The 144179-nt window shown below is 30.2% G+C and overlaps 1 long non-coding RNA gene across 1 annotated transcript; it reads right to left on the bottom strand.

Moving 5' to 3' along the window:
- Positions 1-24364: 24364 nt before the first annotated feature.
- On the bottom strand, positions 24365-89825 carry LOC129969291 (uncharacterized). Its single transcript, XR_008784487.1, has 4 exons — positions 89662-89825; positions 32852-32994; positions 32113-32271; positions 24365-24691 (listed from the first exon to the last, which is right to left on the bottom strand). It is a non-coding gene; the product is annotated as an uncharacterized LOC129969291 (long non-coding RNA).
- Between the last annotated feature and the right edge of the window lie 54354 nt (positions 89826-144179).

Below are 144179 nucleotides of genomic sequence, written 5' to 3'. Positions count from 1 at the left end.
CAACAAAGGTGAAACTTTTTGTGTTTGTCCCAATTAAATTGCACAGTACGGTAGTATAAAACTATTATCAAATGAGAAATAGCGTAAAATATTTGCATTATATATAAGAATAAAACTGCAATCCAGATTTAAATCAAAGTCGAGTAATTTATCTTAATTATTCTGTAGTTTTCGAAATATTTTTATTAAGCATAGTAAACTTTGCATAAAGTTTTTATTGCAAAAAGTGGCATCAAAGAATCTGAAAGCAAAAGTTTAGGTGTTACACCATTCTTCTTTTTAACCAATTAAATTGTATTTGTAGAAACTAATGAAACACTAAGAATTATATTACGAAAACAATAACAACAACCTGTGGCGTATAGAATCAGTGTTTTCAAATTTTCATCTTTCAGCACATACGCATTTTAATTTAATAAGTACTTCAAAGGGGTAACACTTATCGAACGCATTTCTTTTCTGGTTATATGGCAAGAAGCTCCTTTCAAAGGAATGTAAATATTTTGATTACTTGTAACCCAGTGCGTAGAATTCAAATAATTTTAAGGGTTGTTTTCGCACTTAATCAAATTGAAGTATTTTGTACCTGGAGGTGGATTTTGAGGCTAGATCGTGAAAATCAGTTCAATCAATTTAATATGATTAAAGAATGTTGCTTTAAAATGAAGTTATTTGATAATTTGTTTATTTCTCGGTGAAAGATACCGTTTGTCGTTTAATTAAATGAATACATCGCGCTGAATAGTTGAAACATATATTTACATTTTACAGTAGAAAGATATTGCCGTAAGAGAATATTTTAAAAAAGACCATAAATTTGTTTATTAAATAATTAAACTTGCAAAGTTACCGTCGTTAGGTAAAAATGCAGAATAGATTTTTAATATTTTATTTTTATAAGATTCAGTAGAAAATCTATAATTTGTTTTTCCCTTTCAAGTTTTCTCAATTTTTGAAACAATGAGCAACGCTTTATTTTTTTCCCCAATGGAACTTTTTGTAAGCAACCTTATAAAATAAATAATGCTATATTTTATAAATAGGAATGAATGATGATTACTTTTTTTAACATTTCAACCATTGCGAAATTATGATTATTTTTAATAAGGTTTCATAGATTTACAAAAGCAAGTACTTTAAATTTTGTTGTTGTTTCTTATGGCACTTGCCATGGACAAGCCCGTTGTTCGAAGACAACCGATTTAAGCCTGAGGGGGAGCGCCTCTTGTTTCTATAGTAGCTCCATCTAGGGCCAAGAGAACGACTTAGCTACACTCACGTCACAACCGTTTTTACGAGGCGGAATTCATTCACACATATCATTCACTCATAGATCGTAATTTAGACCTGAATCAGAGAACGATACTTTAAATTTTAAATGAATCAATTGATTTGATGTCACTTTATCACATCGCAAAACAAACGTAAGTTTTATATCACTTAAAATCAAGCTTCGTGCTGTCCTATGGTATTCTGTAATGATTATTTAGCCATTTATATTTTATGCGATGGAATCCAAAATTAAATTTTAGTATGCGCAATCTACAATGTGATCCTGAACTGACTTCTTGTGTACAACCAATCACCCCCTCATTACCGAAAATAGCAATATCGGCAGGATTTGTTGTGGCTGACTGCTGTGTATCATAATCCATCCATATCACTGGCCATTTCTTCAAACTGGCATCCACTTCGAGGCTGATGGCCCCCATCCACAAAGTGGTTATTTTCTGACCTTCCTTTTCATTTTCCCGTACACCTATCATCCTGTTTTACGAGAAACAGACCCCACCCCTACTTTGAGAAAATCTCAACATTCTCTTCCAAATGTGCGTTTCACAACAAAGGAAAGCCAAACACTTTTAAGTAGTTGGTAAAAAACTGTCATCTTCCAATATCGTGTCTTTCAGTGTTATAAGATTTTCTAGCACCATTGGTACTGTGCTTAAGCTATTATTTTCAAGTTTTAGATTCTCTCTTAGTTCTGAGACTTTTATGGATTCCTTTAAATGAACTGCTATATTTCCCCCACAGAAGCATGGACTGAATATCAAAAAATACAACATGCAAGAATTAATTCATTTATGATTTGAGCTATAAATGTCTCGTATACGAAATTGACAGATTGAAAACGTTGTAATCATAGACCACCCTGAAAGTTTGAAAAAGACCCCATTTCCTTTTAAATAAATCTATTTATTTGCGAATATAATTATGAACGCAAATAGCAGGACAGATCAAAATTATAACCTGGTGTTCACATCTAAATTGTAAATTTTCATCGAATATTGATTGAAATTCGTCAACAAGAAATTTATTTGAAAATTCTTTTTTGCTAGTGAACACGCCTATTCAGAAATGAGAAGTGCTGAATACAATAAAGCACCCTTTATATGTTTCTCATTTATTCGGCGCTTACATTTATAGCAATCTTTTCATCACACGCTCGCTTCATTATTGATTATTGCAATGATAAAATATTTCGTTTATGCGTTGTTTTCATCCCTGATTTCGAAATCGCTCTTGAGGATTGGCTGAATAGTGATATCTATATCATATTCACAGTTAATGAATGAAGTTAATGAATTATTCACAGTTAATGAATGAAGAGAAATATTCTTAGGCTAATTTAAACGATGATGAAGAGGAATATTAATGCTATTTATATTATATATAATATTGTAGACATAATTCTGCAGATGCGTCGACGAAAAGAAGAAACTTTTGGAATAAAATTCAATTTATTTCGTCACGGGAGGCACATTCATATTTTACAAAAAGGGAAGATCGATGATAAAAAGATGCGTTTATTTACTTGACATCAGAGCAAAGTGACGGAAATTTTCCCCTTAGGTGGTTTTACTAAGAGATTCTGATAGGGATTTTTTTTTCCGACATGTTTTGACTTAGAAAAGGGAATCTTAAGTATTTTTGTAAGGCATGCGTAGGTGTTAGAGATTTTTGTTCCTTCGCTCGTGACTTGGGAAACAAAGGAGTCAGCAATTTTTTAGTGTGGGATGTTAGAAATAATTGACAAAGTGAGATTTGGATCAGGAAATAAGAGAATATTAGAGTGACGTAACATGAACTAATTTAAGATAAAAATAAAGATTTGAATTCACACACACGCACACACACACACACACACACACACACACACACACACACACACACACACACACATATATACATAATTTTTTAAAGGCAGCTTCGTAGCCGAATAGAGAGAAGACATTTTGAATTTTTAATTTCGTTTTATTCCATCCCGGGTGGTATGATTTATGTACAAGAGGGGCGGACAAGGCACGTCTGTTCACAGTGCGATACAAGAGCAGATTAGCTTAAAAGAGGAAGAAATTATTTATACCCGGTCTTATATACCATGAGATCCCGATAGGGATTTCTTACACGTGTCGACCACAGGGAAGGGAATCGTAGGGATCTTTTTAGAAGAATTTTCTTGGCTGTCAATTTTTTATCCGTTCACTCGGAGCGTAAGGACCGCTAATGAAAGCATTTTTACAGAGCTTTCTGTTACATTAATTAAATAGAAAAAGTGGAATGGGATCAGGATTAAAAGAACATTTTAGAATGAATTTAATGTGGGCTGAATTAAGATAAAACTTTGGAAATTAATTGGGATTTAATTTAGATTTTAAAATATCATATATAAGAAAATGCATATTAAACGCTGAAGTGCCCATCTAGATTTGAAACATACACGATTCTAGACGAATGTTAATATTTGAAACATCCTCTATAAAGAACCACAATTTAAATAACCTTGACTCAAAATAAATATTAATGAAAATATTCGCCGATAAATGTCTTCATGGACACTATAATTCAATTATGCAGCGGGAGACTTTCTCGCGAACTTTCTACTTATGTATTATTTATTTATTGTATGACACTGGAAAAATACAATTACAATGCCTATTAGAGTGCGATCTTTGGCGATTACTCTAGGATGCGGTAAATACATAAGTACCAGAAAATCAAATATGTATTATGGACGATTTCTGGCTGATTGAAACCAAATAGAAGAATTGAACCAAATTTACATAGAACATAATTGTAATTATAAAATTACATACCAATTTTCATATATTTAAGTCATTGCGTTTCTGATATGGCGCGTTTAGACTCTTACGAAAGCACATACTGACAGATGATCAATCACATGACGGATTGGGTTTTAATAAGTATCTACACTTTAGATGTTAAATCTGTGCAGCAAATTTTATCCGTTTCTCTCCCATCGTTTGGTAGTTATCTTGATAATTTATAATCGAACAGTTGGACAGACAGATTTCTCCTAAATAGATTCCGTTCAAAATTTGATTGGTATCCAAAACTTGTATTAAAACCATATACCAAATTTCATCCGTCTGACAAAGCATTTTGGAGTTCGCAGCCATAGTTTCAAAAACGTGTTTTTCGGACTCGGAGAAGTCTATACAGAAGATTTGTCATATAGAATTATTTCATATTTGTCATATAGAATTTTTATAGATGTTTTGCCAGCTAGAATTATTTCATATTTGTCATATAGAATTATTATAGAAGATTTGCCAGCTAGAATTATTTCATATTTGTCATATAGAATTATTATAGATGATTTGCCAGATAGAATTTTTTTGATGATAACAATAACATCTCTTTGAAAACTTCACATACGAGAAAATAAAACTTCAAAGAACTAGATCAGAAATGGACAAAACAACGACTCTCTTAAATGTTCTATCCACCGACGCTGAGTTTAAAAAAGGGCATAAACATAACATCCCATTTCGAACCATGGCTTAAAATTTTCATAAATGACGCACAACAGCCAGCCATCTTTTTCCTTCAAAACCTGAAGAAAATCTAACAGAACTAAACCAAACCGAGTGCCATAAAATTTAGAAAATTACTATTAAATCTAAATTGAAGATATGTATCACATTTTGAATGAAAATAATTTGCTAACGTATTGTTCATCAATCCATTTATCACGTTTCAGCCTTCTTTCAAGACGGTGAAATCACGCCAGACTTTCCTGATGTACTCGCCTTTTCAGTATTCATTATTTACTCAAAACCAAATTACTCGTTTAAAACCAAAACTCGGAAGTTTACCTTGGCCCAGTAAACTAAAGATGCCCTAACCAGTTGAGTGGCCCCTGTCACATTTCGTTGTCTACGTCATGGAACGCATTCCGTCTTACTAACTTTAGTTTACTTTTTAATAAATAACTGAAAACAGAAACAAGAATTTACGAAAGCACATTTCGAGTATATGGAGTCCATTAAAAGCTACAAACATATGGATGTAAACTGAAAGTTTGTTAATAAAATACTTTAAATTCTCTGTTTCTCTGTGTTTCGGAATATACCTTTGAGCATTAAATGTAAATTTTTGTTCCAAATTTAACACTGATCTACACTTTATATGATAATATGTATACTAAATTTCATTCATCTAGCTCTCTTCGTTTTGGTAGTTAATATGTTAAATTGTATTCGGATAGTCGAAGAGACAGCTCACTTCTCAATAGATTTTGTCAAAATTCGATAAAAATGTAAACATTTAGCATAAAGAGCACATACCAAATTTCATTCACCTAGCTCAAAATATTTTGTAATAATCGTTTCCACAAACAGGCAAAATTCCAAAAATGTGACTTGCGGACTTGGGAAGATTTGAAACAAAGATTCATCAAAACGCGAGTTCAAATTTTTTTTTTTACGGTTACATATTACTCTTCGTACATTACCTATACGAGATAATAAATATTATTACATTCTAGAAATGCAAAGGGCATTGTGTGATTTAACTTACTCGTAATTTAGAATTTTTTTTCCCTCGCGTTATAAGCATTATGAAAAAAAAAAAAAAAAAACTTCAATTGACTGTGCAAGTGAGTTTCCTTACTGCAGTCCATTTTTTTCCACAGATATAATTTTTTTGAATAATAATTTCTATGATTCAAAGCGAACACATTCCAAAAATGCATTTGCTGCAGAAGAAAAAAGTCAAAAGGAAATAGTGAAATATGTGTTTCATGGAATAAACGATGATGGTAATTTTGGTTGGAAATTACAACATTTTATGATTTTTTTTATTTATAAAAAAAAGAACCTGGGTATCTTTGCTTTTCATCAAGAAAATAAATCAGCCTTACAAGGAAATATATTCGAACTTCTCCTTCTTTTTCCATTAAAAACTATCATTTAAACCTTTTGATATATTTTCCTAATCCTTTTGATAAAAAATATGCAAAGCCAGTTGCTAAATATATGAAAGATTTGAAAGAAAGAGTATAATAATTTTAGAACACAATTCTTGTGCATTTGTTATATAAAATAGTTTTTGATTTTTTTTTTCAATAATAGCGAGTGTTATTTCTTTAATTTTTCTCGTATACTTACTTGCCAAGGAAGTAGGGTTTTACTGGCACAAGAGTTAGGATTGACATACTGCACCAAACACGAGTTAATATTTGTGTTTTATAGATACAATCTTGTAACTTTAAAGGAGCAATTCTTGTATATATGTAACATATTTTGATTGAAGTAGAATGCAGGTTCGAAACAGTGAAGAGACTTGGTATTTTTAATTACGTTTTATTCTATTCCGAGTGGCAGGCATGATTATATACAAGAAAACGCAGCGCCGTACACACAGAAGTAAGAAACGGGAAAAAAAGGGACGAATAGATGATGACTTGCCTTATATAACATAGGATTTCTGGCCAGGCACCAATTCAATACACGTGTGACCTTTGACACCTTTTGAAGGGTAAAAGTATCACTTTCATTTAATACGTAGTACTGATGGCGCATTATTTTTACAAAGGGATTAATTAAACCGAAAGTGGAATTGGATCACGAAATAAGAGAATATTTTAGAATGAAGTTACTATGGGCTAAATTAAGATAAAATCTTGGAAATGAATTAAATTGAAATTAGAATTAAAATATCATTACATATATATATATTAGTTTATTTCGTTATCTCGGAAAGGACTGTAACGATTTGGATCAAAATGTATATTTAAATTAGGTTTTACTTTATAAGTTTATAAATATAGGAGCTTTTCCAGAAAAAAAAACGATTTTAAACACACACACACACACACACACACACACACACACACATTCATTTTTCGCTCAATCCGTTTAATAATATTTGGCCAAAAAATAATATTAGAAAACAAGAGGATTTATATTTAATTTTAAACACATAAAATAACCTTTAAGCTTCAATAGTCAACAAATTTGGAAGCTTTAGAATAACTCAATGCGCTGGCCAAATCCATACATAAAAAGTTGATTTAGAATGTTCTCAGCATTATGTGGGCTCGTTTTTCCCCTTCGAATATCGTTGATTCAGAAGAGGGGGGAAATTAGGGGAGGGGGCAAAGCGCGAAAGCAGTGAGGCAGTTTTATGCACGGAGGGCTTCACAATCTTCTATCTATTGCCCTCCTATACTATTAACAATTTCACTCTTGCCATCTTTCACAAGGGGGGAAAAAATCTATAATCTGTTCTCGGTTTATATTCGAAATTTTACTGAGGAATTAATGAAATATGCCTCGCACATTTACTTAATTGGCGACAAGTCTTCCTTTAACTTAGAAGTTTTTTTTTTTTTCTTGGCATTAAAAAGATTGCAAAAAAATTTTTTTTTTTAATTACGCTAATTAAAGATACGAGAGAAGAGGAGACTGAAATTAAATGGCACAAGAAATTATTTCACTTCTAGAACCGGGTCTGTTTTTAATATCACACGAATGCATACATACTGTCCGACAGAATGCCGACTTTTTGAGGATTTGATTTAAAATTTGGCAGAGATCTATAATTTTAGCGTGAGGATTATACATAAAATTCGAGTTTAGGAAAATGGTGAATGACTTCTGCCCAAAATGTAATATTTTGTTATAGAAATAAGCTGGATTTCATTTATCCAGTTCGAGGCGTTTTTCAGCAATCGCATTCTCATCTGCATGGTCTACTTTGAACAAACAAACAAAAAAATATCGTATTCAAGATGAAAATATCAATATAGAGGTGAGATGCGTTGAAATTTCGAAATGTAGATATGGCATCGTAAAACATCAATTTGATGTCCAGTTTTCAAAGATCGAATTCATTTTTACGATGCAGTTTATTCTTAGTGATAAACGGTCCAGTTTCGTATTTCAACACACACACACAAAAAAAATGTTTGTAGTGATACTGCTTGCATCTAAAGATGAAATCGCGGTTTAAACTGCGTGCTTGTGCCACCGGATTAATCATGAGATGCACGAGTCAACTGTATTTTTTTGTGTTCACGAGATTTATATATTTCGCTATATATTCCATTAGCAAACAAAAATCTTTTCCTTAATGTTTTATTTTTTATAATTAAAAATGTTGTTATTTTTTTTAAGTACAGTTGTCTCGTCCCCTGGCACGAGCACGCAGCTTAAACCGCGATGCCATCCTGATGAAAGCAGTATCATTGGTTCAACATATTGGTTCAACAGCAGTATCATTCAAACATATATTTTCTCAAAAAATCCGAAATTCTGCAATTAAAATTTATATTAACAAAATGTGAATGATTAAACTGAAAGGCAAGCACTACAATAAATAACAAGGTAGGTTTCAACAACATAAAAACTTACGATAAACCATCGTTACTTAAGACGTATCTATCGATTCGCATTAAAATATGTATTTTTTAGTCCTTCAAGCGAGGTAGTTATGCGATATGCTTTTGTAAACAAATTCTTAAACAGCCATACTTAACTCTAGCAACTATTTATTAAAAGTGTAATTTAGTTAAAATATTTTAAATTATTCACGTTTAGATGTGAAAAAAAAGGATACGATTCATTAACTAAAGACTAAATTACTAGTACTTGTTCTTTATATATAATAATTCCCTTTATGAAAGTGCTTATGTAAATTTGCCATAATCTGCTTAGATATAACTTAACGGTTGGATAAAACAGATAGATATTCAACAGATTATTTTAATAGAATTTAATACAAAAACAATTACAATCCAAATGATTGACAACTAGAAACAATTCAACATTTAAATTTCAAAATGTATTCTATTCTTTTATTATCTGACTATTCAGTCTCTTTCAGATGCTTGCATTGTGCTGTAAATGAATTATTCCCCAAAATAAAAAAACAGCCTTTTTGAGTTTCATTTATCGAATATAAAGAGTTAAAACGCAGATCCGACGGTGTTTTGACAGTTTTCATCCAAAACTAAAATCGCCGTGTTTCTATTACAAGGACGCTTCAAGAGCTATAATAAAAACACGGAAATCCAAATCGTAAAATGCTGATACAGCTTACAGACATTATTACTGCGACGTTCGCTTTTTTTTTTTTTTTCCAGTTGCAGTTGCAGTCAAGTGTACAAAGTTAGATGCAACTGCTGACTTGTTTATATCATAACATCGTTGTTTTTTTTAGTTTATAAGTGATGTTAATTGATCGCATTCTAAATTAGGAAAGAATTCTTCACTTGGGAAGCTGCCGCTATGCTCTGGTTGATTGTCAACGATGTGCATGAAGGTGTAAAACGATTATTTTTCAGTAAAAATACGCAATAGCCGTTTTTGCTGAAAAATAATCGTTTGTCTGTTATCGGTTTGATTTTTTAGATAGAGAAATATGCAAGGTTATCTGATATAAATTATCTTTGTTCAGAGCACTGCAGGTATTTAAAGATGTATTCTTAGATTCAAAGTATCGGAACTTGTTAATCAGCATTAAAATAATCTTATTCAGAACATTGCAGGATTTCATAAGAGCTTTCATTTAAATTTAAACCTAATCAGAACAATCCAAGTGACAAAAGATTTGTTTTCTGAAATAAATTAGAAGATTATGTTCGGCAGGATTTAAAAAATTTCTATTTAACAATTAAGTTTAATCTATCTGTCGTAAAATCACGGAATTTTGGTGTAAGGTCTATTTGAAAATATGACAAAGAAAGATTGCGATGCAATAAAATTCCTAAAAATAATAGTAATATATGACTGCAATAGAGTTTAGCAAATATTATATATTAATCACCTTTGGCAATCATTTGATGCATCGGAAATATTAGCTGTTTTTTTATAATTAGTTACTTGATTTTATTTCGATTAAATCTCTTTTGCATAACTTGATGTTCATGGTTCCTTCAATAAAGTATTTTAATTATCAAATCGTAACAGTTATTAAAATCGTGTAATTTTACTAGCCTTACACTTGTTCTGTTTATTACGTACTTAATGAAGTTGAGTTCTAGAACATTATTATGCCATTATAAACATATATGTCTGGACAAACTATTTCAGACTATCCGTAGTCTTCTACCATAATGTATTTCATTTTTATCCGTTATGCATACTATGCAGATATTAAACAGAATTCATTCTTATTGTTTAGCCATCAAAGATGGAAAAAAACACAAAACGTGACAAAATATTTGATGAAACAATGAAAACTTTATTGCAACGATGTATTCTACAGCTAAAAATAATGCAAGAAAAATATTTTTTTTAAAAAATTTATCAACATTTCGAAAACAGATAAGCTTGACAATTTTTATCGTTAAAAAGATGCTAAAGATGCTAAAAGATGTTCTAAAAAATCCATTTTACGCCATAATGTTTATAATATTTTGTGCAATTAATATATAATAATCAAAGAAAAACGAAGACGTTTCTTGTTTTTTTTGATAAAAAATTAATCAACTAAGATTTTTTTTAAATTACCCCGAAGTGCAAATAAATCCTCATCGTTCACACGTATATCTTTATTATTAACCCTTTGCACTAGTAAAAGTAATTCAATGCATACTTATTCACCTAATACAAAGATTTTTTTTGCTCTGAAAATGAAATACACAATTGTTTTAAGTCAAATTTCTTTTAAAATTAATTTACATCTTTTTACCATTCTGTAGGCGTTTTTAACAATCAAAATTGAAAAATAAATAAATAAAATGTCAAAATGATGCATTGTCTTGAATGGTGAGTGAAAGTCGCCATCCGAGTGCAGATCGTTAATAGAGATATCCAAATACCAATAGGGTAAGTTTATACTGAAATGATAAATATTAAGTGAACCGTCCCTCTTGAAATTTTGAATCTGCAATATTAGTCTTAATTTATTTCAAAACTAACACTCATTGCAACTTACTTCATGCATAATTAGCTTCGTCAAATTTCCCTTTTTTAAATTTTTTACAAAAACATCACCAAAATACACGATAAGTTAAAATCAGCCTAAACCAACTTCAATTTTTGGAATGAATTCGCATCAACTGTATTGACTACATTTCAATTTTAGAAAATTATTGGAAAAGTCTTTCATAAGAAATGAAATATAATTTAAATCATAAATATTTTACGGATTAGCTAATATATAAATAAGAATGCTTCTATAACATTATAAGTATGGAATATTGTTGTTTCTTGAGTGAAAAAATGCATATTCAGACCTCAGTTAATGATGCACTTCCAGAAGAAAAGCACGTGCTTTAGATGTGACCTTATTTTAACTATGTGTTTGTTTAGAGCTAAGCTGTTAAGAATTCCTCATGATGTTTGTAAAACCTGATGCAAAATACGTTAGCTTGTGCAATCACCTTTATGTTGATTATTACAAAAAAAAAAAAAAAATAAAGAACCTTTTTTTACTGATAAAAAGAGATATATTTTTGCACAAAATGAGGAAAACTGGCAACGTTTGTTTATTATTTGCAACAGAAAACCTTTGCTTAAAACGGATGACATGATTTTTCGGTTCAACAAACTCTTGATGCTAACTTAGATTAAATTTATATAAAAAACGATACTACAAAAGCAAACATTCGTATAAAAACATTCAGATAAATGCAATCTCATAATGTTATAAATTGATTACAGCATATTTTTTTAATTATTTTAATAAAGAAGAATTCATACTCTTAAATTTTACTAAGTTATATTTCCAACATTATTATTTATATTATTTTTACAATATTACGTATCTTATTTTCTTTGCTTTTAAAATACATTTGCTGTCCATTAATAACTTTTTCAATCCTTATGAAAGACAGAATTCTTTGAAAATTAATTTGTCTAATAAATTTGCGAAACCTTGATATTAAATATTTCCTTCTTTGATTATGAAAAAAAACAATAACACTCACCTAATTATATCAGTTTGTGTTATAAACCACCTTTGAAGCTCAGGAACGTTTTAACTGGCTTATGCTACAGTATAAGCAACCTTTATTGCCATGTAAACACACCGAACTTTTGAAATCTTTTCCTCTAAATAAAATACCTTCTTGTTGCCACATCTAACTAACTAAACTATGGTGATAAAAATAGTTTTTAACCCGGTTCATCTAAAAAGAAAAATGAACAAAACAAATGCTCATTTGTACAAAAAAAAAAAAAAAAAAATCGTTTGCAATTCTTGACATAATATGTTTTTCCAAATTTGAATTAGGCAAATGGAACAAATATTTTAATTGATTTGCTTTAAGCAAATAGTACATGCATCGAATTATCAAGGTTTTAAGAAATCAAATCAAAATATACATTTAAGAAATCAAATCAATAATCAAAATATGCATTCTTTATAAAGTCTTAAAAATGGTGTAAAGTCTGAAACAATTGAAATTGTTCTATGGATTTGCTGTATCAATACCAAAAAACAACTCTAAATGAAATAAATAATCTAATTAAATAATAAAAAAAACCATTTAAATATTTTAAGAAACCTTTTGGAATTTGGACGGAAAATCGCAATCCTACTGAAAATTTAGATAATATTAGCAAAACAATGTGAAGAATATGTAAAAAAAAGAAGTTATAAATTTTGAAACATTAAAATAGAACTAGTATTTTAATCAATTAATCGATATTCTTGTTTTACTTTGTCTTGATTGCTTTATTGCTTATAGAATAAATATATTTTTAAGCTCATAAACAAAAGACATCATTCATGTTCTGATTGTGGCATTCGTAAACATTTGAAGTGTTTGTTCTTTCTTTGGACATTTCACTAAATCATTACGATAAAACGCTTCTTATTTGAAAGTTATAAAATCGAAATAGTTAAGTGATTAAAAAAATATCTTTTGAGATTTTGGAGGAGAAAATCGTTATTTTTCTCGAAATTCAAGCAAAAATAACAAATGCGTGGAACAAGTAAATAATATTAGGATTCTAGAAAATTTTCAGAATACTTCCGTTCCGTTCCAGGAAATAATATCTACTTCGACGAATATCTATCTATTATTTTGGTGATATTTTTATATACAAAATAAAAACTCTACTATTCATGGAAGTTGAATGAACAAATTATTGTTTACTAGAGTTAAATTTATACCTATAAGAGCTACGTACATTTATTGACTACACAGAGAGCAGTTGTTCGCTCGCGAAAAAGAAATAAGATGTTATTCCAACATAACAAGATGGGGGGGGGAAATAGGAAGGGAAAAAAACAACCGTAGCAGTTCAAATAGGAAATCGACGTGTCTCACGAAATTGAATCGAGGTTCACGAAATGTCGATAACGTGTAATGGGAAAATAATAAAGAATGTGATTTACTCTATTACACGAAAAACGTGCCATGCTGATAGGTGAAAATGTTTGTTGTTACTCGTTTATGGTCTCGATCAAAAATCCATCTTCTGAAATTGAGGCTTAAGAATTCAATCTTTTGATTGATTTTTTTAATTATTTAAGAACAAAAATTAAATTTATACATCTTAAAGAACAAATTGGAGGATTTAATTTTGTCCAGAACAAATCAAATGGAAGATAAGAAAAAAGGATTTTGTAGACCGACTGTTTTAACAGAAGTTGCATTAAAAATATCAGTGCTTAGTTAGTTTTATACATTCCTATTTAAGTATTTTCATACTTGGAAAAACTGAATGTAATTGATTTGTTATCTATCAGGAGTTCCGATTTCTGGAAATCTATACAGTGTTGACAGTTGTAGCACAAAAATTTAGTATTTTCAGAATTAATTATCAATTAATAGATTAATTTCAATTAAATTTTGATTTTATATGAAATATGACATCTATAAGTAAATTTGAAAAAAAAAAAATCAAAGCCAAGATTCCATCATAAGTTATTGTAATGAATAGAACAAAAACTTTACTCAAACGTGAACTACTGAACTCAATAAAAATAAAGTCACATTAAACATCATAAAAAACCAGCGGGGGTGGTCTTCCCAAAATTTTCTCGCCTATTCTCTAATAAACTTGTCATGCCAGAAAACGCTTTAGATGGCATTGAGATACAATAGTTACGAAATATTAACTTTAAATTGGTACTGGCATGAATTTAACCTGAATTTTACTGAATCTATCAAGTTATCATTGGCGAGTTTTTTTGGCGATTAATCCTTGAAATGTTATTAATAGCATCCAAAATCAAATTTTTGCTTTAGACGCGCTTTTCTCGACCGATTGAAATAAAAATTTGACACAAAACTGCATTTGTAGTCATAAAATCCCATACCAAATCTGCTATATTTAAGTCATTGCGTTTATTAATTATCGCGTTTGTTTGTTTTTGAAAGTACAGACCGACAGACGGTCAGTTCAATTTGGCTCAGAATTTAACAAGTGTCTATACTGTAGATGTTAAATATATGTACCGAATTTTATCTATTTAGCTCTCTTTGTTTCGTAATTATCGTGTTAACTTATATTCAAACAGCCTGACAGATGGACCTCTTCTGAGCAGATTTTACGCAAAATTTGAAAGAAATCTACGAATATGATGTAAAGACAATATACCGAATTTCAACCGCCTAACTGAAAACATTTTGAATTATTTTTGTCACAGATAGATAGACATTTTCCAAAAATGTGTTTGTCGAAGTTACGGAGGTCTAAAATGTGTAAATTCGTCAGAATCTCGAGTTCGAATTTGTGACAATTACTGTACTTTCACTATGCAAGAAAGTAAAAATTGCTAAAAGTCATTAAAATTATAGTAGATAAATGCGAGCAAAGTTAAAATAATTTTAAGTATTTCTATGATCCCCTTATGTTTCTTATATCTTTTTGATAAAGAAAAATTACTTCCTGCTTTTTAGAAATAAATAATAGCCCATTATTTAATTTTATTAATATCTATTCATTAAAATTTATCAACACGTAGTAAAATAAATGAACTACAATATTCTATAGTGAACTATGAATAATGCTATATCACTGGATATTATACTTATCGTAATTATATTAATGATGTGATAAAGTTTATAAATGGGAGAGACAGTTACAATCTCATAGTAACCTTAATATATCGCACCCCCCCCCCCTCCATGAAAAAATTAGGATGGACATCCATGGATCCTCGAGGTCAGCAATTACCGCATAAATACCCGTTTTTAGGGTCAATTCTAGGAATAGTGAGAATTTATATAGCGACGAGAAAGCTGTCTATTTTTATGCTATTATGAAGCTATTAATGTCACTTTACCCTTATGGAGAAAGAGATATTTTACTTTATTTGCTTTCGATCCCAGCTAAATGCTAAGCCCTTTCAGGTAGGTTCCTATAGGAAGACTATCTATTGCAAGGGTTCTCATGACAAGACTTCTGGAAAATTTCTTCAGTTCTTCACTGATATTGGCTCCTAGAACCCAAAACCACCTTCCGTTCGAAAGTTTATGTATAGCCCATGTTATCTTGTAAACATAATAACTTGAGTAACTTTATTTGGATTTTAACCGGCTTGGAATATGTTATTAGAAATGTAAAAATCGTGGAAAAGATAGTAGATGGCCCATCTAGCTCATAGGGGTGGAAATGGTAAGGGGTTGAAATGTTCATATCGCTACAATTTTCTAAATATTGAAGATAGAGAAATAAATCCAACTTGCCAAATTAGCGCCTCATTAAGACGAAAAACTTTTGTTTTTAAAGCTTTTCGATAACTGCAATATCTTAGAAGTTAGGAGCTGAAAAGTGATTTTTCAAGCCCTGATATTGACTGCTTCTATCACCAACAGTTTATGTTGCCAGATAACAACTTAAATGCAAAGGAATCTACCTTTGTCTTCCAGCTTGCCGAGATGAATTTTTTTTATTGAAATATACTTAGTTAATCATTGAGAACATCTAACAATTATTTTCCAGTATTTTAGTTGATATTTAATCTGATACTTAATAATTCATAAAAATTAATTAGAAATAGTTGGTGTTTTCGAAAACTCAGATATGGAATTATTTCCATATTTGGAAAAAGTTACCATTGCGAGTAAGTAGTTCCAGATTGGAAAAGAAATAACATTTCAGCGAGAACCAAACGCATTGTTATCCACTTTGGATCAGTTTTGGAAGTAATGATTGCTAGCGAAATTTCTTCCAAATTGGAAAAATTAATTGTTCAAAAGAAATCCAAGAATCAGGGAAAATTCATGATTGATATCTTCTTCCTGATGCTTGATCAGATCTAACAATTTCTGGATCAGAGACCATTGTGATTTTTTTAAAAAAAAATACGCAATTTATCTTCTCACAAAAGCTGTTTTCGCTCAGCTTTCATAATCATAGGCGTTTTTTAAATATATTTTTACGAGATTTGGAGTTTACATGAAATTTTATGCCTACATATATTAACATCACTTAATTGCCATTCCAGTTCTTTCATTTAGCATATTTCAACTGTTCTAATTTTGCATCTAATGTGTAAATCTTACAATAATTTAATCCAGTTTTACTTTAAAAGATTTCGATCTTCAAATGAAATGCAAGAAAAATTACCTATCCCTTCCTACTTCCTATTCGATTTTCTTAATTATCTATTCGATCTGTTTTATCAGTATATACAATCGTCCAACGCCCTCTGTAACTCTATGCATAGTTAAAAATATTCCCGCTCTTTTGATCGTCGTCATTAAAGGATGTGAAATCTCAACTTCTGTTTTGACGTCTAGCAATTGAGACAGATATTTTTTGATGTTTAAATTGCCTGAATAAATAGCAAAAGCAATAGCTAAGGCCTGCAATTTTTATTTATTTTCATATTTATACTGATAAAGAGTCCCTCGGGGGGGCACCTCGAAATGAGGATGAGATGCTTCCGGCATGGTGGTTGGATCTCGCCACCCTGGAGGGTACACTAATAGGTGGGGGATCTGGCTCCTCCCATCGATGACGGGACGTACTTCCTTCGGGGAGGGTTGTACCGTGTCCGGTGACGGCCCTTAGGACTCAACCACAGTTCCCGCCAATTGCTGTTGCGGCGGTCCGGTCATTCAGTTTTATGGTTTAAATCCGTTTGCCTTAGGGCGGGTCGGAGAGTTAGATGGTTGACTTATACTGATAAAGACCAAATTGAAGATTGTTACTAATATTTTCTTTCAGCATTTTCTTTAATCATTTTTCTGGAATGACATTTTTTTTTTCTGTTAGTGGATCACTATTTCTTTCCAACCAATTTTAGTGATTAGTTATGATTTGAGTCGTTGTGAACATTATGGAACTTATTTCAACGAAGCAAAACTCCTAACATTATTATATATGTTCATCCAAAGTGCATTGCAAATAATATATATATATATATATTTTTATTTCTGAAACACTTTGTCACTATGCATGAGATTTTTTCTCCAATTTTCATTACTAAATCTGCAATAATCATATTAATCATATCTGAGATATTTTTAACAGGATAAAAGCTGCTCTAAACAGATATATCTTCTGTTATCGGAAGATTATGACTCTCTATATAGTATAGGAAAAAATCCTTTTTTCTAGCAACAAATTCGGATTGCGCTGTTATAATTCCAGACATTTACTAACTTTCCTTATCACACTTTTCAGCTATAACAAATATTATCGAAAAAGAGTGACATTAAAACAGAATTTTTAACGTTTATCCACCGAGAAACAAATTTCATGCACCTAAAATTTAAGAATAAACAAGCAAATGATAAATAATTAATAAGAATAAAAAATTAAATGAAAATAATTTTTTTATAAATTTTTAAACTTGAACAGTATTTATGTACAAATCAAGTTATTCTTTGAATAATTTTTATGACAAATTTTGAGGAATCTGAAAGAAAGCGCTTTCAAAATTTTCCTATCCCAATATTATATTTAAGCAACTCTATTTGAAATAAAGATTTATAGTTTAATATGCTTCGACTTTGAATAAAATACTGTTAGCTTCAAATAACAGAATTTTCTTAAAGAATATCAATAAGTGCATTGTTATTTTTAAAAAATATCGTGGATAGATACATTTTTAAGTTGTATTGAAAGATTGTTGATTAAATTAATCATTTTTTTTCCTATCTTGGCAATTCCTACTATTACATCCTAGACAGACCTCTTATTTGTAACTTTAAAAATAATTCTTTGAGTTTTTAATCAATTCTTATATTTAAATTAAATTTTGAGCTTTGAAAAATTGATGGGGCCTTTCTTGTTGATAATAAACCACAAGAGCGAACAAAAACTGTACATTTGTATAACAAACATTCATTTTTGTATAAATTTTTGCAGACTTATTTCACTTTCTAAAAACAGTTTCAGTTACGTACTGTGTGAAGAAAAGTAGACTGCATGAAAATGTATAATGAATTATTAGATCATATATTTTAAATTATAAAAATAATTAAAATGACTCTTTTTTTAAATAAGTAGAAGAGCTTTTTTTTTAAAAGAAATATGTTAATAGCCAAAATATAATTATTCAAAGTGTAATTAATTAAAAAAAAACTGAAAATTCATATTCTTTAAATATAATAAGAAGAAATATGGCTAATATGCTATTTTTCACCATTAAGAGTTATTATTATTATTTCTTTTTTACCTAAAAAAATGTCGGATGCGAAATCCTTTTCAACACCTCTTTCAATTGCACTTCATGCTCACAACAACACACACTACATGAAAACTGATTGAGGTTAACTGAAGGGTGCTCTTCACGCCGAAGTGTCATTTCCTGCTCTTGTAGCATACTTGTTTGCATCTTTTCACTTCTTGCCATCGAAGCTTACTTTGTAACAAATTTCTCCACACATACCTAATGTTAACGATTCATATGGCAACAGCTACATAATTTTGCTATTTTTTCTCTAATACGCTCTTACAGAATTCCCCCCCCCCCTTGCATTTCCGAAAGAAAAAACACATTCTCACTTTTGTTACATGTCAAACCAAGCTGTTGGGGGTGCACTCCAGGATAAAGGAAAGTCTCGTATGTTTGGAAGTACTCGAGCCTCAGTTCGATGATGGAGCAACCATAAAAAAAAAAAGGTTTCTGGTCAAAAAAGAGGAACGAACCATTTTCTATTCCCTCTCAGTTCCGCCATTGTACTTTGTTCGGAGGGTGGAATCCTGGTCCTATACCCAGCTGTTCGATCCCATGGCACACTATTCGTTTCACGCATTATTAGACTGTTACCCATTCAAGTCCCCTCCCGTCCTCCCACTCTGCGCAACCTTTGTATCCCGCTCTGGTGGAGGTGCCGTGTCGTGGTAGGGTGCATCTGTACCTATGTACCTTTTCAGTGCTAAGCCTGAAAGTGATTTTTTTTCAGAGATGGGATTTATAAGTGATGTCACATATACGGCATCCAAGGTCGAGTCTGCCGGCTGGGTAGATTTTAATACAAATAGATTAGTTTAAAACAGCGGGGAGGCATGAGGCATTACGGGGTATTTGTGAAATATATAAAGCAACTTTCACCATTTTGGCTGGATTGCACGCTTCATATGGCGCACGCACAGATTACAATTTGGCCAATATTTATTAATTTTACAACAGAGAGTATTGTAACATGAGCATATCTTTTGGGTATGCGAAATATTAACTATTTTTTTTTTTATGCCGGAAGCATCAATGTTGGTACATTATTATTTTGTCGCATATTGCGAGAATATTGTTCTATTTTTCAAACACTAAAGATAAGTTGTGGTAAATGCAGTTCACAATAACTTTCTTTCATTTTCAAATAGCCCATCAAAGGCATTTTGGTCACAAGTGATTCACATATTATAGTTTTTCCCATATTAACTCTTTGGGATTAGGTGGGTTAAAAATTGCCTCACCTTTTGCTTGGCTTCTTATGCGTGATGAGATATATTTCAATCCACCTCGAAAGGTCGGAGTTATTCATAGTCATACATGTAATATTTTATTTAAAGTTTTTCAGTCAGTTGGCAACGTTATACATCAACAGTAAATGCGTAAATGAGGGAGGGGGGGGTTACAAATCGAAATGCATCAATAAATTGTGTGTGTTGTTGTGATTAAGGTTGGCGCGTTGTGTGATGCTGTGAATTTTTGATTGTTCATAACAGTATGTATTATTTCATTTTGAATGAATACATTATTTTATAATACACCAGTGGGAGTAGTTTCCTCAGAACTTTCTCGCACATACTCTGATAAATTTGTTATCCCAGAGAACGCTTGCATGAAATTAACGTATCATACTTACGAAATATTTACACTTGGCGTGAATTTAGTATTTTTACTGAATCCTTGGCGATTAATCTCTGGCATAAGGATAATAGTATCCGAAAATCGAATTTGTGTTTTAGACTCGTTTTTTCCCATCCGTTTGAATCTAAACACAGAAATCTGACACAGAACTGCACTTTTAGTTACAAAATCCCATACCAAATTTTATATAACTAAATCAGTGTATTTTTGAGATATCAAATACAGACAAACCGACAGACGGTCAACCCCTTGTTGGGCACAAACTTTGAAGGTATCTGTAGCATAGATGTTATATCTATGTACCGAATTTTATTCATCTGGCTCTCTCTGTTTTGTAGTTATTACGTTCACTTATATTCGAACAGCCTGACGGACAGACTTGCTCTAAACGTATTTTGATCAAAATTTGATAAAAGTCTCCAAATTTGGTGAGAAGACCGTATACCAAATTTCGTCTTGTCTAGCTCAAAGTGTTTTTGACTAATCTTTATCACAGAGAGACAAACTAACATTTTCCAAAAATGTGTTTTTCGAACTCAAGGTGGTCTTAAGAGTTAGAATTTTTTGATCATTACCATACTTCCTCTATACTACGTATACGAAAAAGTAAAAACATATTATTTGATACTTTATATTAGTTTTGAAGCTGTGCAATGGGATTATATATGTCCCACTCTATTAAAACGAACTTACTGAATTGCTATATATATATATTCTTATTTTGAGTTGTATGTTAAATAATCGAAACGACTGTTTTTCAACCATTTTTTATAGTAAAAAAAATTCCATGCAACTGAGATTTTTATTTTCTTTAAAATTATGTGCCTCAAAGAGTTAAGAGTTTTTGTTTCTCGGACATGCCAGTTCAAGTAGGACTAGAAAGAAGCACTGTCATTCTCTTACAGCGCATCGATATTGTCTTATTTTCAAATCTTGGAGATAATTTAAGGTGAATACAATCTAGAACAACTTCCCTTTTCTCGTCTATGGATGGGTCTACCAGGAGCAAAATAAGGCAGGGTGTACATTCAGTCAGCTACAATGCATGACTACATGCTATTACAGCATGCGCAGAAACTGTACAGTAACAAGTACTTGTTCCGTCGAGACAAGTACTTGCTATCGTCCATTCTTTTAGCGCATGCGCAATCTTTTTTCTGCGCATGCGTGATTTTACTAGAAACTTATTACTCGTTGAAAGTAAAAACACATGGAAGTAAGTGATAAAGAATAGAATAATAAGAAGTATGCTATGGACGATGTCCAGTATTGGCCAACAACTTGCAGAACTATGTAATTTTCATAATGACTTGCTCGCTGCGATTCAGGCTAGTTGCCAAAAGTTTTCCTTCAGGTGGAACAATTTCCTCTAACAGGAGTTCAGGAAGTCACCCTTCGTTATCCATATATATTGGAGCCACCAAATTTTTAATTTAGGCGAGGACCTAGTTGCTTCATGGTAGCTTTGACTAACCTTTTACTTTATTAAGAGGCTTTACTTTGCCGCATGTAACCTATTCAAAGAAAAAAGAATTATAATCGTCGAAAAATTGAACCTATGGATTTTGATAATTTCCACGTTTCAGGTTTTCTTTGGGTCCAGAAAACCCATGTTTGGAATTGTATCTGTCTCTCTGGTTATCGTTCTGTGTGTCTGTTAGCACAATAACCCAAAAACACTGTGAGCTTAAGCTATAAATTCTAATTATTAATCATAATAAATTAAACCTATATATTTTCTTGAATAATATGAGATAAAATTTTAATTAATTTCCCTCTTAGCCAAAAAAAGCTTTTTTCTGTCATCAATTTTATAATTCATGTAACCTTAAATACTTTCTTGTTTGAGATTGGAAAATTCAAATCGCACATATACGAAAGAGAAAGGGGGAAAAAAAACCTTATCGAAGTAATAGATAAAAATATATTCAAATACAAATTTATTTGGAAACTTTCAATGCAGTGATGCTTTTTTATAATATATTTGCTTAGAAATTCTGAATAATTCTACAGATAAGGCACGCTGTTCAAGTGGTCCCGTCCTCATAATTTATGGACTAGATCCTCTTTGAAATTTGAATCCATAATTCAAGGCGAGCTGAACAGTTTCAACCAGCGGGAATTCAGCTAGCTCTCTTGGAAGAACTTTAACCCCCTCTGCTTATTAACCTTTCTGATGTTCTGACTTGTGAATCGATTAACAGAATATTTTAATATGTAGCCAAAGTAGCAACCAATTTAAAACACAAAAAAAAATCGTTCGGGTACATTGAAATATCTCGTGTCCTTTATGTTCCTGTATGGGTAGAAATAAATCTTTTAAATAAGATATACTATGTCATTAGGAGGTTAAGAAATAAGTTAAGCAGTTACTGTCTGTTAATATGAACCTTTCTGATGCTCTGACTTGTGAATCGATTAACAGAATATTTTAATATGTAGCCAAAGTAGCAACCAATTTAAAACACAAAAAAAAATCGTTCGGGTACATTGAAATATCTCGTCTCCTTTATGTTCCTGTATGGGTAGAAATAAATCTTTTAAATAAGATATACTATGTCATTAGGAGGTTAAGAAATAAGTTAAGCAGTTACTGTCTGTTAATATGAACCTTTCTGATGCTCTGACTTGTGAATCGATTAACAGAATATTTTAATATGTAGCCAAAGTAGCAACCAATTTAAAACACAAAAAAAAAAATCGTTCGGGTACATTGAAATATCTCGTGTCCTTTATGTTCCTGTATGGGTAGAAATAAATCTTTTAAATAAGATATACTATGTCATTAGGAGGTTAAGACATAAGTTAAGCAGTTACTGTCTGTTAATATGTTAAACAGCTAATGAAAATTGTTTGGATAGTATCTTCATTATAAAAGTAGAATAGTGTTTTTAGTTTGATAACATTTCGGACAAAAGATTTGAATCTCTTTTAATTTTTTCCAAAGAACTTAGGAAAATTGCTTTTTCTTATAGTAGATATTCGCACAACGTGTCATTTTTTTAGGAACTTAAGAATTGTATTGTACGTCGATTACTTATTTATATTATGTCGAACGCATTAATATGAATAAGTTATAGGAGATCTGAAGAAAAAAACGTTTTAATAGCAGCCCTTCTGGCTTTTTATATTCTTTTTCATAATATCAAATTGATTAATTCATATTTATTTAAGCATTTGCATTGCCTTGGACTCTGTAGACGTCACACTGATACCATGTTGCTCCTTAAATTAAGTATAGCAGCTAAAAATGTAAGAACAACGTATTAGAACTTACAGATACCTGCAATTCTTGTTCTGAAATTCCTGAAAATTCTAATTCTTGAAAATTCTTATTCTTCTCACCCGAATAAATTCATAATTTCAGAAATTTTAATCAATTTAGTTTTATTTATTTGAGAAAACATAAAAGAAAATTCGTTCAATGGGTACATTTCTTTTTAAAAAAATTGTTTGATAAAACTTAAAAGGAGTCTCAACTAGAAATACAACAAAGTAGATAAATTGCAACAATTTTAAAAGGACATATGTTGAGTTGTTACAAAAAAAAACAAGTTTACAAGCAGCCTTAGACAGAAGATAATTAATTCTCTTTCGTATAAATTTAAGTTTTCGCCTTTTTTAAATTTTCAGTTTCATAACGTAATGAGAATAATTTTTCAGTAGCTATGTGATCTTTTCGAAACATTTAATATTTTGGAATTCCATGATTCTGGACGAACAAATTAGTCGTCAAGGGGGAATAGTAATTAATGTTATAAGTATCTAGCATTTCTCATAGCTCCAAAAAAAAAAAAGCACGCACTTAAACTTCTCATTAGAAATGCGTAATATTCATTTAATTAACATGCAAACGAATAATTGCAACTCGTGATAACAGGGGAGAAAAATACGAGCTTCATTTTCTAAGTTAGTCGAGCATAAAACGTTCAAATATAGTAAACGAAAAATATTTTCTACAGACTCAGAAGGAAAAAAAAATGAATATGCCAAAAGATTAAAGCATTCCATTTTCTCATCTTGCATTCCAAGGCGAATAAAATGTTCCTCCTATTTCATTTTATTCGTTCAGAAACAAAATCGAAAAAAAAGAAGAAGAAGAAAATGGCGAATCTGCATGGAATGAGATCTAGTTCTTCCGTGACGAATAACATCTGCAGGAACATGTTCTCAATTCGTCGTTTGTCATACGAACGTCTAAAATCTCGATTTAGACCTAAAAGAAAAAAAAAATTGTATATAATATCGTTTGCTGGAAAGTAGACAACACAATCGATTCGTCTGATATTTTGGATGTTCAGTAATCTACGTTTTTACAACTGTACATGTCTGGATCTTATTTTAGAAATACTCTTTGTTTGCTTTAATTCGAAAAGAAAAATCAAAATTGCTTCCCTCTTACACTAAAATTATAGCCTTGTGGTGTAATTTGAGAACTATGGCAAAAGGATTTCTAGAGAATAAAAGAAGCAACACCAAAAAATAAACAATAATTATTTACAAAATTATAAATAGAGACAAATCACGTTTATAACTGCAAAAAGAAACAATATCTACATTTTTACAATATTATATTATATATATTATATTCTTATTTACAAGATAAAAATGCAATGCAATTCTTGCAAATATTAATTTAAAGCTAACGTAGCTGAATCATTCTAACAGGATTTAGAAGCCAAATCTTTTTAATATCGTCTGCATTCATCTTGTTACTATTTTCCAGAATACCTTAGCCGCCTTACTGGCACGTCGGTTGATGTTTTTGAATGGCTACATAATATAAGAATTAATCGTGAAAAAAATTAACAGAAATTCTTTAAAATATTTTAATGGCATCACAGTTAGATAACTAAACAACGTGTTACTTTTATTCTCTCATCATCATTATTCCTAAATATGAAGTGTTGAAATTTTTTTAATTAATAAAGCTTGATTATGGATAATTTAAGAGTTTCTTCGATGATATACTTTTAAAAGTTTTTTTTTATTGTTGTTTTATTTATTTATTTCCTGGAAGATTCTTTCAGTTACTTTCCATTTTGGGTTCAGAATTAAGAATGTCACTAATGCTTTTAACAAATTAGCATTTCAGTTAGGAAAGTTTTTTAAAAAAAGTATTTTACGTTGAGACATTAACTTTACTTACGAGAAAAAATTTCCTTAACAGCAAAGCGAAACATAACATTATAATCACTTCTAATTAAGATGATCCAAATTAATGTTAACAATGCTTAATGAATGAACTTTAATGAGAGAATAATGAATGTACAATTATTCCATCAATGTAAACATAAACGAAGTGCATTTGTTAATTAAAAATATGCTCTCCCATGGTGTTTAACGTTTCAAATACGGTTGACAACTAAAAAAAAAAAAAAAAAGACAGAATATTACCTGCTTCGTTTATTGAGCCACAGTTACAGTTAAAGAAATTAACTGGTATCTCTCATCTGTTTTAATTAGTTAATTAATTTTAATAAGGCTAGGACACTATTTGATAATTACTTTAAAATCTTTTTTTACAAAAAAATGATGGAAGACAGAACTTTTTTTTTTCCTTTTATGTGACATTGTAATAAATATTGTTGTAATTACAATTCTAATTACTAAAACATTCTAATGGAATATTTTATTAAATCCAACGTTTCGGTTTTCGACGTTTTAGAGCGAAAAAAAGTCAGTTCTGTGTCTGAAAAAAGTATTCTGGGGTGTGTATTCTATGTTATGTTTGTCTCTGTGTGTGTTTAAACATGAATTAAAGGATTAAAATTTAGCATATACCAAATTACACTAGACTTGTAAATAACATATTCCAGAATTACAAATCTGAATAAAATTTTGATGGAAATTCGTCAGTGAATACATATTTTTCCTGTATATGATGTGATTATAATGGCTAAATCCTGATGATGGTCATATCTTCTATAGTAAAGACTAGTGCATGAATCAATGATGGCTCTTCTATAGCTAAACTTAGAGTCTGTGTTATTATTCGTGGTAGTATGTTATTTACATACTTGGAACAACCAAAGCACGGTGATTTCTTTTGTTAATTGCAATTACATTTAATTCAACTGTTCATTTTCGATTAACCAGATTACGAAGTTATCTAGGACATTAAATTTAGCAGGAAGTTGATTAAATAAATGCTTTTAGTATTGTCAAGTGAATAATTTTGTAAAAATTAAAAATATTATAAATAATATATTTGGATAATATTAGTATTTTGTCAAGAACAGTTTACCATGTCCCTGTTTGTTTCATTGCGTTCACTTTGTTATTGCAGAATATTTAAACATAGGTCGTCTATTTAAATAAAAGTGTGAAGAAATATGAACACAACTTAATTATATTCTTTAAAAAATAAAAACATATTTATTTTTTCGTCAATCTTGTAACATGAAAAAATAAAAACTTAAAATGAAAATGGTGGCGAATCTAAATTGGTCAGCTTATTAAAAGTGTGCGAACATCATAATGCATATTGCTTAGGGCCAGGACCGAGTAAAGCCTTCTAGCAGCAATTAGGCCACACAAATTTTGGGATACCTCTTTCTTTCCAAATCTTCAAAATTAAATATTTTCTGCTCCTTTGAAATTTATGTAAGTAGTTTTAAGTCGGTAATTTTGAAGAACTTAAATAGCAAAATTTCAAATTGCAGATTAATTTTTAATGAAGTGATTTGCCAGAAGAATTAGAAATTAAGAAGAAGATGCCAGTTGAAATTAAAAATTTATTTAAAACAATATATATATATATATATATATATATATTAAAACAATCTAAATAATACTTAATAATGGGATTATGCATTTTTTTTTAAATTATAAAGGACCATATTTTTAAATTATAAAATAACATATTATAAAATTTGAAAATAGTACTTAATTAGAAATTATAAATAAACATATTATCAAATTTGAAAATAATATTTAATTAGAAGTTATAAAATAATACATTATAAAATTTGAAAATAGTATTTAATTAGAAATTATAAAATAACATATAAAATTTGAAAATGGTATTTAATTAGAAATGCTTCAAGAAAACTATTCCAATATTAATTTTAAAAAATCGCTGTTTTTAAATTGAATAAGTTGGATCAAATAGTTAAATAAATTCCATTCTATTTGAATAAGTTAATACAAATCAAATCCGGGATGTTGGATATTAGGCAAAAAATATTTTTTAAAATTAACCAAAATTCAGGAAAAATTTACACTTCTATTGAATTGCTATCATTAAAAAGACAATTTTTTGTGTGCAATTCATTTTTTTTTTTTTTTTTTTTTTGCTCAATAATATTTTTGGAAGTTATCGCGGTTAAACGCCAAAAACAGTTTAATTTTTAATTAATTAAAAAAATTTTTTAAATTATTTCTAAGGGCATATTTTTACCGTCCAAAATATAATATATCAAATTTAATAGCTACAGGTCAAATGGAGCAGCAAATAAAGATCCTACACACGTACACATATTCGTTTTTATTATTAGTAGAGACAGGCTGCGAATAATTATATTTAAGGAGACAATTAAAAGATGTCCCAAAATGAACACAAGATTTGAATTTGCAACCATTTGTGCAGTAAAGTATTGGTAACTCTATTAAAAAAAACCATTTGACTGCTGATAGTTTAGGGTTAGTAAAAATGGTGCATTACTCGATAGAACAACGTGCTGAGAATTAAATTTTTTAAAAAATAGAATTTGAATTAAATAAAAAAAAATTTGAATTAAATAAAAAAATACATTTTTTTCTTATTCTTTATTCTTTTCTTATTAAATCTTATATTTTTATTGAATCATAAAATACACAGGATAGGGTTACGTATGGAATAACACATTGAGTAAATACCTCCACGGCTTTGCTGGCACATACTCACTTTTTTGTCGAAATTATCTACGACCATTTTGTGCAAAGGTGACTGAATTTTGTTGACACAGGGTTGAATTTCCTCCTTCAGTGCACGCGTGCTTGTGGGCTAGTTGGCATAGACCTTTGAGTTCAAATAACCCCATAAAAAATCCAATGGTGTTAAATCACTCGATCTAGGAGTCAAATTCTCAAATTTTCGAACTGTGGCCGTCAGACATTGATTATTTTTGAACAACAATGAAAAACGTTATTTTATTATGTAACTCTCCATTTTTACTAACCCTAAAGTATCAGCTGTCAAATAGCTTTTTTAATAGGATTGCCAACACTTTACTGCACGAATGGCGGTAAATTCAAATCTTACGTTAACTTCGGGACACCCTTGAATTGTCTCCTTAAATACAATTATTCCAGACTATTCCTACTAATAATAAAAACGAATATGTGCATGCGTGTTGGCGCTTTACTTGCTACATCGTTTGACCTACAGCTACTAAATTTGGTACATATATATCTTGAATGGTGGGAATGTGACCCTAGGGATTATTTTTTAGACATTTTAAGAAAATAAAAAGTAAGCTGAATTTTGGCGTTTTATCGCGATAACTTCCGAATATATAATATTCAAATTTTGCGTTAATTTTGGGACATTCTTTACATCCTTAGTAATATTCTACCGCACAAATTAAAGTAGAATTTAAAAAAATAAAGCATCTAATACTTTAACATTTTTCAAAGACCTTCTACTTCTTCTTTTAATGCTAAAACATTTATAAAAAAAAAGCTGAAAAGAATTCCTCTAGTATATAAAAAAAGCAACAACTTATTACTTCATTCAATATGCATAACAAGATTGAAAATCCGATTCTGATCGTTTCAAAATGATTTCCCAATGGATTTACTATCACACATAATTAATCAGAGTATTAATATTGGCATTAGAAAGAAAATTTTCCCTCTTTCTATATATCTTGATATCTATATTCATAATCATCCGTTCTCACGTACTTCCTTTGTCAATAATTGAGCAATTCTGGAAGATAGTAACAAGATGGATTTTTTTTCCCTTCTCTCTCTTTCGCAATCTGTATCTTCCGGAATATCTATCTAAAAAGGAAAATAATTGGCAAGAAAATTCCAAGGATGTTTTTTTTTTTTTTTTTTAGTCTGGATATAAGAATCGGTTGGTTAGCGTTACATTGTTATAGTGGCGACGGATGAAAAATTGGAGCAAACATCGTTATAGCAATTACTGTCATGCACTAAGCTCTGAGATTGATGCGATCTGTCTAATTAACTAAAATTTATGCCATTATAATTTATTATAAACCACAGAACAGTTGTTTTCTTGTGGATTTTGAAATTTCTGTAAGAGTTCATTTATTTTGTTAGCCTTTTTTTTATGTTTCTGAAGAATACAAAGAGGAAATATTAGGAAATGTTTGAAAGATGCTAATTTTGATTTATTCAAGGATCGTTTTCTGTATATAGGTATTCATTTTTACCTTCTCGTATACTTAGTATACAGAAAGTACAGTAATCGTCAAAAAACTCGAACTCGAGATTTTGATGAATTTCCTCGTTTTAGAACTTCCTGAGTTCGAAAAACACATTTTTTGGAAAATGTCTGTATGTGACTAAGATACCTCGAAAATACTTTGAGCTAGACGGTTGAAATTTGGTATACTGTCTTTATACTAAATTTGCAGATTTCTATCAAATTTTGATTAAAATCTGTCCGGCTGTTCGAATTTAAGAACACGATAACTACAAAATGAAAAGAGCTAGATAGATGAGATTTGGTGCACATATTTAACATCTTTGTGTAGACACCTGTCACATTTTGAGCCAAATCCAACCAAAGGTTGACTGTCTGTCGGTCTGTACTTTCAGAAATGTATAAATGTAATAATTCATACCAAAATGTGACATAAAATCACATACCAAATGTGACATGACTTAAATATGTCACATTTGGCATGGGATTTTGCGATTACAAGTGCAGTTTTGTGTCAAATCTTTGTTTCAATCGGTTGAGAAAAATGAGCCTAAAACACAAATTCGATTTTCATATACTATTAAGCACATGCCAGGGATTAATCGCCAAATAACTCGCCAAGGATCACATGATAGATTCAATAAAAATGCTAAGTCCAAGCCAAAAGTTTATATTTCGTAATTACTGTACGCCAATGCCATGAAAGGCGTCCTCTGGCATGACAAGTTTATTAGAGAATATGCAAGAAAGTTTGGGGGAAACCACTTCCACTGGTTTTCTAGAATAATTGAAGCTGAAATGGGGAGCAGTATTTTCATCAAAATGATGAAAATCGCGCAATAAAAGAGACTAAAAGAAAAGTAAAATTTATGAACGAGTTCTTATGGATGCCAATCGAAGAATATCAGAATACATAACATAAGCAAAATCCTTTTTTTAACCATAGTTTATGAGTAAGAACATTCTTACGTGAAAGTGTTAAGGAAAATCCAAGATATAACACATCCAGACTTTGAAACAAAGCACCTACATCAACAACATTTCAAAGAGCAATTATTGAAACTTCTTTTGACTAGTTAATACTAAGTCATCTTCCATGCATAGATGATTAAGTTCGAACTTATGTAGGCGATGGGTGTCTGGCTTGCAACTCTGGGGTTTTCCAATATTCATTTGTGGATTCTAAGGCGGTGTTTATTCTAAACACAGACTTGAAGAGATTTGAATTATTGAAAACTCCCATCATTTGGTATTTTGCTCCAGCCTCGTTGAATCCAACCTTGAATAAATTTAGTTTATGTCGTTCAACTCTGAATGGCTTGTCGGCACAAAAGACCTCTTTTGGTATTCTAGTAAATAGGATTCTTTAGGATTTATTCATAAGTATAACAAATGAATCAGGACAGCATCTGAAATAATATTACAAAGCAAGCAAGGATACATAATGCAAAAATTTTTTATGCTATTGAATTTGAAAGAGTTTTGACAAAAATACTACTGTAAATATTATTAGTAAGTCTGGGAGAAGTAAATGCAAGGGATTTTAATGCTATTTATAGTCAACAAGGTGGCGTTCGTATATATATATTTTAGTATATGCCTATGACAATATATCTATATACGGGGCCGGATTAAACTCTGTAGGTTCTCTGAGGGCCCAAAATTCTTGGGCCCTCTTTTCTTTCTCAACGTTTAAAACCAGATATTTTTATAAATTGAATTTTCATTTTAGCAGCCTTTTAGTTACAAACATTGTGACAGATTGAAATAATAAAGTATTTGATAGCTTGTAACTTTAATTCGAGTTCGATTTTGTTAGATGGCATATTAACAAAAAATTAAATTTAGAAGTTATTCTGAACAAAGCGGTATTAAAATAACAAAACATTTTTCTTTTTCACAATCATTATTATATAATACTAAGTTAGCTGACGGAAAAAAGAGACATTACATCATATTGAATAGCAAATATGTAAAAAAAAAATCACCATCATAATTATTTTTACATTTAATTAGTTTTTAATTTTAATCTGAATAAGTTCGAAAAATTTGTTATGTTTGGAAATAAAAGATTTAAACTCAAAATTTAATTTAATTTAATTTTTGTTAAAAGCTGAAAATTAAATTAAATAAATTTTTTTTGGAAATACCGCAAAAAAATAAAGTGCTGGGATCCTCCAAAAAGAGCAGAGAATAATGCAATTGTTTACCTTGCCCATATTAAAATAAAAGTTAAAAGCACTAAATAACATACTTACTTTAGTATATTTCATTATTTTTGCCATCGTGATCAGCAACACAAATAGATTTTATCTTTCGTCGAAACTCGTGAATTCTGCGGTAGTGGAAAGTTTCGGCTTCAAATATTGTGACATTTAATTTTTCTGGATAGCCTCAAATCCGATGTGACAGCTGTTCTAAAGATGAATAAAAGATCATTACATCAAAAAGAAAAACGATAACAATTTTTTTATTCATTTAATCACTTTTTATGTGTGTCAAACATACATAGAATTGGCATATTTTTAAATTCATAACCAAGAATTAAGTCTTTCTTAGATATTACAATTTGCAAAAAGGGCAATGTGTCAGTTTTCCAAGTGTTTTATAGACTCTTTTTTGAATCCACACGGTAATATATTCTCAAAATAGAAGACACCATATAATTTGATAGTTGAGAAAAAAATCATATAATTGCTCTCATAATAAGCATTATAATCAACACTCTTTCTTGCCAAAATTAAATTTTGCTATGAAATTGCAAATGGTTTTCTAGAATGGTAGAAGATTTCGCCATCGAAATTCGTATCTCTTAATTCTACAAGATAGCATCAAAGAAAAGACGTGACAAGTATTATAATAACAAATGAAATAACATAACATAATCTTAAGCTGGTTACTCTGACCTGTCCGAAGGTACACGCAAAAATCTAAATGATCAGACCGCCAAAACAGTAACACTGGCGGGAACTGTGGTTGAGCCTTAAGGGTCCTCACCGGCCACGGTGCAACTTTCCCTTGGGAAGTACGTCTCATCATCAATGGAAGGAGCCTACTCCCAACTTTTTCTGTACTCACCAGGGTGGCGAGAACCAACCACCATACAGGAATCTTTTCATCCGCAATTACGAAGTGCTGCCCTATGGGAAAAAAACATAACATAAAAATGAAAACGATAAAATAATTTTTTATCCATTTAACCTCTTTGTCTATGTGTCAGACATATATAGACCTATCGTATTTTATTTACCGTATTGTATTTTATTTATCGTATTTTTGTGCGCAAGTTATAATCAGTCATTTTTAGATGTTAAAATTCGATGCAAAAATTAAGTGGAATGTATAAACATTCTAATGGTTCTACGGACACATAGTCGAATGAATACTAAGCGTCCATACTACACTGTACTGATTGCAAAATAGAAATCAGTCTCAAATTAGAGAATTGAAGGGGGAGGGGTGTTAAATTTAATCCTGAAAAACGTTTTAATTTGAAATACTTTATCTTACTGAAAGAAAATGTTACTAATAAATTGTAAATAATCTTATTCATGAGATAGAAATGCAATCAATCTTTTGCAATACATCAATATATTACCAAATATTACAGAATTCAATTTCGATAACATCGATTTACTTCAACATCGATAAGAATTTATGATTTGATATTTTCTGTGGAATTTTGAAAAAATTTTGTAGTTGCTGTATTGGATATACAAAACAATATATCGGAAAAGAAAATACCGAAATTTCCACATAATATTAAGCAATGTTTAGCTTGATAAAAATAAAAACGTTGAAAGTAATTTTTAGAATAAAATTGCAAATCGTCTCATGAAACGAAATAGTTCAGAACAATCTGAAAAGTCAACTGTTCGTAATGCAATATTGCACATTTTCACAAAAAAATGAGCAAATACATAATCGATATTCCCCAAACGACAGCCTCCACCACACATTGGTGTCTCTACAACCCACCTGTCTCCAGTTAAACCTCACACAGGTTCGGGCGTGGCCATCTGATACAGAACACTACCTTGTCAAAGGCCCCTTGAACTTCCCAAAATGGCCTCTTACGGTGACCATTCTTTTATTGGTACCCAAAATAACAAACCGTGCTTAGTTCGATCCCTCCTCCAATTTAGGGAAAAAAAATGGCAACATCTGGGGCATGAAGGGAGGACGGGGGGGGGGCTTTCACCAACCCCTGGAGCAAAACTTGTCTTTTTGTGGAACCTGTGATTCAGAGATATGCATGCATACGTGCAGCAATAATTGTTTGGCAGAAGTTCTCAATGCTATTGCATTAGTTGATAATGACTTCGCGTCCCCCTAAACCCCTGGAGGGGCACCTGGCTTACGCATGTGCTGGGGCTGTCTGGCGTGCTGTGGTGTCGGACACATTTGGAATCGCGTGCCCCAATGAGACCTATTAATAGGCGCCAGTGTGCAGTTTCAGAACGGGTACTGCATATTTATTATTGTTGTTAAGGCATAAAGGTAAACAAATAAAACTGCAAAGTATTGGAATATCGGGGTTGCCATGCTAGTTTCTCTTTTATTCATCAGGTTTATTTGGTAGTTAAATTGTTGTTTTTTAATTATGCTTATTGTCCATTATAATGACCTGCTCTTTTATCGATGACATTAGTAGAAGATGTTATTCCATGCATTCGTTTCATTTAATATATTAAAATGCGTTTAAAAGTTCAGTGTTCATTTTCTAAACCCAGTTGTAGAGTTGGAAACAATTATCATTAAATTTACGGGAGTTACAGCAAGAAATCTATTCAAAACACGGATAACTTTGAATATTATAAAAGTGAACAGCCTTGTGCGTGAAGCACTCGTGAATATTTCATGCATATTTTTTTCGAAAAACTTGACACAAATTAATGTATTTTGTCAAAAAAAAAAAAAAAAACTGAATGGTTTGCACCTCATTTGTAATGAATCTTAATGGCAAATTGAGCAAGTCCTGAAAGGTTTTATGACCGTAATGCAACCGTTTAATATGCTAAGAAGTAACTTTAGTTATTTGTTATTATTTTCATGGAATGCCTCTTAAGCTTATTAACGTGGACATAACAAACAATATGGCAGACATGCCTTACGGCAAAAAACTTAAAATCCCGAAATTAAAAAAGTTAACTACCCTTACGAATTAGTTATAATTTACTACCTTATTCACTCATTTATATATATACAGGGTGGTCAAAAAAAAACTTCCCCTATATATGAAACCCTAGCGGCCTATCCGCTCAACCAATCGAACCAAAATTTCAGACATGGTTGTTTGAAGGTATGCGCTGGAGATTGTGATGATTCTAAACAACACAGGGTTCCCGGTTACGGTTACAGTGAGAGAATTTTGAAATTCTCGAATGACAACACCCACTTTTTCCTTGCGCAAATTGATCAGCGTATTGAAAAAACACAAATGGCGTTGGAACGATTAGCGTGTGACGAAAATTGCCGCCGTAAAGCATATGCAAAGAAGAGCATTATAAAGGACTAATGACAATACAGAGAGGAAAGAGAAAAAAAAAAGTTTTTATTGGAATGGAAAGTTATAATTACAGGTTTTCAACGCGTTCATCTTCGCAGGCGACAACGCATTGCATTGGGGAGATTGTGGACAACAATGCCGAACGTAACATAAAAGGAGGAATCCGCATAACTCCACGTGTTATGGCATCTTGCAATTCTGACACATCTCGTGGACCAGGCGTGTACACCTTAGATTTCAGATAACCCCAGAACCAGAAATCCATAGGAGTGAGTCGGGGGATCGCGGTGGCCACGAAACTGCAAAGTTACTAGAGATGACTCTATCAGCAAAGTGTTGTTGAAGCACTGGTCGAACACATTGGGCGACGTGTGGAGGAGCCCCATCTTGCATCCATACAATGTCCCTAATGACATTTCGTTGCTGCAATTCAGGAATAACGGAATTCCGCAACTGTGTCAGAATTGCAAGATGCGATAACACGTGAAGTTATGCAGATTCCTCCTTTCATGTTACGTTCGGCATTGTTGTCCACAATCTCCCCAATGCAATGCGTTGTCGCCTGCGAAGATGAACGCGTTGAAAACCTGTAATTATAACTTTCGATTCCAATAAAAACTTTTTTTTCTCTTTCCTCTCTGTATTGTCATTAGTCCTTTATAATGCTCTTCTTTGCATATGCTTTACGGTGGCAATTTTCATCACACGTTAATCGTTCCAACGCAATTTGTGGTTTTTCAATGCGTTGATCAATTTGCGCAATGAAAAAGTGGGTGTTGTTATTCGAAAATTTCAAAATTCTATCACTGTAACCGTAACTGTGAACCCTGTGTTGTTTAGAATCATCACAATCTCCAGCGCATACTTTCAAACAACCATGTCTGAAATTTTAGTTCGATTGGTTGAGCGGATAAGCCGCTAGGGTTTCATATATAGGGGAAGTTTTTTTTTGACCATTCTGTATATTCATATTTATTACTCATATCTTCTTTTTATTTCCGTCCCGGGATACATGATTTTTTGCACAAGCAGAAGCGACGAACACAACACAGAACGACACACCACGAAACGAGGAAAAGCTGATGAAAATTTTCTCCCTATAAATATATACTGTGAGTTTTTAATAGGGATTTCTAACACGTGTCAATCACAAGTAAGGGAATCAAAGGGATCTTTTAAAAGAATGTGCTTAGCTGGGCAGTATTTTATACCTTCACTCGGAGTGTGGAAACCGTTTACTAAAGCATTTTCACCGAGCTTTTGTTGCATTAATTAAATAGAAAAAGTGGAATGGGATCAGGAAATAAGAGAATATTTTGGAATGAAGTTAATATGAACTAATTTAAGACAAAATTTTGGAAATTTAAGTTTAATTTTAATTAAGTTAAAATTAAGTTTTAATTTAGATTTATATATATATATATATATATATATATATATATATATAGTGCTATCAATAGCATTATAAATAATACAAAATATAATCACTCATATATGCAAACATTTTTTTTAATATGTACTCTATTATCCACATTATATTTCAGATTATTGCATTTACTTTTAATTGCAATTTGTCCTTCCACTATATAAAAACTTAATTTATGTTTATATGCGAGCAAGCCATCGTGTCTATAAGAAAGCATGTTAACAAATTTCGGAAATTAAAGAGAACTTTGTAGAACAACCACATGGGTAAATAGTTTTTGAAACAATGAATGGTTGAAAATTATATATAAAAAAAATCTTTAAACTATTGCCAAAATTCAGAAAAATTCTGCCGGACAAGATTAGTATCATTAAAAGCATCTTTTATATGTATTTTTAAATAATGTAAAAGAATCCTCTTCCTTGCAATAATATTATTTTCTGGAATTTTCGTAGAAAAGCATCAAAATCTCGCTTAATTTTAGTAAATTGTTTTAATTAAATTTCAGAAAACGCTGCAAAATTCTCCCATTGGAAGAATATTTGTACTAAAATTGATATTTTAGGTGAAATGATCTGTCCAATAGAGGGTCGATAAACACACGCACGCACGCACGCACACAAATACACTGTTCTTCGTCATTGATAGAGATAGATATAATAAAATTATAAAAAGGAAATAGCTTCTAAAGTATTTTCTTAAGTTATAATTAACAATACCAATACAATATTAACCAACAATTCTACTTCAGATTTTTTTTAATAATTTGAATAATATAAAATTATCTAGCAACGAATGTAAAACATTATAACTGGATAATTCTGATCAAGCCAAGATGTACTGCAAACAATCTTAGTTTTAGTTGCCAAAACCCTTTAGTAAGTTATAACTAACTATGCCATATTTTATTTCAGATTCTTTTATTTTTACAGTTTGAATAATATAAAATTATCTAGCAGCGGGTACAATGCGTTAAAACTGGGCAATTCAAACCGAGATGCACAGCAAACGATCTTAGTGTTTTATTCATTTAGGACATGTGCTCAGCTGATAAAATTAACGCTTTTGCTAATGCATTCTGGTGGTGATACATGGGCAGATTCAAAGGTTGATGACGCAAGCCGCAGCTCATTGAGTTGAATTACTGGGGACGGTAAGACACACAGAAGAACGCATTACCCTTTATTTTAATGGCCTTTCCTGCCGACAGCTTATAGATTATAAGAATAATGTCTCACACATGGCTCTGAATGTTTATGACTTTTCAGAAGCGATCAACGTCACATTTCGAATTCTTAAACGCTCTCGGAACGCTAATGGTGTTTGGAATCCGGCAGTAATTATTAGGCACGGATGTTTACGTGCGTTTAAGCGTTCCTGGACCTGCAGATGTGAAATATCAGCCACAACTTGAATTAGTTTCTCATTATGAGTGGCAATTATTGGTGAGATGTTATACGGATGAGCAATTAATCAGTGATATTTCTAAAGGATTCTTGTACAAGATTCTTTTCTAACTTTTCTTATTTCAATGAAACACGTGCCTATTTAGATTGGCTTTATTCTGCTTTTAATATCTCCAATCTGATGGCCACATATTAACTAACTAACTTTGTGGAAAAAAATCTCATGCGCATTGGAAGAGTGTTTTAACCTCTTAAGAGGCCTTTTCTTTAGTCATGGTATATTAACCAGTTAACTGTTTTTGATGAGTATACTCATCATGGGAAAAGTACATTTTGGGTTATGACGATTTTATTCAATGACAATTATTATATTTATATAATAATAGTTTAATTATTATATTTATAATTAATTATTTACTATATTTATAATATATATATATGTTTAGGACAATTTAGATTCGCATTTTCCGAAGGGGTCGAAACAGTTAATTGGTTAAAATATTTTCAGAAATGATAGTGGTTTAAGAAAAAAGCTTCATTTAGTTTATTAAATAAATTTAATTTGGTGAATTAATAATTAAGTAACAAATCAAGACACACCATTTTGTGTGCGATAAGGAAATGAAGCATCAAAATTCCTGTCTTATCGAAAAAATTTATCAAAACTTATGCCAACCTACATAAATTCACACAAAATTTAATGAATTTGGTGGGAAGTATATTTTCCATAGTCCTAGAAAGGGTCAAAAAATAAAATATATATACATATTATTGTAAATATATATTAACATTAGAAATTTTATTTTTTTTATAGTGGAATATTATCTATTTTTAAAGTTCACGAACCCTTAGTCAAAAATACATTCTAAAAATTAAAAACAAATAGTGATCTACTAACAGAAAAAAAAAATGCAATATCGAATTTGAAATAAAAAAAATAATGCTGAAAGAAAATATCAGCATAAATATAAAGCCAGCTGGAATGGTTTCCCTAAAAATTTCTCGCGTAGTCTCTAATAAATTTGCCAGTGAACGCCTTACATGGCATTGGCGCATAATAGTTACGAAATATTAATTTTTGGCATGGACTTAGCCTTTTTACTGAATCGTGCCATCCTTGATTAGTTATTTGGCGATTAATCCCTGGCATGCGCAAATAGTATCCAAAAATCGAATTTGTGTTTCAGACAGTTTTTCTCAATCGATTGAAACAAAAATGTGTCACAAAACTGCGTTTATAGTCACAAATTCTCATACCAAATTTGATATATTTAAAGCCGGCGTCCTGGCTTAGGAGTAGCGTGTTTTCCCTCGTAATCCGGGCGTCCCGGGTTCGAGTCTCGGTTCGGACATGGTTGTTCCTCTTCTGAGTTCTATCTGTCAGGTGTGTGAATGTCCCCCCCCCTGTAAAAAGGGGTTGTGCAAGCAAATGTGACGCATGAAGTAGCTAAGTCGTACTCTTGGCCCTAGTTGGCGCTACTAAAACAAGAGACGCTCACTCGGCTTAAATCGCTGGCAGATAACTGACAACTGGCTTGTAAAGTGCCATAAGTCACAACAACGATATATTTAAGTCATTGCGTTTTTTAACAATCGCGTTTACTTATTTCTGAAACGCCATACAGTCAATCCGTAGTTCGATTTGGCTCACATTTGGCTAAACTAAAGATGTTAAATCTGTGCACCAAATCTTATCTATCTAGCTCTCTTCATTTTGTAGTTATCGCGTTAACTTGTATTCGAACAGCCGGACAAATGATCTTCCTCTGAACAGATTTTATTCAAAATTTTACAAATCTGCAAATTTGGTGTTAAGACCGTAAACCAAATTTCAAAAGTCTAGCTCAAGTTGTTTTTGCGTTATCTTTGTCACATACGAACGGGCACTTAACAAATATGCGTTTTTTGAATTCATGAAGATTCTTCAAAATCTCGAATTCGAATTATTTGACGATTACAATACGTTCTCATATCCGTAGTATTGAGTAATAATAAAAATGTAGACCTCAGCTTATTGATATTTGCTAAAATTAGTCAGTTTAAACACTCAAAAAAAATTTCACAGTTACTGTAAACCAAACCAGAATTATTAATTTTGATACATACCAAACTGGTGGAAATGGTTACACAAGGCGGCGGACAATTATATACTGTTTACTGATTAAACTTTAAAACGTCTTATAATATCCTATTTGATACATGCATTCGTTCTCATGGCTAACAGTTAATTCCGTAGACTCAAGAATGCAGGTTTATGCTTTGGCATTCTTGCGCACAAGGAAGGATGGTTGCAAGGAAGGAAGGAAAAAAAAAAAATACAATAAAGGAAAAATATAAATTCCTACAAATAATAAATTAATTTCTATCAAAATTTTAAAAAGTATAGAAAGTGAAAGAACATTTTAAATAAAAATATGAGAGCTCGCATTCTTCATGGACATACTTAAGATCCACAATTTTTGTACGAAGAACACATTACCGAGTGATTATACAAAAAGCTTTCCCAATATATAAGACTGTAATGTTCTAAGGAATAGAATAAAATATTTTTTCAAGGTATTTAGAGATATGCACTCAAGAATCATATGAAAGACAACAGCTAAACTCTAACAGTTACGGTTGCAGTGACAAATTTTCAAATAGCAACACCAATTTTTTTTATTGGAGTGTATTCTCCATAGCAAAAAGCTATAAATAGCATTGAAACCGTACATATAGCAAGGAAAACACGACGGATAGACAGACTAAGATGAAAAGAGAAAACAACGAATAACAGCAGAGAAGCAGCAGAAAGCAGAACAATTTATCGCGTTTCACAATTTTTTTTTAAAAAAAAATTATCTACTGCAACCACGATGACACTTTCCATGCGGCAGATGGTACCTAGAACCAAAGCACTTAAATGCCCAAAGGATCTGTTGAAGTTCACGTCTCTGGTAGCCACACCACAGTTGTTTTCTCTTTTCTTCTTAATCTGTCTACCACTGATGATTGTCGTGCAACAGATATTGTTCCAACGCTATGGTGAATACATTCTAATAAAAAAGAAATTGGTATTACCGTTTGAAAAGTTTGGTTTCATCACTGCAACCGTAATTATTAGAGTTTAATTGTTGCGTTTTAAATGATTCTTGAGCGCATACTTCAGAATACCTTGAATCAAAATTTTATTCCGTTCTTGTGAATGCTATGATGGTTACGGTCTCATATGTCGGAATAGTTTTTTTTTTTTTTTTTTTTTTAATAATCACTCGGTAGAACTTCTTTATTAGGGAGTATGCGAATAAAGTTTCAGGAAGACCCCTTCCCTTGGTTTGATATAAATACTACGGAAGAATATATTTAATTTTGTAAGTGCATTCACATATTTCGCACTTCCACGGAATTTAGGCCACTATTCCCCTGACCATTTAAATGGGGGATGATACTTTATAGCAAAATTTAGGAAACTAAAATTCTTTAAAAGCTTAATTTTCTTAAAACTTGAATCCAATTACTCTTTTCTTAAAAGCAACTATTTAATGATTAATCAATCTAAGATATTTATTCAAATTCGGGACAAGAAGTGGCCGAATTTAACCGCTTCTTTTTGGACCCAAGGAAGAAGGAAATTTTGAATATTGATAACAAGAAGTTGTATTCGAAGTTGTTTCCTTTTTCAATATCTTCCAAGTGGCGTTCAATCAAACCAGTGGAGACGTTTTACTGCTCCAGAGATGGCTTTATTGCACTGTCTGACAGCATGGAATGTCCTCGGAGAAGTTGTTCTGTCTGCAAAAGGGCAATGTTGAGAGGGGATCACTGTTTTTATTGCCTTTTCGGCCAAATTAGCTTTTAGATGACCCACTTCCAATCGAGTCAATTCACTTGACGTCATAGTCACGTGACAAACATGGCTACGGTTTTTGTGTACTGACTTCATATCCATTGTAAAGTTTCGCTATGTATTCAAAAATAAATTGGAACTTTGCATTGGAAGTGTATTACATAAACATAAATTGACTTGATTGAAAAAAATTATTATTTTTAAGAAATTACAACAAAAAAAAAATGTTTTGTCTGTTATGAGTCAAATGACGTGTATCTCATAGCAACAATGATAAGTATTGTTGCAAATTTTGTATAAAAATATTTTCGAAATTATTTAAAATTAAAGGAAAATTTGACAATTGAATCAAATGTATCAGTATTTGACAACTGAATTTCATTCGTCAGTTAAATGAAATCAATCCTTCAATTGACTAATAATTATTGTGAAAATTTATTTTTGTATGATAATATTTCCAAAAGATGTAGACAAAAAAATAGATTCATTTTGATTAATTAAAATTTTTAAAAACGCTCCAAGATGTAAATTTTTATTCTCCAAAATATACCCTTGCCAAATGTGTTAATTCTAGATTTGATGACCAGTTCGGTAGAGCGTCAATGCTTAACCACAGACATGCGTTTGCTTTTATTATGAGTAGAAATCAACTATTATAACAAACTTTTTTAATTTTGAAAAACATACGCTGAAATTTTTGAAAATCGTTCGAAAATTGCAATGTTTTTAAATATTTGCAGAAAAAAGAATGACAAAACATCTATGAAACGAAAAGATACCAGTTAAGCGCCAAAAGATTTTTAAAAACAAATTTGCAAAGGGCTTACTTTTTTGGCTGAAAAGAGGTATAAAGCAAAAATCTTCTAGTTTTGAGATTTATGAAATAATTTGATTAAAATTTTGCAATTAGCTTAAGGAATATATTATCTAGCTCCTGAACTAAAAAAAAATAAGCTGTCTTTCTATCCATTTTGTACATGGAAGGCGCTCAATTGATAAATAATCCGAAATTTTTAATTTTTTTTTGCATTTTCAAGCATTGAAACAACTATAAAATATTTCTAAATGATTAGATGACATTATTTTGTTCATGAATTGCAGATCATACTGAGAAATTATTATACCAAATATGAACAAAAAATATACATTAGATTTTAATTTATGAAGTTTTTCATAAGAAAATTCTATCATGTTCTATATTTGAGAAAATTAGCATCTAAAGATGTAAAATAGCATTAAAACGCATGAAAATGCAAATATAAAAATCAATGTAACTTCCAAACAATAGACTTAGAAACAAAATTCCAGCAGTTTTATAAAGAAACCAGTGTTCAAACATTAAGAATAATAAATTTTAAAAAAAATCAGTTTCGCAAAAAAAAAAAAAAAAAAAAAAAAAAAAAAAAAAAAGACTTTTTAATGTAATCACATATCTTAAAAATTCAGTCTAATTACGATGCTAGTGAACCGTTAATATTAAATCAATTTGTTGATATAAAGTATTTGGATTTGGTAAAATCCAGGATGCTTTTCAATCTGGTGCAGATAATTAAACTGTCACGGCTAATTAGGTACGCTTAACGACCTTTACTTCTTTTTATAGAAGTACAAAATGCTTACTTTTGTTTCTTGCAAAGTGCTAAAAATATGTGTTTTGAAATGCACTGACATTTTCTTCCTTTTATATGAGTACAGAATACTTCCTTTTATTTCTTGCAAAGTGCTAAAAATATGTGTTTTGCAATGTATTGACCTTTACTTCCTTTTATAGAAGTACAGAATACTCACTTTTGTTTCTTGCAAAGTGCTAAAAATATGTGTTTTGCAATGCATTGACCTTTACTTCCTTTTATATAAGTACAGAATACTTCCTTTTATATCTTGCAAAGTGCTAAAAATATGTGTTTTGCAATGTATTGACCTTTACTTCCTTTTATAGAAGTACAGAATACTCACTTTTGCTTCTTCAAAGTACTAAAAATATATGTTTTGAAATGTAAAATATAATCATAACAAAATATCATACATAAGCAATGATTATTAATATGTTTATGTGTATTTTGGACATCATTGTTTCGGAACTAAATAACACTTTTGCTGATTCTGGTTGGAAAGCCGCTCTTTCAATACAAGGACAAAACACAGAGGCAAATAGAAACATGACAAAATACGCCCGGAACACGAAATGCGTAATTGAATTTCGCATTCCTCTGCCTTGTACAAAGAGCCCCATCAATTTTCCATTATCTCTGCAACACCCGCTGATTATCTAAGAATAGCAACACACAGCGCTTCGACGTATCAATCATTCGGTTGTAGGTATTATTAGGCACCGATGCATTTATAGTTCACACATCGCTGAAAGGGCCCAGCCATTCAATATTTCGCAATTCAAAAGCACTTAGCGGTTTTATTATTTCTAACTTTTGATTAAGTGAATTAATGTTAATTTGTACAGAACTGAAAAAAATATATATTAATAAATGGAATTCATTTGGTCCCTAGAAATTCTGGCAATTGAAATGGAATTTTTGGTGCATTGAACCGTTTACTGGAAATAATTTGTATTTTTATATCGTTATTACTGGCCAATAATGGATGATTTCATTTTAAATGAAAATATGGAATGTATTTTGATGGCAATTGTGCAGTTTGATTGGAATTTTGTTATATATTTTTAAGTATTAATTTTTTATTTCATTGAAAAGTCCATGTATTTTACGAAATAATGAATAAACTCAGTTATAGCTTAAATAATTATTTCATAGAATAAAGATTTAAACCTTTTTATTTTCTCTTATATGTAGCACAGAGAAAATATAGTAATCGTCAAAAAATTCGAACTCGAGATCTTGACGAATTTCCATGATTTATATCTCGCTGAGTTCGAAAAACACATTTCTGGAAAATGTCCGTCTGTCTGTCTGCGACAAACATAACTCAAAAGGCTTTGACAGGCTTAGCTGTTGAAATTTGGTTTATGGCCTTTTTAACAAATTTGCAAATATCTATTGAATTTTGAACAACTTCCGTTCAGAAGAAGTCAGTCTGTCCAACTGTTCCAATATAAATTAAAAGATGATTTTGGAGGGAAGAGAGAGCTACATAAATAAAATTCGATGCACTCATTTAACTCTACAGTGTAGACACCTATCAAATTTGGAGCCAAATCCAATACTGAATGACTGTCTGTCGATCTGTACTTTAAGAAATGCGTACACACGATAATAAAAAACGTAATGACTAAAATGTGTCCAATTTGATAATGAATTTTGTGACCACAAGTGCCGTTTTTTGTCAAAGTATTGTTTCAATCGATAGAGAAAAACTTGCCTAAAACCCTTATTGGATTTTCATATACTATATTAAACGCCAAAAGACTCGCCAAGGATGGCACGATACATTCAATAAAAATACTAAATTCGTGCCAAAAGTTAGTATTTCGTAACTATTGTACGCCAATACCATGAAAGGTGTTCTCTGGCATGACAAGTTTATTAGAGAATGCGCAAGAAAATTTTAAAGATACTACTTCCGCTGGGTTCCTAGATTAATTGAAGCTGAAATTATATTCAAATCTATCAAAACGATCAAATTGCACAGAAAAAGATACTTAAAAATGCCACACTTTTGTTTCAATCGGTTGGGAAAAACGTATCTTAAACACAAATTCGATTTTTGGATACTATTAAGCGCATGCCAGGGATTAATCGCCAAATCACTCGCCAAAGATGACACTATAAATTTAGTTAAAATTCTTAATTCGCGCCAAAAGTTAATATTTCGTAATTATTGTAAGCCAATGACATGTAAGGCGTTCTCTGACATGGCAAATTTATTAGAAAGTTCTGGAGGGGGGGGGACTACACCGGTGGGTTAAATAATACTAAATATATAAATAAGCTAAATTTTCCGTGAAGAAAAATGATTAAGATCTAGAAGTGAGCAAATATGAAGAAATTAATCCGGTTGCTAAATGTCGGTATTTTCCAATCAAGGAATCAAAAAATTTTCAAGGGGGAGTATGAGAACAGAGTATTATAATTTATTCAGTTTTGATTTGTTTTAAATTACTTAGAGTAGCATATTACTCCATTTTTTTGCATATGCATACATAAAATTGTACATGCTTTATATAGATTTACAATTTCAAGTTCAATTTTAAGAATACAATGTTAACACACAGCTGCTCATGCACAACACTATTTTAAATCAATGATATGTAGCGGAATATGGAAGCACAACAGACAGACGAGTTGAAGACTCGTTTACAATTCATTGGTGAAGATAAAATAGAAAACACTTACCTAATCAAGGAAATGTTCCACAATTTTATTGGGTATTATTTCACACAACAAATTACGTAAACGGTCCATTCTTGAAGCTTTTATCTTCAGATAGATAGTGGGAGATGCCTTAGTTCTGTTGAGTGCCCAGCCTTAATACTGATGGTGTGGATGTTTGCAGAGAAGGTTAAAAGTTATGTTGATAATTTCATTATCCAATTGAAATTTTAAATTGTATAAACGGAATTTTATTGCTGGATTTATTTTCAGGTTATATGAGTTCCAAGAAACTCCATTCATCTCTGGAGGATCGAAACAAATATATTTATGACTGAATATGAAACACGTTTTTGATATTATGAAAAAAAAATCATGCTGTTTTTTTTTAGCATATTTTCTATGTTTGAATATTTAAAAAAATAACTGAAAAATAAATATTTCAAGATCTTTCAACAGTATATCGAGTTATTAGATATGTCCTAAGTCCATGCAATAAATGTATATTGAGTAGCCATGATACTTCTATCATACTGTTGAAATATGTTCTTACGATCGCACCATTTGCTTGGCGCAGCATGGCCATATATGATCGTACCATTTGCTTGGTACGCCAATAAACATAACAAAAACCATTTGCCATTTGCGCCAATAAACATAACAAAAACACCCAATCAAGCACATTGTTGAAAGCACTAGCATGAAGATCGGACCCAATCAAAGAATCTATAATTTGGAATCTATTTACTAAAAAAACGATGGCTTCTCTGTTGCATAAATTCTTAATTCTTGTATTAGATCGATGCATACAGTTTGGCATAAATTAATTACGACCTTAATGTGACACAAAGTTTGGTGAGTGAATTTCATCATTAAATTTTTCAGCCGGCTATTAGAAGTTACGACGTTTTTTTTTTTAATTAGTTTTTATGCAGCTTTAAAGTTTTAATCTTACAAAGAAACTTACAAATCGAACTATCAGTTTCAAAGATCATCCATTTTATAGCAACAAAAAAAAATTGCTGCAAATAAATAAGTTATAGTTAAATAATAATTTGAAGAGCGTTGGTATCTAAAAAAACTTTAAACAAAATGCCAACGAATATTTCATGGAAAGACACAAATGGTTATAGAATTCTGTAGGATAAAATAAATAAAAAAATTATTTAACTGATGGTGAGATTAGAAGCTCTTCAATATAGGCTTTGAAGGCAAAGAACATTGAAACAAAGATATAATGATTATTAACTATGAAAAATATTTCAAAATACAAGATTGAAAATTCATCATTTTCTCTAAAAAAAAAATTCAGATCTTATTCGCTTTTATAGGAAAATACTGAAAATACTCAGGAATCGCCTTATATATTATATAAAGCGATTTCTGATATTTCCAGTCTTTGGGAATATAGGCTACGCTCAATTTCAATTAAATATCTTAAGCATAACTTGATATTCATCATTTCCTCAGCAAATTAATTTTAAGCATCAGATTGTGATTGATATTAAAACTGTGTTATTTTTTTAATAGTCTTACACCTGCTTTTTTCATTGTGTACATGAACCTTCCTAATATAGTTGAATTTCGCGATATCATAATACCATTAAAAAATTGAGTGTCTTGGTATTCTGTTTTAATTGTACGCTGTCTTTTGATATATTGTAATTTCACTTTCTGGTCACCGTGTAGATTGCTCAGTCAACTAGCGAAAGTTACTCTAACTTTCAGCAATAGAAGAAAATGACGCGGTTAAATATTTGATGAAATAACGAAAACATCTGAATTTCATTCCAACAATGGAAGTATTGTTAAAACTTATACAAGGTATAGATATTTTTTTAAATTTAGTAAAAATAAGTTAAAAGACGATAAAATTAGTATTAATGAAAAGATAAGTCATATTAAATTGCTTATAAAAATTAAATTGCTAAAAAATTAAAATTGAGGTTAAATTGCTTTATGAGTCATATCACTGCCTCTACAACCCGCCCGAAGGCACACGCATAATAAATACTGAATGACTGCAACAGCAACACTGGCAGAAACTGTGGTTGAGTCCTAAGGGCCATTACCGGTCACGGTACAACCCTTCCTTAAGGAAATACGTCCCGTCATCGATGGGAGGAGCTAGACCCCTACCTTTTCGTGTACCCTCTAGGGTGGTGAGATCCAACTACCATTCCGGAAGCATCTCATTTTCATTTCGAGTGCTCCCTCTCTGGGGGATAAAAAAAAATGAAGAATTTTTTTAAAAAAAATTTAAAATGGTATAAAAATTAGTTTTGTGCGATGGTATCTTCGAGAGTTATTGTGGGAAAAAACCACAAAAATCACTCTCATTTTTTTATTTATTAACATTTTAATCAACATTTCTAAAAAAATCAGCTCAAGGTAAATATTTTCATCCTCCAAAGTATACTTGTGCAAAATTTAGTAGCTCTAAATCAACTAATCTGATCTGTAGAGTGCCAACACGCAACACATTCTGCTTTATTATTAATAAAGAAAAACCACCGTAAAGAATATAACTAAGATATATGTCTATAAACGAAAATACCAGTAAAGATGTCGAAAAAGAAAGAAACAAACTATAATGGAATCTCGCACGATAAAATAAATGAAAGGTTATTAACCGAATACTGGAGTTTACTTCCAGATTAAGAGCTCTTCAAGAAATGCTTGCTGTCTCGAGAGAATTGAAACAAAGAGATCGGTTAGTGGAAGTGGAGGCGCTTTCTTCAAGATACGACGATGAGGGATCGTGATGTTTTCTGCTTCAGAAAAAACAAGAAGCAAAAATCATTCACTGTATGTAATCAATGGACTTACTAACTCGAGTATGCTTTTTTTCTTTATGATGCATAAATGCATCTGTCGTTTATTCAAGGATCATCGAGAAATGCTTGAGTAATTTCTGGAAGGGAAATCTTAAAGATTGCTTCTAAGTAAAGATAGGAAATAATTGTTTATTTGTATATCTAAATATGTGTGTTTTTGAATTATTAAATTCGATATTATAGTAATTTGATTTAAAGGAAACTGTATAACAAATGAATTTAGAATTTTCAGTGATAAAAATGTTTTTAATTTAAATTTTATCAATTGTTTCAATGTAAAGTTATGCTTTTTTGTTGTTGTTGTGACATATTTCTTGATAATTTTTGATAAATATATACAAAGATTTTCTTTTTGAGTAAATCGTTTAGAAAAATGCATCTGTCGTTTATTCAAGGATCATCGAGAAATGCTTGAGTAATTTATTATTTCAATGTAAAGTTATGCTTTTTTTTGTTGTTGTTACATATTTCTTGATAATTTTTGATAAATATATACAAAGATTTTCTTTTTATAAATCGTTTAGAAAAGATTTTCGTTAGATTTTCTTTTTGAGTAAATCGTTTAGAAAAATGCATCTGTAGTTTATTCAAGGATCATCGAGAAATGCTTGAGTAATTTATTATTTCAATGTAAAGTTATGCTTTTTTGTTGTTGTTGTTACATATTTCTTGATAAATATATACAAAGATTTTCTTTTTGAGTAAATCGTTTAGAAAAATGCATCTGTCGTTTATTCAAGGATCATCGAGAAATGCTTGAGTAATTTCTGGAAGGGAAATCTTAAAGATTGCTTTTAAGTAAAGATAGGAAATAATTGTTTATTTGTATATCTGAATATGTGTGTTTTTGAATTATTAAATTCGATATTATAGTAATTTGATTTAAAGGAAACTGTATAACAAATGAATTTAGAATTTTCAGTGATAAAAATGTTTTAAATTTAAATTTTATCAATTGTTTCAATGTAAAGTTATGCCTTTTTGTTGTTGTTGTGACATATTTCTTGATAATTTTTGATAAATATATACAAGAATTTTCGTTTTGAGTAAATCATTTAGAAAAATCTAAAAACCAATATATTTGATATTTAACTTGATATTAAGAGCGTTATACGAAAATGCAAAATATATCATAAGTTTACGTTTTATTAAGAAAAATATTAAATATCCTTGATTCAACATATAACTTGAGTCAATTATTTAATAAAATAGATATTTGTTTAAATATTTTATTCACTCATAAAACTATATTCGTAAAAAGAAAACTATATTAATTATTTAACACTTTCAACCGCAATGTTCTCACGGATGTTTAAATTTTATAAATTTAATTTTTTAATGTAATAAATGCTTTTTTATATTCTAGAATATTAATAGCAGATCTCAAATACTTTAAAATATATTTATTTTTTTTAAAAAATGCTTTATAACACGTAACGCAATCATAATTATTTGCATCGGTTAAAAATTTCACAAGAAATTTTCATAACTTCAAAGAACCAAATCTCTTGGAATTTAATTAGAAAAAAAATTCTTTTCTTTCTTGGGGAAGGGATGAAAAATTTGGAACAAAAAAACTTGTACAAATATATTTCAAGCATAAAGTGATCTAATTTTTAGACTCCAAAACTGACGAAAAACGTAAGTGGACAGGTTGTCTATTTTTCATTGAACATTGTCTTACATTTTGATGCTGAAACTTTCTTTTTTATACTTTCTGGTATAAATAGTATACAAAAAATATAGTAATAGTAAAAAAATTCGAATTCGAGATTTTGCTTAGTCTCCACGTTTCAGACCTCCTTCAGTTCGAAAACCACATTTTTGGAAAATGTCTGTCTGTCTCCTGCGACAAAGACAGCACAAAAATGTTTTGAGCTAGACGTTTGAATATGGTAGTCTGGATAGATTTTACTGAAATACGATAACTACAAAATGAAGAGAGCTAGAGAGATAAGATTTGGCACAGAGATTTAACATCCATACTGTAGACACCTATCAAAGTTTGTAATAAATCCAACGAAGGGTTGACTATCTTTCGGTCTTTACTTTCAGAAACATGTTAACGCGATATTTAAAAAATGCAATGACTTAATTATATCAAATTTGGATGAGATTTTGTGACTTCAAATACAATTTTGTGTCATATCTTTGTTTCCATCTATTTTTAAAAAAATGTCTAAAGCGCAAACTTGATTTTCGCTTTAGACTATTACCCTCATGCCGGACATTAATCCTCAAAAAATTCCAAGGATGACAGATAGTAAAATTGATATATTCACGCCAAAAGTTAATATTTCATAACTATTGTACTCCAAAACCATGCGAGGCGTTCTCTGGCATAACAAGTTTATTAGAGTGTATGCGGGAAATTTTTTGGAAAACCACTCTAGCTGGTTTTTTATGCCAGACGAGCAATGCTTCTAAATTCATACCAGTAATCGTATCTGATAAGTGTCACGTAATTATAATTTAATTATATTCATTTGCATTTTGAAACAACACACTATTTTAGAAAAAGCAATTGTATGCCTATTATTTTACAGTAACAAAAGAGTCATTTTATGTTTTGCATTGCAAAGAAGCAAGAAAATGTATGCTAATTTGTGACTATTTAATTGTTTTACTTCTTTTCCTAATGATAAACAATTGTTCATCAGTCTATAATTGACAAAATATAGAGATAAAAAATCTGGAAATTCAGACAACGTAAACGCATACTCTCCATTCAAATGTAGATTATTTTAAATTTTAATAGAATTTTTAAGTCATAGTCTTTCCATAGACAAGAAAAAAAAATCGATGAATATATATAAAACAGTTTTTTTTGTTCTTCTATTGTCTGCTGTCATAGCAACGCACACTCTTTAACAAGAGGCTTTGTGCACTGTCTTCAAGTTGTTATGTCATTTGAAGGGTGTAAAATGTAGCTGAGAAGTTGTATGGAAGATATAAAAAAAAGGACAAAAAAACAAAGAAGTGGATATTAAGAAAAAAATATCCTTTCATAATGCTTCTTTGTGAGTTAATTATTGAAAACTGATTTTTTTTATTTGCTGTATAACATTTTTACCTCTTATATTTTATAAAAACTTAACTACCGTTGCTTATAAGTAACTATAGAAAAACAAAGTATGTGAATTGATACCCTTATTATACAAAAGTAAACTGAGCTTAACTCTGAAATTGAATCGTTATTTATTTTTTTCCTCATCATCGTGTCATACTTAACGACGGGGGGGGGAGAGGTTCTGTAATATGAAAAGTAAGTTTATAATAATCTTTTTTATTTGTTCTCATGTAAATTTAAATCGATTTTTTTTAAAAAAAAATAAAGGCGTTTCATATTAACACTAGGTTTACCAAGGGGTCATTTTGACTCCACTGAGAAAACTTTTCCTTCATTTTCTTCAAGAAAACTATTGCCGTATTTTATGAGTATAATTTAATTAAGTTTTACTTACATCTATCAGGCATAAAATCGCAAATCTTTTCTTTTCTTTTTTTTAATTTCGGAGGAATGTATATAGTATTCTTACTTTTACCAAAGGGATCATTTTGACCATTTAAATAAATATTGTTGAGAATTCATACATTTATATTTAAATATGTAACGGCTTGATAGGGAAGCACATAGATATAGGTATAAATGTGGAAATAAGTATGTGAGTAAAATGTGTGTATATAAGAAACAAGAAGACAAAGCCGAAAGTCAGTCAGATAGAAGCTTTTACAGGTTGTTAGTAAGAAGACGTGAGAGTCAATGTTTTAGTAGAAGATAATGGTGGAAGAATAGATGGTCTTGAAGACCTGGATTAGAAAACAAATACTTTTTTTAGTAAATAAACACAGAGGGACTGCCTTTTCATCACTCCACATCTCAACAAATATATTGAAAATATATATATAAAAAATTCTACTTTAACTTCATAACAGATAGGTCAATTTATATATTTTTTTTAATTAAATACCGAAAGGGGTCATTTTGACCCCTTTGGTAGAAATAGATATATGCCAAGTCACGGTAAACCTAGTGTTAAGTGAGACAGTTAAAAAGGCACAGCTTAAATGTCAGACAATCATGGACTTGAAGTTATATCTAAACGATTCACCTAAAATCCATATTCCTGGAGAATCTGCCGATCGCTTGAAGCGACTAGTTATTATTATTTTTTTATTAGCAGATGTGCCACCTACAAATGTTTTTTAACTTGAACTTCATAATAGATATGTTGCTGTGTTGTGACTTATAGCACTTTACAAGCCCACTGATAGTTATCTATCAGCGATTTAAGCCGAATGAGCGTCTCTTGCTTTTTCAGTAGCGCCAACTAGAGCCAAGAGTACGACTTAGCTATTCACACGTCACAACCCTTTTTACGAAGCGGACTTCATTTATGCATTTCATTCACTCATCCACAGATCGTAATTTAGATCTGAATCAGAGAGCTATCACCCCTGAACCAGTACCCCTAGTGGTATTACTCTCGATATGGAGGACTTTGTGACCACGACAGATTTATACGTTCGCCAGTCACCACACGCACGGAGAGTCTTTCGCCGGCGGGGTTCGAACTCGCAACCCAAGAGATGCGCATCCAATGCCTTACTAACCAGGTTGTCCCGTTCATAATAGATAGGTCACTTTAAATATATTTTTAATTAAATACCGAAAGATGTCATTTTGACTCCTTTGGTAGAAATGGGTATTTGCAAACTCGTGGTACACCTAGTGTTAAAGACAGAGCATGCAAAGTACTAGTGCAAAGACAGCTACCATATCATGAGGTTTGTAATGAAACTAAAGATATACGGATGGTTAAAAGATTATCTATATGTGTACGCTCAACTAATGATATTGATAATCTAAATGTATTAATTTAAATAACTGCCAATTAAAAATCTGAATGTTTTCTGTTTGCGTTATGTAAGTGCTCCAATGTTAATGTTATTAACACTTATTATTTTCTCGCATACGGAGTACAGAGAAAGTATAGCAATCGTCAAACAATTCGAACTTGAGAATTTGGCGAATCTGCACAATTAAGACCTATGTGAGTTCGAAAAACACACTTTTGTGAAAATGTCCTTTTGTCTGTGACAAAGATAAACTCAAAAACAATTTGAGCTAGATAAATGAAATTTGGTATACGGTCTTAACATCAAAACTGTAGATTTCTATCAAATTTTGATCAAATCCTGTTCTGAGGAAATCGATCTGTCCGGCTGTTCGAATATATGCTAACACTATAACTACAAAACGGAGGGAGCTAGATAGATAAAATTCGGCACACATATTTGAAATCCATAGTATAGACATCAAATTTTGAGTCAAATCCAAGGAGCAGTTGACCAACTATTGATCTGTACTGTCAGAAATATGTAAATGCGGTATTTTAACCCTTTAAAGGGCCATTTTTTTCTAGTCATATTATGTTAAAATATTTTAGGCTTGAAATTAGAATAAGAAAAGGGATTCATTAAGCTTATTAGATAAATTTAATTTGATTAATTAATAATTAAGTAACAAATCAAGACACATCATTTTGTCTGAGTTAGTTTAGTTTACTTATATTAACGTCCCGTTTCTAGCAACACTAGGGCTATTTTGGGACGGACCTCGTCATTTTGAACCGCGGTCAGATGACGAGGACGACACCTGAGCTGTCACCCCTCTCTCCACACCACACCACACCACACCAGCGGGAGGACGTTTGGTCAGGACGCATTTAACGTGCAACAGACCCCCTTACACGACGGTTCTTCGGTGGAATCGGATATCGAACCTAAAACCCTCCGGTTCCGAAGCCGAGACCTTACCACCAGGCCACCGCGGCCTCATTTTGTCTGAGATAAAGAACTGGAGCATCTAAGTTTCTGACTTAACTAAAAAAATTTATCAGAACTTATGCCAACCTACATAATTTCATACAAAGATTGATAAATTTGGTGGGAAGCATACTTTATACGGCCCTAGAAAGGGTTAAAAACACAATGACGTAAATATAACGAATTTGGTATGGAATTTTGGGACTACTCATTTTGTGTCACATTTTTGTTTCAATTGGTTTGGAAAAATGTATCTAAAACACAAATTCGGTTTTCGCATACTTTTCAATGCATGCCAGGGAGTCATCGCAAAAAAACTCGCCAATGATGACACGATAGATTCACTAAAAATACTAAATTCACGCCAAATGTTAATATTTCGTAACTACTGTACGCCAATGCCATGCAAGGCGTTCTCTGGGATAACACCTTTATTAGAAGGTATGCGAGAAAGTTCTGGGGAGACCAATCCTACTGGTTCGAAAATTAACGCATAGTAATTTTTATTTTAAAACTATGAAATAAAGAATTAAGAGCAAATCTACTACAGCGTAATACCTGTAAGTATTTCAAGGCAAGAAGCATATTAATGGTATTCTGTTAGAATTAAACAAATGAAATGTTATTTAACCGATGCCGGTATTTACTCCCAAGATTAAAAGCTCTTCAAGATATGTGTCCGAGTCTCAAGAGAATTGGAACAAAGGGATCGGTGAGAAAATCTGAAGCATCCTTTAGAAGATGGAGATGCAGAATCTGACGATTTTCTCTTAGAGGAAAACAAATGTAGAGCTCAGCTATTGTGCAAGAAGAGTACTTATGTGCATAAGTATTGCTTTGTGGTATGAAATATCTGCCGCTTCTTAAGAAATATCGGAAACTACTTTGAGAATTACTGTGAAGTGATATGTGGATTTTAAAAATTTGTTTATTTTCTCAACAAAAAAAAAAAAAAAAAAAATGTTTCCCTGTTTGTCAGAGGATTTATATATACCAAAGAACCTCGTTTAAACTAGAATAATTCGTTCCGAAATCTTAATCGTAATGCGAAACACTCTTTTTAAATGAAACAATTTTTTACACAGAAATCTATGTAAAATGGGTATATGCATTTCATTCCGAAAAAAAATATGCACACAAATTTATTATAATGTAACTTATTATATATATATAATGGGTGCCTTTTTTTACAAGAAAATTATCTACAAAAAAATTGTTTTGGCTAAGCTTCGAAATTTGATGAAAAGGGGACCCTGCATTATCTTTGAATTAATTTGTAGTACGCACAGGCTATGGTTTATTAGATTTCCCTTGATTCATTGGAAAATTGTTGCTGTCTTGTGCCAATTATTTCTTCCTCTTATGACCGAAATCTCCGCCACAGCTTTTTGCTGTGACAGAATGCAATTCCATAAATTATTCGGTAGTTATAGCTGTGCTCTTCCACCAACTCATCGAGGTCGTTGATATCCCCTTCTAGCACTATAATCTTTGCCACAGGCAGTATCTCGTTGATTAAGGCTCCACAGGCACATGCTCAAACTCCCTTGTGTAGCTTTTGGCAATTCTATCTAACCAAAACTTCTTCCATGTTGGTATAAGAACTTTCTTCAAATAAGAACTCAACACAGACTGATACAGGTCAATCCAGCATGTGACGTCAGGATGATTCCTCACTATTCATTCTGCGAAACATTGCTCATTTAGTGAGTCATTTTTTTTAACATTTTGTATTGTTTATTAATTGAAATTTGATTGTACGCCATTCTGACATACAAAGGGGGAATGAAGTTTTTTTGCATGTAAACAGAAATATTCTGGTTACAAAGCAATTTAACAGTGTATATTCACAGGGATAAAATTTTCATTAGCTTTTCCTCATTTTCGCTCTCTGTCGTTTCTATGTTGATGTGCTCGTCGCTTATGCCTGTACCTAAATCATACCTCCCGGGATGAAATAAAACGAAGATAAAAATTCAAAGTGTCTTCCCTGTCTTCGGTCACGATTCTGTTTCAAAAATTATGGTTCCTTATATATATATATATATATATATATATGTGTGTGTGTGTGTGTGTGTGTATTAAGAAGCATTAAAACATTCTGTAGTTTGTACTGCAGAACATACTGAAAAGACTGTACCAAAATTGTACAAAAAATATGCATTTGATTTTAATTTATAAGGATTTTTATAAAAAAAATTCTATCAAAGTTTAGAATTTAAGAAAATAGTATTTCAAGATTTAAAATAGCATTAAAGCGAAGGTGAATGAAAATATAAAAAGCAATATAACCACCTAAAAACAGTCTGAGAAACAAAGTTTAAACGGTATTATAAAGAAAACTCTTCAAGCATTAGGAATATTAAATAAAAACTAAATCATATTTTCATAAAATATCAACTTTTCAATGTAATTAACTACCTTAAAACTATTCTAATATTTGGATTGTCTGATATAAAATCTTTTAACAGTCTTATTATTATTATTTCCATATTAGTTAAGCCTCTTCAAACTCATCTCTTAAGCTCCTATCACCTATCAAAGTGATTTCTATATGCAGGCTTAAAAAGCCTTTGAGCTAAAATATCCGTGTTTTTACAAAGTTACTTTTTTATAAATTCGGACTGAAAACAAGAACATTGGCACTCAAAAAGGGTATCAGAGTCAAGTAGGATAAATAAAAAATATATATATAATTTTTTTTTTTTTAAATCTCCGAATATGCAAGAATTTAAAGGTTCCTTAATACTTTCTTAAAATGCTTTTGAGCTAAAATACCCGTGTTTTTACAAAGTTACTTTTTTGAAATTCAGACAGAAAACAAGAACATTGGCACTGAAAACGGATATCAAAGTCAAATAGGATAAATAAATATATATATATATATAATTTTTTTAAAATCTCCAAATATGCAAGAAATTAAAGGTGCTTTAATACTATTATGAAGAAGCAATAATTTTATCAATTCACCAACGCATGTTTATTTCCTCATTTCCAGCAACGCAATAGCGTTCACCAAAAACAAAGCTTCGGATACGTTCCTACGATGAAATAATGATACTAAAAAGAGGAAAAAGAAGAGACGAAATCTTTTTTTGACGAATTCCAACAATACGCAGAATTCCAGGATGAAGCCCATTGTTTATTACTAATTGTGTAAGCCAAGTGGCGTTTACATAATGGTCACGTTTTATCACTCATCAGAAGTCGCTGTGTTTACAAAGCAATAAAACAGTTCTTTTCCTGTGAAGACCTTTTTTCTTTAAGATGAATGTGATAAATGTACTTTGCATTCTGAGTTAAAAAATATGCAAAGGGCTAAATTGAACAATGGATAATTTGCATAGAAACAAAGACAAACGGCAATGCAGTTAAATACCTTTGACCTATTTGACGGTATTCGTTGAAACGCGGCTAATTTTAGCTGACGGGACCACAGCATAAATTTGGTTCTTTTAAAAAATATATATATTTCTGAGAATGAGTTCAGCAAGGTAAAACAGTAAACTGTAAACTAAAAATGTCCGTAAAAATATGATTTAATATGTAATAGTTTAATAACTAACATCTCCACTTTGGTACAAATTTATTTTGGAGGGAGAGAATGTGCATCTTCCAGTAATTTCTTAAATGCTAATTAATTAAAAATTAAGCAAAACTTTAACTTTTGGGATAATTTCTAAAAATATTATTGCACAGAATTAATTTTTATAAAATTCACAATTTCACAAATTTATTTTTTTATGAAATTAATTTAGTTACTGTGCAATTTGTTTCTTAATTATAGCACTTTTGCATGAATATTTTTGGCATAATTTTCAGCAATAATTTTCAGTTTTACGAAGAAATTAAAACCTTTAGCGTTATTTCACCTATAAAGTAACCGCGGAAATTTTTTCCACCTTTGAAAGCTAAAGCAGAATGACTCTTTTTATTATTTGCACAGGCAACATGAGGAATCAGGAAGTGGAATTACATTACTTCGAAGTATATTATGCAATTTGTAGAGTACAGAAACTACAATATTTGTAAAGGGCATTATGATATCATGGGACTCGACTCCATTATGAATGCTCATTTGTACAATGAGCAGAACACGTGTAAGGCTATTGAAATAATAATGCTCCCAGGCTGTATGAATAGAAATGAATACGATAACTACAAAAGGTGAAGATCTAGATAGATAAAATTCTGTATTCAGATTTAACATTTAAATTGTAAATATGTAAGTATAATTGAACTACCCCAAGGCATAAGATTAAGAACGCCATTACAGTAATAAGTGGGATCTAGGGTTGAGTTCTAAAGATCAGAGTAGGTATGCATCAGATTCGAAACCAAATCAGTATAGGGGATGACCATCTGTCGGTCTGTACTTTCAAGCGAGTAAATGCGATATACGAAAAAAAAAAAAAAAAGCAATGACTTAAACATATTGTTACTAATCTGTGTTGCGGCTTCCCAGCATAGTTGGTTCCATAGGAGGTCCCAGAGCTTGGCGACAAACTTGGCAACCATTTAGCGACTTGGCGACGAATTTGGCGATTTTGCCGCCAAAATAGATTATACCCAAAACATCGAGAATTTTCCCGAGCCGTCCAGTAGGAACTGAGTTACGCCTCGAACGTTCCTGATTGGTTGAAAGGTTTCTAGCCCCGCCTCCTGAGACCTATAAAAGGAGCTGCAGCTGCCGGGGAGGGGTGGTGATTTGAGTAGTGCAGTGGTTCTTAACCTTTTTAAGCCGCTACCCAAATTTGAGAAATATGCTCATGTCGCGACCCAAAAAAAAGTTAAAATTTTTTCATTGCTTTATTTTAGATCGTATTTTTAAAAAATCTTCAATCCTACGATGAAAATTTTTTTTAACTCACAATTTATTTATTTATTTTTTTAATAATAAAGATAAACAAAAGTACTTTTAGATCCAAGGAAAATTTAATTAATAATCAAGTGTTTTTAATAATTTTTATTAACCAAATTAAAATATATTTATAACTTTTTGAAAATAATTGACATTTTAACTTATTCCTAAAAAAAAAAGAAGCATCAATGCATATGTTAAGTCTTTTAAATTTTAAATGCAAATCATACAGTTTTAATGAGAACCTTGTGCTTGAATACATTTTGAAAGATCTTCAAACCTCGGTTGAATGCTTGTCAAGGAGTACCTGATATCTATTTCAGGATTTAACTTGTTCCGGTAATTGTTTTTGATTACACACAGAGCCGAAAAACCAGCCTCACACATATATGTTGTTGCAAAGGGCAATAATACTTTTAGGGCTTCTTTAACAATTATTGGCTTTTCGGTTTTTAATTTTAACCAGAAAGCACATAAAGATTCAGTGTTTTTGTAGAAATTGTATCGAAGTGCTTGGTCACTTTGTATTTCTATTAATTGCTCTTGAAATTGATTAATATTAACAAATTCCTCATGCAAATCACTTACATCAAAATTAAATGGCATTCGAACCCAATTATATTTGAAAACATCGTCTACAGGGAAATATCGATCAAAGTCTGCTATTAGTTTTTCTAAATGATTAATAATAATTTTCTGTATTTCAAAATCTGTGATATCAATATTATTGTCTTCAACAAGTAAATTAAGAGTCGGGAATGAAGCAAGTTTCTTTATTTCAACCTTATTTCTCCATAATTTGAGTTTATTTTTAAAACATGTAATTTTTTCAGTTAGTTCACATTCATTTTCGATTGTTGATATTTATTCAAGTCGTCATTTCTAAAATGTCTGAAATTTGTTGTATTACTAACTTTTTTGGTTGGACTCAGCAGGACCCAAGAAATATGCTTCGCGACCCAATTTTGGGTCGCGACCCATAGATTAAGAACCGCTGGAGTAGTGCGAGAGTAGTCGGGATCGATGGTGAAGAGTAGTCGGAACCGACGGTAAAGTGTTCTCCACACCATATAACTCCCACTATCCAAACAAACCCGGGGAAAATTCGTAACAATATAATGTTTAGGAAGTGATTTTGTGGCTACAATAGTAGTTTTGTGTCAAATTTTGATTTTAATCTGTCAATAAAAACTCGCCCAAACTGCACATTTAGTTTTTCGGCACTTGTGTATTAATTGCATTCCAGCACTAATCATCAAAGATCATTTTCTAATAGGTCCGTTCATAATTATTTTTAACCAATGGTATTCGATTAATAATACACAAGAGAGACCACTGTGTCCAATACACAAGATAATAATACACAAGAGATAATATGTATAATATGATACAATGTAATAATACACAAGAGAGACCAATGTGAGAAAGTTTCAGAGAGACCACTCACACCAGTTTTGTAAAAACGTTAATTAATAAATTTTTAAGTACAGGAATCTATCATTTATTAATTCATAAATAAATGCGCAAACCCCTGCTAAAAGTAAAAAAAAATATTCAAAAGCATTTTTTGTTTTGATTTTTATCCATTTTCATTCATTTTGTGGTATTTTTTATAATTAAATACCTGCATATAACATTTTGAATGCATCAATTTGGCAATAGTAGTTTGAGATAAAATTTTCAATTCGCAATCGACTTTAAAGTTTAAGAAAATACTCTCTTTCCGTTATTATTGAATGCTAGTTTCTTTGGCGACTATTAATCAGAAATATTGGTTATGTTCATTCCAATCAAAATTCTTATTCATATTTTGTTCATGATTCTCTAAAAAAAAACTACTTTATTACTACTTTTATAATATGATATTTGAAAATTGTTATTTTATTATCTTTTTAATTGATCTGTTTATTGCGTGAATGAACCTTTTTATCCTAAACCCCATAATACCATTAAACTGTTCAACTAATCCATCATCTAATTGCACGTTGTCTTTCGCTCTATTGTAACTTCACTTTCTAATACCCCCCTATAACTGTAGACAATAAATAAAGTATTTAGCCTTCAACGACGGAAGAAAATCTCGCTTTAAATATTTGATGAAAGAACTGAAGTCAATTTGAATCTCGCTGTAACAATGAAATTCACTATAAAAATTATACAAAAACATTTTTAAAAAATTATCAAAATTCAAGAAAAAAGTTACACAACAAATAAATTGATATCTTAAAAGATGGTTTCTGGCAATTTTAGTAGCATAAAAATCATTTTTGTGCAATAATATTTTACGAAATTTTTGATGGGAAACGACAAAATCCCATTTAATTTTAGTTAATTACAATGCTCATTAAAATTTCAAAAATAATCATTCCTATGTTCATATTCCCATTCTCTAAAGTATATTTGAACCAAATTTGGTAACATTATCTCAAATGTTCTGGCCTATATAGCATCAAAACACAAACAAACATAGGTATGCATACACATTCTTTTTTATTATCATTAGAGATATTCTACAGTAATACTTATTAAGGAATTAAGAACATTAAAAAATTATTTATTTGTTATTACTAAAAATATAACATTCGAACGTATTAATAAAAAATAATTTTTCCTTTAAATTAACAAAAAAAAGTGAATTTATAGATGATATTTAAGATTTTTTTAACAAATAATTCAAGGGTCCAAAGAAAAAAAATCGAATTATCGAAGGATTCGAATTAAAAATTTTCAGACAAGCTTAGTTCCACTATACTTTTATCAGTGAAAGTCCTAGAATTCTGTAGAAAAATGCATAAAAAAAAAAGATATCCTGTCAGAGATTTCAGGATTTTCGTCTCTATGAGCATGTCAGCGGATGACTTCTAAACGCATCTGTCATTTTCTTGCATTAGTAGAAAAGGGCTCACAGCCCTGTTCTTTGAAAATATATAATCTGATATTTCCTTTAAAAAAAGATTTTATTTCTTTGCAAGGATAACGTCGCTTTCTACTTTTGTGCATTGTCGTTTCTCTTGCCACGGGAACAATGGTGTCACCGGTGTGTGCCTCTTCGTCACGGTGACGCTCGTTCCAAAAAATAGATGGAAACGGGATTCATTTCATATTTTTAGAGGTTGAAAGAATTTTTGTTCCATTTGACGAAAAGTGTATATTTTGACGCACGTATAAATTATATAGAATTATTACAAAAATTAATACATGATTTCAATGCATAAAAAAGTTTAAAATACGAATCTTTTTAATTATTTGTAGACAAGTGTGATAAAATTTTAATATGACTGACTGAAATTTTAAATATTACAACTAATGAGCATGTACGCGATTAATGTATGTTTTTAAAAAATTTCAATTCAATAAGTAAACTAGTGTTCCTTAAAATTGTAAATAATCTATTTATCCATAAAATCATTTATGTTACTAAGATATTAGTACACAGCATTCTTAATACAATAGTTGTGTCATACAGTAAATCGACTTGTTCATTCTTGAAATCATCAACAAAATTGTTTATCCTTGAAATTATAAACAAAATTGTTTATCCTTGAAATTATAAACGAAATTGTATATCCTTGAAATTATAAACAAAATTGTTTATCCTTGAAATCAGAAACAAAATCGTTTATCCTTGAAATTATAAACAAAATTGTTTATCCTTGAAATTATAAACAAAATTGTTTATCCTTGAAATAATAAACAAAATTGTTTATCCTTGAAATCATAAACAAAATTATTTATCCTTGAAATTATAAACAAAATTGTTTACCCTTGAAATTATAAACAAAATTGTTTATCCACGAAATTATAAACAAAATTGTTTATCCTCGAAATCTTAAACAAAACTGTTACCGGTTATGCTTTAGTCCTTTTTTTTCTAGCTATAATAGATAATGGCATGTATCGTTTTGAATGAAACTATTATACATTTTAAATTTGCATAATAAGCGGCGGATAAATATTAAACAGCTGAAATAAAATTTAAATCAACATGAAAATCCTTTAAAACAATTTTTATTCACAAAAGAGAAACATAAAATTATTACATTTGCAATTACGAGTTAATATACAGTAGAGTTTTGTTCTTGCAAATTTGTTGGTTCACTTTTTTATAAAACCAACGGGGGTTCCTCTGAAATTTCTCGCGTGCTCTCTAATTAAGATGTTAACCTTCCTCTTCCTACATAAAAATGTGTACATTGAGCAAAACCATAAAAAACACAAAACTTTTTTTTTTTAATTTGAAAGCTGTGCGCTTAGAAATCTGTTAATAGACATTTAGCAGACGATTCCTTTTCAGACATTTTATAACTGTTACTATTTTTATTTTGTTAAAATATGATTAAAAAAATAAAAGCAGACGATTTTTTTCTTTGATAAACATATTTTGTTAATATTATTTCGTTTATTTTTTGCATAATAGCTGATGATCAATTGTAAACCTTCTGGAATCTGGCAATGTTTGTAAGATACGCTGTTATGTTGAAAGAATAAACAAGCCGATGGAATTCTAAATTGCTTAGAGTATTATTTTAGTTTTAAGAATTTAAGATGCTCTGCAAGCTATATTTTGAAGCTTAAGAAAACGGGTAGTTTTCTAGAAAGCATGCAAAACCTAGTATTTACATGCTAGAAAGCATGCAAAACCTGTGTATTTACATGCCTTGGCGAATAGTAGTTATGGAAAATCGAATTTTGGCATGATTTCCTAGCGCCTTGACCATTGAGAGTTTCATTGGTCACCGTCTAATTAGCGATATTTGGCGATAAATCTCATATATGCGGTTAATACGCAATATGTAAAAAAAACCGAGTATGTATTTTGGAGGCTTTTTTTTCCCTCCAAAACCAAAATCAAAATCTTGCACAAAACTACAATTGCAGTCACAAGATCACATATCAAATACTATTTATTTAAGTCATTGCTTTTTTGTTATAACGTTTACATCCATGAGGAAATGCATGTCAATAGACGGTCATCTCTTTGACAGATTTCGTTCAAACTTTGACAGGGTATACTATGTACATGATGTTAAATCTGTGAACCAAATTTTATCAATCTAACTGCTTGAATTTTATAGTTATTATGTAATCGGATAGCCGCACAAAAAGAAGATTTTCTCTGAATGGATTTGAGTTTTGCCAGAGTTTACCAGAAATCTGAAAAATCTAGAGTAAAGACCAAAAGCCAAATTTCATCCTTTTAGCTCAAAACGTTGTTGAGTTGTCGTGTTCATAAACCGACATAGTTCCAAAAATGTTGTTTCGAACTAAAAGAAGTGTGAAAGATTCGTCAAATCTCAAGTTCATTTTTTTTTGTTACTATTATAAATTTTTTTCTTTGTATGCGAAAAAGTAAAAATCGGATAGTTTTTATATATGTTAAAACATCTTTAGTTGTATTGTTTCATATCGTTTCAGTAGAAACTGAAAAACTGAATTTTTCAATTTTTCAGTTATCTTTTTTTTTTTTTTTTTTCATGTTCTGTAATACCACTTCATAAAATATAAAAAAGGAGAAAACATATTCTTACAAATAAATAAAGCAGAAACAAGAAATCAATATTTTAACAAACACTCCAATCAGCTTTTTCAAAGACATTTTTTTGAAGACTTTTATACCCTCCCTCCTCCATCCACCTAAATATTTTTTTAGTATCAAATCAATTAAGTAAAAAAAAATTTATCTCTAGCAATTACATGAAACCTTTCAAAAATAGTACAATACTAAATACTGAAATGCAGACGTTACCATGACGACAGACTTAGGAGGGACAAAAATTTAAAACCCAATGAAAAAAAATTCTTAGGCAATACAAAATATTTATTCTGAAAAATTCTACAAAATTAAAAATGATTCACAAAAGAATGAAGTTTTTATATCGATATCGTCTGCATTTTTCCATTTCTTTCAATATTCTATCATTGCTTCCGGATAAAAGAAAAAAAAATGCTGTTGTAAGAGGAAAATTTGTATGATATTTCTGATTAAAAAAATTAAATAATTAATATCGATTTTAATTCTTATTTATCTTATGTTTGTATCGGTTATAAGCTATATTGCATGCAACTTATCAAAAATTATGCACATGAAGCAAAAAAAAAAAAAAAAACATTTATTCTTTTAGAAATGGTTATTTTTATTTAATCGAAAGTTTCGAAATGCAGTACAATGCAAAAAAAGTATAAATCTTTTTGTTCGTTTATAATTTAAGTTCTGTACAGTCTTTATGTATAATCTTTTGTTTTTGAAGCTATATGAAAGATAAAAAGCCTACAAATGAAATCAGAAAAATAATGAATTCTGTTAGTAAAGTTGGATTCTATTATGTAGTCACGAAGGAGTAAATCCCTCCCTTCTGAAGCATCCGGTGTTTTCTGATTGTTTTTCTCCGATCTAGACTGTATTATATAAAGAAATTATTACTAGAGGAATTAAGCCTTGTTTTTTAAAGATACGTCAATAATTAGAACAAATATAATAAAATGTACATATTTCTTTGTTTAAAATATTTACAAAGGAAAGCCTGGTTGGAAAATATTAAAAAAAATATCACATTATATAAAATCCTTCTTTCTTTCTTCTCGGTTTAAAAAGTTTATATTAGTCCTTCGTATTGCCATCAGTCTCCATATATTGAATCCAATCTAATTGCAACCCAGCATTTACTTTCTAAACTATTGGAAATAGTAATATATTTCCATTTGAAGAAAAAAAAATTATTCTAAATGGAGCAAAGAATTGATTCACTTGAAATTACCTTATCGTTTTGGGTCAAGAATGTATTTTTGAAAAAAGTTACCAAATTTTAACTTTTATATAATCTTCTTGTACTGTTCTTATTCTTGGGATATTAACATTTTAAATAAAAAATAGCTCCACGCATCTGCAATCAAAACTGACCGAGTTATAAATCTTTCATATTCATTTTTTTAAGCCAATCAGCTATCACTTTGAAAAAACAAGCCAAGAATTAAATAATGGATTTTTTATTAAAATCGTTCGATAAAATGCTCTAAATCATCTAAAAAATAATATTCAAAATTTCGTAACTCGTTAAATAAAACATGATTCTTGGAAATTTCCCACAGAAACATTTTAATTCCATTACTTAATCTTCTTCTTGAGTAAAGAATTCAGTAATCAAAAAAGTGAAACTTCAGAAACTGTGAGAAATAATTATTTTGAACATTTGCTTTTAGCGATCCTTAATTCATTCCTCTTAAAAACGTTTCAAAAATTCTTTCAGAAGAGGCAAATCCTTTATTACGCAAAATCATACTCAAATACGTTCCTTGATTCTGCAGTAAATTAATCCTGTGTCTTATTTTATTTTTACAGCAGATATCAGCACAATCCTTCTTCTTTACATCTTAAAAAAAGTGCTGCTGATTCTTGAATCGATTATTTTGTTTATATTCTTTCGGATCTTACAAATATTTCTTAAAGAGTTTTTAATCTGAGTACATCCTGATATTCAGTTAATAACGCTTCATTTACTTTGAAATGCAAGAGTTCAATAAGATTGGTTCTTTACCACAGTATGTTTAGTTAAATTTTATTTGTAAATTTAGGTTTACCGATCAGCTGTGCGATATATTTTTGTAAATAATTGGACACAATAAAAAAATTGAATAAAAACTCTAAAATGACATATTTCGAAAACAGAGCTGCTTTCTCAAAACATTGCAGAATTACATTTTGTTGAATATTTTCAAAAATTATGGTAAAAATGTAATGTATTTCCAACATATCTCTATTTATTCACCATTTTATAATTGCCTCTAAATGTAAATTCTTTTTTTTTTTTTAAATATGTGGTACAAATAATTTTTTGGAGTAAACTTGATATAGAAAATTTCCATTAAAAGTTTATAAAAGCATTTTATTTATTTATTGCTTTAATTTAATAGGCAAAATGATTTAGGAAAAATAACGATTTTAACGATTTTTTTTTTTATTTTAAGGATATTTTCTTTAGTATTAAAATAAGTGAAAAGAATGCGTTTTTTGATAGATTAAATAATCTGATAATGCTATTTTAATTGAATAATGTTCGAGATATTATATAAATTATAAAAAATATTCTGTAGTACAACTAAGACTTCAAAGCTGAACGATTCTCTTTTCTGGATTCATATTTTTATAAAACACATTTAGTTTCATCTAAAAAGATTTTATAATAACAACTGAAATTTAATCATTTCTGTTTCGAATTAAATTCCAGATTCTAGAGGAAATGACAGAAAATTAGGGGAATGTATAATGCAATGAACAGGACAGGATATAACTTCTGTAATAGTATGAGTTGTATAACTATCAAAATTTGAAGCTTTGAAATATTTTACTAAGAAAGCTATTAAGACCCGCTATATAAATTATTTAATTTAAAAGTCTAGTAACCGTTAATCCCAGCTGATTGCCAAGTTTAGTTTAATTATATTAACGTCCCGTTGCAAAGCAACACTAGGGCTATTTTGGGACGGACCTCGTAATTTTGAACTGCGGTCAAATGACGAGCTCATTGACAAAGGGGGCTAGTTAAGAAATAAAAGTGGCAGTGTTGATGTCCAACGAAAGCAATTTTTAATATTAATTTTGTAAAGGGGGAAAAAAAGAATGAAATTAAATAGTTTGATAAAAAAATGAATTAATTTGAATTTCTTCAGAAGAAAGAATTAATTGCTCAAATGACTATCGAACTAATTTTTAAAAAAAATTATTGAAATTTTAGAAAAAGTTTTGAAAATGAAATTGATATCAAGCTAGAAATGTAAGTTTTTGAGTTTTAAAATTAATAAAAATAATTGTTGTGATATATTTTTAGAAAATATATATGAAGAATTAATTAATTTTTCATTAACAAATTTTTAGTTATTTTTCAATTTAAAAAAACATATTATGGCTTTCCTCTTTTTTGAAGAGCATGCTTGCCACATTTCATCAAAAGTGAACAGAAACATAAATTTATATAAAAAAAAACATAAACAAGCATTGATCTTTATAAACAAAGATTACACTTTACAACAATTTACGCATTTTTACTGTCTTAACATCTTGTTTACTACAAAACGACACGATTTCTCAGTGTCGTTTGTTCAAGAAAACATTTCAAATTCAATGGTCGATCCCTTTATTTCAAGTCTCTTGAGAACTTACAAGTAGATCTCGAAAAACTTTTCACATTGGAGAAAATCCCCCGCATTCAGTTAATAACCTTTCATTTAGTTTATCGTACAGGAGTTTGTTTCTTGCCCCGAAGCCATTCGCTGATATTTTCGTTTGTTTCTTCCTTTATTGACAAACTCTTGCCAAAACTCTTTACGATATCTTTCTGTGTAGTTACTGGGTTTAGTTATGCAAGAAGGTATCAACTCTAAAGCATGCATTTTATGATAAAATGGCTTCTGTGCGACACTTTTTGTAAGAAATTATAATGCAGGTTTTTTTTAAAAAATTGATTTAGTTATTTGTATTTTCACTTTATTTTAATACAGTTCTTTGCTGTTGCCTTATGTAAAATGAAAAAAAAAAAATCGCAAGTGTTATATCTCTATTTATTATAAAGATGAATGTGTATTTAATAATCTCGCAAATTTTTGCTGCGTTTTGGTAATTTTTTAAAAATATATTTATCCAATTTCCAACAATCCATTACATTGTTGTCCGGAAGTTTAAGCCTTTTCTTTATTTCATCATATGATCATATGATTTTCTAATATTATTGAAAGAAAATGGATTCTGTTCAGTATTATGTAATTTATGAGACGAATAAAATAAAGCTACAATACAAAGAAATTTATACGATAAATGAATCGCACATTTATACTTTTAATAGCTCCATGATATCATAGAACTTGTCTCATTAGAAAGCTTCATGTACACAATAAGCTGAACTTAAGTAAGACAATTAAAATTCGACGGAATTAATGTCAGATAATTTGGAGGAATCATGGACATGAAGTTATATCTAAACGGTTTATCTGAAATCAAATGTAGCCAATATTCCCAATGAACGAGCTGGTCTTCTGTGGCGACTTACTACAACAATTAATCCGAAATTCATAAAATTGCGATTTGTTAATTTTGAAGTTTGATTAGAGGACGTGTTTGGCATCTGAGCCAGTTCCCTCTCTTTGAATTTCCACGCTACACCAGAGAAATAACATTTAGTCCCGACGAATTTAATATGCACCCAGGCCACCGTGACCCTGACATTATAATCTGAAGTTTTGTTTTGCGTACTGAATTGGCCTTTAATACTAATAATAAATAAAATATTTAATAATGATTGAGAAGGAATGTTCACTATTCAGTCTAATGACATCTTATAATAGAAAATGTTAGCTGGGAATAAAGTAAAAAAGATTTTAAAAAAATTAAATTGCTATAAAAATCATTAATCTAAAGGCGCTGGTACTCATTTAATCCTTACTTCACCCCTGTGTATGATTATTACAGATTAGAACAAAATCGTAATTTATCAGATTTTGAATAGGATAAAAAGGGAGATCCAAAACACAAGTTCGATTCTCCTTTAAAACCATACGAAGTAAAATATAAAATGAGCAAACACATAGGAGCCAAATTGTATTTTATTAGATATTGAATAGGATTTTTAAAAAATGGAGATCCAAAATACAAGTTCGATTCTCTTTTAAAACCATACGAAGTAAAATATAAAATGAGCAAACACATAGGAGCCAAATTGTATTTTATTAGATATTGAATAGGATTTTTAAAAAATGGAGATCCAAAATACAAGTTCGATTCTCTTTTAAAACCATACGAAGTAAAATATAAAATGATCAAACACATTAGAGCCAAATTGTATTTTATTAGATATTGAATAGGATTTTTAAAAAATGGAGATCCAAAATACAAGTTCGATTCTCTTTTAAAACCATACGAAGTAAAATATAAAATGAGCAAACACATAGGAGCCAAATTGTATTTTATTAGATATTGAATAGGATTTTTAAAAAATGGAGATCCAAAATACAAGTTCGATTCTCTTTTAATACCATACGAAGCAAAATATAAAATGATCAAACACATTAGAGCCAAATTGTATTTTATTAGATATTGAATAGGATTTTTAAAAAATGGAGATCCAAAATACAAGTTCGATTCTCTTTTAAAACCATACGAAGCAAAATATAAAATGATCAAACACATTAGAGCCAAATTGTATTTTATTAGATATTGAATAGGATTTTTAAAAAATGGGGATCCAAAATACAAGTTCGATTCTCTTTTAATACCATACGAAGTAAAATATAAAATGAGCAAACACATAGGAGCCAAATTGTATTTTATTAGATATTGAATAGGATTTTTAAAAAATGGAGATCCAAAATACAAGTTCGATTCTCTTTTAATACCATACGAAGTAAAATATAAAATGATCAAACACATTAGAGCCAAATTGTATTTTATTAGATATTGAATAGGATTTTTAAAAAATGGAGATCCAAAATACAAGTTCGATTCTCTTTTAAAACCATACGAAGTAAAATATAAAATGATCAAACACATTAGAGCCAAATTGTATTTTATTAGATATTGAATAGGATTTTTAAAAAATGGAGATCCAAAATACAAGTTCGATTCTCTTTTAAAACCATACGAAGTAAAATATAAAATGAGCAAACACATAGGAGCCAAATTGTATTTTATTAGATATTGAATAGGATTTTTAAAAAATGGAGGTCCAAAATACAAGTTCGATTCTCTTTTAAAACCATACGAAGCAAAATATAAAATGATCAAACACATTAGAGCCAAATTGTATTTTATTAGATATTGAATAGGATTTTTAAAAAATGGAGATCCAAAATACAAGTTCGATTCTCTTTTAAAACCATACGAAGTAAAATATAAAATGAGCAAACACATAGGAGCCAAATTGTATTTTATTAGATATTGAATAGGATTTTTAAAAAATGGAGATCCAAAATACAAGTTCGATTCTCTTTTAATACCATACGAAGTAAAATATAAAATGAGCAAACACATAGGAGCCAAATTGTATTTTATTAGATATTGAATAGGATTTTTAAAAAATGGAGATCCAAAATACAAGTTCGATTCTCTTTTAATACCATACGAAGTAAAATATAAAACGAGCAAACATATTAAAGCAAAATTGTAGTTTATCAGATTTTGAATAGGATAAAAAATAGAGATCCAAAATACAAGAAAAATCCATAATTCTCTTTTAATACCATACGAAGCAAAATATAAAAAGAGCAATGTGGAGTTAAAGTTGATTGAGTGGACTTTGTTTTCTTATAAATGAAATGCGAATGAATTACTTTTATTTCGGTCGGTTTTAAAATTTAAATGACATTTACTTAAAAAAATAGAATCTAAGTTGTATAATTTGTCTTTCTAATTACATTAAATTGAAGAGTAATCCTCTTTATAAAATATGAAAAAAGTCAAAATGTAAGCTAATGAATAAAAAAATACCCAAAGAAAAAAAAATTCAATGGCTAATTCTCGAATAAGCTATTTAAAAAAAAAATCAAGGTCCATGTTCATTTCTTTGGTCCTTTTTAGCTTTCATTCAACTACTTGGTGGAGTTTTACTCCCTTGAAATTACATGACCATTTAAAGACAAGAAAATATTTCTTACAGAAGAATAGATGTTGCCATGGTAGCAGACTAGAGAACGTAAAAAAAACTGGTTTAATTCTCAGAGAATTTTTTTTTTTTTTAATCTACAGAGAATGTATAAAATGAAAATTCTACCAGAATTAAAAATAATTTACAATTAAATACAGTGACTGCAACGTTGTTGTGCCAGACAGGTTTTTTTTTTCAGGTTTTTTTTTTTTTTTTTTTTTTTTGTCAATCACATATTTTTTTTATTCAAGGTCGAGGAATATTGGTTATGATTTGAAAAAACTAAAATCTGCAAAAGTAAATGAATTTTTCCATTTCTTTAAATTTTAGCTTTTGAAAACATTTCGTGTAACAATTGTGCATAAAAAGTGTTTTTTGTAACAAAATTAGTTAAAAAAAAGAATCTAATCGGATGTTTTGAAATAGTTTTATAATGGAAACAATCCGTGACTTTACAGTCGGCGTAATTTATTCAGGTGTAATTAAGTGAGTCAGCGATTCATTCAGTTACTCATTGCATCAATTTAATTCTAGAATTCAACGGATATTTTGAAAGCTCATGTAGTGGCTGAATTATAGCACGCGCAGTGTTTAATTTTTTTTATAAATATTTATTATTAATAGATTTTATTTCTTTTCACATTAATTTTGTTGGCAACATCTTTTTAAAAAACAATTCTTCTTAGCCCTTTTTAAGGCCGTGGGAAGTATGCTTCTCACCAAATTTATTTATCTTTGTATGAAATTATGTAGATTGGCTTAAGTTCTGACAAATTTTTTTAGAAAGACAGAAACTTAGATGCTTCAGTTCTTTATCTCACACAAAATGATGTGTCTTGTTTTGTCACTTAATTATTAATTGGCCAAATTAATTAATTAATCAAATTAAATTTATCTAATAAGCTAAATGAATCCCTTTTCTTATTCTAATTTCAAGACTAAAAATATTTTAACATAATATGACTAGAAAAAAATGGCCTTTCAAAGGGTTAAGTAAGAATTTAATATTTTTCTTTCGTTTTTGTGGATGCTCCAATGTGCATCACATTTTAAAATAAATGTAATTTGAATTTATAATTTTTCAATTTATTTTATGTTACACAAACTTTAAATTGCTTCATGGAAAAAAAAACAATCAAAAAGATGAGCATAGCTTAAAATAACAAGCAACCAAGAGTTAGATACTTTTGCAATAATATTTATAATGTGATTGCGGCATCATATTTGCTTGCTATGTAACTATTAAATTCACAATATCTATTATAAGAAAAAAAAGATTTTTTTTCCATGAACGAATTTTGATAAACAGCCAGCTTAGCAAAAATTCTTCATTTATGGTGACATGAAAGCGTTTCTTAGTAACTATTTGTATGCCTGAAGTATTTGCGTCATTTTTTCTGAAGAACATCCTACCATTTCCATTCATAACGAGGCGATTAACACACAATACTGGAAAACCGAATATGTGCTTTAAATACCTTTTTTTTTGACAAACTAAAACCAAGATTCCCACTGGGCTAAAATTTAATCACAAAATCAGACTCTAAATTTAATTTATTTAAGTCATTTAATTTTTGAGTTATTCCGTCTAATACATGCAAAGTGGAGACCGACTGACGATCAACTGTTTGATAGATTTAGGCCAAAATTTGGATGGATTTTAGATGTTAAATCTATGTAATAAGTTTTTTTCATCTAATTCTATTCGTTTTGTAATTATCATGTTGGATATCATTGGAGTTATCATTTGGACGAGCTATTTTCTCTAAACAGATTTCTGCCAAATTTTGTATTAAAATCATATGCCAAATTGTTTGATAATCAACTGTTTGATAGATTTAGGCCAAAATTTGGATGAATTTTAGATGTTAAATCTATGTAATAAGTTTTTTTCATCTAATTCTATTCGTTTTGTAATTATCATGTTGGATATCATTGGAGTTATCATTTGGACGAGCTATTTTCTCTAAACAGATTTCTGCCAAATTTTGTATTAAAATCATATGCCAAATTGCTTCCGTTCAGCTCACAGCATTTTGAAGTCATCGCGTACAAAGAAGACAGTCATAATTCCAAAAATGTGTTTTTTGGATTTAGAGATGTCTGAAGCGAAATAATTTGTCAAAATCTCCAGTTAAAAATTTTTGATAGTTACAATACTTTATATTTTACATTCCATGTAAAAGAATAAAAATAAAAGCATTTTCAATCGATGTCATGATTCCATCATTCTGATTTGCAATCCGAATCGAATTCATTGTCTTGAATATATATCTCCTTTTCTTGCTCTTCGTATTTTCCCAAAGGACAGTAAACAAATCATTCATGTCTCATAATTTAAAAGCAACATTTGATCCCTTCAATAAAACTATTTGATTTAAAGCTATAAAACAGATCTGATGACGTAAACGGGAACTCGAACAATAGAATCATTTGTTATTGTGATGTCATATCTGGACGATTCGTCATCTACAGCGATTCATGAATCTACATCATGTTCTTCGTGGTTCGTTGAATTTCTTTAGATTCTCTTTTGGTGTAAGGGACTCATCCTTTTGTGATATTATCAGTCTCGGGCTGACTCATCTTGTAAATGCTACATAATGGTCCCCAAACATGACCCATTCGTCTTCAAAGAAAATCTTAAATAAGTTGGATATTTAGGCTAGTCAAAAATTTTATTTAAGCGATAAACATATTGAATGAAATTTAGAAATATTTCGAAATATTTGGTTGAACAGATAATAACAAATTTTGGCGCTAATGAATCCATCTAGGATTCTCAATGGCGGATTTAAGCATTTTGTGACTTAAGTAGAGTGTATTATGGGGTATCTCTCTTTTAATATCTGATGAATTTAGTCTTAATTTTTAACGCATTTTTAACTTAATAAACATGATAATTGTTTAATTTATTATTTTAGTAACTTTATGAAAATTATATCAGTTTTTATTAATTCATTTTTTGATATTCACGCCATGGGAAAAGGACTAAAGTAAAAAAAAAATAACCATCATTATTAGAAAACGATGGATTAAATTATGGATTAACGGCGGATCTACAAAATCACAGAGAGAATACAATGTGCCATAGAAAATGATGAATAAATGAAATAAAAAATTATTATAATGAAATATAATTATTTTATAAAAGTATTATAATGAAATATAAATTAATAATCAACTTCTAACAAATATAGTATTACAAATAATTATTTTAAAAGGCTGTTAGGGTATACAGTAAAACCAGTTCAATGAATAATTGATTTTCTAAAACGTAATACATAAATAATTAATTATATTTTTATGTATTTAATAAAAAAATAAAATATTGTATGTAAACACACAGTGTAATTCTATTACATTTTATAATTCGTAGAATTTGTATTTTTTCGAATTTATTTATTTGGCAACTAAGTTAAATAACACCTGCCTTCGGTGCTCCCTTCACGGTGAGCCCTAAGCAGCTGCCTCGTCGGAAATCTGCCACTGTTTTCATTATCTTATGCAGCGATGCAACTATGATTTTTTTGAACTCGCACTAAACGAATCCCAGCATGCATTGAAGAGGATTAAAGATGTGTATCAAGCAGCATTCTCTTCTGCAGTGACAGTGAAAATAAATTCTGAAAGTGGCTTTGAAATCTACAATGGCTTGAAACAGAAGATTTCTTAAAACTTTTATCATTTTACAATAAAATAAATAAATAAATAAAAAATAAAAAAAAAGATTCTTTCTATTCACGCTGATGAAAAACTGGGTGGCAAAGATTAATATATACTACTTTGAAAGATTTTAAACCTTTTCTCCATTTCTTACGTAAAATGAATTCGATTAATGCTTTCTGATGGTGAATTTTTCCATAATAACCTAAAATTCTATAAAAGATACAGACAGAGAGAGAAAGAGAAAAAAAAAATATTTTTCCCAAAAATTTAACTAAAAGCTATATAAATCCATAGTTTAAGCCCTAGACATATGAATTATTCTATTTAGAAAGAATTTTTAGAATTTCATTCAATATGTCAGTCTTCAGTATACTTGAGGTACCCAAGTGTGCCTAAGTGTTTTATCTTTTAGATTAATTATTGCTAATGACTTAAAGCTTTCAAAAGCAGCTTCTGTGTCTGGTCCTTTAATGCACCCAAGTAGACTAACTTAAAATGAGTAGAAATTAGGAAAAATCTATAGTACAGAAAATTTATGAAACTTTCATTCAATAACAGATTCTAAGCCTGATTTAAGCAGAGTCGTAACTTTTGATTTGGTTGTGGTAAATCATGACCAGAAGTGAGTTTTCAAAAACACTTTTGGCATCAGAAACTTATACTACGTAGTCTATATATTGTTATCCCCAAATACAGGTTGATTATAAATAGATTTTTCCGATTTATAACATTCTATTGAGCATAGAGTTACAGAAAATTTTTTTAATACTTGTGCTATGCGGAAGGTATTCAAGAATGATGCAAAATAAAATTACGGTAAAAAAAAAACGAAAAATTTTCAAAATGTTCAAAAGGCAACACTCATTATTTTTTCATAGAAACGTGATCCTCACAAGTGAAAAATTATTTTCGTACTAATAATACCGCTCCAATTCTTTTTTAACCTTTTTACTGTGAAAATCAAGTTTCCTTGAAAAAAAATAATAATTTTGCCAATCGAATTCTGAAATTTTGTGACTATAACCTTAACTGTTAGAGCTCACATTATTCTTCAACACGTAACAATATAATCATTCAAATTTTATTCCTTTCCTTTGAACTGTATGTTTCCTCAGGGGGTCACATATAAGAAGAGTAGTTTAATAATCACCCCTTATATTACAAAAGAGATGGAAAGAAAAGTTTTTGATAGAATCATCCATCTTCGATATTAGTCATTGACATAATAAACATACTCTTCTATTTAAAGGTATAAGCAAAATTATCAAGTAATTCGTTAAAAAAGTGGAAAGAATAATTTCTGATTTACGTAGCACATTATTATCATAAGATTTTTGACATTAGAACACATGTCTCAAAGTCTACATATTATTATATATTTTTAATAATAAATAATTAATAAAAAGTATTTAAATACTAAAAATTTAAAATTTAATAAAAATTCATTAAATATTTTTTTTAAAAAATGAACGAAATTATTTATTTACGCTATCTATCATAAATAGTAGAAATTCGCTTGTCAAGGTCTCTGTATATTATCACTTCTGAATAATTAATGAAAGATAATGGAAGAATAGTTTCTGATTTCGATATTAATAATTCATTATAGACAATGACAATCTACTTCTTACTATGTGTCTATATATATATTATTATTTCTAAATATTTTTTTAAAGATAACGGAAGAATAGTTTCCAATTTTAGCAATCCATTTCTCAATATCTGTATAAATATTACTATTTCTAAATATTTTTTGAAAGATAATAGAAGAATAGTTTTCGATTTAGACAATCCATTATAGACATTAGCAATCCATTTTTCAATGTTTATATATGTATTACTATTTTTAAATATTCTTTTGAAAGATAATGGAAAAATAGTTTCCATTGCTGACATTAGCAATCCTCCTCTCAATGTCTATACAATAATAGCTATTCATTTCTTTTTTAAAAATAAAATGTATGACGATAATGTCTGATTTATATATTTGCAATCTATTACACAATGATTTCTATGACTGACCCCTCTATATTTTTCTCTTCCTTAAAGAAGACAACATAATACAACATCATCACCGCACAATGGACAACAAACATGTCAATTCGGTGTCAAAAACACTCTTTCAGAAGATCCGCAGAGGCCATATTTCACGGGACCTTATCTCAGATAAAAATACCAGACCCTCTTTCATCTTTTCCCTGTATTCTGCCCAAAATTCGGCCTGCTTCTCTGCACTCTGGGGGATTATAACCCGATAGGGAATCAGACCCCGGGACAGAACATTTATTTATTGCCAGCTGCCGAATAGGCGGTGGCAAAATCTGCCATCCAAACCGAGTTTACTCCCCGATCCCCATACGCCTAATCATGAGGGGATCAATGCCGATCGATAAATAAATCGATCATTCTACCCCCTGAACAACCCCTCGTTTCTCTGACCACCCCCATTTCTCGTTTTTATTTTATTATTCGTTTTTACTTTCCCACGGTCACCAACCTCCGCAGTGAATAAGAGGGGAAGGAAAAAGTGGTTGGTGTTCAGTTTGGGGGGTGGACGTTCATTAACCCCCATGCTTTTAAAACGAAAAGGGGAGGGGGTGCGTACAGCGATAACGTCGCCACCTATTGAACGGATGGGCAATAAATTAACGGCTCTGCTTGGATATTGGATAGCCAGATGAATTGGTTTTGGGTTAATTGACTTGAGGATACAAATGAACAATCGGAAATGATGATCTTTTAAGTCCAAGATCAGTTTTCGCGGGGGCGTTTGTCGGCGCATTCAAAAGCATCGCGTTAGCAGAGGGAACAATTGTTTTGAAAAGGAATTAGATTGATTTCACCTCTTTCCCTTTTTAATTAATTTCCAGTGTAATTTTTCAGAAATGGAGACTTTTGTAATTAAATATCGAATTGCTACTGGATTCTAATATGTGTTGGAAATGGTAAAATAAGTTTTAGCTTCTTTTATAATTTCCATATTATATCACTTATTAATTTTAATTATAATTTATGTAGATATGAGGTAAATTTATTCCGCAAGAAAGTCGATGAATATAATTTCATTCAATTCAAAATCCTCACCACCATTCTTTTTGTTTAAACAGCTGATTAATGCCATTGTAAACCAGCGGGAATGGTTTCTCAAAACTTTCTTGCATGCTCTCTAACAAAGGTGTTATCTCAAAGAACGTCTTACATGGCATTGACATGTAATAGTTAAGCAATATTTACCTTTGGCGTGAATTTAGCATTTTTAATAAAACTATCATGCCAATCTTGGCGAGTATTTTTGGCGATTACTCCCTGGCATGCGGTTAATAGTGTCCGAAAATAGAATTTGTGTTTTAGACAGGATTTTTCCAGCTGACTGGAATAAAAATTTAACATAAAACTACATTCGTAGATGTGAAATCGCATACTGAATTTGATATATATATTGTGACATTCCCCGTTTCCCAGTACTGATAAGATATTTACAGCCAGCTGTTTAGTATTTAACGCTGTTAAATACTAAACTCCTCGAGATAGCCAGATGGTGGATCTTTTCACTTGGGTGGTCTCGCATCTGTTCACTAGCGACTACAGTGAAAGACCACATGTGGAATTCCTCCTTCGAGAGGTATTGATCGAACCTTGAAAGAGAAAGGAGTGTCCAAACATCTGGATGCTAAATGTTTCTAAAAATGTAAAAAAAAAAAAAAAAAATAAAGTGATGAGATTTTTTTAGAAGAGGAGAAGAAGCGAATTCCAGTCAGACTGTTGGACTACACCCACAAGTTCGGAGTCGGAGAACCAACTGAGTTTCAAGATAAACCTTCGACTTCGACTGTTGTATCTCTTACTGCAGGTGTAAATAACTATTTATTTAACCAAGATTAGAACAAGTTGTTCTTTTGTATATATAGGGCTGTAAAATAAAGAATTGTCTGGAAATTCTGCTTCGTTATTTGATCAGTCTAGATCAAGACATTACAATATATAAGTCATTGCATTTTTGAGTCTCACGTTCACATGTTTCTGAAAGTACAAATAAACAGACAGTAAACTTTTTGTTGGATTTGGCTCAAAATTTTATAGGTATCTATCTACACTACAGATATTAAATCTGTGTACCGAATTTCATCTATCTAGTTCTCTTCCCTTTGTAGTTATCATAGAACTTATATTCGAATAGCTGGACAGATGGCCATCCTCTGAACAAATTTTACTCAAAACCTGATGGGAATCAGCAAATTTGGTGTAAAGATTGTATGCCAAATTTCATCCACCTAGCCCCTAAGTGTTCTTGAGTTATCTTTGTCATAGACAGACGGACGAACATTTTCGAAATATGTATTTTTTCGGAATCAGGGAGCTCTAAAACGTGCAGATTCGTCAAAATCTCAAGTTCGAATTCTTTGACAATTCCTGTACTTTCTTTATATTATGTATATTAGGAAATAAAAATGACTAGAATCAAAAATAACATATTTACTTTCAGTGTGAGTGTAGAGTTTCTTTTCATACAAACACATGAAGAATTCACGATATTGTAACATTTCTAAATAATTCTTACGCAAACCTAAGCTCCCCCCCACCCCACCCTTTTTAATGACGCTAATTTAGTTGTCCTGCAATTTTTCCGGAATGTTAGAAACTTTTTGATTTTTTTGAAACTTAATTTACAGCAGTAGATTCCCTTATTGCACTGCAATTCAAATCTTTTTCCTTATTTCATCAAATATTTTATCGCGTGATTTTCTTTCATTGTTGAAAGCTAAGGAAGGGAAATTCCACCTGTTAACTACACAGTTTACATGTAAATCAGATAAGGAAACTATATTATCGCAGGAAATGACGTGCAATTAAAAGATGAATTATTCGATGTTTTTGAAGACACTATGATGTTCGTGAATTGGAATGTTCACACACCTAATTAACAGAACATTTATAAGTATTAAAATAACACAGTTTAATATCTATTAAGATTTTATGCTTAAAAGTGATTTGTTGAGAGAAATCCTCGAATTACGCACGATATATTTAAATGAAATGAAAGACAATCGATATTTCCGGCGAACTATTTGGTCGCCAAAGACAACTAGTCTTCTATAAATTTGACAAGGAAACTTTAACCTTTATCGTGGCAAGATTGCTTTTTTGAATTTCTTGTTTTAGTTCCTTTTGAGTCCAGAAAAATTCATCTCTCGAATAATGTACATCTGCTGAGAGGTTCATGAGCAATAGCTCCAAAACATCACATTGTAGCCAAGTGAAATTTGGTATCTGATCTTTCTGGTAATATTGTTGATTGCTATCGAATTTTGAGCTAAATCTACTTAAGAAAAGCTTCTTTATTTGTAACTAGCAGCCTTTGGCTATCAGCCGATTTGCCAATCTTAATGTTCGTTAAAATTTTAATAATTAAATATTTTATGCAATTACTACTTTAATAGCTGCTTCATCAAAATATTTTAAAACTTCAAATTTTGATAGTCATATCATTCACTCAGAATATCATAAAGACCTTCAGTCATAACGTAATATGTATCTCTCTCTTTTTCTGTTAGCTCCCGTAGAATTTATGTTTTAAATTAAAGTGCAAAGAATTAATCTGCAATTAATATAATAATATTTTTTACTGAAACAAAGAATTTTTTTATAATCTTATTAATGAAAATAGAGTCACTCAGCGTTTAAACTTTATGGGCACTAAAGAATATCCTTTTCAATTTACGTATTATCTCAAGAATTTGTCAACAAAATTTTCTTAGATTCATCATGAGCGGATCGATTCATTAACAATGTTTCATTTTAAATGCATCCAACACTAAGAAAATAAAATGAATCGTTTAAAATAATCGGCTGAAAAATGTTAAGCCTAGCCTCATTAGCGTGGGAAAAAAACTGAAGCCTTACGCATTTGGCGATGGGGAAATGAAGATCTTTTGGCGGGAAAGTTAGTTTTTAATTAATAATTAAAAATAATTACAATTCTAATTAAAAATTTAAAAAAGGACCCCAGGTGCACATTCCCGACCTTTAAGATATACATGTACCGAATTTGGTAGCTGTAGGTCAAATGACCTGGCCTGTAGAGCGCCAACACACACACACACACACACATTGAGCTTTATTATAAGTATAGATGTGCATATATATAGGCACTATAACTCAAGAAACACATCGAGCTAGATTGTATGAAGTTTGAACCGATTCATTTATTACTAGAATTATAGATCTGGGTTCTTTTTTATCTTTACGGCCCTTGACGATTTTCAAATTACGCCTAAAACGGCAAGATTTACATGTTGAAATTTTGTTAAGATCGTCCAGCTCTATTATATATAATGCCAAGATGATTGAATTTCCTAGTTTACTTGGCTATTTTTAGATGACACCAAAATCGCCAAAGCCGAACTACCAGTCGCCAATTTGGCGACAGTTTGCAATTTTTAGCATTTCGGGATCTGTAAAATAGTCCAGTGCCTTGATTTGTGTCAGATTTTGAGCCCAATCATAACAGATTATTGATCTATTACAGTCTGATAGTCTATTGCTCTATTTCGTGCATATATCTCAAAAAAAGAAAAAAGAAAAAGAGATCGATCTACATTGTTGAATTTTATATGAATTTAGCATCAAAATTGAAGACATGTGGCTAATTTTGGACTAAATACATTAAAAGATAGTCTGATTGTCCGTGTATATTATATTCAATTATTGTATAAACAATAATTGAAAAACTCAACCAACAACACAAATAAAATTTTGTATGCTGGCGTGTCAACACGTAATTGTAAATTTATATCAGATTTGAATCCAATCAATTTGTTGTAAGAGGCTTAGGTACACACAAAATCAAATTATGGATCTAATCAGACTATTGGAAGAGGCTTTAACACATATCATATCAAATTTTGAATTCAATCAGCATATGGGAAACTTAAACACAAATCTTATCGAATTATGGACCCAATCAGTCTATTAGAAGAAGCTTAAATACACACTACATCAAATTTCGAATCTGATCTCTCATAAGAGGCTTAAATGCATATTCGATTCACTTGAATGTATTACGAAGCCAAATATAAATCTCGTCTTATTGTATCTGAAAATCTCTTCGGATAATTTATTTTAAAGTGCAACTGCCTGCAGTTTCAAATTTATATCTTTCAAGAGAGCAAACAATTTGTTTTGATGTATCGTAAACATAGAAGTATGTTTTATTTCTAAGGATTCGAAAGCAAATAAAAAGACTAGACTAGACAAGTGAATATCTTTTATTTTATTCACTAGTCTAGCCCAATACTTCTACATAATTTTGATATACATTATTATTCGAATGTGAATTGTAATGAACACTTTTAAAGGCCATGTTCAACTTCATATAATTTTTTGTCATTATATTCAAAGGAAACGTTTTGTTGTGAATTTAAATCGACAATGATAAAAAAAAAAAAAGGTATCCAGTTTCGAACAATAGTTTCTATTATTTAAGCCTGGTGTTTTTAAACTGACATTCTGTCTATTAATTTGCTCATCAAAAAAAGGAGCGAAAGAGAAACTATCACTATAAGAAATTGGCATAACACATAACCACGAAGGTTCCACTCCTCGCCTTTCCTAGGTATCCAGAGTATTATGATGAATCCTCATTACAAATGTACCTGGAAACTGAAGACAGAGATTTAATGGTCAAGGCCGAAACAACGACTTCTTTCATCAGCTGCAACTCAATCTCTCTCACAAATGTTATATTCCGTCACTGGAGTGGTGGTAATTCAACCTACAATATTTTTCTACCTACTGAGGAAGCACTGTTCAGTTTCACATAGCCCCTTGACCTATTATGGCATATGATATTCCATATATAATACTCAATTATGGTAAATTCTCATCTATATCAACTTCTAATACTTCCGATAGAATAAAGAAGTGGCATATGTCATACAAGAGAATCAAACGACAAATATTCTTTTTGTACATTTAGTGATGTGTGGATAATTCTTTAGCACGAATGCAACGGCTGAAGCAATCAAACCAGACGAACAGAAGACAGATGAACCAAGCCTGAAAATCAATTTAAAATCGCATAGCCAAACTAAACCATTATTATATTATAACTTTTGAAATTGTCTTTTATGATTTAAAAGAATTGTTTATATTTTGTATCAAAACTATTCACTGTTCAAGGCTTTAAATGGAAAATTTCGAATTTTATGTTTTCCATATTCCAGTCTTTCTACCCCATATTCACTTGAGAATAGGGACAACAATAGCCAGGTACTTAGTTTCTAGATATAGTAAAATAACTATGTGCAACGGTGAGATCGGTTACAGCACCACTTGGTGGTTAAAAATAAAATTAGAATTTACAATCTCGAAAATGTTACAAGGTACAGGGGGGAAAGTTAGTTACAAAATGGTAGAATGCCTTTGATTTGACACGAAAAGACACCTTGAACACTATAATGCTAAAAACAAAACGTGTAAAATGTGCACTTTTGTGATCGCAATTTTCAAAAGTGTCTTAAAATATGTCAAAAAAAAAAAAAAAAAAAAAAAAAACCCAAAAAATTAAGGGAGGGAGGGGATATGGATGGATTTATGTCTTTTTTTTTTTTTTTTTTTTTTGAGGAATAAATAGGGGAGAAGCGAAAAAAGAATGCCACCCTCCGGAAACTAATTAAAGATTGTCAAAATCCAGAAAAATTCGCACGACTATTAAATTGTCATAATTAAAAAGATAATTTTTTAAATTTTGGAATGATGTAAAATTTATTTTTGAGTAACCATATTTTGGAAAAACTTGAAAATTCAGATTAATTTTTAATTAATTAAAATTTTAAAAATGATGTACAAATTTCCATTTTCCAAGGTATATATGAGGAAATTTGGTAGCTGTCATTCAAACGGTCTTTTTGTAGAGTGCTTACACACACACACACACGCACACACACACATGCATTTATCGTTATTATTAGTAGAGATTTAACTCTTACTGATTCACCTACCTATCCAAAATGGTGCACGGCGCATGAAAAGAGGCAGAGAAGATTCGTAAGATATACATGTTACAAAAATAAACGCAACATCATAAAACCAGTAACTACACGACAGTATTTAAAAAAAGTAGAAAAATATTGACACGAAAACCACAGCCTTGACTATAATTAATAATTAAAGCAAAAATTATTATAGAATACAAAATCATATTTTCAGTAAGAAATTTACAATAAAATATGATAAAATTGTCCAAATAAGAGTATATAGTAAATGCAAGAATAAAATATATTTAAATAAAAATGGAAAAAAATATATCAGATAGTAACACCCTCCGAAATTCCAGAGTTAAAAGGCTGTTAAGAATATTCTTTTAAATTTTTTGGTAATTAGTATACAAAAGGAGAGTTTTCAACGGAAAACCTTATGGTTTTACTTTAAGGTTTCTTTTTCATATTTCAATAGCCCGCACACCAAAAGCAGAATTTAGCACCTCCCTTATCCATTTCGCAATTACCCTTCCGCTCTTACCAAAAAATATCTTCTAGTACTTTTATAATCTCTTCTGCTTCTATAGTAATCTTTTTTGACGTGTTTTGTAGATTAGATTCTTAATATTGCGACGAGGATTAGATATAAATTGTAGTCCTTTTCTCGTTGAAAGATAGCATCCAAAATTTAATACAAGTATACAATTTAAGTGTTACAATCTCATGCTAAATTTCCCTTATCTAGCAATTTGGGTTTCATAAACATATGGATGGACAGAAAACTGGAAGTGGTCTCCATAAAACTTTCCCACTTATTATCTTAATAAAGGTGTTATCGTCCTATCTATGTATAAAATTGTAGGCCTTAGGCAAGGCCGTAAATACCATGAGTGTTCAGATTTTTATTTTCGGAATTCCACACCTGAGAGTAGTGTGCTTCGTTATGTAGTAAAGTAAACTAGTATTTATGTAATAATTGTACTGCATTAGCGAGCTATAGTTACGAATGCCGACGTCCTGCCATAGGGGTACCACTTCTCCCCGTGATCTGGGCGTCCAGGGTTCGAGTCCCGGTTTGGGCATGGTTGTTCTTCCTGTTCTATCTGTGAGATGAATGAATGTGCCCTCCTGTAAAAAGGGGTTGTGCAAACGAATGAGTGATGCGTGAGTAGTCAAATCTTAGTCTTGGCCCAAGTTGGCTCTACGATAAAAAACAAGAGGCGCTCCCCCTTAGGCTTAAATCGGCTGTCTTTGAACAGCGGGCTTGTCCGTGGCAAGTGCCATAAGAAACAACAACAACAATAGTTACGAATTACAGATTTTTGGTGTGAATTTTGGGTTCTTTTTTACAAAAATTTAGAGTGTAATCTTTAGCGATTCATCTCTGGTATGGGGTTGATACACAAATATCAGAAAATCCAATATGTATACTGTAAACCTTTTTTTTTAGATAAACTGTAACCACAATCTGTCGCAGAGTTAATCACATACCGAATTGCAGTCACGAAATCACAGCACCGAATTTCATTTATTTAATTCATTACATTCCTGAGAAATGAATTTAAATAAACGCGAAAATACAGAAAGACAAACGAACATCAGAAAGTATAAGTTTTTGACGGATCTGGCTCCAATTTAGAATTTACATCCTAAATCTCTGATATCTTTTGCAGTTTCCTATTTCCCTATGCTTGGGCAGCCGGACAGTGCGATTTCCTCTTTATAAATTTCGTTCACATTTTGATAATAATCGGTTGATTTGGTGTAAAGATCATATACTAAATTTCATCCGTCTAGCTTAAAACATTTTTTTTGTATTATCGTGTTCACAGACAGACAGAAAATATCAAAAATATGATTTTCGAAATCAGAGAAGTCTAAAATGTGACGATTTATCAAAATTTCGATTTTTTTTTTTTTTTTGACGATTGTAATATTTTGTTTTTGTATATTTTGTTTACGAAAAAAGAAACCAGTTCAGGTAGTCTTCACAAAACTTTCTCGCATACTCTCTAATAAAGATGTTACCTACGCCCTGCATGGCACTGGTGTACGATAGTTACAAAATATTAACCTTTGGCGTGAATTTATCATTTTTGCTGAATCTATCGTGTGACCCTGGCATGCAGCCAAAAGTATGCGTAAATCGTATTTGGGTTTCAAATGCGTTCTTCCCAATAAATTGAAACAAAAATTTGACATAAAACTACGCACTAAAGTCAGAAAATCATGTACGAAATTTCATATGTTTAAGTCATTGCGTTTTTAAATTATTGCGTTTGCATATTTCGCAAAGTACAGACTGACAGACGATCAATCCCTTGTTGGTTTTGGCTCAAATTTTAATAGGTGTTGTAACATTCCTCGTTTCCCAGTACTGATAAGACCTTTACAGCCAGCTGTGTCGTCGCTGTTACTTACTAAACTCCTCGAGATAGCCAGATGGTGGATCTTTTCACCTGGGTGGACTTGTATCTGTTCATTAGCATCTACAGTGAAAGACCACATGTGGGAATTCTTCGTCCAAAAGATATTGAGAGTACCTTCAAAGAGAAAAGGGGCGTCCAAACATCTGAATGCTAAATGTTTCTCATTGTGAAAAGATATGATGACTCCGTGTTCCAGAATAGTCAGTTATGAAAGGTGCATCACACAAAGGACCTTCCCACGACCGACTGACGCCGCTGAGGGAGCATATTGCTGAACCCCGATTGGCCGAAAGAGAGCTCAAATGACCAATGTAAATTAAGAGGCGGAGGTCGCCGAAATAAAGTACGGAGATTTTTTTAGGGAAAAAGAAGAAACTGTTGGACTATGCCCACGAGTTCGGAGTCCGAGCACTAGCCCTGGAGTGGTCGCGTTGACTAACAACCTGTTAGTTCCCTGTGGTGTTGTTTCTCCGTATTGATGGAGAACTGAGTTTCAAGATAAACCTTCGACTTTGACTGTTGTGTCTCCTACTACAGGTGTAAATAGCTATTTATTTAACCAAGATTAGAACAAGTTGTTCTTTATATATATAGGGCTGTAAAATAAAGAATTGTCTGGAAATTCTGCTTCGTTATTTGATCAGTCTAGATCAAGACATTACAGTATGCACACTATAGTTGATAATTCTGTATCGAATTTTATCTGTATAGCTCTCTTCGTTTTGTAATTATCGTGCTAGCTTGTTTTCAAACAGCCAGATAGACAGACTTCTATGCTGATTTTACTTAAAATTTGACAGAAATCTGCAAATTCGGTATAAAGACCATATACTAAATTTCAACCGTGTAGCTCGAAGCGTTTTTGAGTTATATTTGTCATAGACAGACAAACGAACATTTTCGAAAAACGTGTTTTTCTAAGTCAGGGGGGGGGGCGTCTCAAAAGTGAAGATTCATTAAAACATCAAGTACGAATTTTTTAATGATTATTAATTATACTTTCTCTATACTTCGTATACAAGAAAGTAAAAAAAAAAATGGTTCTAAATTTAATGCAATTTACAATTTTATTGATAAAATTTCATAAATAAAGCTTGCTAGGATTTTTTTTCCAGTACATATTTATGAAAATTTCACTTAAAGTGTACGTACACACGTGAAGATTTTTTTTTTAATTTTAACTTTAAAACTCCAGTTTTTTCACAGTAGGTTATTAATATATGATTAACCTCATTTAAGTGAGAAAAAACCATATTACACTCATTATTCATTAATTAAATAATATTTAATGAGCTAATTAGCCTATTTTTTGAAACATGATATCTTAAATTCTAATTTGTACAGACACACCTTTCTAGTTGGAAATGATGCCTAATATTAGTCTTCATGTTTTCTGCCTCAAACAAGTAATAAAAATGTATAGTTTTTTTTTAAACAAATTTTTCATCAACGATGAGTAGAAAAAGCGAGATTTTTTCTGTAATTTTAACTTTTAAACAACTATTAAAAATTTATTTCTATAAATAGAACTTTGATTGAGGCACAAAACATCCGCTATTTCATACAGATTATTTTCATATATAAATAACTGTATTTGTTTCATTTCTTGTTGAGTTATGATTGTTTGAATGAAGTAACATAGTGGAAAAATATCATTCTTCATAAAATGAGTTTTAAAAACACCGAAACTAGAATTTTTAATGAAAGCCCCTCAAGAAAAATAATCATAACTCGAGAAATATTTCGAATATTGACAACATCTTGGTATCGTTTGAAAGCTAAAGGATCAGAGAACATTATTAAGCAATAAAAAAATGTTCGATATTTTGAACGATTTTCGAAGTTTCAAGTGTGTACATACACCTTAAAATGTAAAAATTCACCAAAATCTCGATATAAAATTTTTTAACAATTCCATTCTGTATACCAGAAGTTAAAATCATAATTTACAAACCAACCCCTTATCGCCAACGAACGCCAAAATCAGCCAACCTTAGCCACCCACGGTGTGAGTGCTCGGATCACTAATAATGAAAGGTGAACTGTTGATTAGCATGCAACAAGATTAAGATCTGGGGGGCGGAAGCAGCTTTGAAGATGGGTATCTTTTTACACGAAATCCACTTACCGACGCGTCGGAGACGATGAAAAACGAGCCACCACGGTGACACCCTCGCCTCGGTGAGAGATAAGATGACGAGGGATATCCGTGTCGACAGGTGAATTAGTGGAGTAAATCTCCTGAGCAGAGATGGAGATTAGGGGAAGGATGAAGCCAACGAAATGCCTGCCTTCCGGTTCTTGAATGTAGGAAGGAATTTTTCAAATCAGTGCGATACGATTTCGTATCGTCTGACAAGTGGCGATTTTTTTCCCCCTTCTTTATTGTAGCTGTGACAGGGTGTCATTTCTTTTGTTTCGTTCGGTGTCTTTATTAGCACGTGTCCGAGTGGGATGGAAGAGTCTAATGATGATATTTTTTTGGGGGGGGGAGGGAGGTTCTGTGTGAGATAGATGGTGATAAATGAGAGATGACAGCTGGAGAAAATCTGTCGTTGGTTGTTTGTTTCTATAGTTTCTTAGAGCAGAAAGAGTTATTGCCAAATTCTGGTTTCATACAGAAAAATAAGTTTTCTGCTGAGTTTCTTATACCTTTCAGAATTTTGCTTTCTGATATAGGATATTTTTAAAGAGAAATTATTATAGAGTAAAATGTCTAAAAGATAACGTACCATCTTGATGTCATTAAAGGAATGAATCAATGAATTGGATTATTGTTTATTTAGTTTTTCATCATTTTAATTCTTTATAACTTTCAACATTAATATTATATGCAGAATGTGAGATTATTCAGTTAATGTTTAATAGGATTATGGTTTTAATTGACTTTGGTTACACTAGATTTTTTTAAAAAATTGATTTGAATTAAAGCATTTATACTCCCTATTCTTAGTTAATTCGTATTAGCTCAAGATTTTGTGCGATATCTCCACGACATTACTCGTTTATTCTGAATGCCATGCAAGGTCGTGAAAATCTTGTAACAAAGTTCCTATGTTGTTATTCCTATTCCCAAAGTTCCAATTATCCTATGCTGTTAGCGGCAATAAAAAGACTTCAAATGAAATATCGACAATCCTGATGTCGATTTTCATTTAAATTTAGACGAAGAGTCCAACAAAAATTTTATTTAAACGTTAGACTGAAACAGTGGATAGCTGTCCACTTCTGAAACTTGAAAGCTATAGAAGCCTCAACATGCTATTCTCTCATGTTCCTATGTGTAACATTCCCCGTTTCCCAGTACTGATAAGACATTGTGTTGTACTGATTCATTGTGTCGTCGCTGTTACTTACTAAACTCCTCGGGATAGCCAGATGGTGGATCTTTTCACCTGGGTGGTCTCGCATCTGTTTATTAGCGATTACAATGAAAGACCACATATGGAATTCCTCGGCTCAGAGGTATTAATAGTACCTTCAAAGAGAAAGAGGTGTCCAAACATCTGGATGCTAGATATTTCTCTATGGCTGAACCCCGATTGGCCGAAGGAGAGCTCAAATGACCAATGTAAATTAATAGGCGGAGATTGTCGCCGAAATAAAGCACGATTTTTTAAAATTTTTATTTTTTATTTTTAGAGAGAGGAAAGGAGAAACTAATTGCAGGAACTGTTGGACTACGCCCACGAGTTCGGAGTCTGAGAAACTACCCCTGGAATGGTCATGTTGACGAGATGAAGAACTGAGTTTCAAGAAAAACCTTCGATTTGGACTGTTGTATCTCCTACTACAGGTGTAAATAGCTATTTATTTAACCAAGATTAGAACAAATTGTTCTTTGTATATATAGGGCTGTAAAATAAAGAATTGTCTGGAAATTCTGCTTCGTTATTTGATCAGTCTAGATCAGGACATTACACTATGGGTTTATTTAAATTATTTCAATGTCCCATTTTAAAGCAACAGAAGGATTATTTTTGGTCATTTACGTAATTTCGAGTCGCCGTCAAATGACGAGAAAGGCACTTGAGGTAGTAATACCTTCAAAATTACCACACCACATCAGCGATCCATGAGGTCAGATTTAACACGTATTTGATCCATATACACGGTGGATCCTAATTGCAAATAGATTTCGAATCCATAGCCCACTGGTGCTGAAGTGGAGACATTCTAACCGACCCAGTCCTATTTTGTTTGAAAAATGGAGCTTTTTTATTAATTCGAAACTGACAGATCACAGTAAAAATTAGATATGTCGAAATATTTTATATTCGAAACTGCAGTTCGATTCTGAAATTTCATTTCTAATTTCTTCATAAATATATTCACTAAATGTTGCCGATTATATATTTCTCCTTTGCTTTACATCCATAATCTAAAAAAACATTTCGAACATATTTTCCCAGAGAAAGATTTTTTTCCCCTCTCACAAATGAATCTGCTTTAATAGTTAGATTATCAAATGGGTGCAAATATTTCACGAGACAAAATATAAATACCGATGAGATTTTGTCAATTTTAAAATTCATTGAATATTGTCTCACTAATTCAGAGTTCAATAGAAGCTATGGAAAGAAAAAAAAAAAACTTTCTGTACCATGTACAAAATTTCTATTTTTCCAAACTATGTTTTTCACTTTATCATGCATGGTATAATTTATAGGCATTGTAAGAACAAACAAACAATCCTAAAAAAAAAAAAAAAAAAAAAAAAAAAAGTTAGTATGATGTTTTTTTCTCTAGCCGAGAAAACTAGTGGGACCTAATGATCCCAGCTTGTAGTATGAGAGGGGTACATATGCCCCACTCTTCCAAAACCCCTCCCATAATATAACTGTGCTCAAGTAAGATTGACTTCAACAAAGTCAACCTAACTCATTTTTGCTGAAAAGGTCAAAATTCATAGAAATTCAGACTCAGTTTTAAAAAGGCTTCCAAAACAAAGGAAAGAAAATGGCAGTCTAAGGGTAAAAAAAACTTTAGAATAATTTTTTTTTTTTTTAGATCGTGACAAATATTCTTAAGAACGATGCAAACAAACTGTGATTTTAATATTATTTATACCAATTCCATTTTGCACTGTGGGAAACATAACATCATTAACAAGCATTTTCTGATTCATTTTAAAGCAGAATAGTGTTATACCAAGGCTTTATTTATATTATTGCAAACTGGTTCTACAAATGGTGCGTTAACAATATACGTCATTAAGACCAAATTAGTTGTCTTTCTTGAAGGACACTCAAGGCCCTTTCCTTATTTTCTGGCTATTTTTTTTTAAATGAGAAACATCAACTGATGTCCAGAAGCTAACTACCTTGGAGTCATCCTTGACTTCAAACTAACCCTTTCATTCAAACACAGCATACAAATAAACTCATTTAGAACAGGTATGTAGAGAAAATTTATTTGAAGTGGAAGGGGATGTTTTGTTACTGTATATGAAAAAAATAGATAAAAAATAAATAAAAAATGCTAATGTTAAGCTAAGGCACGTGGATTCAGTTTCGGATTTCCGACGGTGAAAATGTGGACCAAATAAATTTGTAAAAAGATCATTTTACCAGTTTATTAAAAATATATTTTTTCGTCCAAATCTATGAATTTGAACTAAGAAATTTTAGAACAACAATGCTGAAATCGTTAAATTAATCAAAAATGACTAATTTCTTATTCATAGTATATGGAAATATTAATGATGCATTCAACTGATTGAAACATTCTACTTGTCCAATTCTGTTAAATAATAATTAAGTCGATTTGGGCTATAAGGATGGCTTTTTTTAAACAAAAATATAATTTTATTTTAACAAAGAACTCTCTCTTACTCTCTCTCTCTCTCTCTCTCTCTCTCTATATATATATATATATATATATATATATATATATATATATATATATATATATATTGTTACGAATCCTTGATGCGGCTTCCCAGCATAGTGGGTTCCATAGGAGATCCCAGAGCTTGGCGACGAATTTGGCGACTTTGGAGCCAAAATAGATTATACCCGAAACATCGAGAATTTTCCCGATCCGTCCAGTAAGAATCGAGTTACGTCTCGAACGTTCCTGATTGGTTGAGAGGCTTCTAGACCCGCCTCCTGAGACCTATAAAAGGAAGCACCCGCAGCTGCCGGGCAGTCGTGGACCAGTGGAGTCGGAGAGTAGTCGAAAGCGACGGTGAAGAACTGGTCTTCTAGGGATAAGCGGAGCAGCGACGGAGTCAAGCTAGTGCTGAACTAAGCTGTGCGCTACTGTCTGCAGTAGAGAGTCTTGTTATATACTGCTGTTGTTGCTGCACGTATCGGCTGAAGATAATCGTCTTCTGTGCAATATATAGTTGTCGTCTTTGTGCTGTCCTGTGTGTCTTCGTGTAAATAAACGTCGTTGTTTTTTTTTCTACTGCCGCCTGGTGATTGAGCGTTCTTTACACCATATAACTTCCACTATCCAAACGCACCCCGGAAATTTCGCAACAATATATATATATATATATATATATATATATATATATATATATATATATATATATATATATATATATATATATAACTATACAAAAACCTATTGAAGTTTTTTTTGTTTGTTTGAGTTAATTGTTTCTCTATAACCTACTGCAATGATTAAATGCTTTTATTGACAAATAAGAAAATCCTTAATTAATAATTATGGATCATTTTTCAAGAAATGTACTACTTCAATCACAATTTCCATTGAACACACGTCAAAGAATAAAAGCATCCATTTTTTCAAAGTTATTGAAATAAAATATTAAACTAAAAAAATCATTAACATGTTGATTAAGTTAAAACTAGTATGAAATGTGAAACATATTGGTTAGTTATTACAAGAGGGACCTCATAATAATCATTACTTAGCGCTACATAGTATGGGTGCCAAATTTATTAGTAGTAGATTAAAGGATCTGGCCTGTTGAGAGTCAACACGAACACAGTAATCTTTATTATTAGTAGAAATAATACTTCTACAATAACCATTGAGATTTCCAAATAAGCCGATTAACTAAACTTGTAAAATAGCGAAAATTTATTTGTGAAATCGATATCAATGTTCAAGCTGAGAGCTGTGTCCGTTTCATTTTATGATATATCTCGAAAATGGGGGACGATTTGGTTATGGGTGCAGTAGATGATTGAAGATGTATTCAGGAGTTATAAAATTTTATAGAAATAAAAATTCAAGAAATCAATACAATGAATATAATTCAAAAACTCTGTAACCATGTTCCCCCATAAGTAATGTACATTGAAATAGTATTTATGAGATTTCACTCGAAATTGAGGGTAAATAAGGAGGGCGGCGACATTTCAGGAAATATTCAGAAATCATGAACAGTGAACATATATATGAAATAAAAACTAGAGAAACCGATATAGGTAGTTGAGACAGGAGAAACCATTTTTTTCCCCAATAAAGAATATAAAGTGAAGTAGTGCTTTTAAGACTTCTCGTAAAAATGAGGCGGGTGAATGTTGATAAAATTTGATGAAATATTTAGAATTCATTAGGTTTTGTATGAAAAATAAATTTTAGAAACTCGAACCGGTAATTTGGTTGAGCGACTGCTTCTTTGGTTTGTTTATTTATTAATATAAGGATTCTTTGGTTTATGCTAACAAAAAATATTGTAACCTCATTCCTTCCTTAAAATGTCTGGCTAGTGGATAGAGCACAGCCGGATTACTGAGACACCATAAGTCACCATGAGACACCATAAGACACCATAAGACACCATAAGTCACCATGAGACACCATAAGACATCATGAGACACCATAAGTCACCATCAGACACCATAAGTCCCCATGAGACACCATATCTTGCACAATAAGTATATTGGGGCAGCAATGGGGAGATGGTTATATATATTCTAGCAACATCAGTATTTTGGCGAACCTGGAAGACTAAAAAAAAAATTCGAATTTCTAGAGAGTATCTGGCTTTATAAAAGTAATATTTAACTCCAATGCATTCATAATAATACTTTTACCCATTAACCATCACCACGTCATTGCATAAATGCTCAACAAATCAAAAATATTTCTTAAAAACACTGAGTTGAGAAATTTCATCAATGAAACTGAAAATCAAACTTCGACAGCAGAGTCTCATAATAAGTAACGTCAACATAAACTCATACAAAATCACTAAAATTATATGAAAACTATGGCCAGAAATAGAAGTTCCAAAGTCTAATTAATCTGATGAAGGTTGATTTTGGTGTCATCTTTTTGGCCACCGAAATACCCATCCATCATCCCACTGGAAAAATGATTGCGATAAACCGATGCATTAGCAGGCTATCTAGAATAAATTGCGACTATTATTGATAAAAGACATAAATCGAGGTATAAGCAACTGCAAGAATCATCCATCATTCTACCGGCTACTCAGTAATCATTTTAGTAATCGAGCATTTATCGGTTTAAGTGATTCTGTCTTAATTAACATGATTATTATTATTATTATTTAGAAATAACCTGCCTTACATTTTATTTTATAGTTTTCATAATGAATATAAGTTTATATACTAAATTTTATCTTGGCGTTTCCCAGAGTTGTTTCTTCAAAATTCTTTATAAATAATGTCTGATAACGTGAGCTACATATTGTTACTGTACTGTGATTAATACATTATTAAAATTTTATATTACTAGAAATTTGGTTATCAAAACACAATTTTAATTGAAATTAATTGTATTGAATATTTTGTATAGTTTTAGCTTATTCTAAACCATGTTCTTTTTTTTTTTTTTTTCACATATAGGTGTTAAATATATTTTTTTTCTCTTTGAGACAACGGTTAACCTGCTTTATACATGAAATATTAATTGTATGGAGAAAACATAGTACTGAGACGCCAACCCTTAAAGAGATAATAACCAGAATATTTTAGACCCTTTTTAAGAGTTGTTTCTAACTGGCAACTAACTGTTTGTTTTGGCAGCATTTAAAGAAAGGAAAATTATTATTTAATAGTGATAGTTTATCATTTCAAATCCTGTCTTTTCTTAATTAATTCTGAGTTGATCCACCAATGTTTTTTGAAAGTATAGGAATACGTATACTACATTTATTAAAAAATAATTTACACTGGAAAGTATACTTATTCAATTCCTACTATTAGCTCAAACTCTATATATATCTTGTTCAAATTTTCAATTGTTAATAAAATACTTTTTATGTATCCTCTCAAGTTTAAATACATTTTTTAAAACTTATAGTGGATGACATTTGATGTTAATACAGTTTTTTTTCAAATATTAATTAATTAAATTTGCCCAGTAATTTCTATTTAGTCGCCAAATCCATCGCCATGTCACCAAATCCACCGCCATGTCGCCAAATAGTCCCCAAGTTCTATTTTACCACTTAATATTGTAATTCTGTCATATGCATATACATATTTATATTAATTGTAATTATTTAATAAAAAGTAACTAAAATAAAAAAAAATTGTGCACACAAAAATTTAAAGAAAAACTCAAAAAATATACTTTAAAAAAAAATCTTCTACTGTGCGTAGAACGTAAACACCCTGCTTAAGTTAATGGCTGTTCTATGTTAGATTATTTGAATGATGGTGATTTCGGTTACATGTAGTGTTGTGCTATTAAAAATGGGAATGCTTAAATGACCAAGTGCAGTCCCGTACTTGAAAGGAACTAATACTACAAGTAACATAAATGAGAAATTATTTCTGCGAAATTATATAAATCTTAATGCCATTTTTTACTAATTGCTTTAGATAGCCAAATGATTCTCTACAATATATACTGGCTGCGCTTAACAGCCTTAAGTGCGCTTTAGATAGCCAAATGATTCTCTACTATATATACTGGCTGCGCTTAACAGCCTTAAGTGCGCTTTAGATAGCCAAATGATTCTCTACTATATATACTGGCTGCGCTTAACAGCTTTAAGTGCGCTTTAGATAGCCAAATGATTCTCTACAATATATACTGGCTGCGCTTAACAGCTTTAAGTGCGCTTTAGATAGCCAAATGATTCTCTACTATATATACTGGCTGCGCTTAACAGCCTTAAGTGCGCTTTAGATAGCCAAATGATTCTCTACTATATATACTGGCTGCGCTTAACAGCTTTAAGTGCGCTTTAGATAGCCAAATGATTCTCTACAATATATACTGGCTGCGCTTAACAGCTTTAAGTGCGCTTTAGATAGCCAAATGATTCTCTACAATATATACTGGCTGCGCTTAACAGCTTTAAGTGCGCTTTAGATAGCCAAATGATTCTCTACTATATATACTGGCGGCGCTTAACAGCTTTAAGTGCGCTTTAGATAGCCAAATGATTCTCTACTATATATACTGGCTGCGCTTAACAGCTTTAAGTGCGCTTTAGATAGCCAAATGATTCTCTACTATATATACTGGCTGAGCTTAACAGCTTTAAGTGCGCTTTAGATAGCCAAATGATTCTCTACTATATATACTGGCTGCGCTTAACAGCTTTAAGTGCGCTTTAGATAGCCAAATGATTCTCTACTATATATACTGGCTGAGCTTAACAGCTTTAAGTGCCTTATACATTATATTCAATATTTTTCAATAAAACATTTCAATAAACAAAAAATTGTGTAACACAATACAGAGGTGCTACTTTAATAACCTTATCCGTATTCTATTTATTGTGAGCTTGAGCATTCCTAGTAGAGTGAAATCTTAAAATATCACAATGTCGTTAAAAATTTAAGTAACTGGGAAAGATATCAACGTTTATAATTTATTTTAAAAAATAAAATGAAGTTAACCATTTTTATAGTAATCTATTTACACAGATGTGTAATTATAAATCTTTAATTTACACTTGGAACAAGCAACTAAAAATCCGTAAAATATTAGCTAATTCACTAGTCACTTCAGTATACCACACTTTAAAATATGTATATCCAAGCAGAAAATAATCCATAGAGAAAAAAAAGAAGGGGGGGGGGGTCTGGCAAAATTTTACAGTCAGATGAAAAAATGCTCTTTTCGTATACACCACGCAGACATTTTTTTTTAAAAAAAGGACCCTCAAAGAGTCATCCAACTTGCACTTTTCACTGATGTAAACATGACACTCTACGTCCTTGAAACCACATGAAAGCCAAAATAAAAAATCCAGATTAGCTGCTCCATTGTAGCAGATGCACCATCAATACTCTGCACTTTCTCCCTAGGACTCTGAGCTGAACCAACAGACACATGCCTTTCCCTACCCAGAACTGAACAGGTGTCCCACGGCGTCAAAGAAAAAAAAAAGTCCGTCCTTCAAAATCAAGAGGCAGATGATAAAACTCTCAAACAAACCACTAGCTGATGCTACGTAAAAAAAAAAATTGGACCTCTTTCAAATTTGAGCGTCACAGAAAATGACGTCATGGTCTTTCTCGCTGACGTCATCGAAGTGGGCCGATTGCAACATAGTAGGAGGTCAGAGTGAAAGGGGGGGGGGGGATGATGAGCGACAATTAGGTATGGAAGGCACTGAGTGCGTGGGTTAAAGCGATACTGAGCGCTGCATCAAGCGTTTTATGGGGTGCAAATTAGCAATATGCCGCTATTAGAAGTCATGGTAATTACGACGCTATTTTGAAGAGAACTTTTTTTTTTAACTGGGAGGGTAGTTGCGGTATTGCACAGATGTGTGCGTCTGGGCGTGAATAATGATTGTTTTGTCTTGAGGAAAATTTGTTCGTCTTATGTATATCAACAGTGTCGTGATAGAATAAACGACACTTTGTGGAATCTTTTATTCCATTTCTCTCCCCTCCCTCTTCGCCTCTCTTCATCTTATTTGTCTTTGCAGGTGAAGAAGTAACATAAACTCTCAACTAATTAGTTTTCTTTTTTCCCTCAGACGCAGATTTCCTACTAGAACGCTGCCTAAGGTAAATCATAGACTGACTACTTCGACCCGTCCGAAGACACACGGAAAAACTTGAATGACCGGACCACCGCGACAGTAACACTGGCAGGAACTGTGGTTGAGTCCTAAGGGCCATCACCGGCCATGGTACAACCCTTCCCTAAGGAAGTACATCCCATCATCGATGGGAGGAGCCATACGCCCACATTTTTTCGTATACTCACAGTGGTGGCCAGAACCAACCACCACGCCCGAAGCTTCTCATCCTCAATTACAAGGTGCTCCCCCCGTGGGATATCTGCCTAGGGTAAGTCACATTACTGACTCTCCAACCCACTCGAAGGCACACGGATAAATAATGCTGATTGACCGGACCACCACGACAGAAACACAGGTGGGAACTGTGGTTGAGTTCTAAAGCGGTGGTCCAACGACCTGCCACCTCACGGATTTGGTCATAAATCTGACATCCAACCCACTGGGGGACCACACTCCCCCTTCGTCCGTGGTACGCCTGTAGTTTCCCGCAAAATGTCGGTAGATGGATAAACATCAAAGAGCCGGAAAATTTGTTTGGGCTATGGGGGGGGGGGGGAAGTGAGTCAAAGAAACTGAGGGTTTTGAGCGGTCGAAAGGGGAACGCGTGCCGTCTGAAGATTTCTCTGGTCGTGGGTCCGCTGCCACAGGCGGGGGTGGCACCACGAAGGAAGAGTGACAGTTTTATGACCACATCTGTGAAGACCATCCGGCCGTTGGACCGCGGCTTTAGGGTCATCACTGGCCACTGTACAACCCTTCACTAAGGAAGTAAGTCCCGTCATCGATGGAGGAGCCAGACACGCACCTTTTTGTGAACCCACCAGAGTAGCGGGAACCAACCGCTTTGCCGGAAGCTTCTCATCTCAAATACGAGGTGCCCCCCCCCCCCCTACCTCTTGGGACAGCTGCCTAGAGTAACTAACCTGAAGACGGCCGGATTAAATTCCTTTGGATGGCCTTATGTAATGAAAGTCCCAGTGCCTTCTCCCCGCTTTAGTTTCCTCAACCTCCAAAAACCAGATATTTTTTATTGGTTTTAATTTTAATCTATATAAGCAGTGTTAATAATAAATATTGAGAAACTGAAACTGCAAGATATTTAATTTCAGATTACTTTCAAAAAAGATGGTTTTAGTCTCTTCCCTTTTAAAAAGATACAAAATTATAATTGAAACAAAATTTTTAACAAAGTAGTAGAAAAAAAAACGACATTTTTTTTTAAACACAATCTAAATGCCACTGAAGGATAGCATCATAAGTTTCTAAGTTATAAAGCAATATATCTTGTTCGAATTATAAAACAAAGCAATATAAAAGACTTGCAAATGGTAACAAGTTGGGAATAATGTTCCACAATTTAGGAAACCACAAACAAAAAAATTAAAGCAATATATTTGAAAATAATTTATAAAGTAAATATATCTTGAGTCAAAATCTTTTAAAAGGAAGATACACTGTATTTATAGTGCACCAAAGCTGCTATTTCTAAAACACTAATGAAATTAACCAACTTAGATATAAATATTGTTTAAATTATAAAATGAAGAGAATAAAATGGAATAAAAAATGAAGGAACTGATGAATCTGGCCTGAAGATTTTATCTAAAGTCATCCTCTTGCAATTTAAACTTAATATTTATTTCTAAGTTGGTTCCAAAATGTAAGCAATACTTGAGTGCACAACTTTTGTAAATATTATTTATCTGAAGACACAAGAAGAAACAAAAAATGTGGGACTTTGGGACATCCCAGTGTCGCGGGGCCCCTAGGTAATTGTCTATTTTGTCTATTTATTAATCCGGCCTTTGGCCTGAAAGACTGGCATGCAGAAGCCAATTAAAAGTGTTCTTGCTTAATTGTTTAATAATTAATATAATTTGTAAATTACGCAATTAATAGATTATGCAATATAATTTGTAAAATATGTAAATTTTATTAATTATAAAATATTAAGATCATAATGTGTTGAATTATTGACATTGAATTAGTTACATATTTAATAAATAAATTATAATATATACAATTACTTTTTAAGAATATATCGGAATATTTATTAATCTTTCAAAATAATTAAAAGCTAATTTTTTAGGTAAGATAATAATTATGGTTAGTTTTTCAAGAATTAAAAATTTTTTTATCTTTAAATAAATAATTTTGCAATAAATAAATAAAAACATTTACATTTCTTGAACGTTACAAAAATAAATAATAACACGACAATAAAATAAATCATTAACAAATGCATTAAGTTAAAAATGTCTCGAAATGCGAAACTAAATTGATGTTATTAAAAAAAGAAATCTCATAATGGGCAAAACAAAAAACAAAAAAAGAACAAGGACAGCAAAATGCCTAAGATCGTCCACTCTCCTTTTCCGAAAGATTCACTTCCAAGATACATATATCCTCGCCTTTCCCCATCATAAGGACACTATATGTTAACGATTTGTCATTAATTTCCCTTCTACAAAAAAACAGAAAATACCAAAAAGGAAGAAAGAAAGAGAGAAAAAAGAAAGAAAGAAAAGCTCACTATTGAAAACAAAATAATGCATACGCTCTTCTAAAGCAAAAATAAGGCCCTTCAAAAGAGTTAAGTACATAAAAATAACACAAAAGTAAGTTAAAAAAGTAATAATAATAATCAACAAAAAAATAATCATTAAAGTAATAATTAAAAATTCTAGAGAATAATGTAAGGCATCAAAACTGTACATAAAGCATTACGAGAAAACAGATATTGCAGAAATTTTATAGAAGATGGGGAGGGGGGGGGGGTTAAAACTGAAATAGAAATCTGTGTTCTAAATGCTGAAAAAGCTCTAACAAATTGGCCCATACATGATTTGATGATTAAATTTAACGTTCCTGAAGATCAGCAACGATGAAATTAATCTTAAGAAGCCTCAATCTATCATAACCTACATTTGTACGATTCTAGGTAAGATATGAAATTTTAAATCAAAATAAATATGAGTTAAATTAATTCTTTGCTGTCATTTCGTATGTTTAATTAATTATTAAATGTATGAACCCAGATAAATATTTTGGAAATTAAATCGAGTACTTTCGAACATTGCTAAATTTAATCAAACCTCAACATGTGATGGCTATTTATTCCCCTTCTTTAAATCAAATGCAAAGTTATAACTTTAAGTGAAAGCACTAATTAAGTGGAGTTGACACTAATCTTAAGTTGATATCAAATCGCCTGAGAAGAGAGCTATTTGTATTAAAGTGGCTGGAAGCAGCTATTTAAGTTTTCATCGACTGCAAATATCTTTTATTTTTAAATTTTCGACTTAAAGTTGGGAAGTCTGTTTAGGATCATTCTTTCTGAATGTTATTAAAGAATATCTGAAACATATCTTTATAAAAAAGAATCAGTTGGAGTGGCTTAGCCGAAACTTTCTAGCGTACCCTCTAAGAAAGGAGTTATATGATCTCCCCTTGTAGATCTTGGGCAAGATTGTGAATGCATGAGAGCTCAGAGTCCCACAAATAAATTTACATGCTACATAGCATAATAAAGAAAACCGACCCCAGCAACCAAGATCCCGAGCGATTGCAACGAATTCTTTTATGCATAGCTTAATATTCTTTCCCTAAAAGAAATTTTTTTTTAAAGCATCAAATCAAACAAAGACACACAGATGTGTTGATTTAACGGCATTACACTTGTTTTATTTATTGCGGATATGGACATTCGTAATAGTGTGAAGTACCATGACATCATAATGCCATATAAACATTCGTAAACCTAATTTTTAATTGCAAACCGTCTTTCACAGTAATGTAGCTTCATTGTCTTATTCTTCTTGTGAATTATTAACAGACTCTTTCTTCGTTACCTTTTGACAAAAAAAAAAAAAAAAAAAAAAAATCATGCTATTAATTATTCCATGAAACTATGAAAATTGTTTGCATTTCATTGCAAAAATGAAATAAATCAAAATTCAAGAAAAAATACATGAAAACAAAACATCAATAGGTGTACACATTCTCTCTTATTATTAATACATTAGACACTTTTGAAATGATGTACTACAAAACAGTGAACTAGGACAAAGCTTCAAACCCACCAAAGAGGATCTTCTTGTGTACAGCTGACCACACTGCCAGCAGCAGTATCGACACTCTGAACATAGCAGTATCGACAGGACCAAAGAGGGACTTTGGGGATTTTCGGTAAGATTCAAACTCAATTTATAGCACAATTGTTTGCTTTTTTTTTTTTCTATTTTAGAATCTCTTTTTTCTTGTATGATTTCGTTTAAAAAATAATCTAAACCCTTGCTAACCTCCAGTCAATTCACAGAAAGTTGACACCTCGAGACCTAACATTACCTCTTATCAAAACTCTCCCATCTTTACCAGAGAATAATGAACTTCTCATATTTCACTGCTCTTAACAACATCTTCACCCTTAAATATTACACACACACACAAAAAAAGGGTCATTTCAACCCAACCTTTACATAAAAGACCAACAACCAACTCCAAAACACGAATTTTCCCAAGCATGTGACCGCCTGCTCATAAGGAACAATAAAAAAAGAACTTTAAACCCAGCAGATAAGAGAACAGTAGAAGAAAAAAGCAAAGATGATGCAGTTATTGAAGGACTACAACGAGAGGAGAGTTAATTTCCGCCCAAGGAGCTGAAAGAGTAGAGACGAGGAACTATTGTTCGTGGAGAATCGAATAAAAAAGAACACACACATTCTTCGGGCACGACGTGGAACGGAGGGAAAAAAAGAAGTGTCAACAGAGTCATTCCACCCGATGCCAGGGAGGGGGTGATCTCTCTCCCAAACGTTGTCTTATCGTTTGCTCAATAGGACAGGAAGTTCTTGACTCTACAGTCCAGCTGGTTTTAACTATTCTTTCCTTTTTGTTGCCATTCGTCAGTAAGATAATCAACTCTCGCGGCATTAAACCAAGCGCGAAGGGTTTAAGGTACCGCAGCAGAGCGTTATCGGATTCCATTTTGGCGCCTGTGCGTGAAATGAGGGAAAAAGGAATTTCAGCGCTCTTATTTTTAAATTTAAATTCGCATTTCATCGAAATGTTGTTAACTTTTTCACTGGTGGTGGTTGTTAAACCCTGGAATGGAAAACGTCATTGTGTGACCTTGCCAAGGACACAATTTGACTCCAGCTCTCTTAGACCAGTTGGCGATAAATATTTTGACTCATTTTATGAAAACAGAAACCAAATAAAACAGTTTTAATTTAATGAGAAATATTTCTTATGCAAGTATTTTTTTTTGCATATTGCATATCATTTTTGTCATACTAAACGATGCGCGTAGAGTTCAAGTTTGTTGTAGGGCATTTTTGAATTGCATTTTGGCATCTATGGGTGAAAAATCATTTTAAAGCTATTATTTTAAAATTTAACCTTAGAAAGCATAACTTTTTATTTTTTTATAAAAAAAATATGTGTTTTGAATAACCACATGCAATTTTAAAAAATATTTTTAAAAAAATTAATTTTTTTTGTGTGAAAATAAAAAAAAAATTGAAATTTGCGAAATGACTACATTATGAATTAAATAATATCCCAGATACACAAAGCACATTATAACAATTCTGTAATAAAAATAAAAGTCCCTTTTTATCAATATATTTTTTATAAAGAAATGAAAGAAAATTTTGAAATTTGTAAAAAATTATTTTAGTATTAGCAATTTTCAAAGAATAAACAGTATTATAAATTAGTAAAAATATTTTAATGGTAGATGTATTCATGAAACAGACATCTTGGTATTTTCTCAAACTTCCAAATGAAATCAAATTCTCTTACTGCGATTGCTGTTTATATCGGCCCATAGAATATTTATGAAAAAGCATTTAAATTCATCTTGTTGCTCTTTGGAATAATCCTGTGAAGCTTATAAATGGAAATAAAAACGTGTATCCAATAGCTACAAGATGTGCCTATAGAGTTAAATAGATATTTTAGTCAAAATATCATCTATTATTTCACAGGAATATGTTAATTCCGGAATGGAAACATTGAAATCACTTTGATTCTTAATCTTAATCCATTTTGAAGATGCTTTTTTTATGAATATGTAAACAAAACAAGAGCAGTTTTTATTTCAAAAGTATATTTTTATATAATTTTTTTGCGTTTTTATTTAACATTAACCCTTATGTTCATTTTGTATAGTATACCATATATACAACTTTATAAAAATATACTACCACTATAAAATAATATTTAACTAAGTTTTATTAAACGCATGACATTCTAGATTTTTTAAAATTTATTTTTTGATGTTTTTTATACCGTAAAGAAGCTACCTATATACATTTTTTTTTTTTTTTTTTTTTTGCTTTTCTTCAAAAAAGCAATCTTGCCACGATAAGGGTTAACAAGATCCATTTATTAAACACTATTGTTGAGTTTCATTTTTTTATTGTTTGTTTTTGTCAACTTCTTCGCAAAATGATGACCTGCAGACGACTCTTGGTATAGTGAATTTTCCCTTGTGATTAAACCTAACTTTACTGTGAAGTCATTTGACTTATTCGGTTTGAAAATTACCTACTGTCCTGGACAGAACTGGTTCTATAACCAGAAAACCTTATATGGTTCAAGAAATGTAGAAAACATCATTTGGAATAGTAACTTTTATTTCCCTGGCACAAGGGATAGGGTGTGTGTGCAATTATTATGACTTCACATTTCTATTTCTGGATTACTAGGGTACTTAAGATAAGTGCATCGAAGTGCATCATAAAGATCTAATGCTTTGATATATAAAAAATTAAAACGAAGTCTTTAGGCCTATTTTTGATTTTGTCGTTGAATCAGTTTTAGTGAATACAAAGAATTAGCGATAAAAATGTCAAGAATTGTCTTTTTAAAGTTTAACATTTTTTTAAGGTTTGAAAAATTATTTAATTTTTTATTTGATTATTTTTAATTTCTCGTATACGTATAGTAATCGTCAAAAAATTCGAAATCGAGATTTTGACGATTTTCCAAATTTTAGAGCTCTCTTAGTTCGGAAAACAAATTTTTAGAAAATGTCTGTGACAAAGATAACTTAAAAACGTTTTGAGCTAGACAATTGAAATCTCGTCTACGGCCTTTACACCAAATTCGCAGACTTCTATCAAATATTGAGCAAAATCTGTTTAGAGAAAGTTTGTCTATCCGACTGTTCGAATATAAGTTAACACAATAATTACAAAACGTAGAGAGAGCTAGACAGATCAAGTTCGATACACAGAATTAACATCTATACTGTAGACACCGGTCAAATTTTGAGTCAAATTCAACTACGAGTTGACTGTCTGTCGGTCTGTACATTTAGAAACATATAAACGCGATCATTCCAAAATGGTAACTAAATATAATATATCAAATTTGACATGGGATACAAGTGCAATTCTATGTCAAATTTTTGTTTCAATCAATTGAGAAAAATGTCTAAAACAGAAATTCAATTTTTGGATATATTAAAGAAAGCCAGCACTTCATCGCCAAATAACTCGCCAAAGATAGTACGATAGATTCAGTGAAAAGGCCAAATTCACGCCAAAAAATTTATATTTCGTAATTATTGTACACCAGTATCATATAAGGCATTTTCTAGCATGACAAGTTTATTAAAAAAGTATGCGAGAAAGTTGAGAGAAGACCACTCTCGCTGGTTTGTTCGGTCTTTATCAGCAACTCAATGAGCCGGAATTGTTCTCAGATTTTTAGGATATTAGTAAACAAATTATTTTTTTTTCCACTCAAAATATCTCTGTTTAATCCTTTGCAATCAGTGGCGGCATTTTCATATTTATGTTGTTATCTTAGCTTCTATAACAATATAAAATTGGCGCAACACCGATGGCAAAGGATTAGTTAAAAAAAATGAATATACACAAGCTTGTTATTTTTATTAAAAAGAGGCTAAATCAGTGAACAGCCATTCTGTACGATTGAGATAAATTATGCCATTAGATTTAGCCTAAAACAACTAAGAAATCATTAGATGATTTTCTGTTATCTTGAGTTAAAGACTATGAAATGGCGATATTATGATAACAAAAAAAAGTTGCAGACTAATTTGTTCAACTCCGTTGCACAGAGGATAGTTTCCTTATTAGGATTCGATCTTTTAGAATGCAAGTGATGGCAAAGCGTGGCTCTGAAAAAAAAAAAAAAAAAAAAAAAAAAAAAGATTGTAAAGTAGCAATTTTGGCAGCAAAAAAAAAAAAAAAATGTCTCTGCTATTCTCTGGGGCAAATCAATAGTCTTGTTTCCGTCTTTACTAAATAAAAAAGTTTTTCTTAAACATTACTTTAATGTCATATTAACTGTTTTCTAAATCTGGATTTAGAAAACAGTTTACATTAAGCACATGAATGGAAATTAAGCAGCTACTTTACAGTTTAGCACATTGATTACTTGAAGATGTGGCCATCTAGACAGGCTGTCATCCTATTAACAGTATCTCGGATATGACTATCAAAGACTAAGTAACGAAGGCTGTAGTAAAAAATCGCACATATATTGATAGAATGCTTAGAAAAATAAAATATTATTTGTATTACATCTTAAATGTAAGCATATAGTAACATTAAAAGTTTTGTTTCCTTGTAATGGGATCTCAGCTCGTAGACTTTTTCTGTCTCATTTGCTCGAAACCAAAACAGAATTTGGAATTTCGAGGCAACTCAAAGCGCGGGAATATTTAAAACTCCGCCCAGGGTTACAGATGACGGTGGACGATTATATACGCTAAATAAAAAATCACCATTTTTTTTTTTTGCGCTTTAACCTGATATTGTTTATAAGCAGGCATACTATCTGTAAATTGAGATGTGTAGTGATGGAAAAAGCTTTCAAAGTATTCTATAGAGTAAACCATTGCATCTAGAGTTACCACATTTGACAAATAATAATTTTTTTGTAGCACATGCTCATTAAGGAAGATTCTTCAAAATTTAAATTAAAAATTAATAAAAATGTAACGTTTCTTTCTTGATAACTTCGGAGCATATTATGGCATAAAATAATTTTTGTACCATATTAAATTTAAAAAATAATACAATAATAATAATAAATCAATAATAGTAATAATAATCCAATAATAATAATAATAATAATAGTTCAGTAATAATAATAATAATAATTCAATAATAATAATAATAATAATTAATAATTTCAAAAAAAAATTTATTCCTGTCCAATTTTTCCCCTCTAACATAATTAAATTAATCCAAATAAATGTGTAGATATATTTTAAAACTATTTTTCTTTGTTTTATTCAGGTTCATGCTCATTACGATGACATTGCAGTGAAAAACTCCAAAATCATTTTATGAATTCAAGAAGTCCAGGAGGCTCAATAATGGATAAGACAGACGAAACTTTCACAAAATAGAATTTGCAGCAAGCAGTAGCATACAAGCACAAAATCGCTATTACATATCCTCAACAGCGCAAGTCGTTCAGAGAATTAACAGGGGATCAACACTTATAGAGAGACACATCACTCAGCGACACCCTTGGGGCCAACTCAACTACTACTGACAAATTCCTATCGTCTAAATGAATCTGTTTTTGTAGCTCCCGTGAAAAGGCATCGAAGGATTTAGAAACTTGAAACCTGATAGAGCTATTGCCAAAATTCTTGAATTTTCTGGATCCTTTATTTATGACGCCAGATGATCGCCACGCTCGGACTTCTACTGACAGATTCCTATCGTCTAAATGAATCTGTTTTTGTAACTCCCATGAAAAGGCATCGAAGGATTTAGGAACTTGATACCTGATAGAGCTATTGCCAAAATTCTTGAGTTTTCTGGATCCTTTATTTATGACGGCAGATGATCGCTACGTTCGGATTTCATTGACCCTACATTCGTTCAGCACCAGGGTTATCTGTAAAACTCTCTTACTTACCAGAGAACTAACTGCACAGGAAAATTAATTACTCTTAATATAATTAAGAGTAATTAAATTATTCCCCTAAATTACTTTACATACTTTCTTAAGCAAGAAAGTAAAGAAGATGTTGGAAATCTTACTCCTTTAGCTAAAATTTTAACACAGACTTTAATTAGATAGAATTAGTTAAGAAAAAAAAATCCCATTTTTGGCGATTCGATCTTCACATTTTGGCGAGAAAACGAAGCCCCATAACGCAATTACAAACGCCTCTTTCATTATTTTCACTAGCAGAGTAAGCAGTTCTGACATTGGCTCAAAGGAAAAACAATTAACTCTGTTACCAGGCCAGAAATTAACTTACGCCAAATTATTCGTACACTTAATTATTGCTTTCAGTTTCCAAAGAGACACGCGCCGCCTTAAAAGCACGTTCTGGAAGTTGCTGTTTTAAGATAAAAGGGTTGGTTCGGCGCTGGCATTAAAGGTGATTACTTGGGAAATATGATTTATTAAGCTTTTAGTGTTGGTTAGCCGAAGAAAATTAATTCAGTTCCTTGAATATTTACAGAAGGAATGGAAATTTTAGTTATCTTAAAAGTTCTACTATTTTGTCAGCATCGTTATTATCTAAAGTTGCTATGGCAATCATAATTAAAAGACCTTATTTCATATTCTATAGGCAAGTTTTACAAAAAAAAAAAAAAAAAAAAAAAACCTCTTAGATTATATAGAGGATTTTATTAAGGGACAGAAATTTGTTTCAGACAGGAAAAAAATAATTTACACATGTCGCCACTAGGGAGCGTGATGATGATGTCGCGTCCGCGTTACCACGGAAAGGGGGTGCAGTAGCTTCTGAGGGCAAAGACCCCTGAGAACCCGAGGGCAGAAGTCTGACTTCTAGCTCATACGAAGATGAAACTCACATTCGCTTGCACAACCTTTTTTTACAGGGGGGCACATTCACACACCTCACAGATCGAACACAGATGAAGAACAACCATGCCCGAACCAGGAGTAACCCGGGATGCCCAGATCACGGGGAAGATGCGCTACCCCTATGCAAGGACGCCGGCACTAGAGAGCGCTTTATCTTGAAATAACATATTTAGGCAAACATTAATCATTTATATAAATTTTAAACATTTTTTCAATGCATATGAATTGGAAACGCTTGTATAAATTGTACCATTGCAGACAATTTTTCACTCTATGCGATTTCTAAATAGTTCCACTGTTACAATTTTTACATAATCGTTTAAATTTAACAAGTTTTACTGCAACAAAACATGTTGCAATGAACATAAGAAAGTTACAAATTAGATGTTCCATCATTTTCGGATATCATGTGAAATCGATGATCGGAAATCTGTCGGTCAAAGAGACATAAAACGCCCTTAATTAGAAAATCCTATTTATCTTTGTGCCCATCATAGATTCATCTCCAATAGATGGGAGTACAAGGACTTTCTGTTTGGTTTTTCTTGCTTTCCTTTAAAAACATTTTACGTTTTCAATCAGTTGCACGTGTTTCTATTAGTTTATATTCCTAACCCATTTACCCCCTCTCCCCCTTACATTCTTTCTGTAAATATGTACAATGTGGACCAATAGGAAATATGTTATCTGCAATAGAAAATGATGTACTTAGTTTAGTTTAATTAGTGAAAGAAACTATCGAGGGTTAGATTTTTTTTCACAGAATATATACATGTAATTTAATAATACATGAAAACAGTTTTGTAGATGCGTAACCGAAAAAAAGAAACTTTAGAAATTTTAACTTTGATTTATTTTATCTCGGGAGGCCTAATTAGTACAGAGAAAAAACGAGATGCGTCAGTCTACATCGAGATACAAGAACAAAAGAGGCAGAAATTTCTCCCTTAAGTGATTTTACTATGATATTCTGATAGGGATTAATTTGCCATGAGTCGATTTAAGCAAGGGAATCTTAGGTATCTTTTAAAGAATGTTGTAAGCCTTAAGGATTTTAAATGCCTTCTCTCAGAGCGTGGGAAATGCAGAAGTCCTTAGCTTTCTAAACCGCATGGAATTAATTAAATTAAAAAAAAAACGGAATTGGATCAGGAAATATAGCATTTAGAATGATCTAAATGCTATCTTATTATGAATGATGATATGATCTAAATTAAAATAAAAATCAGGAAAATTAATTAATTTTTAAATTAGATTTTAAAATATCATTACATGTATATAATTTCAAATGTTTTAATTAAGTAACAATTTTAAAAATATGTAAATTTCATATATGTTATCTATTTTTGAATTTTTCATCTGTTTGAGTCTAGCAAAATACTTTGAGATGGTTAGTTGAAAATTTTATAGTTTTACAACAAAAAAAAGTCACTTTTATTATGATATATAAGGTAGAATTATTTATATTATGTAAATTATATTTTAGTTTTTTTAGTTTTCGATTTATAATTCATTTTTATTAGAATCATGGTATATCGATATCAGTCTCATATGCATGATATAAATATTTCATTAAATAAATTTCTTATCTGATAATTAAGTTCTAGAAATATCAAAATAAGTCATCATTGCCAAGAGCAAGCAAATATACAAAATGTCAAAACTTTAGTGCCATAAGAAGTGAATGAAACTTCCATTACGAAATTGCATGAAAGTGAGTAAAAACGAAAGACACAGATTATAAGATCTTTGATTTGAATTCTAAATTTTATTGATCTAAAAAGAAGAAAAATATAAGAAACAATTCCAAGTTGATATTTTACAAATGCGCGAAAAAGCTCTGGAACAGGTCGACCAGATAAAACGAATTCAGAAAATAAAATTTCGGAAAAAAAAAAATGTAAGAAAATTTCTTGACTTATAATAAATAATTTAATAATTAAGAAGTAATAGTATCTAATCTTTATCTTTTAACATAATTTCTAACAGAATCGTACACAAAAAAGAACGATATGTAAAAATATTCTTAAAGAAAATTATCTAAAAACATGAATAAAAATAATAATGTGTTAAAAAAAATTATAAAATTTTTTATAGTTAGGGTTAGTTATAGTTTTATTTTTAGGGTTATATTATATTTATGTCTTAAAATCTGGTTTCAGTTATGTAACATGTATTTACCGTGGAATTTTCATTTGTTAATTATTTTCTAATGGACCGTGAAAAAGCTTTATTTAAAGATATAATCCCTTGTTACTTTATTAAAATAAATGACTTGCAACAATATCAGAAAATTTATTCTTTATATTAACAAATCTTTCATTTAATTTCTTAATAATTTATTCCTGAAAGAAATACCTGTTCTACTAAAATTCAAATAAAATATATTAAGCGTAAAAAGAACAAGCCATTAGAGCTCGTAACTTTCGATGAAATATGATCAAAAGACAACTTAAAAAAAATATTTTGGCAAAGTTTGATAATTACTTTCATTAAAAAGTCTGAAAGAAAAATTATTTCTTCGAGAATATTTATCAAACCATCATTAAAAAAAAGAATAAATTAATTTAATTATCTGCTTTGGGTTTAGAAAATTTTTGCAGACGATAATGACAAAACAATATTTCGCAGCAACAAGTTGAAGATTTTTTTTTTTGTTTCTTTTGTATTCCTTAAAAGAAAGAAAACTAGGAACATTTTGATTTTATTATACGGTCTAGCATAAAAATGAATCTTATAATACACATTCAAAAAAGTTTGCAACTGAATACTTTCGATGAGAAACATCATATATTTTCGAGAAACGTTATAAGACACTTTTTCTGCAGATGATTTTTAAAATGTAAAATGTAAAAATATTTTCAATTATAACCGCATTAACTTCTGTATTAATAAATATGGGTAATTTTTATGTAATTAAACTTAATTATTAAGTATGTCCATCAAAAATAAATAGGAGACCGCTGGCGATTAAATTATAAACCTATATCAACCATTCATTTAGAATGAATGCTTATTAAAAGCAGTTTTAAAAAAAAATCGAACTTTTATAATTCTACACGTTGAAACAACTAATTTTTATGCTTTGATTTTTCTATTTTTATTTAATTCTAAAAATTTTCTCTGCATTATTTAGGAACATTATATGCACTCAAAAAAATCTCTCTGCAAAGCAAAGTCTATGTTTATAAATCCATAGATTTAATGAAAAGAAGTGTTTCGAAATATATTTTAATTCATAATTTTTTTAATATATTAAATATATAAAATAAATTTTGAAAAATTTATTAAAACTAAAGAAAATTTTTTTTAGGGAAATAAAATTGGCATCATATGAAGAGCAAATTTTTCGAATTTTTAAGTGATGCAAAGATGGTATTTATGTAATTATATGCTTCGAAGTTATGCAAGAAAAACAAACTAATTAAAATTAAGAAAAAAAAAACTTTTCTTTTTAATGAACACTTGATATTCTAGAAGTATGTACTGCATCGATGAGAAGAAGACGGAAGAAGTATATTACGGAATTTTCTTGCCTTAATTTCATAGGCTTGTCCTGTAGAACGCTTTGGGTGATTTTTTTTATCGCATACCATAATATGTTAAATTTTCAACGAGTGCGCTTTCTAATTTTAGAATTCTAATATATAACTTTCTGATGTATTAGAATTCTGAAATTTTGTGCAATCGTATGTTCCAAATGACAATACAAAATTTTAACATTCTTAAATCCTAATTTATAGTTAATCAAATAGTTTTAATTAAATTTCGATCAGAAACCCCATCTGGTATTGAATCTAAAAAATTGATTACATAAAAAGAGTTTTGATTTGTTATAAATTACGTTAAAAACTAAAAGGTAAAAATATAATAACATTTTAATAATTAAAAAAGAACAGACATAAATCAAGTAATGAAACTTTAACCAATGGGCTTTTAATACTTGGCCACTTATAATAATGTATTAAAAAGAAGAAAATAAATTCATTAGAAACGTGGAGATCAAAGCTACGTAAATAATAAAAACACGATCCGCTGAAAACAATATATTAAGGAAAATAACCCAGATTGCACATGATGAAAAAGAAAATTTCAAAATATTCAATAAAAATGAAAAAGTAAATATAATAAATAAGATTGAAATTGCATAGACCACGTTTTTATGATTTTTTTTTTAGTCTTCATATATTTGATAAAAATACTTTCTTAATGTTTGTTTTTGGAAGTCCTTTAATTTTAATTACCATAAAAGTGCATTTAATCAAATAAACATCATTTTGATCTTTCGATTTTATTTCCATGAAATATTTTCTATTCCATATGAAATTGAAAGAAGAAACCAGCTTTTGCTTTTTATTACCGGTTATAGAAGAATACTACTGACACAACAGTCGTTGTGCTTGAAGCGAATAAACAACTCAACTCGGGACTGGAACTAGAACAAGAAAGAATTCATTCAACAAAAGATCCAAATCTTTTTTAATCTTAGTACTATTTTATGGCGCCGCAAAGAATCAGGATTTGAGGGCATATAGTATGAGAAAACTGAAAAACCTCAAATGGCTGAACGGCATCAAAAATTAGTGGGACTTTTGTTGTGTATTTTAATTTAAAATATTTATTAGGCTAATTTTTTTTTTATAAAAAAAAAGGATATCTGCTGTCGCAAATTTCGAGCTATCATGTGTGAACACTATTTTTTAAGGCACGTGGTATCATTTCGACAAAAAAAACAAACAAAAAACATCATGTTTTCACATGACTCGTATTTCGCAGCCACCAACATTTAGTTAAACCACAATGTTTTTTTTTTTTTTTTTTTTTTTTTTTTTTGCAACCTCAAAAGCAAGAGAGATTTAAATTTTTTTTTCTTGAGGCCAGAATTGTTTTCGGGAAAAGCCGGTTCCACACAACTACGCGACCATGAGATTACATATGCGCTGATGTTTAGAAAACAGTGTGTTTTCTTCTTCTTCTTCTTCTTTTTTTTTTTTTTTAATCTCAAAATCGTTTGAGCTGTAAGATTTATTTTTTGCCATGTAAAAAAATTGAAATTATTTAAAATAAATAAATTATAGATATAACTTTTGATACCTCCTCCTCGCGGTTCCGCGTTCATTCTCATTTTTCCCCCTGCATTTCTTTGCGCGATAAGTTCTTATGGCCCCAAAGTGTAACTTTTTGTTGGTGATAAATCATCAAATGTGACAACCTTCTTTATCGTTTTCTAATAATCCAAAAAAAAAAATTATGCCTTAAAAAGGATAAATTGACAATTTTCTGTCCGTGCATTTTGAAACTTCAATAACCCCAAACCAAAACAACATCATGTTCTCACATGATAATTCTTTTTAAATATTATCAATAATACATTTTTTCAACAAATTACATAATTTTTAATATTAAGGGAAATTTTAATTGTAATAAATGTTAGAAATCGTAAAAGATTAAGTAAATGAGTAGTAAAAAATAGTTAAAATTCAGCATTTAAAAAGTTTATTTCCTGATAAAACTATTATTTATAGATTAATAGGAAAATAATTCCATTTCGAATTATATGGATTATATCTATCTGTCTGTCAAAGAAATGGCTCAAAACACCACGAACTAATGGATCTGAAATAAACCCTAGAATTCCAGAGTTTAGAATTGAAATAATTTATGGTTTGTATATTATTTGTATTTATATGCATTCGTATTAGTATCGGTGCAATGCGTTTCGTTTTAATTTCAGAAATTACATAGTTTTATTTCTGTATCTTTTTTTTAATGATTTTGCGTCCTATAGGTAATTAATTTCCATTGTTTTAAATACTTTAATACCTTAGAGTAAAATGGCAACATTTTCTACACAATGCTCAAATATGTGAAAAGTCTGCACAAATACTTACACATTAAAATTTGGAAATGGGAAATTTAGTTTCAATTTAAGTTTCAGAAAAGAATAAATTTGCACAATCATTTTATTTTAATGAGAGTAATACAATACTAAACTTAATTTTTTTTGCAAATATTTAATATTAAAAATAAATAATAATAGGGGATAAAGAAATTAAATGTAATGTTTTTTTAATGAATCGAAATAAACAGCAAACTATAATTATAATTTTTTTTGTAAATAATTAATATTAAAAGTAAAAATTATTTTGGGTGGAAAACGAAATTAAGTATGTTGTCGGATTTTTTTCATGGTTCTGAATAAACAACAACATATAAATTTATTCTTATCATATTCTTGTAAAATTTAGATCTTAATGTAATGTACAACATTTAAAATGTAATGTACAACATTTAATAATTTAGTTGTTATATTCCTGTATTTCATTTGATAATTTATGATCTGTTGATATATTTTGTTAGCATTCTTTATTATTAAGATATGTTGAAATCCTGTACTGAATACTTTTTTGTTCCAAGTATGTAAATTGTAATATTTTCATTTTAGTTTTATAAGCTATTTCAATCAACCAGCCCCACATTTTACAGCAAAAGTAGTCGAATTTTTTTTTAAATATTGGATGTATATTGTTCAGATTGACGTTTTACAAGAATTTAAAAATATGTAAAAATACTTTATATACAGTTTTAATTTCATATCCTTTCTTTTTCCTTGCTTAACTTTTCACATGACTGTATGGTGACAAAGCAAAAGCAACAAAAAAATGTAGTTATTATTTAGCACAATGTCTTAAGCTTCGAGACCCTATAAAACAGGACAATTTCAAAATTTGCAGATAAATCGAACATACTGAATCACTTTCTTTTGGTCCAAATTTAAATATTTAAAAGAATGATAAATTTGAGTGAGAAATGTATAAAAAAAATACGCTTTTTTGTCTTTCAAGCAGCTCTAAAACTATTTTATTTTATGAACTTAACACTATTTAGTAAATTCTTCCCTGCTTTGCATAAGATAAAACAAAAATATTCATAAATTTCTTTAAAAAGATATTCGAAAAATTCATTTTACGATTCTTTCACATTGTAATATGAATGATTATGCTCACTTTCTAGATGAAAGTTTCAACATTCGAAGAAATATTTGAAAAAAAAGAAATGGATCTTATAAATTTTTACAATTCACTTTAAAACTATAGGCCTCGAAATTGACCTTTTCTTATATTACATTTCCAGAATTCAAATATTTTATCTTTTTCGCTTTATTTTATTTTATTTATTTTTGTCTTTCGAATAGCAAACGATACTGAAAAAAGTCCAAGTATTGTTTTTACTGTTCTCTCTTCTTTTATGTGTTTTTCTCTATTTACTATAAAATTGTTTTGTCACAAGACGCCTGTAAAAAAAAAGTTTTCTGAATAGACCAGCTATAAACCTTTTACATGAGAATTCGTGATATTTTTCTCAGGAAGTGGACAGTAGATCAAATAAAAAAAACCTATATAATTCGAATTTTTTTGGAAGGAAATAAATTTAATGAAATGACCGTGTCGAATTCATAAATATGTTTGAATTCGGGGAGTCCAGTGACTTTAAAACATGCAGAGGAAAGGATTTTTTTTCTACCCAAGAGGCGTTCTTTTATTCCCACATGTCACATATTTTTTTATTCTCTTTTATTCTTTTTTTCGTTCTTTTTGAAATCGTTTGGGATGGAAATTATCCTGTCATCCGATGTAGTTTGAGATGGAATAATTCTGAATTCTGTTCCCTTTTCGCTATTCATATTTCAGAAGAATACTTTTCATATTTGGAAGTAGTTCTTTCTTTATTTTTTTATTATTTCAGAACCACATGAAGTATTCTCAAAGGGGAAAAATATGGTTTTAAAAAAAGAATAGCGATAAATAAAATATTTGAAAAATATGCTTTTATAACGCCATCGTTTCAATATATGATGTTCTTATTTTATACGAGAAAAATATTTTCAAAATAAGATCTGTCATCGTTCTTCGTGATCGAAAATATTTTGAGACGGTATTTCGAACGGAGCTGCCAGACATTGATGGGTATTTGATTGCATCAATATTTACGAATAAAATGCTGAGAACACATTTGAATATCGCATATATTCATATTTTATAAACAACTGGTTGTGGAAAAATAGGAACCCCGGAAGAAATTTTCATATATTTTAAAAATGGTTGTTGCATTGTTCTTTTTTTAGAATTTCAAAACATGTAAGATATGTCTAAGGCGGAATAAAAAAAAATGTTTGAATATTTCATAAATATATTTGGGCTACTTGCAGATGATATTAATACAAGCATAAAAAGGTTAGGAAAAGATGCATGGATGTGAAATCTGACTGAATATTTAATGTATGAAGTGACTTTTGAATTAGGAACCACTTGCAGACTTTAGAAATTTTGTTTGAATTTTGACACGAAAAAAACTTAATCTCTGTATGAAGATATGAATTGTTATAGGTTGCGCTTTTATGCCAGGTTTTTATGTCATACTAAGCTTAATTAAAATCCTACTGTAACCTCAGATGACTATTTTTAAATAATTTTAATTTATTGCAATTAGGGAATAGAAACATATTCATATAAATGATAAACATTTACTTCATTTATTAATTATTAATAAATTGAAAGTGTCTGAAGACAGGGTTTTACTTTTTGTTATCACAAATCTGACTGGATAGCTATAGTTCACTTTTCTCACCATATGATGGCACTATTTTTTGTGTGCATGTATGTCAAACTACATATTTCTATACTAGCCCTCTTTGGCGACCATCTGGCTGGTTAGGATTAAGGCTCCGTAATTTTGATTTCAATATTTTATATAACTTGATCTCTTAATAGTTTATTCATGAGAATATTTTTAAGCTTGAGTTTTTTTATAGTCACGTAAGTAATAGAAGCAAAATATCGTTCTGTTCATTGTACTATGTATCTCTCTAATTTTCTGTGTATTTCCCTGTAAAATTTATATTTTAAATTAAACTGGAAGTGATTAAACTTCAGTTAAGACAAAAACTTTCAATATCGAACTGAACTTTGATTTTGAAAGAAAACTGAAAATCTTCAATCAACTGAAACTAAACATGTTTTTTAAAAAATATGAGTATAGAAACAAAATCGTTCAGCATTGATGTGTTATATGCCTTACAGAATATTTTTATGATTAATGCGATATTTTAAGAAGTTATTCAATAAACTTTTCTCTGACTCATCATAAAATTCGGTTTTCAATTTTGCTTTCAAAAGGATTTAAATGGCATAAATAATATTTTATTTCGTTTCAATCTGGATTTTTGGTTCAATGGAATCATATTCATTGAAATATTCTTGATCTTTCAACAGTTAAATAAATAAATTTAAAAAAAAAACATTTGTATCTACTGCGATCCAAATTTAACACATTTATGAAGTTTTGTATATCATTATTTTAGGACAATAAGCAATTTCATATTTTAGGATAATAAGCAATTTCATATTTTAGGACAATAAGCAATTTCATATTTTAGGCCAATCAGCCTTTGGAAAATTCCTGGCGCTGACTGATATATCTTCTTTGAGAACGGCCAGAGGAGTGGTTTAAAATTGTGCATTTTTGTAACATTCAGATTTTCATAAATTACTCAGTTTTAAGCAGAATAGAAGGGGACTTTCTTTTTACTTAAAATTTGAAAAAATCAAATTATCTCAAGAATATTTTCATATCTGATTCATAGGACCCGGCATTTTGTATAAAAATATAAAATTCGTAATTCATCAAAACATTTATTGATTCAAAGGGAATAAAATAATATTCTTTACTTCTTTTAACCATTTTTCCTATTTGATGTATGAATATACTAACTTTTTAGAAATTAGGTGCTGGGATTTGATTAGAGTAGACGTACTGTTAATATGTAAATCAAGTTTGCCTTGAATTAATGAATTAATAATTCATTTGAACCTTCTTGGTGAATGATTCGTTTTAGAATCAAATCGAATTGATTTGCTCATTACATAGATGAATCTTAAAATAAATGCAGCGAAGTCGGAATTATTGATTTTTTTTTTTCATTTTCTCTCTCATGCTCCGAGTGAAGGGATACAAATCTGTCGATCTAAACACATTCTTTTAAAAGATCCCTATAACTCCCTTACCTAAATCGACACATGTAAAGAAATCCCTATCAGAATCTCACGGTATATAATCACAAAGATAAAAATTTCGATATATATATATATATAACACCCTATGCTATATATATATATATATATATATATATATATATATATATATATATATATATATATATATATATATATATATATATAGCAAGTGTCTAAATCACGAAAGTAGATACAGCCAGCAAAATTATTTCATCTCGCTATAGGGTGTTATGCTGTGGTCATGGGTTAAACATGCTGTCCAATTATCTAGTTGAATACTTTACGACTACGTATACTTTTTTAGGTATTATTCCAAACATTTAACTTCGAAATAAAATGAATTAATAATTTCTATTTAAAACATAAAAATTACAAACGAATTTTACAATATACCTGAAAAGTATTTTGAAGTTTTTTTAAAAATTATTGTTCAATTTTAATATTAAAAAAATCCATTAATAAGCAATCATAATCTAAAAGGAATATATTGATGTTTAATTTGACAACGAAAAAAATTACTGCGTAGAAACAAACGATATTTTAATCTTTTTTGTTTTAAAGCATTTTTCGTTTCATTTTTGTGTAATTTTAATTTAAAACGATTCTCCCGATTTCCAAGCTTTTGATTACTCTTTTTAATCTCAGAAAATGTATACATATTATCATTTTATTTCATTTTTGTTAATATTATCTTTTTTTTTTTTTTTTTTTTTTTTGCTGCATTTTTCCTGTTGCCAACGAAGTGTTTAAAAAAAACATATTTTAATTTTAAATGGAACTTCTAAAGCTCATAGCACTTTCTTATTCCATCAATTAAATGCCTGAATTTTTGAAAGCTGTAGTTTTTCGAAAGAAAATGTAATGCTTGAATAATTTCAAAGTTAATAATTTAATTTAATAAGCCAGTTTTCAAACACCTTTTTTTTCTGCATATCACATTTTCAGATATTTATAAATAAAATAGTTCAGATTTCAGGAAAATCAAAATTCCTCAAAAAAATTTTCTACACAGGCGCTTTTATCAGTAATCAAAACGTAACACTAAATTTCTTATTAAAATTCTTGAGGTCAGTTCAGAAATGTAAATGCGTAGAAATAATCTTACGTAAATTGAAATTTTGACCACATTGCCCATGAATTTTAATTTTTAATGGAAGTTTGAGATTTTTTCTTAATGACAGTTTATTTCTTTATCAAACTGGAAGTGTTTAATTTGATATATTTGACCATCCAGCTTTGTTCGAGGCTTGCGGAAATGATAAACTGCAAGCTCACATTTGAACTGTGAATCGCCATAGTTGTCCCATGGGGGAGGGGCTGCAAACGGTACTGCTCTATAAAGTTAATAAGATTTGTTAAGAATATACAAAGGAAAAATGCTTTCGTCCTTTTATTTAAAAAAAATCCAACTATTTGGACATTTAAATCAAATATGTATTACTACGAATCTGTAATTCAGCTTTATTATCTAATTCTGCTACTGCTCAAATTTGAAAAAATATATTTACAGCTATTATTTATGTGTACTGAATAAATGGTTGGCCTATGTCCGCCGATCTCGGCAACAAATTTGGTTACTTTTGGAGCAGAAATGAAGGATCTGGAAAATGCAAGAATTTTGACTGTATTTTAATTAGGAACCAAGATCTAGAGATGTATATACATTTGACGTTGTTTTTACTTTCACTTGTCTTACAATTACCTGTCAACAGATAAACATGCCTAATCACAATAAAAAAATTTCATTATTTCTTTTAAAAAAGGATAGATATATTTTTTTTTACTAACTTGAGACTTGATATGTTTTTACTTCTTTATAAACTAAGTGAAGACGACCTTTTCAGGTATTGAAATTGCGATTTCGTATGATTTAACGAAATAACATTTTATCGTCTAGCTTTGTCTTCCAGGATTAAACTATAAATTTTTTTAAAATTTATTTAAAAATAATTTACTTGAATAAATATTTTTCAAAATTTGTTTCAAAAATTTCGTTGGCCTTATCAATTAATGTCTCATCTGTAGAAATAACTTTCGCAATCTTGAATTATTATTATTATAATTTTTTTGAGATCCAGCATTAGACAAAAACAGTTCACCTATTTACTCATTTTATCTATTAGTTTCCTATAGTGACCAGCTACACTCATGTCAATAAATTAAAGATAATTCAGAGTCACGCGGAAATCGAACTCTGAAATACATATATCACCCATAAAATGACTACACATTTTCAAAAATCATATGCAAATTGCAGGAAGCCACCAGTTGACACCGATAGTACGTTACAATGACGGGAGTGTAAGAGAGTGATGTATAAGGAATACAGGTAAAGAAGTAAAATTGATCACAAGCGTTTTATAAGTCTTTCAGGGCAATAACTGCTTAGTTATGACACAAAGGACACATTTGGATGCCATCTGGAATATGGGCATACCCAGCTGGAAGTATCCGAGGAACTTGGAATCGGCCAGAGTGTCATCTCCAAGCTTTGGCAACGATTCTATGATGATGGTAATGTGAGTAGACATTACAGCACAAGTCGCCCCCGAGTTACAACGCCGAATGAGGACCGGTATTTGCAGTTACTGCCAAAAGAAACAGACGGAGCACAACATCAGACCTGTCCCGTCAGCTCTCTTCAGCCACTGGTACGACAGTTTCAAGGCAGACCGTGTACAGACGCTTAGGGCAGATTGGTCTATATGCTCGTAGGCTTGTCAGATGTGTTCCATTTACTGCAACTCTCTGTCGCTTGTGGTTAGCCTGGAGTAGAGAGCATACATTGTGGACACCGCAACACTGATGTTTTCTGACGAGTCCAGGTTTATCTTGCAGTCTGATTCTCACCGGACTTTCATATGGAGAGGGCCAGGTACGCGTTACCACCAAGAGAACATCATTGAACGACATCGTTACAGTGATGCAGGATTGCTCGTTTGGGGAAGAATTATTCTGGGTTCCAGAACTCACCTGAATATTCAATTTAGAACCATGACAATTTATCGGGACGTCATTCTGGAACAACATGTACGTTTGTTTCGGGGCGCCAAGGGCGCAGAATTCGTGTTTATGGGTGACAACGCTCGTCCTCACCATACAAACATCGTAAACGAATGCCTTCGATCGGAGGATATCACCCGTATGGACTGGCCAGCATTCTCAGCGGACTTGAATCCAGTACAGCATGTGTGGGACATGCTTGCAGATGAGTTGCAGCCCGTCAACCACCTCCTACATGTCTACAGGAACTTCGAAGAGCATTGCTTGATGAGTGATGTAATATTTCCCAAGATCGGATCGATAATTTGATACTTGGCATGCCTAGGTGTTGTACGGACTGTATTGCATCGTCAGTGAGAAATATTATGTATTTACCATCATACCAACTATGTAATATTGGTTTTTGTAAATAGATTTTTTTTTTTTGTAATTTTCTCCAGGGAGCAAGAAATCGCAGTCTTTATTAATGATATCAAACATACAGCATCCTTTTTGCTCTTTACCTTTTGTTTAATAAATAGGCTTAACAAATAAGTCACATTTGTTTTGCTTCTGACTCTTTCTTTTCCTGAACTTGCATTATCCTTAATTTATGTAGTTCATAAGGGATATTGGTTATGTTTAATTCCAGTTAAAGTTTTTGGCTGAATTATGGATATTTTCATATTCATAATTAAGGACATCAAATGGATACCAATTTTCGTATCCATAAAATAATATTTTCATGTTAAAGTTTATGGATACCAAATTATGGATATTTTCATATTCATAATTCTGCCAAACTCTCAGAACATAAAATAATATAGCTTTAATGTTCGTTAAAGTGCCTAATTTAAATTCTTTTCCAAGTATACAATTATATCTTTTTAATAAATTAGTTCCATGACATCATTTCACTATAAAAGAGTAAATGCATAGTTCATCTACCTCCTGACTTCAGCTGTATTGTACTTTCATTTTTTTATTTGTTTTATAAATTACACATATATTGAACACAATCCTTTTTCTTTAGCGAATAAGAAAGAAGAGAGTCATAAGATTAAATATTTAATGAAACAACGAAACCTGTTTGAATTTCAAAGTAACAATGTAATCTATTGTTAGAAGTCAGAAAAGAAAATACTTTTAAAAGTTGGAAAAATTCCAGGAAGAATATGCAGAATTATTAAATTTGTATCATTAAAAAGACAATTCTATGAAATTTTCAAACAGTTTAAAACATACAATGTTATTTTCGAAAATTATCGTCTAAATACGGCAAAACTCAGGTTAAATAATTTAAATTTAAAAAAATCGTTCCGTGATCCTCCATCCTCTAGGTCGAACCATCTGGCCTGTAAAGTGTCAAGCTACTATAGTTTCAATATGAACACGTCAATTGATTCTGTTTCCGATAGCGTTTTAAAACGAAATCGAACAAAGATCTTGCTTTTTAGGGCAATTTCTGAATGGAACATATGATGATAAGTTGGAAGCCTTGCACCGCAATTTACCAAAAGACAGTGAAAGAGATAAAATATAAAATAAATTGTGAATAAGCCATAACAGTTTTGCCCACAACTAGAATATATATATCTATTTACCATTGGCAATTCCTTTAAAAACCTTTCAATCACAAAAAGCACTGATAGCATAATTTTTGTTCAACTAGTAAGACTCATAATTTAAATAAATAATAATAAATAAATTTTCGATTTAGTTTTTTTCACTTTTTGTTTTGGATATTTGAAATAAGAATAAAATTATTATAAGGCATATTTTAGAAATGAAAAGAAATAAAGAATGAATCATAGTAAATAAATTATATGTTTTTTTTCTTTTAATTAATTATTTATTTATTTCATTTTTCGCTGTTTTCAAATATTGGTTTTATTAATAAAATGAATATTTAAGACACGCAAAAAAAATGAATGAATCATAGTTAGATAATTCATAAAAATTAAATAAGATCGTGGAATTATATTTATCATAAATTGCAATAATTTATATCTTTCAATCAATTGTAATAAATACAGTTTCATAAGAACTTCTGAAATCAATTGAAAAAGAATTTTTTTAGCTTAAAAAACAAAGTTCAAAAACGGTTTTCTTATTTCATTTATATCTTAATATCTTTAATCTTATTTTTTACAACTTTAATGACTAGTTGAAAAAAATGCAATATTTAATTTTTGAATACTATGCTTCTGTTTAATTGGCATTACGATTTTCATCTATATACAGCAAATAACTGGAGTTAGAACAGCTTGCACTTTAATCTAGAGAATCTTCCAAAACAGAATAATTGCATCTGAATAAGAACTAAAAATCAGATGACTTTTTTTTACTAAACAAACGTTGCTATGAGCGATAATTGCTTTAAAATTTTTCTTTCCACATTCGAATTCATACTCAGAATTTTATTCTTCCAAAAAAATACATTACAATAACTCTTTCGTTTCAAATAAAGTCGGAAAAAATAATGGTCGGTTTTCAAAGCCTCTTCCCAAACAGTTATGATAGAAGAAAAAAAAGTATTCGATAAAAACAACTAAGCAATTTCAAACAGCTGTTATCGGTACAATGCATGCAGTTTAAACGCATAATGCAGCCCAAACTTTTTTTTTCAACCTCATCACTGCCTTTTTTTCCAGCCATCTTTTGCTTATTCTTTTAAATAAATGCCAGCAACTGGAAGATTTCTTCCTTGTTTAGTATAATACACGCGGTTCTTGCCTACGTTAATGTTCTCCTTTTGGAGGAGGAAAATCCCAAACGATTTATTTTATTTTGGCGCCATTTTTTTTTTCTTCTTTTCTTTCAGTTTTTTTAAGTAAAGATTTTTATCTTTTTGCCGACACAGGCATCATTATGATCTATAAATTCATAAAGACATGCTTTAATTATAGAGGGGAAAGATGTTTATTTTTTCCTTTAAGTACTGCATTTCCTGAAAGATTTTTTTAAAGTATCGAATATTTTTTAACCGCTTTTACTTCGTACAAACGAAAAATTTAATCAACTTAAAAGTTTCGTTTCGAGAGATAGATATTTACAATGTTCGCCTTATAACTTAAAGGGTAAAAATGATGATAAAATATGATAAGGATAAAAAAATTTTTTTTTATTTTTCTACTAAAAAAATTATTACACATTTTTTAAAGTAATGATCGTTACACTTATTAGTTTATTCCAAAGAATTAAAACATACATAAAATACATTAATAAAAATTATAATTTCAGAAAAAAAAATGACTTTGTTTAATCGTCAAATATATATTTTCTTTCTCATGTATGAATTATAAATAGAATAAAATTCATAAAAAATTATTAAAAATTCGACTTTGGAAATATGATGAATGTTGGAACTCCAAATCTACTTCTCTTAAGTCTTCAATAAATAAATAAATAAATAAATTGTCGTGTCTTTGCTTCTTTCTATTAAAAAATGTAACTAGTAACCTAGATGTAGTTAGACGTGTCTTAGTTAATGATATCAGAGAACTTAAAATAATAGGTCTCTGACAGAGCCATATATAAGAGATTTTATCGTAAGAAAGACAAAAATTAAATTTTACCAACGATATTTATATTTTTACTTTTTAATCGAGAAATTATTTATCTAATTAAAAGAAAGTTTATATCTAATTATGGAAAACAAATATTAAACAATGTAATGCAAACAAATATAATGAGTTAGCTTCATGAGTAGTTATAATAACGATAATATAATAAAGTATTCTGAATAATATATTTTATTTTACAAAGTATATTATTCAGTATATACTGAATAATATACAAATTGTTTTAATTATATTGCATATACGTCATATTTAGTTCTAATGACATCAAATATCTTCTGTTATCATATTCTTTTTTACGTTGTTTGCTTATAATTCTTTTTTATTTATCAAGATTAATCATATATAGTATACGCACGCACGCAAACATACACACACGCACACACGCACGCGCACGCACGCACACACACACACACACACACACACACACACACACACACACACACACACACACACACACAAGTCTCTAGTTATTACCCCGAGCAAAATTCAGCAACTAAGAGCGGCATAGTATCTCTTAAAACACAATCATTGTTCATCATTCTATAAGTAGCTGTACGTGTGCAAAGAAAGTTATATACAGTTTTTCAAGGGAAAAAAAAAGGAATTTTATCCTTAGAAGATTGAAAAGATGATACATATTTTCAGTTATTGTATTCATTTATCTGTGAGCCCCCAGTCAAACTGAATGAAAATATTCAATTCATTATTAATTCCAGATTTGACTTTCCTGTGCGTTGCATCTCAAATCTAAGAAATATATGTAATGATATTTTAAAATCTAATTTAAACTTAATTAATTTCCTAATTTTTAGCTCAATTCAGCACATATTAATTTCATGCTAAAATATTCTCTTATTTCCTGAACCTATTCCACTTTTTCTATTTAATTAATGCAACAGAAAGTTCTGTAAAAATGCTTAAGGCAGCGTTTCCCACACTCCGATTAAAGGGATAAAAAATGGTCAGCCAAGCAAATTCGTTTTTAAAAGATCCCTATAGTTCCCTTACTTAATCTGACATGTGTAAAGAAATCCCTATCAGAATCTCATAGTATATAAGCACTGGGAAAAATATTTCCCCATTCTTTTAGCTTTTCCTCATTTTCGCTCTGTGTCGTTCTGTGTTGATGCGTTCGTCTCTTCTGCTTGTACATAAATCATGCCCCCCCGGGATGAAATAAAACAAAGTTAAAAATTAAAAGTGTCTTCCCTGTCTTCGGCCACGATTCTGCTTCAAAAATTTTGTTTATATAATTATTTGCATGCGTATTACTAACTTCATAGAGAGAAAATTATTAATTTAATCTTGGTTCAAAAAAGAAATTAAATTAATTTAAGCGCTTAAATCAGATCAATATTTCTTAAAGTATAGCTTGTGTTTCGATTTATTGAATTTTAATATTATTTTTACTTTACGTACCAATAATCCTGTTTTTATGCTTAAAATAGTTGGTCATCATCATAAAGCTATAAAGCACATATAAGAAAGCAATGGTGAGTTTTAGTAAGATATGGCCACGATAATTGCCATCTGTCTTTAGATGAACTATTTTAATAAATTTAAATACAAATACTGTTTATTTTTAAATTTAAATGAATGTTTGTGACGAAACTTGCTTGTTAAATTTTAAGAAAACATTTACTGTTACCCATTTAAAAAATTGGAGGCATATAGCTAGGTAACCAATAAAAAAAAAAGAATAGTGTAATGCATCGGAGAAGGCTGTTGTGATACGACCATCTAAATGGCAGATGATGACAACATCGATGGTTAGCTTTTTCTACCAGAACAATACATCAAAATAAAGAATAACTTGCGAAATATTCCAAGAATCGGAATGTAACTTTAAAGACGTAAATATTTTCGTATTATTATCCTTTCAACGTTTTAATTTTACAATGTATTTTTCATGATTATAAAATTTCCTTTATCCTTCATATACAAGAAAATAACAATTTGAACAGCCAAATAAAAATGCTATAATACAAAGAACAAAGTTACATTGAGCAAAACGAAATACTCGTTTTCAGTAATGTGTCTTAATTTCACCTATTCTGAAAACACTTAATTTATAGAGTGACATTCATTTAATTCATTTAGGATATGGGAATTGCTTTCGGAATTTGACTGAAATTTCTGCAGACAAATTTAGCAACAAAAATTTTTTCGTTCATCAATTTAAAAACTGAAATGAGTGATTGTCAACTAGCCATCTAGAAGACAACTAGTTGGTGATAAACGTTTATATTGACATTATTTAATCTGTAAAAAAAAATCATTTTTTGTCCAAGAAATCGTTTGCTAGCTTGTTGCAAAAATGTTTAGATTTATTCTTAATTCGTTGAAGATAATAGTTATTGAAATGAAAACAGTTTTTTTTGAGAACGTGATTGTAAAAATTAATTATATAAAAAAATTCCCGCTATATAAATTTTTCAACAAGTTTTCTGAAGTATTTGATATTTTTAAAATGCCATTTCCTCTGTTTTTAAAATGAAGTGCTTACCGTTTTTAAATTTCTAATGTGTTTTAAAAAGTTTTTAAAATTGAATACATTCAACTTTTAAACTACTAATATGCCTTTTAATGTCTTGATCATCGGTTATATTCGGCTAGTGAAAATTTAATGTTTTTAAGATTGATTATATTCAGCTTTTAAATCCATAATTTGAAAGAATTATCTTTTCTAATTAATGATAGAAAGAATGATATTTATTTTCTTGTCGACGACGAACACATTCATTGAAATTTAAAGATATATAAAGAAGAAGTATAAATAATATTTATTCTATATTTTTTATTACTTTAGATATAATAATTGTACTATGCCCATTACTTTCGCACAAGCGAAAACAATAAGTTGACAAAGTTTTATCGCAATCGAATGATCGATGAGGCAGCGCATAAAATACGAACGAACAAACAAAAATTCATTTTTATATATTAGATATAAATTATACATTATTACATTATTTCTATTTCTAAATATTATCAAATATTTCTAAATATTATCTTATTCTCTAATATCTTCACATAGGATATTTTATTTCATTCAAAAATGTTCATTATAATACACGCTTACTTGTTATACATGTTGATATAAACGAAATTTCTTATTCTACATGATACTTATTCATAACGTTATCGAATTGCAATGTGTTGGCAATGTATATCCCTACTATCAGTGTAAACCCAGACAACTAGTGCTATATGAACTAAAAGATACACGACATTTGCAACCGGTCCACACCATCTCATCTGTTTACTTGAAATTTCACCTCGAGGTGGCAATATCGAGTGATAAATTCGACACTACTCCTCTGAGAGTGCAAATTCAGCGAAGAGTTAGGTAGAGAATTTAAGACGCAGGAACCTAATTAGACCCCCGGAACTAACAGTGGTATTAAGTTTAAACTTGACCTCGCTGTCAAGCCTCATAGGTTGTCTATGAATCACCCCGGCCAATTGAATCGACCTCCGAGAATCCTCCTCCAGCTACTGCGCTCTTTCTCTCTATTGATTAGAGCATTCACTGTTTGCAATCGCACCGAATGCTTTCAGAAATAATTGTGTAACAGATTAACTGTTCTAGAGAATTTCGAACTAAATCTCGTTCTGCAAGTTATTCCCCGAAGACAGACGTGCTTCGAATTATTGTTACATAAATAATTAATAAGGCAAATGTAAAGTTTCTTTAATTAAATTCGTTATATTGCAACTTAGTTCATTCGAATCTAATGGAACAACAACAATAAAAAAAAATAATGTCAAAAAAAGTTAACGCAAGCAAAAATACATATTCATACTATTAATTGAAGTAGTTCTAGTTACAACACGTTAAAACAAAGATCTAAACCATTCTAACTGTGGTGGATAAAATTTGCAACAAAATTAAAAAAAATAATAATACAATTAATAACGCCTTCTTAGTAGTAGACCATCAGTTAATTATGCTCATACAAGAATGAAAAGATAAATAAGAATTCTGGAAGAACACATTTTATAGTCAAAAATCAATATTAAAATTGCATGTTTTCTCCTTTACCATCTAGATTGATTTCGATATTAACATAAAAAATAACAAAATTTCGAAAACAGTGAAATTAAACTCCTGTTTTTCACAATAAATATAATGTTATTAAATAACACTTTCTTAGTAATCGACCACCACTTTATTAGGCTCAAATTAAATCTGTTTGAACAAGAATACACAGATAAATAAGAATTCTAGAAGAACACACAGGGTTATTGTTAAAACTCCTTATTGAAGTTGTATTTTTTCTCTTTACCACTCTGATTGATTTTGTTATTGAACATTAAACAATAACAAAATGTCTAAAACAATGAAATTAAACTTTTGCCTTTTATAATAAATATAAGATTATTAAAATATTTTGAAGAAAACTTGATCTAAAAACGAATACAGCAAGAAAAAAATAACTATTTTTAAGCTAAAAATGTGTGTAAAGGTTTATCGTTAGCATTTAGCTATTTAAATAAATAATGTATAGTAAATAAATAAGCCGCTAATTTAATATATAAAGTAGTAATAATTACAAATTAAAAATAATAACTTCAATTACTGATTAATTATAATAAATAAAGTATTCCTATGCAATATAAATAAAAAAACAATTAAACCGTCAATATAAAACAATATAATTCATACCTAACAAATTCAAAACTTTTTGTTTAAGTTATGATTATTTTTATCGAATACATTGTTACTTAAAATAAGCTCACTGAGCACAAAATAAACACGTACTATTTTTGACTTTGGAGATATAGAATTTAAAATGATATTTTAATACTCTATTCATAGAAATTTAAAGGGCTAGAAAAAATTTGAATAAAAAGCATTTGGGTTAGCCATATTCCAATGTCGTAACAAACTAATAAACATTTTTTTCGCTTTATCGCTATGTATTTTTTAAAACTTATTATACAACTTCATATGATACAGGAACATTCTTTTGAAATCGGAAATCTGTCGAACATAAATTATTTTGCTTGAAATTTCCAACCTCTATTCAAAAATCCATAACATGTGTACTTGATACTGTTATCGCTAACTCATGCAATGAACGTGTGTTTAATCAATGGAAACCTTCCAACAACGCAAAAAGTAGAGCCATACGAGATAAAATTAAGGCTTAACTGAAGGAATATATTGACATTAGATTTGCCAATTATTTGCTTGTCTGTTGTTGTTTCTAACCAAATGTTGTGATAAAAATCAATATCTCGAAACTATTGATGTTTCCAAGTTAGTAAAACCGGTATCGAAGCTAAGAATGTTTTTCTGCAACAGAAAACAGTTCCGTTTTCTGACTCGAATCTGTAAGTAACCGATCAATTGCACTCTACGAAAATACATGAGAACGTGACGCAGCAGTCTAGGATCAATGATTGCTTTTGTGAATCGAACTCTGTTTTGTTTTGACTGCATCGCTTTCTCTCGGATCTTGCTTGCTTTTGATATTAGTATCTCTGAGGAATATTATTTCTTATTAATCGTGCAAAATAGCACCAGCAATTAAATTTACGCAAGGACGTAGAAACCATATGATTTATTATGAAGATATGATTTGTATTATATCTAACTAATATGCAAAAACGTTCCATGGAATGAAGCTATTTTCATCTTCTTTGTTAGTAAAAAATGTTTACTTAGTTGATTATAACTGCATTAAAATCTTTTTTTATACTAAAATATGTACGAGCAAAATTTGTTCATATGGCACAACAAATGTTTTTAACGATGGTTAAAATTATTACATAATCAAATCAGCTAATGAAGTAAAGATACTTTGCATAAAGTATTCGCTACAATATTTAAAATCTTTCTATTTTCTAATCATTTGCAACTTTACTTTTAATTAAAATTTTTTTTAAATTCTATTTTACTTAAGAGTTTTGATATGACGCAATTTCTCGAACACATTGCTTCAAACGATTTCTAAAAACCATAAAAAAAAGGTAATTTTTTACAAAAACTATTAATAATTTTTAAATATTGATATAAATTTTAACATTTTTAAATATGACGAATGACAATTCAAAAATGTGCATACAATTCAGAGTATGACGGCAACCAATTTTAAAAATGAATTTACATCTTCATTGATCTTTACAAGCAAGTAGTCAGGATTTTAATTATTTTTTAAAACAAAACAGAACTTGTAACAGAAATTTTGAAAGCAAGTTACAGAGAAATTTTTCAATAACTATTAAGATAAAAGAAATTTTATTTCAATATTTCTATTTCCCATGTTCTGGCTATTTTAAATTAGTTTATTAAACAAATCTTGGGACCCGCCATATTGCTTGTTTATGAAATGCTGCGTATACATAATACAAATAAATTTTCAATCAATAAAAATAGCTATTTAATTAATTTCTAGAAAAAGTTTTCTGTTCTTTATAATATTTGTAAGCCAAATTTGAAAAAAAAAATCTATTTGTTAGATCTATGTATGAGGCACAAACTTTGGCGTCGTTTTAGTTTTATTTAAAGAAATTATTTGATAATTCAGTATATAGTGGATGGCTTATTATATAACGAAATAAAATGAAAAATTAAAAGAAATGAAAGCAGTGCAAATACATGTAACTAGACATTCTCTTAAACAGTATACAGTATGGACGTTTTAATTTTAAACTTACAATTCACACATTTCAGTTTAAGAACATATTTCCTTTCCATCGATAAATCAGTATGAGTAAAACTTATTTCATTGTTTCTTTTTTGTTTTGTTTTAAGAAGTCGTATATAAAGAATATATTCCTAAATTCTGAAATAATTTTTGACTAACATATACCAACCAAATTTTGAAATCAAATGTCGCCATTTTGACTTCTTTCTCTCTTTATTTATTCACTATTACAATAATTTATTTATTTATTTTGCTTAAATTTATCTTGAGGCAAAAAAATTCGAAAGTAATCTTTATTGCTTGGTATTTTTCTAGGTTTCAAAAATTTTTTTTTAATATAAACCTATATAAAAGCTTTTAAATAACTTTTTAACGATTTTTTTTAAAATTCCGAAGTAATAAAAAAGATTTAGAATTTAATTTTACTTCATAACTGTCATATTTTGATGTGTTTACATAATTGAAAAAAAAAATTACTGACATTCCTTTACTAATTTACTGTATGGTCTTTATACTTTAAGTTAAAGCGTTTACAGGTTTACAGTACTGTGCAAATTAATTGGAACAAACAGATTTTTAAAGAAAATTGTTCCTTTCTCGGGGATTTTCTGCCTCAGACCGTTTTCAACTGCATTTTCTTAGAACGTGTGACTGCCCTTGCCTAGTCTAAGCCGGATTGACCACGTGATCATGACATGTCGAAAATTTTTCCCTTCAGTTGCTGTAAAAAGTGGTTGCTTGTGTGAATTGTCTCCTTCTGACGTGTATTAAAAAAATGGATATCACTCCCAGGAAAAGGACTAGAATTGTTACCCTTAGTCAGCATACTTCTATGGCTGTGAGGGATATTGCTGCAGTAATTGGAGTTGGAAAATCCAGTGTTTCTAGGATTATTAACCAGCAAAAGAATTTTGGGGCAGTGCCTCCAAAATGTAGAGTAAATGTGGACGCAAACGCAAGACCACACTTCGAACAGACAAATTTCTTGTACGAAATAGTACAATGCATCCTTACAAAACAAGTAGATATCTTCAGAGAGAATGATTAGCTACTGGTGTGAGCGTGGATTCATTGACAGTTCGACGAAGGCTTAGTGAAGCTGAGAGATTTGCAAGAAAACCAATAGAAAAACAGTTATTAACACCTGCAATGAAGAAAAAACATTTGGATTGGGAAAGGAAATATCAATCCTGGACTGCACAAGATTGGAAGAAGGTTGTATTCAGCGACAAAACGCATTTTCTTGTCAAGGGTTTCGACCAAGATTTGTCAGGCGAAGTGGTGGGGAATCCATCAGGGAACAACATCTTATTCAAACAGTTAAGCACCCTCAGAAACAGATGTTTTACGGTTATTTTATTTCTGAAAGACCTGGCAGCTTAATACTAGTTGAAGGGATGATGAACTCTAAATAATACATTTCTATAATAGAAAGTAAAATTGTGACTATGATGCAAACGTTCGTTGGTAGTGTTGGTATCTTTCAACAAGATCTTGTTCCATGCCATCCTTCTAAGCTAACAACGAATTTTTTTCAAAAACAGAGAATAATGGTTTTGGATTGGCCTGGTAATTCTCCTCATATAAATCCCATCGAAAATTTGTAGAGCATTGTAAAGAGACGTCTGAGTAAAATGGACTGCTCAACAAAGAAAACAATGATTGAGAATGCTGTAAAAGTTTGGTTTCGTGATGACGAAATCAAAAATTTATGTTCTAATTTAGTAGAATCCCTGCCAAACCTTGTACAGGATCTCATTCAATATAGAGGAGGACATATTTTGTATTAGATTGCTATACCGTGCATGTAAGTTAACCTATACTAATTAAACAACATTTCTGAAAATTTTTGTGTTTGTCCCAATTAATTTGCACAGTACTGTATAATTGAACAAAATTTAAGCTCCCAAACGATTAATCAAATATAATTAAATAATGCCAAAAATTTTAAAAAAAATAAGAAAATGATTTTCAAGATGTACAATATGAGAGAACAATATGGAGGGATGAATTTGCAATGGTTTTATACGCTTGAATGATTCAATGTCTGGTCTTTGTCCTTGAACCTGCTTTAATCCCTTCTTTGGCATTAAAAAAACAGTAGGCAATTTAAACACTTTTTTGTGTTATATGCAATTCAAGTTGATTCTAGATTCCGTGCTGTTTATATGCATAGAACAAAACAACAACAACAAAAAAGTCAGAGATGGTATAATCGCATTCAAGAAAAAAATAATAAAAAAAAGCACATAACACAACCAATCAAACTTGCAGCATCATTAGTTTCAGTTTGAAGAAGGTCAAGTTTTGATTGTGCAATAAAAAAAACAATATGGTGTTTGAAAGGGTTGCGGTAAACCCTTATAGGCAAATTAAATGTTACCGAATTCGGCTGTGAATAAGTAAATAATAGAAAGTTTTTTACCCTTATAATGGCTTCTGTGTAGTAGAGAGGCCATTGACACCAATAAGGCTTCCTGTTTGCTAATGATATTGTTCACGTCGTGTGAGAAACATGGAAAGCTTCCCAATTTATTCTGGTCAAAGAGTTCCCTGGGCTTTGTTAATTGTTCTGAAAAATAAAAATTAGAAAAGGTTCGAGTTAATTATATCAGTTTGCATTTCAGTTCAATTCGCTTTAATTGCTATATAGGCGATAGAGTTTAAAAGTTTAAAGTTTAAGATAGAAGTAGAATTTAAAAGTTTCGAAGACTATTTGGAGCGAATTATGTCTATGATTAATCTGATAATTTATCTTTTAGCCATTTTTTTATAAAGAAATCTAGCAATACTTAAAATACTAATTATATAGCATATAATTTTTTTTACATCCAATACCAACAATTGTAAATCATGTAATGAAAAAAAAAATCAAAATTACAACAAAGGATTGTCTAAAGTGTAATTGGTTCGAAACCACTTCTTTTTTTAAACTAAAAGTTTGGTTTTGATTAAAACTTTAATGCTGAATCTAATCAAAAGGGAAAAATATTTTCTGAAAAAGGAAATCAATTGCAATTTGAATGATAAAATATATTTTTACTATAGAAAAAAAAGTTAAAATTTTAGTTGAATGTTTACAATTATGAAAATTTGGATAATTATATCTAGGTATTGCGAAATTTTTCAGCTACGCGTTAAATTAATCTCGCTTTCAATAACAGCAAACAATTTATTCGCAAAATAAGGGATTTTTATGTTTTTGTTTTGTTTATATTTATGCCATTTACTGGAGCATACTTGGAAAAAAATTACAACTTTGACCTCCAAGTCAATTGTAAAACATTAAGCATGCAAATATTACGAATCGTTGATACAAAAATTTACAGTTTTTATAAACTGCTAAAAATTTGAGATTTTTTTTTATAATTTTAAAATTATTAATGTTAAGATGTTATTCAAATGCAGGAAACAAAACAATTTTTTTTTTAAATTTAAAAGTTAGAAGCAAAAATTTTCTACAAGATAGGGCTTAGCTGTGTTTCTTAATCGGTTTATGTTTTTTTGCGAAACATGTGATAGACATCATATGCTTTTTGTTTTGCATTGGAACAATAACATGAATGTTATTGAAACTGATATCCAAACTTTTATATTGTAGTAAATTCGCTTGATGACGAACACATTCTGAATCAGTTACTGTTTCACAATAGACACTAAACGCGATATGATGAAATATTGGAAAAATCAGAATAATATACTCTGCTTGAGATGTATTTTTTCCTTTCTATTCCAGAAAAAAACGCGGTACAAATCACAAGACCGATTCATGAATCAATCTTCTAACACCAAACAATGCCGTGTGTTTTAGAACGAAAGTGACACTTCACATTTGCTATTTCCAAACGATTCCTTTAGAACAATAATATTCTGCAGCTGGAACTCTCCAAGTTGAGCATTCATGAACACGAACATTTTTTTTTTTTTTTTTTCGTTTCGGTAAATTCGTTTTTGATTTATCTTTGCCTTGTTCGCAATGAATAATGTAAAATGAATACACTACATTTCATTTTTCCCGTCGCTATATTTAATAAAAAAATAAAGTTTAATAAAAATTTATTTGAAAACTAAAAATAAATAACGTGTTTAAAGAAGATAATAAATAAAAATCAGCCGACAAAATTTCAGCATCAACAACAAAAAAGTTTTGTTCGTAAATACAGCCAATCGGTAGCCGGAAATTGTTATCGCCTGAAAATTCAATAAAAGATGGAAGGCTATTATTGAATTCCACTGTTCTGTTTTTTTCTCGGGAAAACGAATAGTGGAGATAAGGTAGTTTAAAAAGGGATGCTATTTCTATTACTTTATAGAGATAAAACATACGAAAGCTGGTATTTTGATAAATGTAAGATTATAGGCAATGTTTTTACATTCTTTTTGTTGTTCTTATAAGGAAAAATACAACATTGGATCATTTTTCTTTAACGAACTTGGAACATACTCGAATGCAAAAATTGTTTAAATTTCAGTACTAAATAAAAGGGATTTTTTTCGTAAGTAAATTTTATACCCGATAAAAATTTAGAACATAGAGAAAAAAATGTTTTATTTTAATTATCAAACAGCTGACAAATATTTGTTCCTTTAAGTAAAATTTATACCCGATAAAAATTTAGAACATAGAGAAAAAATACTTTATTTTAATTATCAAACAACTGAAAAATATTTGTTCCTTTAAATATTTTTTATGGCATATCGAATATGTGTTGGGAAAATTTTCAAATTCATAACCACAGATCGGTATGCTTTAAAAAAAAATAGTTCTAAATAAAATTTAAAAATTATTATATTTAAAAATTAATTTTTAATTATTATATTTAAAAATTAATTTTTAATTATTATATTTAAAAATTATTGTGAACTTCTTTTAATTTAAATATATTAATAGTACGACATTAAAAAAATAATGAATGGCGTGTAACTTAAAGTATCTACAAGTATATATGACCTTTTCCTTGATAAATAACCTCTGAAGATTGGTAGCATTGACAAAAAAGAGCAAAAATAGATTTAATAGATGCATATGTTTGTATATATCGTTGTATAAGGTTTCATATGATTTGAATGTGTTTACCGAAAATTAAAGAAAACATATTTCGGGAAGAAGGCACAAACTCTATCTTTCTATTATAGATGCTTATGTTTGATTCATTAAAAAAAATAATTTACAGTACACTCCCGAGTATCTGGCCTATATGTGGAAGGAATGGTCGGGTGACAAAAAAGCCAGATAAGCCGAAGTTTTATGGACCTATTTCTTTGCCCACCAATATTAGAAATACAAAGTTTTTATAACAAAATCCACTTTTACAATACACATTTTCTCATTTCTTATGGAGTACTAAACCCTCCAATTATCTCCAGCCATGCAGAATATGAACGCGGCCACGGTCCGGTGAAATATAGAAGCAGTTGGCGGTAACGTATCGAGTTAAAATAGAAGGCTCTGTACGGGTAATTTATACATGTTTATATACTGCACTGCAAGAATTTATTAAAAAAAATTGTTAAAGGATATAAACAGTTCATATTTTGACATAAATTCTAAACACTTCACTGTGGATATTTAAAAAAAACTTTAAGTATTCCCCAAGAACAATTTACGAATCTTGTACGTATTGTGCAGTTATAATCAGGAACAACGGCAACAAATGAGGTCTGTTATACACAGACTAAAAAATAAACAACGAACAGAATGTTTCTCTTTTCCTGTCACAACTTGTATTTTACACACGAAGGTAGGAGGATCGTAGCAAACGCTTGCTTCCAATGCCTTGGCAATGTTGCCAATGCAATACCTTGCCTTCCTCAATTAAAAACAATAAAGAAAACTAGGCCGGATAGTAGCGAACCGGATACTGGGGAGTGTACTGTAAGAACTTTCGATTTTTTCAAATAAAGCAAATTTTACATTTTCATAATCAGTGAAATGCCCTTATTTTATGAAAATAAAATAGAATTTTTTTTTTTTGAATGTACAAATGTTCCCAATTTTTTTAAAACATGATCATACACTATTAAGCTAATTTAAGTAATATTTAGTTTTTGATTTTACCTTTATGTGAGTTTTTTTTTGTGTGTAAAATTTAAGAATCTACAACTTAAGTAATTTTTTTTATTATTATTATGGGAACAAATGATGTTTTGTAAATTCCATAACTTTCTAAACATTTTTTTTAAATATTTGAAACCTAAAATCTGAAAACATTGTTTATTTATTACTCCAATATATTGATAAGAATGCATTTTGGGCAAGTTCTATACAGGGCTGGCAAGAAATAAGTTTTCAATTCAAAAGGCTCTAGAATGTGTTCTATTGGTCCAAATGAGGAAAAATTTGAACAATAGATGATTCAAATGAGGCGCTTGATGTTTATTAAATCAAAAATTTTGCAACAAAACTTCGAAGATAATAGACATAAAACTATTTAACCTGGTTTATAAAAGTTTAATGACATAAAAAGTAGTATTAAAAGGGCTCAATACGTCTCTTTTCATATTCAACAATGTGCTCTAACCACTCATCCATATTTTCCCCAACTGACCTGAGTAAATCTGACGGAATATCAAGAAGACAGTGCCGAATTTGTCTTTCAAATCTGGTAAATTTGGCTATTGATGGTAGATACTGTACTTCAGAAAACTTCCACAATCAAAAGTCACAGGGGTTATATCCTTCGAACGATTATGGTGAATGACGACTGACTATCCTTGCATCTGTGAAATTCAAGCAACTCTTTAAGATGGTCAATGCGAGGAGGTGATCCATCCTGTATGAAAATGATGTCCCGAAAGCATTCACGCTGTTGTTGTCGTGGGATTACGAAATCCGTTAGTCTATGTCATGGTACCATTAGTATGTGGCGGAACAGGTTTTGATTCCGTTTTCAGTTATCTGTTCAAAAAATAATCCAATGACAAAGGCAGTCGTAAAGCCACATCATAGCGTCGCTTTTTCTAGATCCTAGAGTTGTCTTTAGACAGAGTGAGAGTTTACAGCCTCACAAATCCAATAATTGTTAATGTTAACATTCCCATCGAAACGAAAAGGGTCCTCATCTCTCTACGGAATGCTCCATGGCCGAGGGATTTCAACCACTATTCCAGTACAGAAATGAAGTGCAAAAGTTTTATGAACGTCTGAGTCTCTCCAGGTAATAGATTACAGGCTTGATTTTATACAATAAGAAAGCAAAATCCGTTGTAAAATATTTCGCATAGTGGAATATGACATAGGAAACAATTGGTACACTCACACTACTATGCGGCGACTGACTGTCAATTTCAACGACTGCGGTAGCTACATTTTCGTTCGCTATAATACAGGATTTGCTTTCGTCCTCTACTTGAAAAAATGACAAGTTAACCAGTTGTTTTAAATTTTTGCATCAATTTGCATAGGCACATGGTGACTCTATTCTTCTTCGAATCCACTTCATACTATGGAACGTTTTTATAACTGCAACAGAGTTCTGCTGGTTCTGATAGAGAAATTACCACTAGAGTTTTTCCTTGTTACGTAGATAGGAAGTACACATGATCGTGGAATGTCTTTCTATCAAACGAATAATACTAATAGGCATGTGCTGAAACGCAAATGATGTTTCACATCTTAAATATATATATAAAAAAATAACATTTGAGTTGTAGCGCTATCTATTGGTGAATTTTGGTACTAGTTTTTTTTTTAAATTTTTATTTTACATATGCCAAGCATATTAATTTTATCCGTAGTTCAAATTTTATTTTATTTTGGCCAATAGAAAGCATTCTAGAGCCCTCCGAAGTTTAAATATTCAATAAACAACAGAAGAATATAGCACTTAATAGACTATTTTATGTAGTCCAATGTACGGCATACTTGAAACATATGTAAGAAATTCAAATTGAGCTTTGTGAAAAAGATAGTATATTTCTTTTATTAATTATTCCTTATTTAATTATTCCTTATTATTATTCCTTATTTAATTATTCCTTATTTAATTATTCCTTATTATTATTCAGTTATTATTATTATTCCTTATTTTATTATTCCTTATTATTATTCTTTATTTTATTATTCCTTATTATTATTCCTTTATTATTATTATTCCTTATTTAATTATTCCTTATTATTATTCAGTTATTATTATTATTCCTTATTTTATTATTCCTTATTATTATTCCTTTATTATTATTATTCCTAATTTCATTATTATTTATTATTATTCCTTATTATTATTATTCCTAATTTAATTATTCCTTATTATTATTATTATTCCTTATTTTATTATTCCTTATTATTATTCCTTATTTAATTATTCCTTATTATTATTCCTTTATTATTATTATTCCTAATTTAATTATTCCTTATTTAATTATTCCTTATTATTATTCCTTTATTATTATTATTCCTAATTTAATTATTCCTTATTATTATTCCTTTATTATTATTATTCCTAATTTAATTATTCCTTTATTATTATTATTCCTTATTTAATTATTCCTTATTATTATTCCTTTATTATTATTATTCCTAATTCAATTATTCCTTATTATTATTCCTTATTTAAAAATCTTGGAATCTATTTGTATGACTAACAAAATTTGTGCTCTCTTGTTGTGATAGTTTAATAGAGCTAGTTGCGAATTTTCTTCTTATATAAGGTTTATTTTATCTTTTAGCATTCATTAAAATTCGTTCTCAAAGTTGTAGTTTCTAAAATGCATAACATAAGTGTAAATCTAATCAGACTTTTTGTTTTATGAATGCATAATGGCGATAAATACAAAGACCAGCCTAGGCAAAGACAAGTAGTTAACACAAACCCACATTAAAACATTTGATTTTAGAACAAAGAAAAAAATTTCAATTCATTGATCGTTATTTTTTATACTTAGCACCTCAAAGTCTTCAAAAAAAAAAAAAAAAAAAAAAAAAAAAAACAGATACGTAATTTTTGTATTCTTCTTAAAGTCCAGATCTTAAGTATTATTTAATTGCCTGTTGTTTTTTAAATTTGTTTCACATTTCCAAATGCTTTTCATTTTATATCGTTCATTGCATTTCAAAGACAATAACACATATTAAAAATTAATGTTTCATATTTTTTTCGACATGTCATCTATTATTATAAATAAATTATCTTAATCGTTTTAAGATCTTTTTACGCCAATATGAAAAACAATCATGACATGTACGTATTTTTCAAACCATTGAAAGTTTTATAAGAAGGAGAAGAAAAGGATGGCAAAAAAGGCACTTGAATAAGGCATGAAGCGAAGGAATATAAAAGCAATTTCACAAAATAATACTAATGTCCCAAAGATGTTAAGCTTAAAAAAAAACTGTTCGCATTTTTATTGATATAAATGTAACTTTATTGTTTCGTTTTTGTTCATTTTCATGCTACTACTCAGAAAAGAACTCTTTTATTCTGTTCTTCTGTTAAAGATTAAATGATTTGGCTCTTTTGTTCCAGCAATTTTTTTGTTGTTTTATTCTTTCTTGCTATCGTCTGCCATAAACAGTGCTGCCATCCGCTGAAAGCTTAAAGAATCTTCGGAAGCGTATGAAATAAGCAAAACTGGAGCGGCTTTTAAAATAATGGATCTCGTTAGATCGACAGGAGATGGAGGGAAAGGGAAGTGAGGCAAACGATATTTGCAGACCAAACAAAAGAGTTGATGGTGCTTCACTTCTCTGCAAATGGCATTTTTCATGGAGCAGAGCAAATTTTTGAATAACTAAATGGCAAAAATAAAAATAATTTTTCGCAAAAATGTTCATAGTTATGGTAAATGTATTGTTTATTTAAATTTTATGTTAGTGGGTTATTTATTAACATAAAGAATAAATACTCCATTTGTTCACTGTGCGCTCAGTGAAACAGCACAGTGATAGGAGAAAAATTTAGAAAACATTGTTTTGAGATCTTTTGACTTTTAGTGGAATAACAAATGGTTTTGCTCAGTTTAAAAGAAATTCTGAAAGAAATTTTTGTTAAAATAAAATATTAAATTAAAACTTCAGCATTTAGAGAAATAATTTATCATTGTTAATTGAGCAAGAATATTATTATGCAAACCTAATTAAAGATTTTTTTTAAACATTCTTTAGAAATAAGTTTATTCTTTAATAAAATATAATGCCTACAACAATATAAAATGCTCCTATTATAAAGGGTAATAATTATTTATTATAATCAGACTGTACTATTAAATTTTTTTTATATTAAGGGTATATAACGATTATAATAGTAAGATTATAATCTTAAGGCTATATTTAATGGTATTTTGAAAAGGAAAAAAAGTCTACAAATTTATGAAAGAAAAATCATCTTTGAAAGATCCTTAAAATCTTAAATTTATTTTCGGTTTTTTTTTATTCAAGTTACAAATATGTTAATATGCGAATTTATTTTTTAAGAAATAAAAGATTTCTTAAAAATAATAATAAGGAATGCAAAAGATTAAATTTATATTCACAAGTTTATCTTTTATGAGGCTACTTTTATGCACTCTATATTTTTATTTAATTATTATAAAAAAAAGTTAATGGAAGAAGTAAAAAAAAAGGA

The sequence above is a fragment of the Argiope bruennichi genome, chromosome 5 (genome assembly GCF_947563725.1).
Source record: "Argiope bruennichi chromosome 5, qqArgBrue1.1, whole genome shotgun sequence".
In the NCBI taxonomy this organism is placed as follows: domain Eukaryota; kingdom Metazoa; phylum Arthropoda; class Arachnida; order Araneae; family Araneidae; genus Argiope; species Argiope bruennichi.
This window is presented reverse-complemented; position numbering and strand designations above follow the sequence as displayed.